The 143491-nt window shown below is 48.4% G+C and overlaps 2 protein-coding genes across 5 annotated transcripts in view; one reads left to right on the top strand and one right to left on the bottom strand.

Annotated features, from left to right (window-relative positions):
- Positions 1 to 46873: 46873 nt before the first annotated feature.
- On the bottom strand, positions 46874 to 108663 carry LOC118021867 (nodal modulator 1). Of its 4 annotated transcripts, none has more exons than XM_035022354.1 (32): positions 108432 to 108663; positions 105682 to 105771; positions 103921 to 103966; positions 100836 to 100936; positions 99796 to 99902; positions 97239 to 97311; positions 94827 to 94979; positions 94199 to 94336; positions 93783 to 93872; positions 90723 to 90828; positions 90378 to 90528; positions 86144 to 86318; positions 84649 to 84790; positions 83266 to 83397; positions 82109 to 82245; positions 80549 to 80636; positions 78315 to 78378; positions 77458 to 77553; positions 74659 to 74877; positions 74484 to 74566; positions 73464 to 73623; positions 73211 to 73337; positions 71670 to 71783; positions 70672 to 70799; positions 69565 to 69706; positions 65848 to 65931; positions 64548 to 64658; positions 62634 to 62735; positions 61102 to 61221; positions 56731 to 56823; positions 53648 to 53795; positions 46874 to 46900 (listed from the first exon to the last, which is right to left on the bottom strand). In XM_035022354.1, the coding sequence occupies exons 1-31, from the start codon at positions 108594 to 108596 to the stop codon at positions 53664 to 53666; spliced, it is 3669 nt and encodes a 1222-aa protein (XP_034878245.1). In that variant the 5' UTR covers positions 108597 to 108663; the 3' UTR covers positions 46874 to 46900; positions 53648 to 53663. The 4 variants fall into 4 exon arrangements, with proteins under 4 accessions (XP_034878245.1, XP_034878244.1, XP_034878242.1 ...); XM_035022353.1 differs by lacking the exon at positions 46874 to 46900 and adding an exon at positions 53173 to 53358; XM_035022351.1 differs by lacking the exon at positions 46874 to 46900 and having other exon boundaries at positions 53173 to 53795.
- A 3312-nt stretch (positions 108664 to 111975) lies between these two features.
- The window catches only part of ABCC6 (ATP binding cassette subfamily C member 6), a 46960-nt gene continuing 15444 nt past the window's right edge, over positions 111976 to 143491 (top strand). Inside the window, exons 1-20 of the mRNA XM_035022350.1 lie at positions 111976 to 112113; positions 113180 to 113362; positions 115405 to 115530; positions 115664 to 115792; positions 118087 to 118212; positions 119363 to 119424; positions 122161 to 122292; positions 126313 to 126516; positions 127743 to 127920; positions 130817 to 130978; positions 132880 to 132972; positions 134449 to 134652; positions 135786 to 135932; positions 136583 to 136670; positions 137050 to 137125; positions 138504 to 138630; positions 138804 to 138980; positions 141076 to 141243; positions 141688 to 141862; positions 143360 to 143435. Of these exons, the coding sequence (XP_034878241.1) occupies positions 112078 to 112113; positions 113180 to 113362; positions 115405 to 115530; positions 115664 to 115792; positions 118087 to 118212; positions 119363 to 119424; positions 122161 to 122292; positions 126313 to 126516; positions 127743 to 127920; positions 130817 to 130978; positions 132880 to 132972; positions 134449 to 134652; positions 135786 to 135932; positions 136583 to 136670; positions 137050 to 137125; positions 138504 to 138630; positions 138804 to 138980; positions 141076 to 141243; positions 141688 to 141862; positions 143360 to 143435 (2669 nt within the window). The 5' untranslated portion in view covers positions 111976 to 112077. The remainder of the gene's footprint in view (positions 112114 to 113179; positions 113363 to 115404; positions 115531 to 115663; positions 115793 to 118086; positions 118213 to 119362; positions 119425 to 122160; positions 122293 to 126312; positions 126517 to 127742; positions 127921 to 130816; positions 130979 to 132879; positions 132973 to 134448; positions 134653 to 135785; positions 135933 to 136582; positions 136671 to 137049; positions 137126 to 138503; positions 138631 to 138803; positions 138981 to 141075; positions 141244 to 141687; positions 141863 to 143359; positions 143436 to 143491) is intronic.

The raw sequence follows: 143491 nt of genomic DNA, 5'->3' as shown, positions 1-143491 counted from the left end.
CAATCGCCCTCTGAACTGTTGGTCTCACCAAACCTGAATAAAACAAAATCCCAGGTACATATTTAAAAAAAAATGAGTATCACAATGCCAGCTTATGGTATTATTTGCTTCTGGGTAGCCAAAAGTGCCTAAATAAAGGGATTATCTCTTTCAAAGAGGCTAATAAGGACAGGTAAGATGGTACTGGGGGAAAGTGCTCTGGAAGGCAGCAGAAGATCATAATTCTTACAACTCTGCCATTCATGGGCTACGTCATCTTGGGCATGTCCTTTAATTTTATCAGTGCCTTCACCTGAAGGGATAATAAGGTCTGCCCCACCTGTCTCATAGAGCTGCTGTGAGAACCACAGGAGACCGAGATGTGAAAGTTCAAGCTCTTAAGTCAGGCTATTTGGGTTCAGATAACTTCAGGCAACTTCATTTCTCTAAGCCTCAGTTTCCCCACTTGTAAAATGGGTATGATAAGAGTACCTTCCCCACAGAACTGATTTGTGGATAGGATATGGTGAGGCATGTTCACCAGAAACAAAGAGCAGTGTTGGGATTCACTGGAAAAAAAAAGATGTGGACCTCACCTTCCAGGAAAGACAGACAAGCTAAAAATCCAGAGAAGGGATGTGCACCCACACTCCCTTCTAGAATAAAGACTCTGGTAATTTGTACTAGTGTCCTCCAGCCATTGTCCCCTGGAGCTCAGTCTCCATGGTATCTGACACATGATCAGTGCTCAGTAAACATGAAGCATGGCTGGCATTGAGAAGAACAAGATGCTCAAGGTCTCCCCTTCAGCTTCCCTTCTTACCAATGAGCAGAATCATCGTTTGACCTCTCTGTCTACTGTACTGGTACTGACATCTGTTTCCAGGGCCTGTGACCCTAGAGAACACCATCAGATGTCTGTGGGGTACATCAAACTCAACTTCTCCAAAAATGAATTTATTCTACCTTCCAAATAATTTTACTCCAATTTCTGGCCCCCTTTCTCAGTGAATATCATCATCATTCACCCAGTTACCCAAGCCAAAAGCCTGAACGTGATCTCTGAGTCCTTCTCCCTTATACCCCACATCCAATCAATTGCCATGTTCTTTTTAATCTACTTCTTAAACCATGGGCTTAATTTGGGAACCCTGTTTTCTCATTTGGACTTGTCTACCTGATCAAATACAGCATCTGGAGCTCCAGCCATTGCATCCAAATCCCAGGCCAGCAGCAGTAGGAAAGGGCAAAAAAAAAAGGTATGACCCTTCCTCTGAGAAAATGTCCATATACCCTTCTCTTTGCATTTCATTGGCCAAAACTAAATCACAGGACCGCAATTAGTTACATGACAAACTAGAAACTGTGGGTTTGGGTTTTTTGGTTTTTGGTTTTTTGGTTTTTTTTTTTTTTGCTTAGTCCATGTCATCCTAATTAAAATCAGGGTTTTGGTTTCTTTCCTTCCTCAAAAATTCAGTCTTAAAATCATTAAAAGGAATCAAGCAAGGTAAGCATCCGTAACAAGGGACAGAGGTGCAGCAGGGGGTGTTGAAGCCTATGGGTATATAAACTGAAACTTTTTTTTTTAAGATTTTATTTTTATTTATTTGATAGAGAGAGACACAGCGCGAGAGAGAACACAAGCAGAGGGAGTGGGAGAGGGAGAAGCAGGCTTCCCGCTGAGCAGGGAGCCCGATGCGGGGCTCGATCCCAGGACCCTGGGATCATGACCTGAGCCGAAGGCAGACACAATGACTGAGCCACCCAGGCGCCCCTATAACCTGAATCTAATCATGAGAAAACATCAGACAATCCCAAAATGAGAGACCTTATACAAAATAAATGGCCTGTACTCTTCAGGAGGACCAAGGTCAAGAAGGTAACAAGGAGACTAAAGAACTCTTCCAGAATAAGACATAATAACTAAATGCTATGTAGGACTCTGGACTGGATCCTTTGTAAAAGACGTTATGGGGATAGTCAGCAGAACTTGAATGGGGTCTGTAGATTAGATCGTGGCAATGTATCAGTGTGACTTTCATGGTTTTGATGGTTTTATTATAATTATTTAGGATAATGCCCTTTGCTGTAAGAAATACACAGTAAGGTATGGAAAATATGGGCATCGTGTCAGAAACTTATTCACAAATGATGGGGGATGGGGAATTATTTGTACTATAGTTGCAACTTTTCTCTAAATTTGAGATCTTTTCCAAAAAAGAAAAAAAAAAAAAAAGGAAAGAATGAGGGCTTTATTTTAGAGAAGGAAGAGAAAAGGGAATATGGATATTTGTTTTTTTTTTTTTTAAAGATTTTATTTATTTATTCATGAGAGAGAGGCAGAGGGAGAAGCAGGCTCCCAAGGAGCAGGGAGCCCGATGTGGGACTTGATCCCAGGACCCTGAGATCATGACCTGAGCCAAAGGCAGACGCTTAACCATCTGAGCCACCCAGGCGCCCTGGATATTTGGATATGCAGATAATAGGCTTCACCACAGATGGTACTTAAATAATGTATCCAAAGAGGTTATTCCAAGGAAGTAATATTTAAAAGCCCAAGCCAAAGATAAAAAGAGAGCCATCTATATGAAGAACAAGGGGCAGCAGAAACAGTATGTGTAAAGCAGCTGAGCTTGTTTCAGAGTTATAACCCCTGTACTGTGGTCGAAAATAACAAATAAATTAGCAATATTGTTGAAAATAAACTGCAATCGCTTCAAAACCCTAAGCAAGCACCACGGTAAGTAGACTGATGTTTATCAGTCAGCTATGGCCACAACAGTGCTGCATAACAAACAACCACAAATTCTCAGCAAGCATTTATTTCTCATTCATGCTTTTGCGGGTTAGCTAGAGCAACTCTGCTTGTGGCTGCAGGTTGGCAGTTATGCTGGAGTAACTCTGTTCCATGCGTCTCTCAATTTTCCAAGGCCAACAACTAAGTAAGGCATGTTGTTCTCAGGACTGCAATTAGTTTCGGTCATGGAGAAGGCAGAAGCACAAGAAGGCAAGCCTTATCACATAAGCACATTTCAGGCATTTGCTAGAGTTAGGTCTGCTCACATCCCATTGGTCAAAGAAAGTCACGATCAATTCAACAGTCAAAGGGTGGAGAAGTAACGGACACTCACCATCAGGGCAAAGTTACATGGACACCAGTGAGGTCAAGAGGTAGAGAATAAATATTTACTGAAAATAATCTAACCTACCAGAAAGCTCAAACACTTCACAAAAGAGCCATGGTTAGAAAAAGCTTCTATCTAATTTACTTTACTAGGGGGTGAGAAGGGAGTGTAGATAAATGACAAGGTCTTTTTAAGAATTTTGTATACCCCTAGACACACTTATTTTTTGGAGGCCTCACCAAACAACAATTTCAAACATATTATAAATTTACCTACATCCTGCAGTAGATGGATTTTTTGCTATCAAATATTTTTGAGAAAATTTCTAAATTTTGCTTCTGAAATTATTTGGCAATAAGTGACTTAATTTTTGATTGGATATGATTTCTTGACAATTTGCATATTCAGAAGCTCTTGAAAGTGGGAAATGTTAATCTACCAGCGTTTTCAGATGTAATGAAATCTTTATGAACACTAAATTTAACAATTAGCAATATTGACAAAGTGGCACAATATGTAGGAAATTTTTAAAAATATTCATTACCGTCAACTTCACTGTTTTCTTTTTGCATTTTGGAGCCAATAATTTGGGGGTGGGTCACAAACACTTTGGTAGACCCTTGAAAAACTCATAAATTCCAGATATTTTGTGTGGAATCAAAGCTAATTGTCATTGGCCATGAAATACATGACTCCAAACTCCTTGCCACAGAAAAATTAGAGCTGCTAACTGCAATAGAGCCCAACCCATCCAGAAGCCTTTTTGCCCGTGCAGGAGGGTAAATGGTTCGGGTTTGCTGATCTCAGAGCCCTTTATCACATTCACAATGCCATTCACACTGTATCCACTCCATTTGTAAGGCAAATAAAAATGTCATCTTCCAATCTTGGCTCATTTCATCTTATATGAAAGGTCTCCTTTCCCAATGCCTTCCTATCATTTCCCTGTTGTGATTAAAAAAACAAAAGGTAATAAAAGTTGGCCTACCGGTTGGTCCTCCAAGGACAACAATGTGATTGAAGGAGCAATAATATACCCCAATGCCCCGAGGAAAGTTTGCTCAATAATGTAACGGAGCTCAAGTTAATGGTAGCGGAATTAGTTTCATTGATACCACACCATAAACTGCTCACTTTCTATTAGTTATACACATATTAAAGGGGGGCAACATATATTTGCAGCAAGCATTTGTATGGACATGAGGTGTCACAAAAACTTAGCTCTCTGCCTCTTCTGGCACTTTGGCAACATGGAAATAATCACCAACCATAGAGGAGATTGTAGAAACGTAATAAATGCTCACCTCTGTGGCTGTCCTGCATCGAGCACCCTCTCTGCCAAGCATTGTGCATGTGTAAATGGGATGGTGTAAGTTCCAAATGAAGTTACATTGATGTTCTTTACCATCCCCATCACCTAGTTCAGCACATGGCACATGCTAGCCACTCAAGAAGTACTTGGGTGAATAAACGGAAGATACTCTTTAAGTACATAAGACCCTAAGGTGGGTAAGGCCACCATTTATCAACACTCCATTTACAAGAAGTGGGCAAGGTGGAAAAAAAACACCTCACCAGCAGCAGCTCTATTCTCAAATAAAACTTTGTTCCTGAGTCAGAAGCCAGTCTAACCACAGAGAGAAGGAAATCCATCAGTAGAGACTCAGCACGCTCACTCCCTTCACAAATCCTAATAGTCCACTTCCCAGGTGCCAGGATCAACCCAGCTCTACCATGCTATTTTCTGTCTTCCAATGATTTGTCTTTAGGCCCTTCTTAGAAAGTATTTTAATTTATTTACTTATTTGGCGGGGAGGAGAGAAAGTGCACGTGAGTGGGTAAGGGGCAGAGGGAGAGGAAGAGAGAGAATCTTAAGCAGGCTCCACGCCCAGCACAAAGCCCCATGCAGAGCTTGATCTCACAACCCTGATATCACAACCTGAGCCAAAATCAAGATTTGGATGTTTGACTGACTGAGTCACCCAAGTGCCCCTGTCTCTGGCCCTTCTTTCTTCAAGAGTAGAGCTTTGTGATCCCAAGCAAATATCTTGACTGCACACATTCTTAAAACAGTAAGTCATGTATTCACCCATGCATTCCACAAATTACTTAGTGTATGCCCAGTCCAGGCCAGCTGCTAGCTCAGGTGGCAGCAGTGCTGCAGGGAGCAACACATAGATTTGACCCCTGCCCTCACGGAGCTTGGGGTTCAGTGGAATGAGACATTAGTCAAATAAATACAGTAATCGATGTATAATCAGAAACCCGAGTAATCGCTATGTAGGGAAGGGATATGGTTTGGTAACAGGAAGTTGTGGAATGCTTCCAAAGATAGTGTCTGAGTTCTGAAGAATGAATAGGAATTAAATGAGCAGCTAATGTGGATTGAAGTAGTTCCACAAAAGCAGCAGCATGTTCAAGGGTCCTGTGGCAGTATGTCAAGCCCAAGGAGTGAGAAGAAGCAGGATATGAGGCTAGAGAGATGAGCAGGGACCTGACCATATGCGAACTTGTAAACCACCTTGAGGATTTCGGTCTTCATCCCAAAATCAACACAAAGCCATCAGAGGGTAGCAAGGCCTGACTGGCCAAAACCTTTAATTAGCTATATCCTTCTCTACACTCACATTTCAGGTAAAAGGAGCTGAGAAGTCAAAACATGAGGTGATGTGACTTCAGTTTAAAGGATTTCCCAGATCTACCCCAGGTCAGTCCATCTTTGGATCCATCTCATACACTATATTAATTGCTCCTATTGATCATTCATTGTGTGCCAGGCATTGTGATGATGTACACTTAATGCACATTATCACATTTAATCCTCACAGTAAGGTTTAGGGCCTATGACTATCCCCATTTTATAGATGAGGAAACTGAGGCTCACAGGTCAGTAACTTGTCCCAAATGGCATAGCTAGTAAGGGGTGGAGCCAGGACCCAAACCCACAGGATTCTCCCTCCAAAGCCATTCTCCTACCCCTGAGCCATATTGCCCCAGCAGGGGTCTCAGGAGCTAAGAGTTTCAGAATTATAAAACTTGGGTCCCAGGATGAGCAAAATGGGTGAAGATGAGTGGGTGATACAGGCTTCCAGTTATGGAATGAGTAAGTTACAGGGATGAAAGGTACAGCATAGGGAATATACACAATGGTACTGTGTGGCATCAGGACAGATGGGAGCTACACCTGTGGTGAGCACAGCATAACAGAGAGAGAACTTGAATCTGACTACACCTGAAACTAATGTAACACTGTGTACCAACTATGCTTCCATTAAAAAAAAAAAAAAAATTAAAAACAAAAAACTCCAGTCCTGCAGACTCCTTAAACATCAAAGGACGTCTGGTAAGGGGAGGAGGTGTTTGCAGCAAGTCACAGCAGGACATAACATTTATTTCAGACAGAGGAACAGCACAGAAGAGTGAACCTACCTGGCCCAACCATAAATATGGCAGGGAGGGAGGTCAGAGCAGGCAGAGACCCAGACAGGCAGGCCAGGCCATAGTGGGTCATGCATGTGCATTAAATAAAGCCTCACTGACATGAGAGTTAAGAGAAGTAAGGCAGCCAGACACACACAGTTATAGAAAACCACGTTTTCGAGGTGGATCACAGCAAGACACTTTATCAAACCTCTGCCTATACTTTGAGCTTGAAAATGATGCCTTGTAGTCAATGGGCTTCGATTTGGGGAAGAGAGAGACAAAAAGGAAGAAACACTTCACCCACTCTTTAATAAATATGACCAGGGGAGAGAGCTGGCCACCAATATCCAGGATCCAAAGTCTAAGACCCCACATCAGCTGTGGCAAGGGAGACAATGGGACAAACAGGAGATCAGTTGGAATAACAAGTAACACCTTCAACAAGCCAGAAGAGTCATTTCTTTTCTTCTTCGTTGGCTCTGAGCCCTGGAGAAATGCCACAGCAATTTATAGAAAGAACAGTTAAAGGTAGACAGGGCCTAGATATTATTTCTGCCAGCTCACGTTAGTTGGTTTGGTAAACATTTTGCATTTGCAAGTTGACATGGTTTAATAATAACTGTCAATGCCGATGATAAATGCCACTGTGATGGTGCAAATACCCTTCTGGGCTTGGGGAGGTGGGGCAGTGGGAGCTGACTTCCTTGTCTCCTGTCCTTTTGGTTGTTATTAATGATGGTGATGGTAATTCACATTTGTGTAGCTTTGTGATTTCAGAGAGCTTCAGCTTCTCCAAGAGCCCCTACCTACTTTACTGCATTTCTTCCCTCCACAGTGTGCAGTATCGGTGGTGGCCCCCTCTGGAAACTGAAGTTTGGCAAGGTCAGAAAAGGCCATACAACTAAGGGGTTTGCATCAAGCAGGAAGCACAAACTAAAGTGGCTGCAGAATACAGGCAGGTACCTAAACAAAGAAGGAGGGAGGAATGAAGAGTAATAGGGAATGGTGGGGTCTGCGGCAAACCAGATGCATGCCCCAAGGTGGGTCAGCCTCTTCTTAGCTTGTACCTGGCAGCTGCTTCCATGTGGAAACACAGGCCCAACACTGCCACATCTTCCAGTATACTAAGAGGAACTAAAAGGCCAGACGCTATATAAATCTCCCAATTATGAAGTATTTACAACTGAATTTTTTAAACATCATACCGATCAGACAAAATACATTTGAGGGCTGGAAATAGTCCTTGGGACCCCAGCTTGGGACCTCTAGAGCCACACTCAGGAGGTTGTGTTAAGTAGGAATTTTATGGACTTGACAAAAGGGTTAATCAGGATAGACCAAGCCACGTTTAAAAGAACAACTCTTGATAGTTTTACATGTATTGGGATTCACTTGGTTGCCATTAACAGGAATCCAACTTAAACTGACTTGAGCAAAAACTGGGATTTAATAAAATGATAGTTAAAAGCATGGTTAAACAACCAAATCATGGGGAATAGATAAGAGGGTGGAGCTCACGAGGGCTCATAGGACCCTGTCTTTCACCTCTCTTTCCCTCTGCACATCAGATTCATCTCTCCCACTGCAAACTGGCCTCCTCACCAACCACCAGAGTTCCCAAGACTGACATCATGGGCCTCCCATCCTCAAGGAAGTGCTGATTAATATTCTATCCTACACACAACTTCTCCCCACCAAGGGAAGACTTGTGATTATGCCGGCCTAGTGCAAGTGCCCACAGCTGCTCAATCACCTGTGGCCATAAAGACAGGTATCTTAATGGGCCAGCTTCATTGAGATGCCCTCCCCTGAGTAAGGCAACTCTGGCCAGGGGGTCAAAATGGAAGAATACAGCAGCAGCCACCACAGTCAGGCAGAGGGCAAAGCTGTTGCAGGGGAGAAGTGAGGTCCTGCACATCCTTGGGTCCAGACACCCACCACTAGTTCATTCTACATCACAGACCATTACTTGGAAGGAGAGTGACTATGGTAGCACCCCACAGGGCTGCAGAGCTCATTCCCCAGCTGCAGGAAGTTGGCTCCTAACAGCTCACCACTGAGTCTTCCTCAGAAACCCCCCTTGGCCAAAGGGAGCTGCCTCACCCAAGGGGGAAGTCCCCATCTCATGATTAATTAGTTGAGCACGAGGTTGGAGGCCTTCCCCAGCTTCAGAGCTCCAAGTGGAATTAGCTGAGGCTTCCACAGCCACCTCATCCCAGTCCAGCCTCTTCCTTCATTTCATCCTGCTTCCTTCACTCCTTCATAGTGTCTCCCCTGTGAACTTCCTGCATGTGAATCTCCATCTCAGAGTCTGTTTCCAAAGAACACAACCTAGGAGTTGATATCAAGAAAGATCGCAGAAATCGGATTCTAAATGTGCTCTGGAGAGGGCTCATCCACTGCTGGCTGGCAGGCAGAGCCCCCATGGTTGGTAGAATGCTGTGGCAGTACAATCATTAGCCTTCCCACTGGAGATGACCTGGGGTGGGGCACCCATGGAAGGGTGGGCGTGATAGCTCAGGAGTTGGAGAGGTTCGGGAGAAGTCATATCAGGTCTGGGACTGAAATACATGGAGACAGAGAGAAAACAATTCAACCCCAAATCCCTAGCATAGGACCTGCCCAGAGAATGGGGCTCAGTCATTTATGCTGAGAAAGAGTCCCCCTTTCAGGTTCAGTCTCCTTGCTTGCAAAAAGGGAGTCTCTTCCTGAAATTCCCTGTCTAAAGATGATAGGCAGATGAACAGATGAATCAGATGGACAGATACACCTGATGGACAGACAGTAATACTCCTCACTTTCCCATCTCAATGGGACAGCCAGAGGGAGGGCAAGACCCATCAACGCCTCCTATGGGCCCCAACTGAGAGACTACAGCATCCACAAAATAGCTCCAATTATTAATGCCACAATCAGAAGATGCCACCAGAAAGGCAAAAGGACCAGACCAGTGAATGACTTGGCCAAGCCTGAGGTGAAGTGAGCATTACTCACTCCTGCCCAGGGCAGGCCAGAAGAGGCCTGGGGCTCCAGCCATGAGCCTACAAGCCCTTTCGGTCCACCACCCACCCAAAACCCTTCTGTGGACCCTCAACAATAGTATCTGATACTCAGAAGATGCAGCTGAATGTCTCTACTGATTACAAGGCACTTTCTCATCCATCATCACCCAAGACCTTCACTAGAGCCATGGGAGGCCTACAGGCCCTTCCCCCATTTTACTAATGAAAAGCCTAAGGCTCTGGTAACTCAGTGGCTTGCTCCAGGTCACACAGCTAGAAAAGACAATCAGGATTTCAAGCCCTAGCCTCTGGCTTTTCATTCCTCTGCTCTTCAACACACCCAAAGCCCACCTGGGTGGAGATTATGCTTATGGGAGACAAAAGGTGCAAGGAAGCATTCGAGTTCCCATCTCCACCCAGTGGGTCCCTACTTGACTGTGTCTTCACACAATCCAGCTTCTACACCCCCACTCCCACCCCCCACCTCAGGCCTTACCTGGGCCCTTCCAGCCCACAAACCTGCATCCAACCTCTTCCTCATACATCCAACCCCTATCCTTCCTCCAGGCTCTGTTAGAGGCCAACCTCTGCCCTGGTGGCCCTCCCAGATTCCTGCCTCACTCCCTGACCTTGGCCTCTGATTTCTCACAACCTAGGGTCTCAGGCTTAGATCAACCTCTTCAGGGCCCACAATCCCTGAGTATATATTTTAGGGAGCTTTCCTCATATTTCATTAAGGCATAAAAGCTCCTGGCAAGACTAGCAGCTCCTTGCACATGGGACAGAGCTGAGTTACACATCTGTGTTATGGACTGAATGTGCCCCCTCCCCAAAATTCCTATGTTGAAGCCCTAACCCCCAATGTTATATTAGGAGATGAGGCTGTTGGAGATTAGGAATGGATGAGGTCATGAGAGCAGGGCTCCCACAATGGGATTAATAACCTTATAAGAAGAGGAAGAGAGGTCTCTGTCTCTCTCTCTCTCTCTCAGCCACATGAGGACACAGCAAGCAGGTGGCCATCTGCAAGGCAAGAAGAATCCTCACCAGGGACCAAATTGGCCAGTACCTAGACCTTGGACTTCCAGACTATGGAGCCATAAGAAATCAACCTTTGTTGTTAAGCTACCCAGTCTATGGTATTCTGTTATGGCAGCCCAGTCAGACTAAGACAGGCTGCTTTCCATCCTTGAATGATGCCCAGTACTGTGCACACAGCCAATCTAGACTTTGTTCAACACCACATCCCTGCATCACCTGTGGGAGTCTCAGGCCAGAGAGATGCAGACTGGGGATGGTGGGGGAAGAGGAGGAAGGATCAAACAGAAGCTGTCTAGACACAGCCTCCTGGCAAACCTGAAAACCCTGCGAGCAGCTGGCCACGCCTCTCTGGAACGCTGCACCTGCTCCCATCCCTGCCAACCCCCACCCAACAACCACCCAGCCCTCTGCCCACTCTTTCCTCAGACACTATCAGAGTGGGAACCACTTTCCTTGGCACCCCGGGGGGCAGCCAGATGGCACCTGCCAGCAGCCCAAGGAGCCAGACCCTGCCTGCCTGGATCCCAAGGGCTGTCTGATCTTAGCCTAATCCACAAATCATATCCTCAGGAGAGTCAGAGGAAAACTGTGCCTCCCTGCCAGCTGGCTGTGTGGTAGCCACTGAATGTTCAAATGTCCTAAAACATGGGAGAGGTGTGATCAGGCCTTGAGGAGACACAGGCCTGCTCTCTCTCATCCATCCATGTCTCCCATTGACAAGCCAGAGAAGGACCCTTGTAGTCTGAGGAAGAGGCTGAGGAAAGGCATTAATGGGAAAGCAGGGGTGAAGAGACCAATATGAAAAACATATGCTCATTATCACTCATATGTCTTGTGCTTTGGTAACCTTGTTTCAAGAAAATAAATTATTTGGGGGCACCTGGGTGGCTCAGTCAGTTAAGCGTCTGCCTTCAGCTCAGGTCATGATCTCAGGGTCCTGGGATCAAGCCCCACATCCAGCTCCCTGTTCCGCAGGGAATCTGCTTCTCCCTCTCACTCTCCCTCTGTGCTCTCCCTCTCTCTCTTTTGCTCTCTCTCAAATAAATAAAATCTTTAAAAAAAAAAAGAAAATAAATTATTTGACCTACCCCCCTCAATCTTTCTGGATTTGCATGGGTCTTTTTAAGAGTACTTCACCTGGACAGAAAAGTCAGCTTTGCGGGGATGGAGCTGTGGCCATATTTATTCAGTTGGAGATTTGCCAGCAAGGGAGCCTGTTTCTGGGAGAAAGGGCACTTTGCCTGTGGAACCCCAAATTTGGCTTCACAAATGTCACCTTATTTAACTCTTTTATTCTGGTCAAATGTAATTTTTGTATTGAAATATAATTGATGTATAACATTAAGTTAAAGGTATGCAATGGATTGATTTGATACACTTATATGCTGTAATATGATTCCCACCTTAGCATTAGCTTACACCTCCATCACGTTATGTAACTCCTCACACTTTGCTTGACCTTTTTCAGGGTATGTGCTAAAGAGAGGCTGTAGCTTCATTCTTAAATCCCCGCTCCCTTTTTGAGCAAATACCATGCCAGCACTTTTCCAGGTGAAAGTTCATATGAAGATGGTAAGCTCAATGGTCAAGGTAAACTCAATGGTCAAGGTCAATAGTAAGGTCTAGATAACTCAGGAGACAGTGGAGTCCAATAACCTGTCAACTGGGACTTGCTGCAGATCCTCAGTGAGAATGTGTTGGGTTCAGAATTCTTTGCTTTGACATGGATGTTTAAACCAATTCTCTTGAGTGGTGGTGATGACTAGTTATTCAACGAAACAATGCCAGCAACAGTGAGTGTCTATAGTGGGCCCTACACATCAGTCCTTGGCCAACCAGCAGCAAGTGTGGTAGTGTGGGCTGCAGGAAGGAGAAACACTAACTTGCCCTTGACTATCTTGTGCCTGCATAGGACAAAAGAAGCCAACGCCTGAGGAAGTGATTCCTAGCAGCAGAGCTACTCAGGTAAATCTTGGGGAATGAGACTGAGAGAGGTAAAGAAATGCTTATTTTCACGGGCTGGTACAGAAAGGCTCTCCCCAATGCTACGTGGGGATATGGGTCCTAGCAGACGCCCAAGGGTATGAGGACTGCCCGTGACAGGCACGTAATTCCATGTAGGATCTGTCCTGATGCCCTCACTTTTTAGACTTCCTGTTTCCAGCATCAGTTGACATTTAGGGTTTGAAAACTGACGTACAGTTAAGGAAGCCTTTCTGGCTACAGCTCGCAATGACCAGATCTGTCCAGGTGCACGGTTCTAAATCCAGATCTAGATGACCATGCACCATGAGTGCTGGCATTCAGAGTGAAGCAGGTGTGTGACTGCTTGAGCACCCACTGATACAGGAGGCCCACAGTAGTGATCCTGCAGGCAGGTGTCCCCGAGGGTAAGGCGGCTTCTCCTCCCCGGCTCCATTCTCTCCATGCCCGCCTATCGCTACACTCATCTGAGATGCACCCAGTTAGTAAGTTTGATCCTGTTTATCAGACTAGTGCCAACCTGCCTCCAGCCCCGCCGCCTGCCATCCCCACTGAACATGGAAGGAAGAGACACTATCTGTGACAGTGTGTCTCAGTGAGGTGGACAATGTGGGCCTTGGAGGCAGATGTCTGGGGCTAAATCCCAGCTCTGTCACTCTCCATGACTCTTTAACAAGTTAACCTCCCTGAATCTAAGTTTCCGTATCTGTACAACAGAACCTCAGTGGCAAGAAGCGGTGAGGGAGCTCCCCAAGGCCTCTCATCAGGGCACCAATCCCACTTGCAAGGGCTCCATCCTCATGAACTCATCTCCTCCCAAAGACCTCACCTCCTAAAACCATCACAGCACAGGCCTTTGAGGGGAGCGGGGCACAAACATTTAGTCAACAGCAGCGTCAAGACTTTGAAGACAGGGCCCAGGGTCAGGTGACTACTAGGGCATGACAGATGGAATACAGTGGACTTGGGAGACTGCAGGGTTGTGGGGGAGGGAGGGGCCGGAGGACAGACAGTCCTGGCTTCAAATCCCCACTCAACCACTTACTGTCTATGGGATCTCTGGCGAGCCCCTCAACCTCTCTGAGCCTCCGATTCCTCAACTGCAAAATGGAGATAGTAACCCCTGAGTGTCTGTGACGATATGATGAGTTTTCTGCTTCTGGCACCAACCCAGAGACACATTCAGAGTAAATTCAGGGCTCTTTCCCTGCTGTAAAAACTGACCTTTAGGAAAAAAAAGAAAATGGGCCTGCCTAGCCATTACAGACGATTGCTTTTTCTCATAACTTGACATGATACAGAGACATCCGATGAAGAAGCCGGCGGGCACTGAAATGTCAATTGTAAGATAATTAGTAATCACTGCAAGTCCAACCTGGTCCAAAGGAAGCCCCTGCATGGCCATCCCGGGCCTCTGAGCCAGGCTCCCAGAGCCCAGCCTTCTGCTTTGGCTGATGCTGGGGCTCTGTCTCTTGGGGAAAGGAGTTTGATACAACAAAGAACTTTCATTATCTTTGCCCAGAAGCACCAGCAACTGCCTACAAAGAGCAGAGCTAGGAATGAAGGGCGGTGAGAAATAAATTACTGCATTTCTTCCTGGTGGATAGTCCATTTAGAAATGCGTAGATTCAGAGAAGTGTGTCTTTGTCTGTTCCCTCTATTTCCATAATCTCAGAGATGAACAGGTGACCAACCCTGACTCCATCCAGCAGTCGGCTCCCATCACACATGGGGGGCATAGGCTACACTGGACCAAGTTCAAATGCAGGACCATGTTTCCACCAGTCCTCTTACAACCAGGGGAAGCTGGGAGCTTGGGTGAGTCCATCGTGAGTGGGAGTATTCCTCCCCACACTCCACAACCCTGCAGTTCTCTAAGCCTCTGACTCTTTGAATCTGGAATTCAGTGCAGCACATTTGTTCATTTCCTCAGTATTTATTAAGCACTTACAATGTACCAGGATCAGGCTGAGCAGAGAGGATTCAGAAATGACAAAGAAAACATGATCCTTGCCCTCAAAGAACTTGTTCTAATACAGGGGTTCTCAAACTTAGCACTATTCACATTTTCGGTCAGATAATTCTTTGCAGGGCACAGGGGGGCGGATGGGGGGATGTCCTGTGCATTATGGGATGGCTAGCGGGATCTGTGGCCTCTACCCACTAGCTGCGAATAGCACCCCCAGTTCTGACAACCAAAAATGTCCCTAAACATTGCCGAAAGCCCCCTGTGGGTCATTATCCCCACTACCTCCCCACAGTTGAGAACCAGTATTTTGATAGGAGTAGTACAGACAAAAAGAGTATAAGCTTTGGAGCTAGATGGACCTGGGTTCTCCCGCCTTATTTGCTGGGTGACCTCAGGGGAATTACTTACTTCCCTGAATCATAGTTTCTTTATTTGCAAATTATGGGTAGTCATCATACTTTTGCAAGGTTGTTAGAGATGAAATGTATAAAATACTGTAGCAGATGTTGTCAATAGCCACCCAAAAGTCATCCTGCCCGCCCCAATTCTTTTTACTAACTGACAGAACCCCAGTTCTGTTCAGAGAGGCTTCTCTCAGGAATGATGAATCAGTCCCCTGTGGGTAGTGGGCATGGAACCCAGAACTAGCCACTGAGATAGAAGGGGCATCTGAGAGAGGGGAGGCCCCCTGGGAAAGATCTTCCCTTCTGATAAGAAATGGGTTGATAAGGAGCACAGTGATTTTAAAATACGTACACAAGTTCTTCAATACCCCTCCCTTCAAAAGATGGAACATAACCCCCCTCCCCTTGAGTGTGGGCTGCATTTAGTGGCTCACTTGTAATGAACAGAAGGCAGCAGAGGTGACGATGTGTGACTTCCAAGATCAGAACATGAGAGGCATCGCAGCTTCCTTCTTGTGCTCTCTCGATCACTCACTCGGGGGGACGTGGCTGCCACGTTGTGAGGACACCCGAGCAGCCTTGTGGAGAGGCCTGCAGCTGACAGCCAACACCAACTTGCCAGCCACGTGTGTGAGGCATCTTGGAGCAGATCCTCCTGCCCTGGTCAAGCCTTCAGAAGACCGAGGCCCCGGCCAACATCTTGACTGAACCCTCACAAGACACCCAGAGCAAGAACCACCTGGCTGAACTGCTTCTGATTCCTGATTGCCACAGATACCGAATGTCTGTTCTTTTAAGCTGCTGAATTTTGGAGTAATTTGTTAGTGCAGCAAATAACTCATGCAAGGAGAAGCAATCTGAACCTCTACACATCCCTTCACATCCCAATCCTGCCCGTTGACCTCATCAGATGAGGACATGAGGAGAGATCCATGGCGGCTGTCTTGAGACCTCAAGAGGGAGGCCAGGGGTGTCTCGGGGATGCTAACCAGAGCCACAGAAACAACCCCAAAGGCCCCACTTCCAGACATCTCGTTACAGGAGAAAAACACCCATGTACTTAAACCAGTTTCCTGGAACCTATAGCTTCAGGCCTCAAGTCCAGCAAGTTCTAGGCAGGTGACCATTATCGATGATGCTCTATTTGCTCTAACTTCCCAAGACTCCTCTCACTAATTCCAGCCCTTCTCAATTCTGCACCAGGGGTACCCCTTATCTTGAACTGGAGAGGCTGGTGGTGATGAGGGATGGAGGGCGCAGAAATGGACAGCTTGGAGGCTGTCACCTTTCACCCTTTGTTCTGAGACATCTGACATTCCCAGCAGGACCAGACTCCCATGCTCTTACTCATCTTGGGTTGCCACAACAAAGTACCACAGACTGGCTCAAACAACAAAGGTTTATTCTCCCACAGCTCTGGAGGCTGGAAGTCTGAGATCAGGGCGCCGCATGGCCGACTTCTGCAGAGAGTTCTCTTCCTGGCTTGCAGACAGCCACCTTCTCACATGGTGGAGAGAGAGAGGGTTCTGGTCTCTCTTCCTATTATAAGGGTACTAATCCCCTCGAGACCTCATCTAAACCTAATTACTTCCTAAAGGCCCCACCTCTAAATACCTTCATGCTGGGGGTTAGGGCTTCGAAGGGACACAATTCAGTCCATGGCATGTCCCAAATGGCAGAAACTTCAATTCTGGATTCTGTGCACCAGGGAGAAAAACAACGAAGTGTTCCCCTTTCCTGCCCATCATCTTATGTAGACAAGGTTCTACATAGTTGGTTCTAAAATTTAAAGTTACGTTTCTTTAAAAGAGGTACAGTCCTCTGTGCTGTTTCTTATATTCCACGTATGAACGAAACCATATGATAATTGTCCTTCTCTGATTGACTTATTTCCCTCAGCATAATACCCTCCAGTTCCATCCACGTCGATGTAAATGGTAAATATTCATCCTTTCTGATGGCTGAATACTATTCCATTGTATATATGAACCACATCTTCTTTATCCATTCATCTGTTGAAGGCCACCTCGGCTCTCTGCACAGTTTGGCTATTGTGGACATTGCTGCTATGAACATTGGGGTGCAGGTGCCCCTTCAGATCACTACATCTGTATCTTTGAGGTAAATACCCAGTAGGGTAATTGCTGGGTCGTAGGGTAGCTTTATTTTTAACTTCTTGAGGAACCGCCATACCGTTTTCCAGAGCGGCTGTACCTACCAGCTTGCATTCCCACCAACAGTGTAAGAGGGTTCCCCTTTCTCTGCATCCTCACCAACACCTTGTTTGTTTCCTATCTTGTTAATTTTAGCCATTCTGACTGGTGCAAGGTGGTATCTCATTATGATTTTGATTTGTATTTCCCTGATGCTGAGTGATATGGAGCATCTTCCCATGTGTCTGCATTAAGTAGGCACGTGATACGATGAGCACTGGATGTTACAGACAACTGATAAATTATTGAATGCTACATCTGAAACTAATAATGTACTATAAATTGGCTAGTTGAATTTAAATAAAAAAATTTTTTTTAAACTAAAAAAAAAAAATAAAAGAGGTATGAGATGTCTATTAGCCAGGCAGAAAGGAACGAAAGCAAAACTAAACCATTATGTCCACATCCAAAAGACTTGAAGCAGGGGGTGGAGGAAGACTGGCAGAGTTAAAGTGTTCTCTATATTCATTTTATTAAATTTAATTGTATTTATTAAATTTAATTTTATTTAAATTAACACATAGCATATTATTAGTTTCAGATGTAGAGTTCAGTTACTCATCAGTTGCATGTTAACACCCAGTGCTCATTACATCTCATGCCTTCAATGCCCATCACCCAGTTACCCCATCCCCCCACCCACTTCCCCTCCAGCAACCCGCAGTTTGTTTCCTATGATTAAGAGTCTCTTATGGTTTGTCTCCCTCTCTGATTTCATCTTTATTCTTCCCTCCCTTCCCCTATGATCCTCTGTTTTGTTTCTTAAATTCCACATATGAGTGAAATCATATGATAATTGTCTTTCTCTGGTTGACTTATTTTGCTTCTATTTTAATAATGGGCCTCCTCCTAGTAATTAATCAGGCTTGGGCTCTGAGGACCAGGGGCAGCCACCCACTCTCTGGTGGTGACTGTGGTTTACTTCACGTCTTGGTGCCTTGGTTTCTTTACCTATAATGCGGATCTATATTCAAGAAGGTGATGTATATGAAGTGCTCAGGATGGCATCTGGAAGACGGTGAGCATTTAATCACCTGTTGGCGATTTATGATTATTGCTGCCATTGTCACGGATTATTATCTTTTCCTAAGGAAAGAAGGAGGCCAGCAGCCAGACCATGGGACTGCCAACCCTCCAGGGAATAGCCCAAAGAACAAGCATAAAGTGGCAGAACGGGGCAAGTGCAATGTAGCTCTAAATGCTGGGCCTCTAACCTATTTGATACCTCCCTTGCTCAGCTGCCCCACCTACAAAAGGGCAGTCGGGATGTCTGTCTTGGAGGACCACAAGTGTAAGAAGCTTGAAACAGTGTCCTGAACACAGGTACTGCTCCTTCCCAGGCTCTGATGCCACCTGGGAAGAGGAGATGGAGTTTCAGATACAAGAATGGATTATGTCCAGGCTTGTCAGACAGCGAAGACTACCTTCAGTGAATAGATGAAGAATCTGCTTAGGAAATAAAACTAAGTCAAGACTTTAAAAGCAAAACATTGAGTAAGTTGGCTCTTGGCAGGAATGGTTCTGCTGACCAATATTTGGGAGCCCTACTATGGCAAACACTGCAGGTGCACATACAAGAGCTATGTGCCCCTTCTTATAAACCAAATTCCAACTTCCTTAAGAAACTGGGGCTTTCTGTGTTTCAAGACAAGGAGGGCCCTCCCCAGTTTCAGGAGATGAATCTCAATCAGTCTTAGCCAGGGTTGGCAAACCATGGCCTGTGGGCTAAACCTGGACAGCTATCCGCTTTTGTGTGGCCCAGGAACTGAAAATGACTTGTACATTTTTGAGTGGCTGGAAAAGATCAAGAGTACAATAATATTTTCTAAAATTTTAAAGTTATCATGAAATTCAAATCTCAGTGTCCATAAATAGGCTTGTTCACTTACGTACTATATATGGCCGCTTTTGAATTACAACAGCAGAGCTGAGTAGTTACTACAAGCTGTGGCTGCAAGGCTAAAATATTTACTATCTGGGTCTTCACAGGTAAAGATCCCTGGTTCAAGCCAGAGTTTTTCACATGTCGTGTCCATTAGAATCACCTGGAGGGCTTATTCAAACATGGACTGTGGGCCTCAGCTCAGAGTGTCTGGGGTGGGGCCAGAAAATGTGCATTTCTAACCAGCTCCCAGGTGAGGCTGATGATGTTGGTCTGAGGACCACACTGTCACACTTTGAGAACGGCTGGCCTAAGCCAATCATGGTAAATTCCATTGTCCCTGCCAGTGACTGGCTGAAAAAAGAACATGTGATGCAGTTCTGACCAATGAGACTCAAGGAGGAGTCAGCGGGGAGCTTCTGGGACAGTGATCATAACAGGGACAAGAGGAAGAGGTGCATCATCTTGACACTGTGAGAAGAGCAACCTGTTGCAGGTGGCAGAAAGAGCAGAAAGGTGGAAAGGGACTGGATCCACCACTGCACAACGAACGTTGCATCCCACCAGGTGCACTCACCACAGGTCACCTTCCACGAAACTGTAATTGCCATTATTGTGTAAGCCTCTTCAAGTCGGGTTTGTATTAGCTGGAAGTCAAACATGTTCTACATGCTATCCCCACTCTGTGCAGCCCCACCCAGGGTTCTAACTCCACTCACACCACTGCAAGGACACCACCAATCCCAGGCAACGAGGGCTGGGGTCAGGATATGGGCCACACTACCCACATCCTACAATGGATAGGGCAGATCTGAGGTAGAAACGAGAGCATTATTTCTGGAGCCATAAAACCCTGGGGTGGAGCCTGAATTCCACCACCGTGTAACTGTGTGACCATTCATTTCCTACCGCAAGATGTGACTTACACATGCCTCACTGCCTGAGGCAACCCTGTCTGTGGGTCTGGACAAGGTCTTTTCCTCTCTGGCCCCTTATTCACCACTGGAGCTAGCATATGGCCAAGCACTCACCAGGTCCCAGGCACGGGACTAAGCCTTTCACCTACACGATCCCACTGAATCCTCAAAACAACCCTAGGAAGTGAGCACCATCATTTCCCCCATCTTACAACTCAAGAAACAGAGGCTCCAGGAGGTCGCGTGGCTTGCCCAAGGTGGTACAACTTATAAGTGCAGAGACGGGATTCCAACTCAGATCTGTCTGGCTCAAGAACCCATGTGTTTGGGCGCCTGGGTGGCTCAGTCGTTAAGCGTCTGCCTTCGGCTCAGGTCATGATCCCCGGCTCCTGGGATCGAGCCCCCACATCGGGCTCCCTGCTCTGCGGGAAGCCTGCTTCTCCCTCTCCCACTCCCCCTGCTTGTGTTCCCTCGCTCGCTGTGTCTCTCTCTGTTGAAAAATAAATAAAATCTTAAAAAAAAAAAAAAAAAAAAAAGAACCCATGTGTTTAAGCTCAAGGTTGTACCACCAGGGTTAGAGGACAGGGTATTCGCACACAGGGGCTCAGGAAACACTGCTGCCTCCAAGCATCTAACACCAGGTCTCATTCCTCTCTCACCCACCGGCTTGGTCTAGAAAAGAGGGCGGAAGTTAGCTCCTTTCAAGAGCTGGCCAGCTCGGACCAGTCAGCCAGAGTAGAGCTGATGTGAGCATCAAGGGAAATATTGCAAGATCACTCAAGATGTGGACAATGAGACGGTGCCCCATGAGGACAGTGGCAGCAGCATGATAGCCAGGGTCTGGGCCTGCCCAGCGTCTCATCAGCTTTGGTTCCGGGGCCGCAGCCCAGCCTTCCCTGCCTGCGTCCATGCCTGGCTGAGCATCCCCCGCCGCCCCCTCTGGCATCCAGCTGTCTCATCAGCCCTGCTGATTCCGCCCTGGAGAACTCGGAGGTTTGCCTTGCCCCTCTGGAGGGCAGGCGGAGGCAGCGGAACGGGCAGCAATTCCAAAGCCGTCACAACTTCTGGCTGAAACCAAACATGACAGACTTACCATTGGGCAGGCTGTTCCATTTATTATTTAACGCTTGCAATAAATATTTGCATGACCCAGCGCTGGAGGGAACGCTCTGTGATAACTCACTGCGTTTCCCTGCCAAACAGCACTGCAATTGGATTCCAAAGCTGCGGCAGAGAATATTTTATACTGTTCTAAGGAGCCAGGTGATGGCCCTCTGGTAGGAAACATTTTCTTACCCGTCTCCAAAGAGGGAAAGGGAGCAGGGAGACTGTGGTTGTGTGGTTCCAAGAAGCAAGCAGATGAGGAGGAGGATGAAGATGACAGCTAACATTTACCTCAAGCCTGCTAGGTGCCAGGCTCTGTGCCAAGAGCTTCCCATTCATTCATTTAGCACGTGTCTTTGAGGGCAGGGCTGCCAGGCTTGGCAAATAAAATACAGGATATCCAGTTAAATTTGAAATTCAGATCCACAATCAATAAAAATCCCATGCAATACTAGAAAATGTTTGGTGTTTATCCAAAATTCAAGCTTACCTGGACACCCTGTTTTTCTCCAGTAACCCTAACTGAGGTTATGCCCATGACTAAACAGCAAAGGAGGGGATTTGTTTTCAACTGGGGGTCAGAGAAGGGACCTCTAGGAAGGTGACACTTGGACTGAGATATCAATGAAAGAGATAACCATGACATAAGGTGCCAGAGTTCTAGGCAGAGAGAAGAGCCCGTGCAAATGCCCTGGGGTGTAAAGAACGTTGGAGGGGTTTCGCAGATGGACGTGGCCAGACTGAGGTCTGAATTTCTGCAGCCTGGATTTGTGAATCCAGATGTGACACAGAGGAACAAAAAAAGGAGAAATTGCTTTCAAAGAGAGCTGGTCAGGTCTCGCAGAAAACACTCACACAGTAACAAACCAGCTGCCTCAACAGAAACCTCCCCCTCTTCCCCGAGTTGTTCCCCCCAGGCAGGCAGCTGGAGGGAGGGGGACTCCCACCGGTGACAATGCTATCAATTTCCATTTGCTTTTGCCAAATACAGAAAAGGACATTTCAAAGACTTTTAAAAATAACTTCCAAACAACTCAAGGGTGGGAAGAAGAGAGAGAGAAATTACACTTAGCCTGCTCAAGAACAGTGATAATGACAATAAGAAATACAGATAAAGGGCGCCTGGGTGGCTCAGTCGTTACGCGTCTGCCTTCGGCTCAGGTCATGATCCCAGGGTCCTGGGATCGAGTCCCACATCAGGCTCCCAGCTCGGCAGGAAGCCCTCTTCTCCCTCTCCCACTCCCCCTGCTTGTGTTCCTGCTCTCGCTATCAATCTGTCAAATAAATAAATAAAATCTTTAAAAAAAAAAAAAAGTAAAAGAAATACAGATAAAAAGAAGTGCATTTTCACATGTTTTATCATTTAGTCCTTAGCATTCTATAAAGCAGGCAGTCCAGATCGTGAGATCCCCAAATCACAGTGAGGGAAATGGAAAAATAGAGTCCAACAACTAGGAAATGGCCAGGCAGAGTTTGAGGCTGTTGGCCCCAAAGCCTGGGCTCCCAAAAGCCCCCTGGGGTCTTACTATGGACTAAATTATGTTCTCCCAAAATTCATATGGTAAAGCCCAAATCCCCAATGTGACTATATCTGGAAAAAGAACTTAGGAGGTAATTAAGGTTAATGAGGTCCTAAAGGTGGGGCCCTAATCAAATAGGACTGTGTCCTTATAAGAAAATGAGGAGATCCCTCCCTCTCTCTCTTTTTCTGTCTCTCCACCCTGTGAGGACATAGCAAGAAGGCAGCCATTTGCAAGCCAGGAACAGAGCTCTCACTAGAACCTGCCCATGCTGCTACCCTGATCTTGGACTTCCAGCCTCCAGAGCTCTGAGCAATAAATGTCTGCTGTTTAAGCCCCCCTCTATGGTATTTTGTCATGGCAGCCTGAGCTAAGAGAGCTGATGTCAAGCCAACCACAGTCCACCCCTCGGCCAGCTCATGCAGCCCACCCAGCTATGTGGAGCAGGATCCTTCCTCCCACCTCCCCCTCGGCCTTTCTGCCTAGCTGATGCCTAAAGGGTCTTCCCACCTGGCAAGCCCACCCCTTCATCTCCATAGGACTCACATGCCTCAGTGAATGTCAAACCTAAGTCCCGGCAGTAGAGGACTCCTCCTCTGCAAAGGAACTCGGCGGCAGAGTGAAGGGATCACAGCTTTGGCACTGGAAAACCTGAGTTCAAATCCCAGCACTACACTAACTAGTTGGGTGGCTTTGAGAAAAAGACCTGAACCTCAGTTTCCTCTTCTGAGGAATGGGGATAACGCGATCCACCCCCTCCCAGGATCAGTGTGGGAATTGAATGAGATGCTAAACATAAAACATCAGCACGGTGCCTGGCACATAGTCAGTGCCTGAAAAGCAGTAGCTGTTAATGATAATTACAACAATGATAACACTCAATTCATGGGACCAAATGTCCCTTCACTCAGCAAATTTTTAATGAGCACCTACTATGTGCCAGGCACCTGGGCATACAGCAGGCACTCAGGCATACAGCAGGCCACGAGACACACACGATTCCACCTACACAAAACTGCTAATACAATGGGAGAAACAGCCTTACGGCATAATAAAAAAGAAAAAAAAAAGGAACATATTCGTAAAAAAAATCACGTATAAAGAGTTTTAAAGGGTTGACGAGTGCTGTGAAGGAAGAAGGAGGCTTCGGTGAGATAATCATCTACTTGAGCATCAGAGAAGGCTCCGGAGGCTATTTCAGCCAAGATCTGGGGTGTGAAGGAGGCAGCCAAGCAAAGACCAGAAGGGATAAGCCCTCCCAGTACAGAGAGCCCCAGCACGGGCAAACGGTGACAGGCTGGGGAGGACTGGGCGTGTGCGGGCGGGTGAGATGAGGCCACTCCAGCTGGAAGCAGCAAGGGAGATGCAGATATGGAAGTCAGCCAGGACCATGGCATGCAGCGTCGGCTAAGCCATCTCTAACTTACTCTGAAATGAAAGACCAGCAGGCACTCAAGCTAAGCCCATAGCATGGTGGCTGGTACAGAGGAAGAGCTCAAAAACGGTGAGCTCGCTTCCCTCCCTTCAAACGGCCAAAATAAATTAGAATGGCCCCTCTGCTGTGAATTTTTGGATTTGATTTTGCCTTGCCACTGTTTCTTTAAAAAGTGTCCATAGACTGGCGGGGGGGGGGGGGCAGGGGGGAGTTGCGAATGAGATGGAGAAGGGGATATGAGGGAACAAGCTCAAAATCAAACAAGCCAGAAACTCCTGGCTGTAAATTTTCTCTCTAGATCTCTGCAGGAATGGCCACATCAGTGCAACTGCAGGAGAAAGAACTGAAGTCGGAAGAGCTTAGAATTCCTTCTCCAACCAAGACCCAGATGCCAGGCAGGTAGTAAAGCTGCCCCCATTCTACCTCCACCCCCACAGCCTGGGGATGGAGTCTGCCAACCCCCTCCTGACACCAGACCAACCCCTCAGAGCCATTCAAGGCTGAAGCTATCAGCCTGGCCATGTTGATGCCAGGAAGGCCAAATGGATTGTTGGCAAAATGCTAGAGAAAAAAAAGATAGAAAGAAAGAAAAAACTGGCAGTTGGTTAGGAGAGAGCCCCAGCCTGAGTCTATGACTATCATCCAGCATGAAGTTTGGTGTGACTCAGGCTCTTCTTGGAATTTTAAAATTCATTACATTTTATTTATTCATTCACTACCCACATAGAACTCACAGTAGACTCCAGGAGTATGTATGACAAAATTATTAAATATAAATTTTAAATCAGGACTTGGAGAAAAATAATTTAGAATAAGAGGTAAAAGCAGGGGGGGCGGAGCAAGATGGCGGAGGAGTAGGACACCTGGATTTCGTCTCCTCTCAGGAATTCAGCTGGATAGGGATCAAACCATTCTGAACACCTACAAACTCAACAGGAGATCGAAGAAAAGAAGAGCAACAACTCTCTCATCAGAAAAGCGACCACTTTCTGGAAGGTAGGAAGTGCGGAGAAGTGAATCCGCGGCGATATTCGGGAGGATAGACGGCGGGGGAGGGGCCTCCGTCGGCCGCTTCTGGCAAGTGATAGAACCACGGAGCACAAAATCGGAACTTTTAAAAGTCTGCTCCGCCGAGGGACGTCACTCTGGTGGCTAAGCGGGGGGTGGAACCCTCCGGGACAGTGTGGTCTCAGGACCCCCTGGGTCACAGAAAGACCGGGGGTGCCTGAGTGCGGCAGAGCTCCCAGGTAACGGAGCAGGGAAGCCGGCTGCAGAGGCGGAGCCCAGGCGCGGGCTCTCAGCTCGGGGTCGCCATAAACCGTGATCCCCGGCACAGTCGGGCCCCTGCTCCTCCAGCAGGGACCCAACAAGCGGCAGATCCGGGGAGACTCACCTTCCTCCGCCGGGAGGAGCCGCGCGGGAGTGCACCGCAGGGATCTGCTGGGTTTGGAGACTCCACCCGGGGTCGGGTGCCAGAGATAGAAACGCGCGGTCACAGGCCGGGTGAGCACGGAGTGCGGCTGGAGACCAGGGAGACGGGAGTGACTGGCGGCTTTTCTCTGGGGGCGCACTGAGGAGCGGGGCCCCAAGTTCTCGGCTCCTCCGGGGCGGAGATTGGGAGGCCGCCATTTTCACTCTCCGCCTCCAAAGCTGTACGGAAAGCTCGCAGGGAACAAAAGCCCCGGAGAGCAAACCTGAGCAGATTACTTAGCTCAGACCGGGCAAGGGCGGGGCAATTCCGCCTCCGGCAGAGACATTTGGAAACCACGGCAACAGGCCCCTCCCCAGAAGATCAGCGAGAACAGCCAGCCAAGACCAAGTTTACCAATCAATGAGAATGGCAGAACTCCAGCGCTAGGGGACTACTGCACATAGAAATCATGGCTTTTTTACCATGATTCTTTAGTCTTTTAAAGTTAATTTTTTTTTTAAAGATTTTATTTATTTATTTGACAGAGAAAGACACAGCGAGAGAGGGAACACAAACGGGGAGTGGGAGAGGAAGAAGCAGACTCCCCGCCGAGCAGGGAGCCCGATGCGGAACTCGATCCCGGGACTCCAGGATCATGACCTGAGCCGAAGGCAGTCGCCCAACCAACTGAGCCACCCAGGCGCCCATAAAGTTAATTTTTTTTTAACTGTCTTTTTGTCTTTTTATTTCTTTTTGAATTTTTCTTTTTCCCTTTTTCAACCAACATCTTATCAATCCCTTTAAAAAAAAAAACCATTTTTTTCATTTTTAGAGTCATTTCTATCCCTTCATAGTAGTTACCCATATTTTTGGCTTATATATATAAGTTGTTCTCTCTTTAAAATTTTGAGATAGTTTCTTCTAACAGATTAAAATATACCCTAAATCTCTAGTATATGGTGTTTTCTATTCCCCTGCCTGATCACATCCTCTCCCTTTTTTTTTAAATCCTCTTCTTTCTTTTTTCAAACAACTTCTTATCAATTCCTTTGATAAAATTTTTTATAATTTCCATCCTTACAGTCATATTCCATCCCTTCATCATATCAACCCTTATTTTTGTACATATATAAGTTTTTCTTTCTTTAAAATTTTGGGAGGCACTTTCTTCTAAAAGACCAAAATACACCCCAAATCTAGTGTGTGGCACTGATCTATATACCAGCCTGATCATATTTGATCACATTCTGGTTTTTTTGTTGTTGTTGTTGTTATTTTGTTTTGTTTTTGTTTTTATCTTTATCTTTTTCTTTTTTTTTTTTTTCTTTTTCTTTTTTCTCTCTTTCCCTTTCTTATCCCACTGCTTCAGGTCTTTTCTGATTTGTTTAGAGTATATTTTCTGGGAACGTGGTTACTCTGCTAGCATTTTGTTCTCTCATTAATCTATTCTCCTCTGCACAAAATGACAAGACGGAAAAAATCACCTCAACAAAAAGAACAAGAGGTGGTACCGACTGCCAGGGACCTACTCAATATGGACATTAGTACAATGTCAGATCTAGAGTTCAGAATCATCACTTTAAAGATACTAGCTGGGCTTGAAAAAAATATGGAAGTTATTAGAGAAACCCTTTCTGGAGAAGTAAAAGAGCTAAAATCCAACCAAGTAGAAATCAAAAAGGCTATTAATGAGGTGCAATCAAAAATGGGGGCAATAACTGCTAGGATAAATGAGGCAGAAGAGGGAATTACTGATATAGAAGATGAAATGATGGAAAATAAAGAAGCTGAGAAAAAGAGAGATAAACAACTACTGGATCACGAGGGCAGAATTCGAGAGATAAGCGATACCATAAGACGAAACAACATTAGAATAATTGGGATCCCAGAAGAAGAAGAAAGAGAGAGAGGGGCAGAAGATATAATGGAGCAAATTATAGCAGAGAACTTCCCTAATTTGGGGAAAGAAACAGGCATGAAAATCCAGGAAGCACAGAGAACCCCTCTCAAAATCAATAAAAATAGGTCAACTCCCCGACATCTAATAGTAAAACTTACGAGTCTCAAAGACAAAGAGAAAATCCTGAAAGCAGCTCGGGAGAAGAGATATGTAACCTACAAGGGTAGAAACATTAGATTGGCAACAGACCTATCCACAGAGACCTGGCAGGCCAGAAAGGACTGGCAGGATATATTCAGAGCACTAAATGACAAAAATATGCAGCCAAGAATACTCTATCCAGCTAGGCTGTCATTGAAAATTGAAGGAGAGATAAAAAGCTTCCAGGACAAACAAAAACTAAAGGAATTTGCAAACACAAAATCAGCCCTACAGGAAATCTTGGAAGGGGTCCTCTAAGGAAAGAGAGAGCCTAAAAGCAACATAGACCAGAAAGGAACACAGACAATATACGGTAACAGTCACCTTACAGGCAATACAATGGCACTAAATTCCTATCTTTCAGTAGTTACCCTGAATGTAAATGGGCTAAATGCCCCAATCAAAAGACACAGGCTAACAGACTGGATTAAAAAACAAGACCCATCGATATGCTGTCTGCAAGAGACTCATTTTAGAACCAAAGACACCCCCAGATTGAAAGTGAGGGGGTGGAAAACCATTCACCATGCTAATGGACACCAAAAGAAAGCTGGGGTGGCAATCCTTATATCAGACAAATTAGATTTTAAACCAAAGACTGTAATAAGAGATGAGGAAGGACACTATATCCTACTTAAAGGATCTATCCAACAAGAAGATCTAACAATTGTAACTATCTATGCCCCTAACATGGGAGCAGCCAATTATATAAGGCAATTAATAACAAAAGCAAAGAAACACATCGACAACAATACAATAATAGTGGGGGACTTTAACAACCCCCTCACTGAAATGGACAGATCGTCTAAGCAAAAGATCAACAAGGAAATAAAGACTTTAAATGACACACTGGACCAAATGGACTTCACAGACATATTCAGAACATTCCACCCCAAAGCAATGGAATACACATTCTTCTCTAGTGCCCATGGAACATTCTCCAGAATAGATCACATCCTAGGTCATAAATCAGGTCTCAACCGGTACCAAAAGATTGGGATCATTCCCTGCCTATTTTCAGACCACAATGCTTTGAAACTAGAACTCAATCACAAGAGGAAAGTCGGAAAGAACTCAAATACATGGAGGCTAAAGAGCATCCTACTGAAGAATGAATGGGTCAACCAGGAAATTAAAGAAGAACTAAAAAAATACATGGAAACCAATGAAAATGAAAACACAACTGTTCAAAATCTTTGAGATGCAGCAAAGGCAGTCCTAAGAGGAAAGTATATAGCAATACAAGCCTTTCTCAAGAAACAAGAAAGGTCTCAAGTACACAACCTAACCCTACACCTAAAGGAGCTGGAGAAAGAACAGCAAATAAAGCCTAAACCCAGCAGGAGAAGAGAAATCATGAAGATCAGAGCAGAAATCAATGAAATAGAAACTAAAAGAACAGTAGAACAGATCAACGAAACTAGGAGCTGGTTCTTTGAAAGAATTAACAAGATTGATAAACCCCTGGCCAGACTTATCAAAAAGAGAAGAGAAATGACCCAAATCAACAAAATCATGAATGAAAGAGGAGAGATCACAACCAACACCAAAGAAATACAAACAATTATAAGAACATATTATGAGCAACTCTATGCCAGCAAATTAGATAACCTGGAAGAGATGGATGCATTCCTAGAGATGTATCAACTACCAAAACTGAACCAGGAAGAAATGGAAAACCTGAACAGACCTATAACCACTAAGGAAATTGAAGCAGTCATCAAAAATCTCCCAAAAAACAAAAGCCCAGGGCCAGATGGCTTCCCAGGGGAATTCTACCAAACATTTCAAGAAGAATTAATACCTATTCTTCTGAAACTGTTCCAAAAAATAGAAACGGAAGGAAAACTTCCAAACTCATTTTATGAGGCCAGCATTACCTTGATCCCCAAACCAGACAAAGACCCCATCAAAAAGGAGAATTACAGACCAATATCCCTGATGAACATGGATGCAAAAATTCTCACCAAAATACTAGCCAATAGGATCCAACAGTACATTAAAAGGATTATTCACCATGACCATGTGGGATTTATCCCTGGGCTGCAAGGTTGGTTCAACATCCGGCAATCGATCAATGTGATACAATACATTAACAAAAGAAAGAACAAGAATCATATGATCCTCTCAACAGATGCAGAAAAAGCTTTTGACAAAGTACAGCATCCTTTCTTGATCAAAACTCTTGAGAGTATAGGCATAGAGGGTACATACCTCAATATCATAAAAGCCATCTATTAAAAACCTACAGCAAATATCATTCTCAACGGGGAAAAACTGAGAGCTTTCCCCCTAAGGTCAGGAACGCGGCAGGGATGTCCACTATCACCACTGCTATTCAACATAGTATTGGAAGTCCTAGCCACAGCAATCAGACAACAAAAAGAAATCAAAGGCATCCAAATTGGCAAAGAAGAAGTCAAACTCTCACTCTTTGCAGATGATATGATAGTTTATGTGGAAAACCCAAAAGACTCCACCCCAAAACTGCTAGAACTCATACAGGAATTCAGTCAAGTGGCAGGATATAAAATCAATGCACAGAAGTCAGTGGCATTCCTATACACCAACAACAAGACAGAAGAAAGAGAAATTAAGGAGTCGATCCCATTTACAATTGCACCCAAAACCATAAGATACCTAGGAATAAATCTAACCAAAGAGACAAAGGATCTGTACTCAGAAAACTATAAAATACTCATGAAAGAAATTGAGGAAGACACAAAGAAATGGAAAAACGTTCCATGCTCATGGATTGGAAGAACAAATATTGTGAAGATGTCAATGCTACCTAGAGCAATCTACACATTCAATGCAATCCCCATCAAAATACCATCAACTTTTTTCAAAGAAATGGAACAAATAATCCTAAAATTTGTATGGAACCAGAAAAGACCCCGCATAGCCAGAGGAATGTTGAAAAAGAAAAGCAAAGCCGGCGGCATCACAATTCCGGACTTCAAGCTCTATTACAAAGCTGTCATCATCAAGACCGCATGGTACTGGCACAAAAACAGACACATAGATCAATGGAACAGAATAGAGAGCCCAGAAATGGACCCTCAACTCTATGGTCAACTAATCTTCGAAAAAGCAGGAAAGAATGTCCAATGGAACAAAGACAGTCTCTTCAACAAATGGTGTTGGGAAAATTGGATAGCCACATGCAGAAGAATGAAACTGGACCATTTCCTTACACCACACACAAAAATAGACTCCAAGTGGTTGAAAGACCTCAATGTGAGACAGGAGTCCATCAAAATCCTAAAGGAGAACACAGGCAGCAACCTCTTCGACCTCAGCCGCAGCAACTTCTTCCTAGAAACATCGCCAAAGGCAAGGGAAGCAAGGGCAAAAATGAACTATTGGAACTTCATCAAGATAAAAAGCTTTTGCAAATCAAAGGAAACAGTCAACAAAACCAAAAGACAACCGACAGAGTGGGAGAAGATATTTGCAAATGACATATCAGATAAAGGGCTAGTATCCAAAATCTATAAAGAACTTATCAAACTCAACACCCAAAGAACAAAGAATCCAATCAGGAAATGGGCAGAAGACATGAACAGACATTTTTCCAAAGAAGACATCCAAATGGCCAAGAGACACATGAAAAAGTGCTCAATATCGCTCAGCATCAGGGAAATCCAAATCAAAACCTCAATGAGATACCACCTCACACCAGTCAGAATGGCTAAAATTAACAAGTAGGAAACGACAGATGTTGGCGGGGGTGCGGAGAAAGGGGAACCCTCCTACACTGTTGGTGGGAATGCAAGCTGGTGCAGCCACTCTGGAAAACTGTATGGAGGTTCCTCAAAAAGTTGAAAATAGAGCTACCATATGATCTAGCAATTGCACTACTGGGTATTTACCCCAAAGATACAAAAGTAGGGATCCGAAGGGGTACGTGCACCCCGATGTTTATAGCAGCAATGTCCACAATAGCCAAACTGTGGAAAGAGCCAAGATATCCATCGACAGATGAATGGATAAAGAAGATGTGGTATATATATATACAATGGAATATTATGCAGCCATCAAAAGGAATGAGATCTTGCCATTTGCAACGACGTGGATGGAACTGGAGGGTATTATGTTGAGTGAAATAAATCAAACAGAGAAAGACATGTATCATATGATCTCACTGATATGAGGAATTCTTAATTGCAGGAAACAAACTGAGTGTTGTTGGAGTTGGGGGTGGGGTGGGAGGGATGGGGTGACTGGGTGATAGACACTGGGGAGGGTATGTGCTCTGGTAAGCGCTGTGCATTGTGCAAGACTGTTGACTCTCATCTGTACCTCTGAAACAAATAATGCAATATATGTTAAGAAAAAAAGAAGAAGAAGAAGAAGGTAGCAGGAGGGGAAGAATGAAGCGGGAGAAATCAGAGGGGTGGACGAACCATGAGAGACGATGGACTCTGAAAAACAAACTGAGGGTTCTAGAGGGGAGGGGGGTGGGAGGATGGGTTAGCCTGGTGGTGGGTATTGAGGAGGGCACATTCTGCATGGAGCACTGGGTGTTATGCACAAACAATGAATCATGGAACACTTCATCTAGAACTAATGGTGTAATGTATGGGGATTAATATAAGAATAAAAAAAAAAAAAGAGGTAAAGGCAGGAAAAGAACAGGATGGAAGGTAGAAAAAAGATTTATAGGTCAGAAGGTCAGTTACTAGATCTAAAAATGCAGATCTGAGTTCCCTGGAGGCCAAGTCAAAAAAAGCAGTAGAGGCTGTTCTCATGGTCTACAAGGAAAAAGACACTTGACTCTCTAGGACCAGCATTGTCCTGCCATTTGACCTCATATAAGTGATTTAACCCCTACTTGGACTCAGTTTCCTCCTCTCCAAAAAGGAATGAGAAATTATTCAATCTCTGTGATTCCCTCTTTAGGTAATAAAAAACCAAGCTATAGTAAAAACCAAGAATGGCTGATCTTCCAGTCTAGGCTCTGAAATAAGATTCCCAAACTCAAAAGTCCATAAGGACTAGGCACTAGCAGAAATGAGGGAAGCCATCTGGGCATAACACAATAAGGAGTAGTGAACTGAAGAGCCCATGCTCTGTCTAAAGGGGGCAGCCGCCTCTCACCTCCAGCTGATTATTGCCCTATAGGAATGCAGGCCCACAGTCTGATTTTTTTTTTTTTCAGTCTAATTTTTAAGAGGAATTCAAAATCCGGATTTTTAATGTAAACTCTTCTGACATGTAAATGTTTGTTTTTAATTCAAATTTACTTAAAACAGTGTACAGGTCAAACATAGGAAGGCCAACTCCAGAAAGAAAGAGCAAATCTCTCTAGTGTCTTACAAACGGGTTTTTCTACCTTCAGGTTAAATTGCAGCCCTCAGACACTATCTTCCCCCAGCTAAGCATCTCCAAGAAACATTTCCCCACAAATACACAATTCTTTTTGAATCCCATTCCACACACACTGTTGGGTTCCTACTATGTTTTAGGGACAGTGAAGGATACACCAGGGTGATAAACAAGTCTCCACCAAGTAGCCAGACAGTCCTGGCTGTGTGCTCCACCAAGATGCTGGTTGGCTCCCAAGAAATTCTCAAGGTTTGGTGATGTCTGCAGAGATCAGCCTTTTCATCAACAAGTTCAAAGCATATTGCTGGATTTATTTCTACCAGGAGCCAGAAAACACCCATTTCTCTCCAAATCCTTTTCCCCCTGTCCAGCCTCCTGCATAAAGTTTTCTTCATGGACCGCTGTCACTCTGTCCACTGCCAATTCTATTCAACAAGAACCTACCAAATGCCCACTGGATATGGGTACTGTGCTAAGAGTTGGGGGAGTCAAGAAGAATAATATGAGATCATCTGTCCACATTCCAAGTCTGAGATATAGATGCAACTGAACTTATCCTAGACAGTATTTTAACTGACAAACAGCTAAAGGATAAAATGGAAAGTGAGTTAACTTGACTGGGCTTTGAGTTAGAATTCTCCCACCCACTAGCTATGTTATCTTGAACAAATCGCCTACCCTCCCTGTGTCTATTCCCTCATCTATTAAAAAAAGTAAGGGATATAACATCGCCTAACTTAACAGTTTGTTGGAAACGGGACTAGCCCATATTGCAGCAAAGGTTGTATGCTGCACAATTCCAAGGGGTGCCAGTCAGAGACTATGCTGCAAATGGTTCCCCCTGGAGTTGTGCAGTACTCAACATGGACAGCTGTATAGGGCAGCCCTGGTTGGAAGGAGTAAATACCCCATATGAAACAAACAAAACAGAGTGTCTAGCACATTGTAGGGGCTCAACAAATGAAACTGTTGCATGTACAGACACCAACGGGAAAATAAAACCTAGTTTTTTTAACTTCTCTTTTCCACCACCTTTTCAACAAGAACCTCACCACATAAAACAAAGCACGGCTGAACAATCAGGGTCCCTCAGACTCAAGCTGAGCTGAGCCCTTCTCATCCATCAGGCGCTGTGCTTCCTCCCCCAAGGAAACACAGGTACCAGTCCTCGAGCCTTGATTTATGCCGCTGCCATTCCTGTCAGCCTTCGGTACATGTCCCTCCTTCCCCACTTGGCCCAGTCCTGCCTCTGGATTCAGGTTGCTGATGGCAGCTTGGCAGTCCACACTCTTCCTTGGTTCAGAGTGATTGTCCAGGAAGTGTGCTCAGAATCTGCAGCCCTGGGATTTTCTGTTCCTTTTAAGCTTCGAATTGTTTCTCTCAAAAGCTTAAATAGAGCTGGCTTAAATCTTGCCTGCTCATTTTGGATGTGGTAGAGGCCAGGTCTCTTTCCATCGCAAAGTAACAGAAATGCAACTGGAACCAGTTAAGTGAACCGTGAATTTCATTGTTTCATGTATCTTCAAGAATCCAGGGGTAGAGCTAGATTCAGGTACAGCAGGATCCAAGATCCTGAACAACACTGTGCAATTGGCTTCTCATCTTTTTACTCCTCTCTCCTCCCCGGTGGTGCCATGTGGTGGCTCCTGGTGACCTCAGGTGTTAACCCCGGAGTAGATGCCTCTAGCCACGGAGGGAAAACAAAAAGCAAACGGGAGTAGAGAGAGATGGAGCAAAGACTCCAGGAGTGCAATCTTCAGCGCCCGCCACCCTCTTCTCTTCATTTGACCAGCTCAGCCCTGCGGGGGGCTTGCTTCTTATCCTCTCATTCCAGCTTGTTACTCGACGTCACTGAGAAGGCGAGAGGGGAATGGCAGGCTGCTCACCCCTCCAGTCCTGATCTTTTTGAGGATGCAGCCTTGAAAGGGTATCGTGGTGTTGATACCACGTGGAGCGCAGACGTCACTGAGCCCCACCGAGGCCTCTAGAGAAACTCTGCAGGTGCTGGCTGTCTCGGAGCCGCCCAGGCCAAGCCTCCTCAGTAAGTTCCCTCGCCCTTTAAAACCGCCACCTACCTGCCTCTTCCTTCGGCCTGTCCTTGCCTTCAGGGGCCACTTTCGAATTTCACTGCGGGAACTGCCAGGTTTTTGAGCCCACAGAGCTTAAACCTGAGCCCCTGCTCCACCTTCTCAGGCCCCCAGGAAACCACCTCAGCTCCCGCCCAGAGCTCCAGCAGAAGCCCCGCCTCTTCCTGTTTCCAAGGCCCTACTGTCCGGGGCTCATTTCCGGTCCGAAGGAAGCTGTCAGCCCTCGTGCCATTGGTGGAGCGTATTTGACTGTCAGGCCCTGCAGCCAATGAATGATCAAGTTGGTTCCACTCTCAGCCCCGCCGACTTCTCCTCAAGGACTCTTTCATCTCTCAAGAGTCTCTCGATGTTTTTTTTTTGTTGCAAGTGGTAGAAGGTCGACTCATCGGTAGGATACTGAAGAATCTGTAATTATTACTTTTACTACTTTAATGGTTACTGTTATTATTAGATAAAACTTTGTTATTATTTGACATAATAAAAGTATTAATAGTAGTATATTATTAGATTATTAGATGTTATTTCTATTATTAGACATAATAATAATATTATAGTGGTTCCAGTATCAGCCCCACCAACTTCTTTTGAAGGACTCTTTCATCTTTGAAGAGTCTCTCAATGCTTTTTGTTGCAAGTGATAGAAGTCCAATTTACCCATAGGATTCTGAAGAATTTTTTTTTTTTTTTAAGTAGGCTGCACACCCACTGTGGAGTCCAGCATGGGACTTGAACTCACAACCCTGATACCCAGATCTGAGCTGAGATCAAGAGTCAAGCGCTTGGGGCGCCTGGGTGGCTCAGTCGTTAGGGGTCTGCCTTCGGCTCAGGTCATAATCTCAGGGTCCTGAGATCGAGCCCCGTGCTGGGCTCCCTGCTCCGCGGGAAGCCTGCTTCTCCCTCTCCCACTCCCCCTGCTTGTGTCCCCTCTCTCGCTGGGTCTCTCTCTGTCAAATAAATAAATAAAATCATAAAAAAAAAGAGTCAAGCACTTACCAACTGAGCCACCCAGGCACCCCAAAAATCTTTAATTATTACTATTACCAGTAGATATAACACTGTTATTTATTAGATAAAATAATAATAGCATTTATTAGATTATAATTATTATTAAATGTAATAACATACTATTACATATAATAATATTATCGTGGTTACCAGGTGCTGTGGGGTTGGAGGAAATGGAGAGGTGCTGGGCAAAGGGTACAAGCTTCCAGTTATAAGACAGTATGTTCTGGGAATCTAATATACAGCATGGTGATTATAGTTAATAATACCATAGGGGTGCCTGGGTGGTTCATTCAGTTAGCATCCATCTTGATTTCAGCTCAGGTCATGATCTCGGGGTTTTGGGATTGAGCCCCGGGTTGGGCTCCATGTTGGGTGGGAAGTCTGTTTGAGGATTCTCTCTCTCCCTCTTGCTCTGCCCCTCACCCCCTTCTCTAAAATAAATAATCTTTAAAAAATATATATATTGTATTCTATGCTTGAAAGTTGCTAAGAGAGTAGATCTTACATGTTCTCACCATATAAAAGAATTGGTAATTATGGAATATGATGGAGGTGTTAGCTAATGATACGGTGCTAATGATTTTGTGCGATATAAAGCCTATCACATCAACACATTGTATACCCTAAACATATAATGTTATAGGTCAATTATATCTTGATAAAGCTGGGTAAAATAACATTATATAGAATTAGTAGTAGTAGATATAATAACACTATTGTTATTATTGTTATCACTATTATTATTAGGAGAAAGAGGAGAAGGAAGGAAAAGAGACATTTATGAAGCATTTAATACCTCCCAGGTGCTCTTCCAAGCACTTTGCTTGAATCTCTTTTCTTCCTCACAACCACCCTACAAGGTAGGTATTCTCATTGATTCCCATTTTACGGACAACAAAAAGCACTGTCACACACCTAGTCTGTGAGCCAGGATTTGAACCTGGATGGTCTGGCTCCAGAGGCTACACCCATCACCATTAGACTATAATGAAAAGGAAAGTAACTGGAAGAGCAGAAGTGTCCAAATGTAACTGAAACTGAGCACTTGAATTTCGACAGTATGTACTCTTCAGCTCTGCTTCTGTCAATTTTTTACTTCTCACAGAGATGAGCTTTTGTCCTGTTGGCAGGCATTGAGGCTCCCTACAACTCCCAGCCTCATGACTCACAGCCTCCACCACAGAGAAGGACTGACTGACTCTCCATGTCCAAGTTCGAAATCCCAAGAAGGGCTCTGACTGACCCAGGTTGGGTCATGCACCAACCTCTGGGCCAGTCATCTGTGACCAGGGGCCCAGAATACTATAATCTCAGGGCTTTGGTGTCAGATCAGTCAACGGCAGATGGAAGCAGGAACCCACGAGGGGGTCAAAATGGCAGGGATGAGAAAGGGGGTAAAAGCCATTCTCATGAGAAGGGAGATATGCTGGAGACACTAGCATTTATTTCATCCTGAGAGCAAGGGAAACTTGCAAGGAAGCCTCACTGGGAAAAAGCCAGTTAGCCAAGAATTGAGGCCCACCCAGCTGTGGCCCTTCTGACATCTGGTCCAGATGCTGGCCATTATTCCTTCAGAAGTGCACATGCAGTTTTAATGAGGAACTAAAGAGAACAGAACTCCCAGACTCCCAGGAAGGGGCATTAGCATGCATTATCATCCTGCTCTGCCTGCCTGCATGAAATATGAAGGGGGTCTCTGAAGACACATCCAGAGGGTTTAGCAAATGCTCCAGAACCGCTATTCTGAAAACACCCCGGATGAACACAGGACTCCTCGTGTGATCTGTTACGTTCCACAGCTGCAGTTTTAGCAGGAGGTGGGCTAATTGACACTGTCTTCCACATCATCCTGTTTGTCAGTTCTGCTGCCTTCTTCCAACCCCACCCCCTTAATCCTGATTTACATCTTAAGACCCCCAGGGCTTGTGGAGCAAGAAAGCAGGCTCTACAATTGGTCAGAAGTGGGTGTGGATCATGGCGTTGCCACTTACCAGCTTGGGTGATCTTGGGCGAGCTCTCCAACCTCTCTGGACCTCAGTTTTCCCACCTGGTAAAAGTGGAGCTAGGGATGTCTGCCTTGAAAGGCAGTTAAAAGAATTATAGATAATGTACAGGAAGTTCTAGAGTAGTCGGGAGAGAATGACTATGTTGCAGTGTCGGATAAATCCCCAAATATCAGCAGCTTGGTGCCACAAAGGTTTTTTCTCACTCATTCTCATTCAAGAGAGGAGCCCTTCTGTGGTAGTAAAGAATAAACCCAAGTTACCAAGAAATGTTAACACCAACAGAGGACAGATGGACAGATATACAAAGCATCATGGTGGCACTGAGTCCCTGGTCTCTGGTGCATGCAGCAACTCCTTCAATTCCATAAACCACTTTGATCTAGCTTTGTTTCAGGATGCTTTGGGTAGGTTTGGTCACCTGTAACCGAAGGAGATGCAACCAGTCGGATGAGCCATAGGGGATGCTAATGGAACCCTTGCTGAATGCTCACTATGTACCAGGCACTGTCAATCGTGTTTCCTGCGCACACCCCAGGCACTGTTCTAGGCACTTCAAAGTAGGCCAATTTTTAGGGTCAGCTTCACACTTCCCCTGTGCTGAGTTAACCTTCACCCCTGCCTGTGAGTCAATTATTAATGCCCCGTGTCTAAATTAGGAAATGGAAGCTCAGAGAGGTTAAGTCATATGCAGCCTTAGTTGGGTCTCCCCCAGAAGCAGACATGAAGCAAGGATTCAAGTACAAGTAGTTGATTAGGGAGGTGCAGAAGATACCTGTAGAGAAGTAGAGACAAGACCTAGGGAAGAGAGGCAGCCAACGAAAGCCTATTCTCGAGACACCTCTGTTGTGGGCCCTGCTGCTTCACGGTGTTGGGAAACACGGTATGTCAGCAAGAAACACATGTCTCAGAGTCCTTCCAGCCATGAGGCAAGGGAGCCAGGTATTTACCCACCTGTCAGTCATGGGCTGGGGGGTGCTCTCAGGAACAGTAATTCCCAGATCCTGCCAGCCCGCCTTCTGCAAGGACAGAGCTGCATTCCAGAGCTTGGCAGAAAGCCCTCAGACGAGAAGCAAATATACCAGCCCCTGGAAGTTGACCAACCCTTATTGATGTAGCAAGGCTCGAGCAGGAGCGTGGTGGTCAATGTTTAACAACGGGTTCTCCAGGGGCGCCTGGGTGGCTCAGTCAGTTGGGTGTCTGCCTTCGGCTCAGGTCATGATCCCGGGGTCCTGGGATAGAGCCCCTCATTGGGCTCCCTGCTCAGCAGAGAGTCTGCTTCTACCTCTGCCCGTCCCCATCAAACACTCATGCTCGCTCTCTCACTCTCTGTTTGAAATAAATGAGTAAAACCTTAAAAAAAAAAAAACTGATTCTCCAGATTGGGGAGGAGGAAGAGTCCTGATTTGTAATGTTTGCTGATTCCTATGGTATAAATACTCCCAGGATGGCCAATTTCAAGCTACCAACATGATGTCCATTGGCTTGCAACATTCCTGAAAATGTTTACAGAATTCCTGAAAACTTACCAGTTGACTCTTGGGAGCCAGTACTCGCCTGTTCCAGCGCACAGAGAAGCCAGAGGGATGTGCGTAGAGTCACACAGCTATTGAGAGGACACCTGGGATACTTCAACACAGTAGGGTATGACCCCAAATCCATGGCCTTTACATTCTACCATGGCGGGTACTGTTCATCCTTATTCCTTTTCAGCCTGAGGCTGGGCATAGATGGTGGTGATGAACAAGCATTGGGGAAGATAAAGGAGTAGCTTGTGCTAAAAAGAGAGGGCCAGAGCTATATATTAATACAGAGAGGGAATTTCTGAATCATCCAGTCTGACCCCACATTGAATGCTGGGCTCTTCCTGATAGCATCCCTGCTCAGTGATCATCCAGCCTCTACTTGCACAACTCCAACGACAGGGAGCTCACCACTCCTCCAGCAGAAGACCAGCCTTTGAAGAGTCCCACGTCCCCAGCCCCAGATGGAATTCAAGCAGCCTATTAAGGAGAAGTCATTTCACTGTGTCCAAGGCAATGGATGGACTTGGCGCTGGAGGAAGGCACTTGAAGAATGTGCAAGCTCCTGGATCAGACACATACAGCAGATGAAGTGCCTGGTCCCCGACCAACTTAAGCAATGGCTCCTTTTATCAAAGCCACTCACCAAAAGGGAGATTATTACTTGATAAATGCTGGCCTGGGCCAGACCAATGAAGCATCACACGCAGGGTTCTCTCTCTGACAGGGCTCCATGACTTCCCCCAGGCTGAGAAATGAAGGCAATGCTCCAACTTGCCTATACATGAGAATTACCAGGAAGCTTCCTGGGCACCTCCCCCCCCCCCCCCCCGGAGATTCCGGCTCAGGAGGTCTGGGGCAGGGCCCGAGAGTCTGCATTTGTCTCAGGCTCCCAGGTGGTGCTGATGCAGCATCCCCCTGCACCTTGACAACACTGGCTAGAGCAGGGGCCAGGAGCCATCGCTGGCCTGCCACCTCAGGGAGCCCTGGAGCCCTAGCCCACACCATGCCCAAATGCCGTGGGGTACAGAAAAGAAAAAGCAAAGATCCCAAGCTTCAAGCAAACAAGCTTCTCCTAAGTGTTAATGTGAATGTGGTTCAAACACTTCCACTGACATTTACTGAGCCCCTACTGTGTGCCAGGCACTGGACTAGGCGCTGGGAAGGGAGAAAATACAATGGTCATTGAGCTCGTGAGGGCTTCCCTTGGGGAGTTCACAGCGAATGGAGGATCTTACATTCAGCCCCTGTGTGGCCTGGCAGTGTGCTGAAGGCCGGGCATGCCGTGTTGAACAAAAGACCAGGCTCTGCTCTGGGACTGCTCAAACCCTTGGGAAGGAGGAAGACTCCTCCACCCCCAACCAAGACTTGGAAATAAGGCTGAACTAGTTAACAGTAAGAAAGGACAGCCAATGGATCAGACAGAACAGAGATGTTCAAAAGTCACAGAAAGGCCCTTTAAAAGTATAAGATAGCAAGATGGTGCTGCAGGCTCAGGAGTGACATCTTTGAAGGGAACATCAACAGAAGACTTTTTAGTATCAAGTGCCACCTGCCATCTTGTGAGTGAGTCCTAGGGCTGGATGCTTACCCAGTCCTCCCGATAACACCAGAGGTGGGACTCTTGGCTGACCCTGGTTTACAGTTAAGAAAATTGAGGCCCAGAGCTAAGGGTGACCTGCCCAAGATTACATTACCAGGAAGTAGTAGGGTTTAGGGCTGTGTGGCCCCCAAATCATGCAGAGGCTGCACCCCTGCTGGCAGACAGCCTGGAGAGAACCCCAAGCATCAGCTATAGGTCGGACAGGGTGAGGGTCCTCCCCAGAGCTGGGAGGTGGGGTAGAGCATCATAGCTTGTGACTGAAGTCAAATTCCTAGCCTTGTCACCCCTTAGCTTGACTCAGACAAATTACTGGGTCTTCAGGGGTGGAGTAACCACATTACAAGCACCCAATTAGCCCCCTCCGATGACTGTAATGTTAAAACTTTCTGTACTTTCCTGACTTTTCTCCAGAGTCATCTATGAAGAACAGAAGGGTCCCATGGACAGAGCAGTTCATGCCAATTCAACTTCCACAGCACATCCCATATCCATCTGCTTCTCTGCATTTCTATTTCCACCACTCTGGTCCAAGCTGCCATCATGTCTCCTCTGGTTTAATCCAGTGACCTCCTGGCTGGTCCCCCTGCCTGGGCTCTTAATCTTCTGCAGCAGAGATCAGCCAACCATGGCCCTTGGGTCAAATCTGGCCAGCCACCTGTGTTTGTAAATACATTTTTTTATTTTGGAACAAAACCACATCCATTCATGTATGTACCATCTAGGGCTGTTTTCCCACCACAATGGCAAAGCTGAGCAGTTGCCATAGAGACCAGATGTGGGGCATGAGGCCTAAAGTATGTGTGTGCTAGCCTTTGGCAGGAAAAGCTTTCCAATGTCTACCCTGCAGTCCTTTCTCGCACAGTCATCCTTCTGAAATGGCAATCAGATAATTTTCCTCCTGTGCTTATAGTCCTCCAGTGGTTTCCAGGGGACATTAGAAAAATCTCGGTTCTCTATCCCATCTGCAAAGTCATAGGTGATCTCATCCCTATTGATGTCACAGGTCTTGTCTTTCCTCACTCGTGCCCACCAGACTGTCCCAACTGCTATTTCTTGACCACCTCCCCCTTCTTATTCCTACCCTGGGGCCTCTGCATGTGCTGTCCTCTCAGTCTGGAATGTTCTTCCCTCCACTCTTTAGATGGCTGGCTCCTTCTCATCACATAGGGCTCAGGTTTGAATGCCACCTTCTCAGAAAGGCCTTCTCTGAATACTGGCCCCAGTCTAGAATAGCCCCAGTCAGCATCCCATCACCCAGTCCTGTTTTCCTCTGGGCACGTCTCACTAACTAAAATGGTTTCATTTATCTGTGTGTTACTTGACCAATGTCGGTCTTCCTACTAGAATATAAAGTTCCACGAGGGTGAGGTCTTTGTCTTTTTTTGATTCACCATATGCCCGTGGCCTAGACAACTGCCCAGCACATAACAGGTGCTCCCTAAGTTTTTGTTCATCGAGTAAATGGTCTTGTCACTCCCAAAGACAAAAGAAAGGGCTAAACTTACAGAAGGTATGACTTAGGCCAAATACACACACACAATAATTCCTACCCAATGGTTCAGACCTGGAAAAGGCTATCATAATAAACTAAAGAACCATTTCACAACAACTAAATGAGAAAAAAAAACTTCTGCACCCAATGCTGACAACACTATGAGTATCTTTGTAGAAGGCCATGAGTCCTTTGGAAAGCAATAAGGTAATCATATCAAAAGCCATAAAAAAGCTCATTCAACTTGGTATCCCCACTCCTGAGAATTTATAGAAATAATTCAACAGTACCAAAGGTTTTTTTGCATAAAGGTGTTTACTGTTTTATTATCTAAGAAAACCTGGAACAAGTTAACTGTCCAACAATTGGTGTACACAGCCCATAACCATGATCATTAGGAAACTCAGTGGAGCCATACAGAAAAAGGATTATGATAAATGAAAGAAAGAAAACTAGAATATATGTTATGGCTCTGAGTATGAAAACTACTTATGAACAAGGACAAGAAGAGAACAAGAAAGGTTGGTAATACTTATCATGGGCTGCCCATTAGCTTTGGTCCTTCCCTTTCTCTCGGGCATGCAGCTAATCAGATTTCCCAGCAGACCTTGCACCAAGGGGGAGCCACACAGCAAGCGGGAGTCAATGGAAGGCGAATGGAACCAATGTGCCACTTCCTGTTCTGGTCCATAAAATTCTACCATGTGTGCTCCACCATGCTGTGTCTCCAAGGTCACCTTAGAAGCCACATGTTGGGGCGCCTGGGTGGCTCAGTCCGCCTTTGGCTCAGGTCATGATTCCAGGGTCTTGGGATCAAGCCCCATGTCGGGCTCCCTGCTCTGCGGGAGGCCTGCTCCTCCCTCTCCCACTCCCCTTGCTTGTGTCCCCTCTCTCATTGTGTCTCTCTCTGTCAAATAAATAAATAGAATCTTTAAAAAAAAAAAAGCCACATGTTGGAGATGGCACAGACGCTGTGAGATTGTGCCCCACACAACTGTGTGTAACACAGACCAAGCCCTCCCTGTTCACCTGCGACCATCCTGAACTGTAACACGCATCAGAAAGAAACTTCTGTCGTGTGTGCGCCATTCGGTGTTGGGTCTACTTGTTACAGCAGTTTAGCCAACCCTAACTAATACCTTGATACAATGCTTGGTGGCTAATAACTCAGGCTTTGGGGTCAGGGACACCACTTAGGATGATCTGTGTGATCTTGGGAGGTCACCTAACTGCTCTGAAACTCAGTTCCCTCATCAGTGTGAGAATCAAAAGAGAAAAAGACGACAGACTCCTTAGTTCTGTGCCTAAGTAAAGAAGGAGCTCAGTCCTTGGTTCCAAGGGTTCCATCCGGAAGCACAGCTACGTCCTGCCCTTCCTTGGATTTTGGAGACATTTGCCTAAGCTAGATCGAGCTAGGGTCTCTAACCCTTGCAAACATGAGGGCTGACTAATACCACACTGCTCCAGACATTCATGTCTTCCCCCAACCCAACCCCTGGGCGGAGGTGGTCCAGACCGTGCAAACCCAGAGAGAGGCTAACTCTCCCCTAGTCAGGCTTAGGATGGAGCCAGTGGCCAGTAACTGACTCAATCTCCTTTACACCTTAGTGGCAGCACCAGGTCCAGAAACCAGGTTGACCCCAAAGCAACCTGTCCCAAGACATGGCCCCCTCCCAGTGCTCACTCAGGTCAGGCTGTGCTATTTTCCTGGATGGAGAAGTCACCAGCAGGCAGTGGTCAGTGGGCTGTGCCCAGCTGAGAACATTTCCCAGACCAGATGGCATCTCTGGCAGGCCCTCAAAGCCAGCAGAGGCCAAGTGGTGCCCAAGAGGCCAAGAGGCCCAATATGGTGGGGATGGTCAAGAGTCCCGATGAACAAGGCATCCCAGTGCCCTCCTCGTTTGCCAGCTGTCCACCACCTGAGAGTCCCGGAGCAGAGACAGGCTGGACCAGCCCAGGCAGATGCCCTGGGCCAGAGCGGGGCTCACACACACACATGCGCACACACAGAGCCGCACACGTAAATGCATGTACACACAAATAGTTGCATTCACATATCACACATACAGATACACTCCTTCTAAACTCAGTGCCTTCCAGTAGCACAACAGACAACAGGGCCATGGTATGGTGTGGAGGAAATCCTGGAGTCTGATCCCATTTTTTTTTTTGCATGTTTCCAAGGACAAAAGTATTTGACCAAACCCTTGAGTCACACCCACCACAGGGTCCCTGCCTGCCTGCAAACCCCACAAAACCAGTTCCATGCAGATGACCCCTCAGACCCTTCCTCACTCGGACTCCAAGGTCCACCACTGTTGTGGCAGAAAGATCTAGGTCTGTAACAACAAGACACTGATGGTCTTGAGCCAGATTTCCTAGAAGCAGAGCTGCAAATGGACTTGGGCATTTGTGGGTTTTTAAGGGAGGGCACTCAAGAGAAGGGAAGTGAAAGCCACAAGAAGCAGAACGGGGAGGAACTGAGAGAACCGGCCTCGCCTTGGTGTGATCCCCCCCGGGAGCCCTTTCTCAGAGACTGCACCACCGTAAGTCAGGGGCCAGCAACCCCTATTGCTATATCAGTTAGTCACTGGAGCATGGCATCCCCTCCGGGGTGAGGCGGCTCGCACCTGAAGAGGACAATTCTCTGGAACAGGGCCCAGCTGTGAGCTCGTAGCACCCAGCGCTCCCAGCAGCTAGGGAGAGGTGGACAGGTAAAGGGGAGCTGGGCTCTAAATAGGGTCTGCACTCGTGTAGACCAATGAAATTGTCTGAGGATCTGAAAGGAAGAGGAGAATCTGTCTCTCCCCAGGGATGATTTCCCAGATATTGAACATCTGTCATGGCATGGGCACGGACCAATCAGCTGCAATGGCTGGTTGTAAAACATGGTCACAGCTACACCAGCGGATACCAGCCGAATGCCATCCCTCTGTGAAGGAGTGATACCATGCAGCAAGCCCCGTATGCAGAACAACCCGTAGCGGTTGTTCTGGAAGCATCACTTGCCCAAATCCTCAGAAGCACCCTGCACTGCAACCATCATCCCCGTTTTACTACAGAACAGCCTAAGACTCGGGGACATGAAGTAGCTCAGCCAAAATCAAACAGCCCAGGAAGTAACAGACACAGGACTTGCACTCGCATCTGGCTGGCTCTAAAGCCAGTAAAAATTTCTACCCTGCCTCACTGGCTTGAAAGAGATTTAAAAGGAAAGCAAGCAAAAGGAGCCCTGCTTCCAAGAGACACGAGGGTCCCTCAGAGATGCTGGGATAATGATTTTATTATGTTCAGAGGGGAGTGAAAGGGACAGGAAACAAGCAATGTGTGATCTCCTGTCATGTCAAGAGACGTTCTTTTCAGAGAAATGTACATTTCGCAGAATCAATAGGCTCTGAAGCCTCAGAAAGCCAATGAAGATATACAGCCCCGACCCCTGCACGTGGGACCTCTGTTACGACAGACAGGCGAAATTAAATTGAATCATCTGGAGCAAGTAGGTTGTAAACATTCAATATTAATGATCCATTTCAGTCCCAAAGAACCTTGGGCTTTGCCTAGCTGTGTGCGCTGTTTTTAAAAGACCGACGTCCCGAGATGGGGATTCCTCGCCATTCCTGCTTAGGGATGATGACAGAACCTGGGTCCCCTCTGCAGGACTAGACAGACAGTAAATATTTTGTAGGCCATCCAATCTCTGTTGCAACGACTCACTTCTGCAGTTGTCACTCAGAAGTAGCCACAGACAATACAGAAGTGAATGAGCATGGCTGTGTTCCAGTAAAACTTTAACAAAAATGGGTGGCCAAGTGGATTTGACATTCAGGCTATAGCTTGCTGACCCCTCCCTCTCTTCTCCTTGGCATTTTCGGGGACACCAATGCACGCAGTCTTCATGTTGGGCCATTTCCTGACTTTGGTTTTTTGTCTCTTACTTCAGGGCCATTGGCTGTGGGAGGGTCAGGTGACAGAGCTTAGATGGCATGATACAAATTCATGCTCACAAACTAAACCAGGTAACACAAGTACTAGGTCCAGCATATGACACTTCTGGTATTCAACCTTTTTTTCTTCAGCTAAGATGGCAGAAGAGATGATGTATTGTATACGTGTTACATTCAGCCACAAATGAAAACAGAATTAGTCCCAAAAGTCACAGGTCCTGGGCACAGGACCAAAAGGGACTGTTTTAGCATGAGCAAGGTGGGTGTCTCAAAGGTGGTCATTGCTGGGAGCCTGGGTGGCTCAGTTGGTTTAAGTGTCTGACTCTTGATCTCAGCTCAGGTCTTGATCTCAGGGTCAATCAAGCCTCACATTGGGCTCCACGCTGGGCAAGGAGCCTATCTGAAAAAAAAAAAGGGGGGGGTGGTCATTGCCTTCAGATAGTGATGGATGTTGTTGATCCATTGAATCAAGTTCTAGAAAGTAAGCATGCAGTCCAACAATTTGTCCCAGCGTCCCTGCCCCTGGCTTTCCTTATTTCTGCTTCTGTAGCACAAGCTACTGATTTATTTGAACCTCTGCCTCCTCTTCTTTTTCAATTCAGCCTGTGCATTCGCTTCTTCCTCCACTTGGCCCTCATGGTGTGGAGGTTTCCAAGAGATGGCACTAGGCTGGGAGCTCAACTTTTTTTTTTTTTAATAAATGTTTAAACTTTTCATTTTACAATGGTTTCAGGAAAATGGTGAAGATTGCACAGAGTTCCCGTGTGCCTCACATATTGATGCATTATTATTAACTAAAGTGCCTATTTATTCAGACTTTCTTATTTTTTACCTAATGTCCTTTTATTTTCTATGCTAGGATACCACATTGATGACCTTGACACTTTTGGGGAATACTGGTCAGGTGTTTTGTTAGAATGTTCCTCGATAGGGATTTGTCTGATATTTTTCTCATTAGATGAAGACTTGTGTGTTTTAAGGAGAAAGATCCCAGAGGAAGTCTCACTGACATCACTTCGTATCCAGGGTGTGCACTTCCAAGATGCCTTACAGCTGTTGACCTTCACCTTCACCACTTGGCTGAGGTTGTGTCAGTTTTCTTCACTACAAAGTTATTCTTTGTCCCCCTTTTTCACACGGTCCCTTTGGAAGAAGCCATTACAAGAAGTCAACACTTGAGGAGTGGGGGTTATCCTCCATTTCCTGGAGGGTGGAGGAGCTACATAAATTTGGAATTATTATTTGGAATTCTATTACAAGACAGATTTGTCTCTTCTGTATCATTTATTTACTTCTTCAATCATTTATTTATATCAATATGGAATCATAGATACTTATTTTATACTTTGGATTATAATCCAATACTACTTTATCTTGTGTTCAGACTGTTCCAGCATTGACCATTGGGAGCTCGTTCAGTTGGCTCGTATCCCTGGGACATACCCCCATCAATGTGGCGTTTTGGGGGCCCTGGGTGGCTCAGTTGGTTAAGTGTCTGTCTTTGGCTCGGGTCATGATCCCAGGGTCCTGGGATCCAACCCACATCGGGCTCCCTGCTCAACGGGGAGCCTGCTTCTCCCTCTCCCTCCGCCTGCTGCTCCCCCTGCTTGTGCTCTCCCTCTCTCTGTCAAAGAAATAAATAAAATCTTAAAAAAAAAAAAATGTGGCGCTTTGTTTTGGTTTAGCACTTCCTTTTATGCTGATACCAGTCACCCTCTATCACATCACCTATTCCACTTTAATAACACTTACCATTATCCAAGAAATCTCATTTACTTGTTCATTGCCCCTCCCTTCCACCAGCATTATGCTTCAGGAGAGGTGAGGCCTGGTTGCTCTTTCTCACCCCTAAGTCCCCAGTACACAGAGCAGTGCCAAGCCCAGGCTAGACGCTCAGTTAATACATGCTGAACAACTTAATGACTCCCCCTAACGATCAAACTTTACAAAGCACCCACTAGACTAGAGGTCAACAAGTCCTTCCTTGAAAGGACTACATAGTAAGGATTTTAGGCTTTGTAGGCCATACAATCTTTGTCACAACTACTCACTTCTGCCATTGTAGCTATGGACAATCTGTAAATGAACAGGGATGGCTGTGTTCCCATGATGCTTTATTTGCAAACACAGGTGGAAAACCAGATTTGGCCCCAGGGTTATAGTTTGCAGACCCCTGCATCCAACCAATCCAAGTCTTAGAGCTCATCTTCATATGTGAACAGATCTTTGCCACTATAATTGAGTATGAGTCGTCACTTAGGTGAGGCACTCTTGCAAGTGTACAAGGAAAGAAGCATTTTTAGTAGGCAGAAAGTGTTCTTTCTCCCTATTCCTGCCCACCCCGGCCTAGGAAAAGGAGGCAAGAGAGGCCCATCCCAATTTTGACCACTCAGCTGCTGTTGGCCACCTCTTCCTCTCGGCTCAAAGAGCCATCACAGGGTGAAAATGCAGCAGCTGTGGGCCTCCTTCCCCTTGCCAACGGCTCGCCTGCAGAGACTAGACAGGGAGGGGCAGCCAGCAGTCTCCAGAGGCCTGGATTCTGCACAGATCTGGGGACCACTTGTTCTAACGCATTCATCTGTTTTACAAAATCTTCAGATTCCAAAAAGCAAATGCAAGGGAGGGTGCTGTTCTCATCTACACGGTGGAACAGTGAAAAAAATTCATCCATCCAAAAGGATATGAAAACAGGTGGCATCTTAAATGACCCCAGGTGTCCATTATAGCAGGAGTGTAGTTAAAATGTTAATGATCGGGGCACCTGTGTGGCTCAGTCATTAAGCATCTGCCTTCGGCTCAGGTCATGATCCCACGGTCCTGGAATCAAACCCCACACTGGGCTCCCTGCTCAGCGGGAAGCCTGCTTCTCCCTCTCCCACTCCCCCTGCTTGTGTTCCCTCTCTCGCTGTGTCTCTCTGTCAAATACATAAAATCTTTAAAAAAAAATGTTAATGATCTAACCACGATCCCACCGTTGTATCATGAAGCATGATACACTGAGAAGCAGGGAGGGAGAGGTCACATCCTACCTTCCCCCACTCCACCAAGTTCCAGGGTTGGAAAGGAGCCTCCTGGCCTAGCACACAGTAAGTCCACAGTTGGATTAATTTCTCCCGCCTCTATGTCATGATAAGGTCTTGGTCATTTTGCTAATGAAAAGATAAAGCCCAAAATCGTGGGTGACTTCAACCAGGCCTTGTCATCAAGTCTTAAAGAAAGTGGAGCTGACTTCTCTTGGTTTTGCTCATGCAACACCTACTTCTCTGGGAAATGCAGCATCCCGGTCATGGTGGCTGCCAATGGCATGATGTAGGCATGGCTCAGGTCTGCCAGGCCCCAGCGATTCTGTAATTCGCCGCTTCCCCAGGACTGACACATGTTGCCTCAAGATGAAGTTCTCTTTCTGTCGGGCCTACAAATCGGGATGATGTCAGGCCTGACACTCCTGGGCGTCTGTCTTCTATAGATGCACGACAGATTGGCAGAAGCCAAAGGCCAGTTTCCCAGACTCCACTCACAGTTAACTGTTGTCCTGTGCACCTAGCGCCTGCCCCTGCCCCTGCCTCAGGGAGAGCAGTGACTGAGCAAATGGCCTGGGGCCAGTTTAAACCGTCTGTCAGTTTCCACAAAGTGGTCTCTCAGAGCCCATTGCGGAGTCCTGCTCATACAGCCTTGATGGAGCAAAGAGCAAGGTCAACACAGAAAGGGGAGCAGAGCCAGACAGACCCTGGATCCAGCCATGCATTAAGCCTGGATTCTTCAATTACATCATCAATGACATGGCCCATGTTCCTTAAGCTAGTTGGAGTTGGGTTTCTATTACCTGAAACCAAGAAAACCTAGACTAACACACAAGCAGAAATGCATCAATCTGCTGGGAGTCTCTCAGTCACCGTGGAACAGTACCAGCTACATAACACTGCAGAACAAGTTACCCCAAAACTTAGAGGCCTAATACAATCGTGTACGGTACTCACAGATTCTGTGGGTCAGGATTTGGGAGGAGCTCGGCTGGGCAGCACACATTTGGGGTCTCTGAAGTGGCTGTAGTCAGATGTCGGCTGGGGCTGCATCATCCAAAGGCCTGACTGGGGCTGTAGGGTCACTTCCAAGGTGCCTCACGCAGGTGGCTGGGAGGCTGGATGGGCTACTGGCCACAGGGCTCAGCTCCTCTCCACAGGACTGCATGAGGACCCTCACGCAAGGCAGGCAGGCTGGCTGCACCCAGAGCCAAAGTGGGAGGCATGACGCCTTTCCTGACCAAGCCTGAGAAGTCACACATCACCCCCCACTTCTGCCTCATTCCATTGACCACACCAGGCCAGCCCCAATTCAGCCACAGGAAGGGACCACATAGGGTCACTGGGGCCCCTCTTGAGGCTGGTACCTGTCCCAAGCGCCTACTACGTGCCGGGGGCTGGAAATGCAGGTGGCTAAAATATGGTTCTCACCCCTCATGCACACTCAGCCTCAGGCTCAACGGAATGCAACCACTTTGTCCCCCAAGTCCTGCCCAACTCTTCCCTTTGGGATGCTCCAGCTTTTAAGGAAAGGGAAATCCTATTAAGGAACTGGGTTTAAGTGTCTAGTCATACAGTTCTTTGTTCCCAGAAACAATGCTGAGGTCCCTCCATGACCCAACCCTCCGTTGCACACACTGCTACATGTCACCGGGCCGACTGACTTTACCACAGGTACGCCCACCTCTCCCGCACACGGCATTCCTTCTCTAAACCCCTGAACTAGCCCCAGACAACCCAGCATGGAACCACATTGTTGCTTTTGTGTAGCGGGGGAGCAACAACTCTTGGGCCTGGGTTCGACTCCCAGCTCTGCCACTTAGTAGCTGTGAGATCTTCGAGTCTCAGTGTCCTCCTCTGTGAAATGGGACTGAAACACGTACGCTTCACAAGGTCACGAAGATCCAACGAACCATGCATGCGGTGCCCTGCACATGGTGGCCACTCAAAGAAGGCGGGTCTTTCCTGCTGGCGCTCTTCCCCCAGGACGGCAATCACTCACCTTGGCCTACTCTCATGAATCTTCTTTCCTCACAGGAAGACCGTTCAGAGTTAACACAGGACTGCCTCTTCCCTCTGCCCACCTGCGCACCGTCAGCCCTTCCCATCCCCCCACGCCCAACAATCCTCCTCGCTGGTGGCTTGACAACATTCAAAACAAGAAAACCCACAGGAGCCAAGGGAAGCCAGCACCTGAGAATGACACTTCCCTGAAGGTCTTTGGGGGTGTCCTCAGTGAAGTTTTATGGCCGCTTCAATAAGCAAAAATGTGCAAGCAGTGGAAGTGAAGAATCCATCGTTTTGGATACTTAAAAAATTTCCCAAGGTAAAAAAAAAAAAATTTCTCGGGGAACTTTGGTCCCATTCAAAATCCTCTAACACCATTAACCTGTCCACCTCCCAGGGGGAATCAGAGGAATTCTGTCCCAAGAGTGCCCGAATATGAGAAAATTACAGACAACAGAGTAAGCCCACCTTTCAAATGAACTGAGAAATGCGTCCGCTTTCTCCCCCCACTGGGAGCAGAGCCCTTTAGAAGCGTGGGCACAACCCCGGGTGACCCGCGGCCAGTGGTGGGGGAACACTGCCACTTACCGGCGGCGGCCGGAACTGGCTGGAACATAGTGACATTTAGTAGTATCTTTCACAAGCTCTTAACCTTTACACCATGTCAATAAAAAGCCCCATTAACATTTAAAAGGGATGTTTCTGGGTGTCCACTTGGAATAAGAGTTAGAAAACACTCCAAGAATTGGATTACGTAGCTCATCTGTCCCAGATCTCCGAGAGTTGACTTCCTGCATTGGCAAGTGACACCTAACAAGACCTTGCATCCTCTTTTTCCTCTCTCCATTCCCTATCCTTCCCGACTTAAACATCACGTCCAGGAAGCCCCCTATAAACACTCAGGGGGACCAGACCCCTGCTCTGCACCCCCAGGCCCCCACGGCCACTTGAGCTTCCTCTGCCAGGAAGCCCTCAGGTCACCACACAGTCCTTGTCCCCTGAGCAACTGGTCTTCCACTCAGTGATGGGTGCGTTCTGTGAAGACAGGCGCTGTGTGCCCACAGATCCATGCGTGCATGCACTTGTTCACTCCTTACACATGCTCAGTACACGCTAAGAGCTAGGGATACAACAAGAAATGAAGCAGATGTGGTCTCGGCCTGAGTGTCACCGGCTCCCCCCACCTTCACATCCCCACAGCCGGTCAACTGCGGTGCTCAGCAAATGCTGGGACTTCCTGTGGATCCCTTATGCAAATGCGCAGGCTTCAAGCTTCACCCATCCCACAGATGCATTTTGTTCGGTTTGTGTGGTTTTTTTTAATAAATTGAATTGGTCACGAACATTTAACACTTCGGTTTCACCCAAAATGTTGTCTTTCTGCCTTCGCTCCCCACATTCCAACAGAGCACCAGTGAGCTGGAGCCCAGACACTCCGGCTCCTTTAGACGGGGTGGGCACACGCCTCATGTTGCCACAAATCCTTCCCTCCCCTGTTCTCCTACCGCTGAGACCAAAGACGGCTGCCGTGGGCCACCTCCCCCTTGCTGAGAACTTTCTTGGCCCAGCCCTTCCCTCAGGACCTGCGTGACGCCTGCTTTATGCCAACGTCACGGAAGACATACATCCGAGATGTGCTACAACATACATGAATGGGTGACTTTATTGATTTTTACCTCCTCACCAACCCTCCTAGTAGTAGTTACAGGTTGTGCGGTTTCCAGCAGGGGTCACAGATGCAGAGGGAAGTTAAGGGACAAGGCAAATCTGACAGGTCCTTCATGAGCAGACCGAAAACCTGTAGTTTACTGGAATCCTTGCAAACCGAATGCTGAAGATTAAGAGATACATTCTCACACCACTAGCACAGCTTAAATACTTTTTGACAAAAAATAATAAATTATCTTCAACTCAGAAAATAAATTGTGCTCAGCAGAGTGACAGGAGGGTCTATTCATGGCACTGCACCGAGGGGCTGGGGGGGGCGGGGGGGGGGGGGAAGGCAGGCCCAGGCAGCGAGCGCAGGGCAGAAAGCTCGGGCTGAGCTCAGTCAAATGCACGCTTGACGCCAAGGGCAGCTGGTGGCCCCTTGGCAGTGGCCTGTCCTGACTGAGATTCACCTGTCCCTCTTCCTCCTCACGTCCGCCTTGTCTTCTGTTTCTTGGCTTGTCTCTTCGCATCTTCTGGGCCGCTGTTGTCAGAGGCTGTCTGGCCAAGAGCTCGGACGCCCTGCAGTCGACTTGTCAACTGCAACAGCAAGGGAATGAGCTAGAAAGAGAGAGAGAGTGAGAAAAGGGGATGCCAGGAGAACACTTCTGCGCACAGGGACACTGGAGCCTCACATGTCCGTATACCTCCTTCTTCTGCCAGGCCACCACCCAGGTTCAAGACAAAGCCGAGACCTTTGCACTGGGGAGGGTCAGGAGAGAGAGGGCGACTGAGGATTAGGGAAGTTGTCACAAGAGGTTAATGGCCTTGAAAGGAGGCCTGGGATTTGACAAAGTACAGCACCCTTTCTTGATAAAAACCCTCAACAAAGTAGGGCTGGAGGGAACATACCGCAACATCATAAAAGCCACATACAAAAGACCCACAGCTGATATCCTCACTGGGGAAAAACTGAGAGCTTTTCCTCTACGGGCAGGAACAAGACAGGGATGTCCACTCACCACTTTGATTCAACAGAGTACTGGAACTCTTAGCCACAGCAATCAGACAACAAAAAGAAAAAAAGGCATCCAAATCGGCAAAGAAGAAGTCAAACTTACACTATTCACAGATGACTTGATACTTCATGTAGAAAACCTGAAAGACTCCAACACAAAATTGCTAGAACAGATACATGAATTCAGTAAAGTCAAAGGATACAAAATCAATGTACAGAAATCTGTTGCACTTCTATATGCCAATAATGAAGCAACAGAAAGAGAAATCAAGGCATCTATTCCATTTACAATTGTACCAAAAACCATAAGATATCTAGGAATAAACCTAAACAAAGAGATAAAAGACCTGTACCCTGAAAACTATAAAACACTTATAAAAGAAACTGAAGATGACACAAAAAAATGGAAAAACATCCCATGCTCATGGATTAGAAGAACAAATATTGTGAAATGTCAATGCTACCTAGAGCAATCTACACATTCAATGCAATCCCTATCAAAATACCATCAACTTTTTTCAAAGAAACGGAACAAATAATCCTAAAATTTGTATGGAACCAGAAAAGACCCCGAATAGCCAGAGGAATGTTGAAAAAGAAAAGCAAAGCTGGCGGCATCACAATTCCAGACTTCCAGCTCTATTACAAAGCTGTCATCATCAAGACAGTATGGTACTGGCACAAAAACAGACACATAGATCAATGGAACAGAATAGAGAGCCCAGAAGTGGACCCTCAACTCTATGGTCAACTAATCTTCGACAAAGCAGGAAAGAATGTCCAATGGAAAAAAGACAGTCTCTTCAACAAATGGTGTTGGGAAAATTGGATAGCCACATGCAGAAGAATGAAACTGGACCATTTCCTTACACCACACACAAAAATAGACTCAAAATGGATGAAAGACCTAAATGTGAGACAGGAGTCCATCAAAATCCTTGAGAACACAGGTAGCAACCTCTTCGAGCTCGGCTGCAGCAATTTCTTGCTAGACACGCCTCCAGAGACAAGGGAAACAAAAACAAAAATGAGGGCGCCTGGGTGGCTCAGTTGGTTAAGCAACTGCCTTCAGCTCAGGTCATGATCCTGGAGTCCCTGGATCGAGTCCCGCATCAGGCTCCCTGCTTGCTCAGCAGGGAGTCTGCTTCTCCCTCTGACCCTCCCCTCTCTCATGTGCTCTCTCCTTCTCTCTCTCAAATAAATAAATAAAATCTTAAAAAAAAAAAAAAGGCAAAAATGAACTACTGGGACTTCATCAGGATAAAAAGATTTTGCACAGCAAAGGAAACAGTCAACAGAACTAAAAGCCAGCCTACAGAATGGGAGAAGATATTTGCAAATGACATATCTGCTACAGGGTTAGTATCCAAAAATCCATGAAGAACTTATCAAACTCAACACCCAAAAAACAAATAACTCGGTTAAGAAATGGGAAAAAGACATGACTAGACATTTTTCCAAAGAAGACATACAAATGGCCAACAGACACATAAAAAGATGCTCAACACCACTCATCATCAGGGAAATACAAATCAAAACTACAATGAGATATCACCCCACACCAGACGAATGGCTAAAATTAACACAGGAACCAACAGGTGTTGGCGAGGATGCAGAGAAAGGGGAACCCTCGTGCACTGTTGGTGGGAATGCAAGCTGGTGCAGCCACTCTGGAAAACAGTATGGAGGTTCCTCAAGAAGTTAAAAATAGAACTACCCTACGATCGAGCAATTGCATTACTAGGTATTTACCCAAAGGATAAAAAAACACTGATTTGAAGGAGTACAAGCACCCTGATGTTTATAGCAGCATTATTAATAGCCAAATTATGGAAGCAGCCCAAGTGTCCATCAACTGATGGATGGATAAAGAAGATGTAGGTTGTGTATATATATCTATATCTATTTATATCTATATACTTATCTATATAGATATATATACACAGCAGAATACTACTCAGCCATCAAAAAGAATGAAATCTTGCCATGTGCAACAACATGGATGGATCTAGAGGATATAAGGCTAAACGAAGTAAATCAGAGAAAGATCAATACCATATGATTTCACTCATATGTGGAATTTAAGAAACAAAATAGATGCACATGGGGGGAAAAAGAGGCAAACCAGGAAACAGACTCTTAACTATGGAGAACACACTGAGGGTTGCTGGAGGGGAAGTGGCTGGAGGAGAGGATGGGTAAAACGTGATGGGGATTAAGGAAGCACTTGTGATGAGCACTGGGTGTTGTCTCTAAGTGATGAATCACTAAATTCTACACTTGAAACTAATATTACACTACATATTAACTAACTAGAGTTCAAATAAAAACCTGAAACATTAAAAAATAATAAAAAGTTAAAAATTAAAAAAAAAAAAAAAGGAAGAAAGGAAGGAATCTGGGGGACAGGACTTGAGGCCTTCGCAGTCACTTCTGGCCCTGAAATGTGCTAACTTCTGTAACAGGGGACATGTCCCCGCTGTGCAGACGGCGCCCCCGGCACACGGCACTGTCTCACCAGGCCTCTGGGTTTCCTACCTTATCGTGGTTGTAGCCAGCCAACAGGACAAGCAGCGTCAGAGGTAGGGCGATGTAGGACCCTTGCGCGATGTCTTGCTCAGGCAGTTTCCTCTGTGGACACCAAGAGCACCGCTTTACCGGCTCTCCGCTTCCCGCCGCCCACCACCCTGCCGCCCATCTGGCCCAATCTCCACGGGCAGCAAGGGCAGTGACCTGGATACATTTTCAGGTGAATTCTCTGCTACCCAAACTCTCCCAGCTTGCTCTCTGCCGCTCTGGGGCAGACCGAGGCTGGTAACCAGGCATGTTTCCTCTCCTGAGGAGAGCAAGAGCTGTGGAGAGCAGGCCCCGTGGCTGAGGAGGGCTTCCTCGGGCCGAGTCCCAGCCATACACAGGGGCTCCTTCCTACAAGGGAGTACTGGGAACCCGCCGTGCTAGGCTCTGGCGCACAGTGACCAAGGACATGGTCCCAGAGATCAGCCCCGGTGAGGAGAGGAGGCAGGCTGCTGCTTGTGTCCCAGTGGCCATTTGCCCCTTCTTCCAACAGAACCCCCAACCTTCATCTGGGCCATCAGACTACATGCACTTCCCAGCCTCCCTTGCAGCTGGGACAGCCACGAATTCTGGCCAAGGCTACAAGAACGCAAGTGTTCGGTAACACATCCAGGCTGTTCCCTAAAAGGGCAGTGGTGTGTGTTCCCCTCCTGCCAGCCAGGCGTGCCATCTATGAGGAAGGGGGAGATGGTGGGGGATAACAAAGCCCCAAGGGGGGGACTGGGTCCCTGATATCGCGGGGCTTCCATACCATCCTGGACTGCTCAGTCCCCGATGCTGACAGAAGACAGAAACTTCCATCTTCCTAAAGCCCCTGAGATGTTGGGTCTCTGTACTAGCCAACAAACCTGCACCCTAGCTCACTCAACCCGCACAAAGGAAACAAATAAATAGAAACTTTCAGAAAATGATAGAACAAGGGGACAGAGCACCGGTTCTCAAAGTATTGTCTGGGAACTCCCTTCCAGGAGATTTTTAAGGTGAAACTATTTTCATGACAATGCTATCACGTGTCTTTTTCGCTCTCATTCTCTCGTAAGTGAATGGTGGACTTTTCCAGAAGCTATGTGTGATGACGTCGTCACTCTAACAGCTAACGGAATATAATAAATAAAGATAGATTACACATATAAACTAAAGCTCTCTCAGACTCTCAACAACTTTGAACAGGGTAACAGGGTCCTGCAACCAAAACATCTGAGAGCATCTGGGCAGGAGAAGGGCTATGGGGCCATTCTACCCGAGACAGTTGAGGCAGAATGGAATGGTCTCTTAAAAATGAAAGAATCAGGGTGGAAACAGATTTCCACCTCCCACTGCCTACATGTCTTGGGTTCCAGCACATTCTCCCCGGAAGTAAATAGTTAATGGGGACGCTGCAGAGGGATGAAGACAATGAGGCTCCTGTCTCGGGTCTGGCCACGTGACCTTGGGCAATCAAGGGAAGACTCGGTTCATTCACTATTAAGTGGCGCTGATCCGAACGGCACCCACTGCAGGGGAATGTGAGGTTCAACGAGATTACCTATGTAAAGTGCCAAGCAGCGCATCAAATATGGAGTAAAAAAATCAATGATGTGGTTCTGGGTTTGCATGTCAACAGAAGAGTAAAGCGGAACGCTCAGAAATGCACAACGCTGAGCCACCCATCAGGAGGCTGTAGTGTTCTAGAAACCACGTGATGTGAGACAAATCACCACATTCTGAGTCCTGACTCTGCTGATTAACTGCGGGGAAGTAGCTTATTCTCTCTGAGCTTCTGTGAAGTGCGAGGAACAGCACATCCCCACAAGGTCTATTGTGGGGATCAGCAGCAGATCCCTTGCATGGCAGGGGTGGGCACGCTCTGCACTTGTCACTTGGCGCTCTGGTCTCACATGCAACGAAGTGACAGACGCATTCCTAGCAACAGCTATGGGGCGTGGTGGCTGCTTGGCCGCCACCCAGCAGCATCTCTTCCCGCCACCAGCTGGGAATTGTCCCAAGTATCTCCCTGGATCCAGATTGGGGGGGGGGGGGCGGCGGCGAGGGAATGTCGCAGACAGCCACCATCGGTGCCCTTCATGAGGACCCTCTGCTCTCGCTGGGCTGGCAATGTGCCTCCACGCAGGGACAGATGGTCCCTACATGCTCATCTCTTTGGCACCTCTAACCAGGTCTCCACCCTGGGCAACGAGGAAAGTGCTTCCTTCTGGAGTCATCAGAAAAACTCTACTTCAGGTAAGATCGTATTTGCCAAGTCACTGGGCACAAGCTCCTCGTCAGAGACACCCAGAAAGCAGCAGAAGAGCTGTGTTCAAATCCTAGCTCTGCTGCGCACGAGCTGGTGACCTAGACGGCTCAGTCTCTCCTTGGGTCTCATCTCTAGATGATGGAAAATAATTCCTACCTACCTCCCATCTAGGATGGTGTTTGAAAAGCACAAAATGGTAACTTGATTGCATGTGGGAAAGATAAATTTGGAACTATTCTTCACACCCTACACCAGGAAGAACCCCAAATGGATAGAGTTGGAAATGTACAAAAGGAAACCATACATGTACCGGAGGAAAAAGAAATTCCTCTAAAAACTGGGAGCGGGGGAGACTTTCCGAACTATGACTCAAAATTCAGAAGCAATGAGGAAAAGACTGACACATTTAACATAAAAAATAAATGTCTGCATAATCAAAATGAAAAAACAAATTGGGAAAAATAGGTACAACACATACCACAAGGGGTGAGAATCCCTCATAGACAAAGGGCTTCCAAAATAGATGAAAAAGACCAACAACTAGAAAAAAGTCAACAGTTCCCAGAAAGGGAACACAAAAATGGTTCTTAACCACATGGAAGGATGAGAAATGCAGGGAACAGCTACGTGGAGATGCCATTTCTCATCCACCAGACTGCAAACACTCTTTAATCTGACCACATACTCTGTTGGGGAAAGGGGTGCTCTCATACATTGCTGGTGGAAATGCAAAGAGGACATCCCCTGGAGGGCAAGTGGCCCCGTCCAGCAAGATTCCAGATGCAGTGACCCTGTGATCCAGCAACTGTACCTCTCAGCGTCTATTCCAAAGATGGACTGACAAGCATTCAAACACACGCATGCACGAGGCCAATCACTAACGGGTTATTTGTAACAGCAGATAACCAGCAATAATGCGAATATCCATCCAGCAGGGCTAACTGAACATGTTATGGAACAGCCATGCAGAGGAGTGCTATACAACACAGCTGTTCAAACATACTCCTCTGCACAGTTATCTTTTTAAAAAGATAGAATTCTGACTCTTCACGCTGAAAAGGCCTACAACAGTGACCAACGCCGTAGCTCGGAGGCCAGACTTCTGTTTTACTGTAGATCCGTGGGCTCTACTCTCACTACCTACCAAGTTCAGAACTGGCAGGTGTGAGGTTGGGCCCTGGAGCCCATTTTTGTGGCTGCTGTGTGTTTAATCCTCAGGTGATTCTACTGCACGCCAGGTTTGGGAAGCACTCATCTAAATAATCATCTCATGAATGTGTGCTTTGTTTGTTCTGTTGTTTTTTAGTCTGTTTGATACAGGATCCAATGAGGTCTACTTATTGCAAGTGGCTGATAAAATGAGCAAGTTTCAGGGCGCCTGGGTGGCTCAGTCGGTTAAGCGTCTGCCTTCGGCTCAGGTCATGATCTCAGGGTCCTGGGATCGAGCCCCGAGCCTGCTCCTCCCTCTCGCTCTGCTGCTTCCCCTTCTTGTGCTCTCTCTCTCAAATAAATAAAATCTTTTTTAAAAGAATTTAAAAAATTATAAAAATAATAAAAATTTTTTAAATGAGCAAGTTTCTTTTAATCTACAGGTATCCCACCCTTGTTGGTTTTTTTCTCTCTTGCAATCTATCAAATAAATCAGGTTCCAGGTTAATGTCCCACAGTTTCCCGCAACCTACACTTTGTTGACTATATCCCTGCAGCATCCTTTATATGCTCTTGTGTCCTCTCTATTTCCTGTAAACGGCACCAGTTTCTAGAAGTTTGGGCAGTTCAGGTGTCCCATGCCTCCTGCTGAAGGACCACAACACCCCCAATCATGACATAGGGGTGACCATTCTCCCAAAAAGTCACACCTGAGCCACTGACCTAAAACATCCCCTCCCCTCATTGACAGCTTCCTCCTGAAAGGGAACTGAAGGCATCAGCACTCGAAAAAGTAGAAAAGCATCTAGGGAAATCCAGAATGGAAAAGGGACCGGAGTTGGGGGCCCTCAAACAGCTGTCCTCCCTCCACTAATAACCCGCAGCAAAGGTTGTGAGGTTTTCCTTCTCTCACCGCCCTGATCGGCTGTTTCTAAACTCCCCTTTTTCCTTACCGTGGGATTAAAAATCAGGGTGATGTGTTTATGGTAGCCCACTGCCGTGAAAGAAACCTGAGGCAAGACGTAGTCATACTGGGATCTGGGGAGCGTGGAGTCCAACAGCACAACGTAGTTCTGTGCACAAGCAAGAAGAAGTTACTTTTATAAAGGACTTTATGCTTTTAAAGAAATCCCCAGGTTTACGCATGCAAACCAAGGTTGCTAACTTCAGAACAGGAAGCTCAGTGGGCTGTTCCATCAGGGACAGCCGTGTGTCCCAGCATCTTGGAGAGAGCGTCTTCCAATAAAGCTTTCAAAGTCTGCGGAACTTCTGTATGAGCATATTCAACAGTGACATAATTGTGGTCCTTTGAGGATCCAACTTTATGAAACACAGAAAGTTATTACGAGCCACTTCTGATGAGGGAGATACATGATCCAACTGAGAAAGACTGCTTTCAATCCAAAATGAGGTTGACTTTTAAGGGAGGATACTTAAGTAGCCCGTTAGCTGGCAAGTTCTAAGAACACAGCATCTCTGGAACCGTCCGAAGCCCCAACGGTGTGCTAGGCGCCGTGAGCACTGCACGAGGCAGACACCTGCTCTGCTCTAAGCCATGGGCAAGGCCAGGTTTACTGCTCCCATCTCAGAGCAGGCGGTGAGCCCAGGTGGAGTCTGACTCCAAGCCCATGCTGTTTCTGCAGAGCCGTGCTGCCTACGGCGGCCCCTGCAAAGGGCGTCTCGAGAAATGGGGAGCGACTCCAAACGTCCATCGCAACCTATTTCATTATTTTACAGCCATTTCATGCCCCAAAAGGGCCACAGTTTATCATCCCTGGGGCAGGGGGTAAGAAGCCAGGACAGGGGTGCACTTCTGACAAACGCGTGCCAGGCCCACCAGGAAAGAATCGAATTCTTTGCAAAGTTTGCTCTCACCTTGACAACTACAATAGCTTGCTCTGTCCAAATACAATTGATAATAAACACTCTACAGTCAGGAAAGGATGTCCACCGTTAAGGGTTTGGTTAAATAAAGTATAGCATTTCCTGTATTAGAGACTATTGTGCAACCACAAAAAACCATGTTATAAAGGTTTAAGGATGGGGAAAAGATTTCGGATATATTCTTCGTTGAAAAGTACAGGCTATAAAACAATGTACAGAAGAATCCTAGCCTTGCGTTATTAAAATAAATATATGTGTATACTTACATCTACACACACACAGGCACACACAATGAAAAAGACCAAAGGATACCTGTCAGCACATGAACAGGGGTTATTTCTGGATGATGGGATTATATCTGATTTCCACCCCCCCCAAAAAAATCTCCTGCCATGGATATGTATTATTTTTGCAAAGAGATAAAGAACCAATTAAGAAAACATAAACCCTACAGAGCCCAACCTTGATTCAGAGAGCATGTCAACCATTTCCACAAAGAGGTACTGGGGGGCAGGGGGATGAGAAAACTCTTTCCTTAAACTCAGAAGTGGAGTTATTCAGATGAAGACATGGCTAGAAGGCAGCCCCAGGTGTTAGTTACCTGGCCATCTCTGAGCAGGGGCGGAAAGTGGAAGAAGAGGGACTGGCCCAGGGAAACCGTCTGGATTGGGTTGTCAAGGTTTTCACTTTTGTAAAGCTTTACCTGGAGAGCAGAAAACAAAAGCAGGGCGTGCTTTTGAAATTAAAACACAATAAACATTTCGTTTCAAACACTTCATTTCTTTTTCGGGATGGCTTAGCTCTTGGGGGGGTGGGGGGGGAAGGATCTTTGGGAACACGGATGTTTGAAAGAGAAACAACCCGCCCCCTGCCAGAATACATAATGCATTCCTCCATCGCCTGAGACTAACAGTTCCATGACCTGCATAGAAATGTTAAGGTTTTAAAATCGATTCCAGCAACTTAAGTTAATGCTCAAGATGGTAACAGTTAGTATAATGATAATAGTAAAAGGAATAGCTTCTACTACAGCTATGAATGCCAGGCAAGCAACAGGCACTTTGTACATACGTCGTCACCAACCCTGGCTCTGAACAGGCATCATCATTACCCATAGGGAGGCCCCGAGCCTCCACCACCTAAAGTTGCACAGTTTATATGTGGTGGTGCCTGGGGCTCAACCCACGTCACTACGGGTCTGGCCCCCCTGCCATGGCCTCTCCATATGCTATACCTTCAACTCCACAAGTATTCCTTAAGCTCAAAACACATTCCCCTTTTGCATTTGGTTGTCCGGGCTGCTTCCAGAAGCAGTTCGGTCCTGTATTTCTAGCCTTTCTCTTCGGCCTGTTCTCATTCTCACTACCATAAGCCAGTGGGACAGGCGAAGGAGGTACAGTCCTGGATGCCACAGGAGAAAGCCAGTCGCCCCTCCCCAGGGCCCAAGCTGACACTTGTATATAGAACACGCAAGTCACGAGGCATTTTCCTAAAACGAAAGTCACAGACGGGAGGCCAGTGGGCCACATCCAAGACCACACATGCGTTCTTGTGCCCTATACGGTGTTCGGAGAAAATCTGAATTCACTGACCATGTTTAAAAACCAGGTGATTTCAAGTAACTCTACCTTCCAGTTTCTCTGTGAAGTTGGGAAGTGATCCCAACACTGGGCCAGGATTCCAACAGGACAACAATCATGTGGAGACGAGGAGGGGGCGCCATTCCCTCCCGTCTGCTGCAGGTTGCCCCACAGCCCACCCAGCCCGCTCTGCTCGGGGCCTGCCCGCCCAGCCCCCACAGGCAACAACACGCTTGCAAACCTGGAAGGAAGAGCGAGTTCAGAGGGGAGTTAAACCCTCAGCGCACATTCTCAGCCAAGTCAAATGTGTCATCGTGCATAAAATTACAAGCGCCTCTGAAAAACACACTCTCGTGGCAATTCACGGACATTTTTCAAGGGGGATGCTAGAGCAGGGTATAAACATTTCATTAACTGCAGACAAGGAGATTTAGTTAGAACCTGAAGAGATCTTGAGAGGTCACTGAATCCCCAGCTCCCGTGTTTCCCAGAGGAGGAAACCCCGGTCCGCAAGATGGAGTGACTGCCTGTGGCAGCGGGGTGAGCAGGACACTGGTCAGACTGCCTGACTCCCGGTCCCCTGCCCACCGCCTCCACCCTGGACAGAATTTTAAGTTACAAGGCACTCTGCCTTAAAATTACCTTTTCGCCTTAGACTCTAGGTTGTATGAGCATTCATTAGGCTGCTACCACAATGCTTCCAAAGACTAATTTCTAAGCTAAACAGAGAGTTATCTGAAAGTATGAAGCCTTTTCTCTTCCGGGCCATCAGCAACCACTCTCCTAGATACACGCCAGGATCTCAGCCTCAGCCCTCAGCACTTCCACCATCTGTCCGCACTCAAGCGAGCGCTGGGCAGGCCCACATATCCCGCTCCTACTCTCCTCAGAGCTGAAAAGAACACAACACTTTCACCGTAAAAAACTGGCCTTACCCATAATGTAGGGAGATACTCGGAGGAAGTGATCACGTTTCCACTTAAATCAAATTGATTGATCTGCCGGAAAACTATGATGCTTACATCATCGATGTCATTATTGCCGACCTAGAAAGAGACCAGGAACAATGTTGGTGGCGAGGAAGCTGGGAGAAGAGCTTCTACTCTAGGTGGTGCCATCCTAGGCGCTGTTTCATAGCAAACTTCACCTCTTCAGTAGTCCAAGTCCAAGGGCACAAACTGGTGGTAAGGAGGTGGGCACGGCTAGCCCAAGACACGTTTGGTTTGACTAGCACAGAATATTTTTTTTCTAAAATTCCATTATTTGCCAACAATTTAAAGAGAAATTTCACACACACCAAAAGCCAGACTTTCCAGCCTCTCGTGGAAAAAGAGACAGATGTGTTTGCCTGGCAGCCATCAGCAGGGGCTGAGGCAGAGCCACCCCACAGGTGGGTGGGTGCCCTCCCGTTTGTCCCTTTTTCCGTATCTGCCAGGCCGTGGTCCCCAGGACTGTCCATGACCCTGGCCTTGGCCACCATGGCAGGGAAACATGAGATTGTAAGATGCCGCCCTCATTTAAAATGCCAGATGCCATAAAGACATCAAGAAAACCCACTTCTCAGCCAGGTGGTCCTAAACGGCCCACCCCTCTCCTAAACCCTCATTACCTTCATGCCTAATGCCACCTAATCAAGCTATCAAGGGGCAGCACCGCCTATCTCGCCCCTCCCCCCGCCGTCCCACCCAAATCCTCCAGTCTAGCCAATGAGTTACTCCGTGGGAGAAAAGCTTCACTTCAAATGATTCCCGGGCTCCTTCCCGTGACCTGGAGGGAGAGCCGCCGCCTTAGGGATCAATTAGCTAAGTCGTGATCCAGAATATCAAGAGACTCCACCCACCAAGTGGAAAAAACAAGGTCATCTGGATATAAGAAAATCGGGTGGCCCTGCCACCAATTAAGCCCATATTGTCTTTATTACCCTCCCTTGATCTGAAATGCCACTTAGACCTTGAGATCCTCAACTTGGAGAATAATGATCAGTTTGCTGGGGGGAGGGAGGAGACAACAGCTCAAATTTCTCCTCCGGATTCACGACAGCAATGCTGCTCATTAAAACCCCGCAGGAGATTCCGCGTGTGAAGCTGACACTATTCGAAGAGGACCCTTAACTAGGACCCGGAGCCCCCCCACCCCCACTCCACCTCAGAGGAAAGGCAGCTAGCCAGAGCTAAAGCGTTTTGGATTGGGGAAGCGCTCATACCGCCACCCGTCCGCCGCAGTTTCTTGACTTACCGCGATTACCCGGTGGTGGGGGAGGGCCCGCTCGATGTGGTCATTGCCTTCTGCCTTGAGCTGCACATGGTACACACATCCCGGCTGCAAGCAAACCCAGGGATCACGCCTCTAGAAAGGGGCTCGCTGCCCGGAACCTCATCCGAGCCTGCTCCGACCACAGGCCCTCACCACGACCACGCCGCCATCCCCACCCCGCCACCGGTCCCAGTCTGCGGCCTGCCAACCTTCTTAAGAGTCCCTTTTAGAAGCACCCTGATGAAGGAACATGTATCTGGAGCTCTGCAGTTCCTTCAATCCCCAAGAAAAATTAGATTTGGCTTCCTGCTTCAAAACTGCTAAGCACAATACGCTTATTCTGATAAAATCGTTCTCCCCTGGCTGTCCACCGCTCCCTCTGCCTGCATATATATGTGAAGTGACATCAGCCATGACTCCTGAATGCTTACGATGGACACGATTTCTGCCAAGTGAGATCTGAGAATTTCCTTCTTAAAAAAAAAAAAATCTGTTCTTTCTCAAGCTTTTTATTCTATTGCTCAATTATACAGGCATACGTGAAGTTTACCAAACAAATCATTACTCTAAGAAAGCTTTCAGAGCAACCAATTTTCGATCAATAGCACAACTGACCTGCTCACATATTAGGATCTAAAGCATCAGGCCAAGTTCAGAGGGGTCTATATGCAGCTAACGGGGGCCAGCCCTAAGATGTGATCGTTTATTTTTATTTTTATTTTTTTAAAAGATTTTATTTATTTATTTGACAGAGAGAGATACAGCGAGAGAGGGAACACAAGCAGGGGGAGTGGGAGAGGGAGAAGCAGGCTTTCCGCAGAGCAGGGAGCCCAATGCGGGACTCGATCCCAGGACCCTGGGATCATGACCTGAGCTGAAGGCAGTCGCTTAACCAACTGAGCCACCCAGGCGCCCGTGATCGTTTATTTTTAAACTAGCATGGATAAAAGGCTTCTGGTCTCCTAAAATAATGTGTGCTTTGATAGCTGTAGGGTGTGTTTCTTCCGTTTTAAGATTCTGCTCGTTGGGCTATGTTGCTTGAGCTATTTTATAATGAGCACGTGGCACCTTTACAGAGACAATAAAGCTATTGTTTTTTTGAAAACAGAATAAATTCACCATCACCAGTAGACACATTCATTGACTTTACAGGTGAGTTAGGACTGGCAGTATCGGGTTCAGCTCAAAAGGGCCATTTGTACCCCAGGGAGGAAGGGATGTGAGCAGTCACTTGGGCAGAAAAGGGGACGGCACTGCCCGCTTGCTCCTGCACCTGGACCACCAGGGAGCCTGTCCAGGCAGCTGCTCCATCCCAACCAGCCCCCTCCTCACTCGGGGCCCAGCCGACTGACTCGGGGACTCGCCCTCATCCTTTGGCCATGGACTCTAGTGCCGCAGCTTCTTGCCCAAGATGTCCTGACAACAGTGCAGGGAAAGGTGAAATGAATGAATGAGTTCTGCCTGGGGCGGGGATCCTTAGGAAACCTACAACAAGGGATCTTCAGCCTTGTGTCCTCTGGGAGACTGGCAAACGAGAATCCCAAGCCCTGGCTGAGGAATGGCTAAGGATGTCCCCCCAGAACTTGCGGCCTGGCACATGAAGGCGTGGGCAGCCCCCAAGGCGACTTACTACTGACAGCACTAATAAATTACCACCTATTAGAAGGAAGAGGAACAGGGGGAGGAGGAGGGTGTCTTCAGAGCATCAATTAAAATGGAAATCTACTGCGCCGGAGAAGGAAACTATCTTCGGTTTAATTACACACAATGTGTTAAGCTGGTGAGATTAGAAGAACACGTCTGGGCCAGCGAGACAATGGGAGAACCAAGAAGGTGATGGAGATTTTGCGTCCCCGCAACCGTAAGAGTGAGGTAGGCCAAGAACACAGAATCCACCCAGAGGAAGGAAAGCTCCTGCCCTACACAGGCACCCACCCAGATCCCTTCTCAAGCTGTCAACCCAGAAAGCTACAAACCAAAACCTGAGCTGGCAGCTTAGGTGAGGGCCGCCTCGGGGGAAGGTTTTGTTTGTCGACATTGTGCGTGCCACATACACTGACCTATTTAACACCCACAGCCGACCTCCGAGGTGGACGTCACTCTTATCCTTGTTCTACAGATGACGAAACAGAGAAAGGATAAACCCCTTGCCTGAACATATACAGCCAAGCGATGACGGAGGCGGGATTCACACCCAGGCAGATGAGAGCAGAAGGTCGTTCGTGCAGCCAACAAAGGACGGAACTGCAAGGGCTAGGCTTGCACGGATCTCGTGAGGCCGAGGAGCCGGCTCCCACAACTGGACGCCTCTCCCGGGGCCCTGGCTGCAGTGGCATGAGGCCGTGGTGTCCCGCCTGTCTGTTCTCTGTAGAACCACTGTCACAGGAAGGGAGCGGGCCTGCAGGAAGCACATTCCTCAGGGGCAGTCCCCCCCAGCCCCAGGGCGGAGGACAGCAAGAAAGGAGCATCGCGGTAAGACTTGTGCAGACTCCTAAGCACAGCAAGACAACTGTCATCTTGACAACTCTGCTGAGAACATGCCAGACAGAGGGAGTGGTGGGCAGAGCGGGGAGTGCAGAGCCCACACAGTTGGTATGCATCCAGCTGGACAATCAGAATTCTAGTCTTCAGCACAGCCAGGGAAGACACCCCCAAATCCATCCTCCTCAGCTTGAATACCCCAAGCTCACCAGGCAACCTTCCAACCTGCCTTCCAGGTACCCCAGGATCTGACACTGGGATGCCCTGGACATGAGTATTTTTGTTTGGGGGCAAGAACAGCTTTGCTCCAATGTATCTAAATAAACTGGGAAACTAGCTTACATTTCAGCTCACGTGATCTGGGCAAACATTAGCCTGCTGCGGAGTTATGCGTGCCTGTCTCTGCGGTCAGCTAGGAATATCCTGTGTGTGACTCTGAAAGCCCGGGGACCCAACCCCAGATCCCAGGGACCCAGTCCAGCAGGTGTTGTCCAACCCACACTCTTGCAGTGACCACACAGTACACAGGTAGTGTCTGCTGAATGAGCAAATGCATGAATGCAAGAATACAAATTGAGGAAGCATCATAAACCCTAAACTGAATGTTGCAGCTGAGCAAAGGACAAATGAGTTGGTTGTTTGGCCCACACAACAAAGTTGTGGGTTTGTGGGGTTTTTTTAATTAGCTGTTGACACCTAAAAGTCAGGAGTTTTCACATGGAAATCTGAACTTCAAACTTGCCTTTTAACAATTCGAACGATCTGGCAGCACTGAGCCTATCTTCCCACATGGCTATAAGGAGCTGGAATGGAGTGGGAGCTGCGCCCTTTGCATGGGTCCTGCCCTCTGGAGTTCACTACACTCCTCACCGCTCCCTAGTGGGCACCCAGCATCCTTCGGCCATTCACACGCCTCTTCTGGCCCCACAGGCATTTGGTCTGAGAGCCCTGGCCTACGCCACAACCGCCTAATGCCGGGCAAAGCTGCACCAGACCCACTGTTTTCCAACTTCATTTTGCCACAAAACCCCAACCCAATGTGTCAGCTTAATGAAAGGTAAACTGTGCCAGATAAGACAGGGATTAGGAGGGTTCCAGAGCCCTAACCCCCCAGCCCCAAACCCCTTGCTCTGCCCATTCCCACCAGTCTTGGGGGGCACAAGATACCTCTGAATCCAAGGTGAAAGACCCACTAACAAAAAATGTCCAAAGTCTCACCAGCAATCCACGTAATCTGAACTTCCCCTCCTCATCTGTCACAGTGTCTTCCCCGTAAATACTACAGTCGTTCTGTCCCACTGCCTCCACAGCGACACCCTGCTCTGGTTCTCCGTTCAGAGAAGAAACTGTACCATAGCAACTAGAGCAACAAGAGAAGAAATGGAACATGGTAAGTCCCGTGGTTTTCTGAAGCACATGAAGGATTTGTGGTCAAGTGTCCCGCGTTTACAACAATTTACAGTTCCAAACAGCCCAGGGGAGAACTGTATCCCGATGACCCAGGCAAGTCAGTCCTGGCCGTGTCACTTCCAAATCCGGCCTTCCTGCCTGAAGGCTCGAGCCAGCCGGAAGGCTGTCACCGATTTCTGTTCTTTTACGTTTGAAGGGATGCTCCAGAAAGTTAAAAATGGCTAAGCCTTATTTTATTCCATTTTATCTCATTTTCATTAAGCTGTATTTTAAGTAAGGAAGCATCCAATGAAATGAAATCAGTTTCTCTCTCATTCCACATATTCATTTGAAAATGGCCCATTTTTCTAAACTTTCTGATTAATCGATCTTCACCTCAAGTGCTTCCGTGTACTTTTACAAATACCTGTGTGTGGTGTGTGTGTCTATAAATAAACTTACAGCTCCAAAACGCTGATACAGCTAATATACAGTGTATTGTGTATATTAGCACATCAGCATTTGTGCAAACCGTCTCCGGAACTGCTCTCAAACACTGGAAAACGTGAGCGGCTGGGAGACAAGGAATGGAGGAAAAGCTAACATTTTATCCTCTCTTCAACATTTTGAAGCCTTACTCAAGTGAGTTCATTTCCTCCTTTGTAACATTTAGTTCCAGTTTCAAGCTCTTGTAAAAATAAAACTTTTAAGCAACTAAACAGGCTCTCTCAGGCCAATTTCAGAATAGGAACTTTGTGACAGAATCACTAATTTGAGGAATCCGAAGAAAAAGGCAGCAGTTAGAACTCTCTGGACTTGCTATCTTATCTCCTCTGGCTCCTGAATGGGGGCGAGGTGGAGTTCCCAGGAAAGAGAGGCCTGAGGGGGACTCCCCAGCCCAGGCCCGGAGGACCCGGGAGCAGGTGGGCTGCGCACCTGTAGGCCGTTCGGTAGCCGGTCACGGTGATCTTCAAGTTCTGCCCCTCTTGAACCTCGATCATTTGTGAGGACGGTTCGAACCGGAATTCCTTCATCATGGGCTTGAAGTAATACTGGCCAGGGCTCTGCCAAGAGACAACCACAAACTGAGCCTCTGCTGCCACCTCCAGGTATGGCTGAACGGGGGGCGACTAAAGTCGTCAGGGATGGGAATGTGGCCACCAGAGCTCTGGGGCTTCCTGCACAGACAGAAACGGTGACTAACTCTCCAGTAAACGGGTGACAGCGACAGCAATGACAGCTCTAACAACAGCCAGTGTGAGGTGCCCACAGTACTTCTGTGAGGTGGAAACCAATTTGAATGTTATAAAGAAACTGAGGCTCAGAGAGATCAAGTAAATTCCCAGAGATGACACAGCAAGTAAATAGCGGACGGAAGATTCGAAGCCACTCAGCGTATGATCTTTCAGCTCCGCCTCACTGCCTGCAGGAGACGTCCCTGCAGCCGTCACTTTGTTCCCAGGACTCAAAGAACAGCCAAGTAACGTACGCTTCCTGAGTCTCCACCGGTCAGGGCCCCAAACGACATCTTGAGGGAGACGGTGCTGTCCTCCCGCCATGGGGACCACGGTTTGCACAAGAAACACAAGCTAACCCCCAAATAAGGCTCTGCATTTCAACAACACGAGGCCACGCTCTCGCAGAGGGATGCCTAGGAGAGGAGTCGCTGCGGCCAGGGCCATTAATTACATTGTCGTCGTGACAAGCCGGCGGCCAGAAAACAAGATGTGTCGGCGGAAGGGAACATGAATCAGCAACATTAAGTTCTAGTAAGAGCAATACTCTAATTACATTTGGTCCCCTAAGAAATATAAAACACTCCACACAGGGCTCTGTTCTCACGTTGTCAAGCGCTACCTAAGTTACGCACGCCGTGTCCCCGCACTCCCAGGGAGGAGGAAGACCGGTGGGCGGTAAATTACAGGACACCTTACCAGATTGGAGAACGTCAGAATGCCATTGTCCTGAGTCAAGAGGTTGGAACGAAACATGCCGCCGCTGAGGGATAAGAGGACACCGGGGAGGGGCTGGTCATCCTCGGCCTTTATCTGGGGGTGAGAAAGGAACAGCAGAGCAAGGTAAATTCCTCTTACCCACTGAAAAGAACATTTCAAAGGTCAAGAGGTAACTCTTCTGGGTTGTGTTTCTTTTATTTTGATCCATTGGGGGACAGAAGGTCTAGCCTTTGTCCCCAGGGGTAACTCATATTAAGAGTTTGGCGGGCAGCCTTCCAGAACTGCCGCTGTGCCCACAAGCGTATAAGCATCACGGCTAGTGTTGACTGACTTCGCGGTGGGGGGGTGAATCAAGCATGGGGCCCCTCAACCACCAGTCCCTGCTTCCCGCTCTGCCAGGCCACACCGCCTGCCATACTGTGTCCTCACACACAGCATCCTAAAGCAGGGGGCGGCCAGCCACGGCACGCACACTGGCCACTTACTTTTGGGACAGAAAAGGTGGGACCATCGAAGCGTCCTGGAACATGTATATCTATGTGCACTCACGGTTTCCTCTATTCCTAGGGAAACGGCTGGGACATCGTGCACTCTGAATTCAAAATGACGCCACCACGCTGCACACCAAAGTAGCTGTGACCACTTACAGGTCTCTGAATCATCCACGCGTGGGGCCCTACTCGCTCTTCAAAAAATGGACATTGTCTTAATCACTGCGAATCTAACCTAAAACCCAGTGTTTCTATGGTAACTTCCTTTGCATTCCTCAGTCACTGCTGAAGTTGGGCGTTTCTCCTACATTTATCAGTCACTTGTATGACTTCTGCGAATTGCCTTTTCCTATACTTTGCTGTTCTTTTTTCTATGGGGTTGTCATTTTCTTATCGATTTGAGCAGTTCCTGGTAATCTGGGGTATTACTTATGGTATAAAGAGTTCTTCCCAGTTGGAATGTCTTTTAATTTGCTTTAAAATGCATCCTGCACAAGAGAATTTGAAATCTGTATGTGATGTCATCTGTGCTTCTTTTCCTTGAACCTCTATGTTGAAAATATTCACACTCAAGGACCTCCAGACTTGACTCTGGACATCACACAGCATGCTTCTTCCCAAGAATGATGGCGGGAAGACAGAATGACATCAAACACCACTCTAGGAACATTCTGTCCTTTTACACAGAACAGAGTTAAGGATGAGAGTTTAAAACACTCACCAAAAGGTATGCAAACAAGCTAAAGTCAACAGGTCTCCAAATTACGCTGGGTGAAAGGAAGCCCCCTAAAAAGAGTACATCCTGTATGATTCCATTTATGCAAATTCTAGAATATGCAAACTAATCCACGCTGACAGAAAGCAGATCAGATCAGATCAGCAGGGAGGGGCGGGGTACAAGGTAACTTAGTAGGGTACCAGATTATCACTGTTTTCATGGGTGAAATGATCAAATTTATATGCTTTATGTGCAGTTTACTGTATGCCAATTATTATACCGCAATAAAAACAATTTTAAAAACGTGTTACCTCAAAGCTTACGCCGGCCAAAGCATACGCCTTAAAGTCTCCTACGGTTCCTTCCACCGCGGTCAAAACGTAGCCTTCCTTCTGTGAGGACACAGTGTACTCCAGGTCGCTGTGCAGGGGCCCAACACTGGACAAAAAGCAAGCCGATGCTGGAGATGGTTGTGCATCACACCTACGGGAGGCCTCGCCAGCCCCGTGGAAGCCTGGGCTCCCCGCCTGGTCCCCAAGCAAGTGCTTCTTCTGCAGGGCTTACCTATAGGCACCTCTGTCATCAGTGAAGACTGTGATCAGGGGTGAGCTCGCCCCCTTTTCACTGATGACGATCTCAACTCCCTCCAACTCTGGGTGGATCTGGCCTTCCAGAAATAAGCCAGCTTTCCCATGGATCTCAATCAGCTTCCCTGGGCAGCTTTCTACACAGGGAACAAACAGAAGAACAGGACTTAGCTGTCGTGGGAGGGGGCATTCTGGTTGGCGGGCTTCCCACTAACGACGGGCCTGAAACGGATAAGCTAAGTCCAAATGAGGTTAATACATAACAGAAACTGCAATAATCAGGGAACCCAAGCCTCCATCCCTGAAAGGCCCTGCTCAAGGGCTGGGAATGTGAGCAGATAAATCTAACAAAGGCTGGGTTCGCACTACCCCTCTCTCTCCATTGTCACAAGGCCTTTCTGGTGGGTAAGAGGCTATGCAGGAGGACCTGAGGCGGAAGCTCACCCCAAACGGGCTGCCTGCCAGAAAGCCACGTTATTCAGTACGCCCTCCTTCCAAACACAGACCACGTAAATGCCCAGGATCTAATGAACCCATAATGCTAGAGGAAATGGTCGGAAGCCAAAAGACACTATTCCACCAGCCGTCACTTCTAATTGTCCGGTCCCAAGAAGACCCTCCCTCACCCCTACCAACAAGTATAAACACCATGAAGAGTTCAGACACACAATGGCTAATGCTCACATTTCAGTAAGGGAGGGCTTTGCTTTTTCACTGGCTTTTTGGTGGCAAACTAAAAATGCAGGGGAAACAGTCGGTAGCCCTTCTCCAAAGAGATGGCCCAAATTCTAATAACTGGAGTTACTTTCATCGACGGAGACCTTCCATTCACTCACTCACTCACTCGCCAAGCAGTGACAGTTCTATGCCAAAGGGCATTTCAGGAGCCTTATTACAGAAACGGCTTAGTGGGAACAACGACACGGAATACGTTTTTAAATGCAGGTAGAGGAACGGTTGCAGAGATGTGTCTGGGGCTCACTGAGTTGACATTTACCTCCGCTGACGGTGGCTTCCATGGACGGCGGGTAGAAGAGCAGCTCTTTAGACGAGGGTGTCACAGTGATTTTCTCTCCGGACCTAAAACGATGGAAATACTTCCATGTGGCTGGTTCCGCCCTCCGCTGGGAAGGCCAGCAGAACAGACGACAGCACAGAGACAGGGAGCTTACCGTGCCCAGTAGGAGAAGTCATAGGAGAAGGGGCCCTGTAGCTCCTCCACCATCTCCTGGACGGGGGGCTTGGCCCTCCCTCCCCCCGCGTCTTCCCTGCCGCTCTTCTCCCGCTCCTGCTTGCGGCTCTCGATCTCGGCCCACTGCTGCTCCCTCCGCAGCTCCTGCACAGACTTCAGGGGGCCCAGGACCAAGGCGGGTTCACTGTCAATGGACGACCTGGAAGAAAGGAAGGAGCAGCCGAGAGCAGGTGGTCACCTATCCCTGTGGTCGGTGGCAATCTGACATTTCGAAAAGGACTCATCGGTAAGGAAGAAACCAAAGCCCTTATAGTGCCACCATGGCGACACACTGATCGTTTTTTTAAAAAATAAAAACTGAACATCCCTGTGATGGCAGCAGGATCAAGTAGCTCTCGGCTGGGAGAAGTACTTTGTGACTTGAAGAAAACGTCCGATTTCCCGTAGGATGTGGAAGTCTTTGCACGCCACCATCTTTTTTCATTCAACCCTAACTGAAAACACTCTGCTAGAAAACCGGTAAGCTGGACAGACAGCATTCCCTAACCAGGTGGAATCCACATTCCAGTGGGAAGAGGCAGACGATTAACAGAAAATGAGGTCAGGTAAGTACGACAGAGAAAAATAAAGCAGCGTGGAAGCAAAGAGTGCTGGGATGGTGGGGGTGCTGTTCTTTACTGGGCTCCCTGGCAGAGGAGTATGGCGGGCAAGGAAACAGCAAGTTCAAAGGCCTTGGAGCCTGGGTGGGAGCTCCCCTGGGGAGACAGCCAGAAGACTGAGGTGGCCTGGGCAGAGGGACCCAGAGAAGAATGAGATGGGTCACAGGGCACCAGGCAGCAGGTGTTAGACTAGGGCTTTGCAAGCCTTGGTGTGGACCCTGGATTTCACTCAGAGTGGGATGGAGAGCCACGGGAGTTGCAGGCAAAGGCATGACATGATCTCTACTTCAAAAGGATGAACTCTGCCTTCCACATGGAAAACAAACTGTCATGAAGCAAGAACCCAAACAGGGAGGCCAGGCAGGATGGCTGTGGCAATGATCCAGGCAAGAGACAGTGGCTCAGACCAGAGTATGGAGGGGAAGTGCGGAGAAGGGACAAGATGGCAAGCATATTTCAACTGTAAAGCCAAGGATCTGCGCATGGACTGGTTGGGTACGGGATGCAGGAGAAGAGTCAAGGACCACCTAGAAAGATGGCTGGAGAGGCCAACAACCAGGAGTCCAGTGTGGGATCCAGTGAGCACGAGATCCCTGGGAGGGATCCAGGCAGCCATGTCCAGCTGGAACATGCGTCTCATACAATCCCCAGCACAAGCAAACAAAACAAAAGCCCCTCTGAGGCTACAAAAATGAATTCAATAAAGACTGAAAATAAGGTAATACGGGTTCATGACTGGTAAGAATATGAATTTTTAGTCCCACCAGTAACTGCTACGTTCCAAGCAGGAGAACAGTAAAAGGCATTGTTCCAGCACCAGACATAGTCCCGGGCCCGCAAGAAACACTCCCACGTCCATCTCCTAGACACCTGGCTACCCCGGGGAATGGGGTACCCCTTCAACCCACTCTCCTCAGTCAGAACTCAAGGGCTGTCCCCGACACTCATCCCACCTGACCCCACTGGTCAGTGTGTTGCCACATCCTGTCAATTCCATCTGCTCAACAACCCTCCCAGCCACCCAAGGCTCCCCAGCCCACTACCAACCATCTGGCTGAACCCCCATCAGCAACTTACTTGATCGTCACAGTGACATCAAGGGATGTCCACCCGTGGGGTTCTTCTACCTGCTCACTCAGCAGCGAGGGGGAGCTTTCTGAAGCAAAAAGTTATCTCTCTACTTAAAACACGTCATAGTGTCCATGTGACAAAACAAAGACCCTTAACACAGGCTGGCGCTATCGGCCTGCCTCCCCTGCGGGCCCCCCCCAACCCTCACGAGGGCCAATACAAAGCCCTCATCGTAGGTGCAACTTCACAGTTCCGTGTGCAACACCCAGATGAGTGTCCGTGTCCCCTGTGAAATTCTAAGTCCCACAAAGGCAGGGGCTGGCCCTGAACACTAAAGACTCTCCACAAACATTTTCGGCACAGGTGGATGAGTTGAAAAGGCAGTGGACAGAAAGATGGAGACACAGCTGAGAAGGTCACTTAAGGTAAGAGGAGGAAAAGTTACTCAAGGTTTCCACTCTCTCTCACAAAGATGTTCATGTGGCCAAAATTCTTTCATTTCCCGAGAAAATTAGGGTGTCAGATGCACCTCACCACACTGTAAAAATTCCTCTCAAAGGGGACATTCGCATGAACCTGACCCTCAGTGAGGGACTGCCTTTCATATACTTTCTCCCTCACGACCTGCGTAGATCAGGTGCCATCTCTACTTGCCCAGCCTTCAAGAAAAGGTCTCGAGAAAAATAGGCAATTTTTCTGAATTCGCTAAAACACCTGAAATACAGTGAACAAGGCAGAGATTTTTTTTTTCCGCCTTTAGCCAAGGCAGGGAGTGTAAAAGGTTCAAACAAAAATTTAAGGCACAGAAACGAGCTGTCAGAAGGCTCTCCCTCAATCCGTAGTTAATTCCGGAATCATAAAAGGAGAGGACCAAGACTGTGGTGAATTTACGGCTATGTCATGTAAGAGGGAAGGCTGTTTGTATACACACCTAGAGATAAGAAATCAAAAATAATTTCCAGAGTATCTGTTAGAGAAGTCCCCCAGCCTCGTCCACCACCACCCCCACCCCACGCCGTGCTCAGATCACCGCGGAGCACGAGCCTTACTTGATCGTCACAGTGACATCCATCATTTTGTCAGTGGTGATAGTTCCAAGGACATGGTGGCGAATGGCTGTCAACGTCAAGATACTAGGTGATGACCTATAAATTAAAGTGGGAAAAAAAACACCAACAACATCACCCAGTTGTTCTTAAAGGATCACAAACACACCCTTTATGGGCAATCGTTCTGACCCTGAAATATACTACACGAAACTGCTCTAAGTTTGGGGTGAGCTAACTCCTGACGTACCTATCAGTGTTTTAAAGAATCAACTAATTTTCCGCTCCAAAACTTGACACCTCCAATTCCTGGTGAAACCCTCAAACGTGTGTAAAAAATGTACAAATGGGAGGCTGGAGTTTGAGAAACTCCCACCACTGAGGGCTGGAAGATTTAACCAAAATGATATTTACACCACTTGAAAACCTCAGCCTTCCATCTTGGGTTACAGAATTCTGGGGAAAGATCCCAGCTCCATTTCCTCAATAATTTATCCAAGTGCTGGGGTGCCTGGGTGGCTCAGTCGGTTAAGTGCCCGACTCTTGATTTCAGCTCAGGGTCGTGAGATCGAGCCCCGTGTCGGGCTCCGCGCTGGGCACGGAGTCTGCTTAGGATTCTCTCTCTCTCCCACTGCCCCTCCCCACCCTCCACTCACGCTCTCACTCTCTTTCTAATAATAATAATAATGTATCCAAGTGTCTTAAAATCCTTACATGGAAATTCTTTTTTATACCTAACTTTACCTCTTCCAGAAAAAAACTTTCCTTTGTTTATCAGAAATAACTGAAGAAGAGGTGTGCGCCCACTCTACTGCAGAGGAGGCTCACACACACCACGGGGCGGTGAACACCCAGCTTACGTGTCATAGGTGTAGAACGCTTGCTCAAACCGGTGGCAGGAGCGAGGGGTCACCTTGTACACACCTGCGGCCAGGAAATCAAAAGTCATTTTCAGAGGAGGGTTTCTACCACACTGAGCACTTCCAGCACTGAAAATCTACAGGCAGCGCCTCTCACTTGAACACACACACAGAGCAGATGTGCAATAATGGAACCCAAGATGCCTTTTCCGCTGCCTATGGCAGCTTCTTCCCAACAACCCGGTCCATTTCATGGCCCCTCACAAGCTCAGGATTTCATTTTCCGTAACTGAACAACTCACACTAGTTTCATCTGCACAGATCAAGCTAACAGGGACGTGCACACGAAGAACAGGAAGTACATTGCTACCACAAATGAGACCGAGAATTTTCCACTTAACAGATTCTATTAAAGATCCAAAAGATAACCACAGCCTGACCTCCTTCCTAGAAATATTCCTAAAACGGAGCACGGAGCAGAGGAAGGCCCCGAAATTTATGGAACGATTGCAGAGGACACTTTTATGCCACAAGCCTACATAGGGTAACGATTATGTGCCTAAGTCGTTTGCTGGAGGAATACAGTCAGTTTCAGGAAGGAGTGAAGCCTAATGATTTATTCCCCCAAACGGTCACTAACCCACCTTTTGGCCATGATTCCTATAAAAACCTGAAATGAGTTTTTGGGTTTTTTTTTAAGGATTTTATTTATTTATTTGAGAGACAGAGAGCACGAGAGGGAAGTGGGTCAGAAGGAGAAGCAGACCCCCCGCTGAGCAGGGAGCCCGACGCGGGACTCGATCCCGGGACTCCAGGATCATGACCTGAGCCGAAGGCAGTCGCTTAACCAACTGAGCCACCCAGGCGCCCCCTGAAGTGAGTTCTAACTATCTCTGCTGTTTTCAGCCCACCGAGGAAGCCCTTATGCAATTACTGGCAGGCAAAAGACTTGGGCTTCTCCGTTCACTTTGTTCTTTCATCCTACAAATGTTGACAGAGCACCAGCACCCACTACAGGCCAGTTATCGTGCTGGGAACAGCTACACGGTGGGGAAGAGTGTGTATTCTATCTCGAGAACCAAGAGAAGTCACTGAATTATTCACCAGGAAAATGCAAAATAAAACCACCATGAGTTGCCACTTTACGCCCACCGGGACGGCTAAAATCAAAAAGACTATAACGGATGTTGTGAGGAACGGGAACCCTTGTGCGCTACTGGTGGGGACACCCACGGGCACACACGGCCCCTTCAGAAAACTGTTGGGCAGTTTCTTAAAAAATGACACATAAATTTACCCTATGACCCAGCAGCTCCATTCCTGGGTATCTAACCCAAAAGAAATGAAAACAGATGTCCACACACAGACTTGGATGCAAACTTTCACAGCAACATTATTTGTAAGAGCCAAAAACCAGGAAATGTCCACCAACCGGTAAGTGGACACACAAAATACTATCTATCCACATGAGCGTATTCAGTAACGACAAGGAACAGACCACTAATACCTACCCCAACATGAACTTCAAAACATTATGAGAAATTTCAAAAATGTGCTAAAGGAGACAGACAAAATACCACTATAGTAGGATTTCACGTATATGAAATGTCCAAAAAAGGCCAATCCATAGAGACAGAAAATAGATTAGTGGCTGCCTGGGGCTGGGAGCAGAGATTCACTGTAAACATGCATGAAGAATATCACCAGGGGGATGAAAATGCTCTAAACCAGATTATGGTTATGGTCGCATAAATTGTGTAGGTTTACTAAAAATCCCTGTATGTTGTAAATGGGTGAATTTTATGGTCTGCAAACTGCACCTCAACAAAGTTGTTCCAAGGGGAGAGAAGCCACTGAAGGATTTTAAGCAAGGGGGCAGATGGTCCAATTTTTATCTTCAAAAGATCACTTTTAAGGAGAGGTCACTGGCCCGTGGTATAGTATTTTTCAAGGGGAATGGGCCCAGCCGTCTCTACCCAACTCAAACCCGGAGACCAGGAACGCTCTCCAGCCCCTCCCCTCCCCCCCACACCCCCACCCCCCCGGCTCTAATTCTCTGGGTCGAAACACCACTCCCTCCAGCAGAAAGAGACAGAAAAACCAGTGTACGCTAACCACAACCGAAATTGATAGCCTGACGCAAAGAGAATCCAGGGACGAAAAAAGGCCTTTACCACAATCCTCGGTGCCTTTCCATTCTCTAACTCAGAGCCCATCAATCCTTCCAGACTCACCAGGCTTGGACAAGCAGAATCGGTTGACTCCTTTGGAGAGGTTATAAATCCCCACGTTCTCAGGTCCATTTCCATCCTGATAAAATTCCTAAGGGACCAAAGCCAATACAGTGACTTACTAGGGGAGACGGAGACACCAAGATGATTAATAATATTTCTGTTTCTGAACCAGTCATGTGTTTTACCCATTAATCATTTGAGCAGTTGGGTGCCACAGGAAAATTAAAAACCTTCAAAAACTTCCCAGAAAAACATGCTCTTTTTCATTCAATCAACTAATATTTATTGAGCACCTGCTATGACAGACCCAGGGCTGGGCCCTGGTGGCTGACGTGGCTCCTGCACTCAGGGGGCTTACGTTCTAATATAGGAAGACAGAAAATCAATGTGGTCAACAAAGAAATGAGATTTCAGCTAATAAGTAACAGTGCAGTGGGCCGAACAGCCAAGGAGGCAGGACAGAGTGGGAGCGTGGCAGGAGCATCTCGGCTGGCCCGGCTCAGGGCAGGACCTCTCCTGAGTAGACAACATTGGGGCTGCAGCCTGAATGATGAGAGAAAACCAAGCACACGCACCGCCGGGAAAGATGACTGAGGGAAGCGCATGTGCGAAGGCCCAGAGGAGGGAACGAGCCTGGTGTGGAGGTGAAGAGAAGGCTGGTGTGCCGGGGCCCAGGCAGCAAGGTGGAGAGAGCAGTAGGAGGCTGGGGGGAAGGAGAGGGCTTTGCTGGCCACTGTTCTGGAATGGGGATCTCGTCCAAAGGGAAAGAGAAACCCGCTGAACAGCTGAAGGAAAGGAACAATCTCCTAAATGTCTACCACTTACTCTCAACTGGGTACCAACTAACCCATCTCCTGGAACCACATGGCTTGTGCAGTATTTGTCATGAAGCAGTTAGGGCAGTCGACTGGCACTGCAGGCTGCCAGCCCTCCAAGGGTCTAACATGAGCGGTGGCTTAACTGCCGCTTGCCTCAGTTTCTCCACCGGAACCTGACAATGACATCTGCCATCACCGGAAGCCAAAAAGTTCTACAAAACTCATGAATGGACCGAGACGGGCCACACACCTGTTCTCTTTCCTGAAACCCAAGGGGCACACTGCCTGTCAGGGAGATTCCATCAACAAGACAGTAAGATCCGAACCGCTCTGTCCTCTGCCCCGGAATAAATATACCAGAGAAAGTGACTTGGCGGCACCTATTAATAATAATAGCAGTGTTCACCGGGGAAACCAAGTACAGAAGAGGTTTTCTTAAGCTTCACTACAACCCCGAGAAGTGGGAATTATGATCCCAGGGCTACAAAAAACCAATGTGCTCCACACGACAGCTGTCCCAAGTCACTCATCAAAGTTAGAATTTCATGCGGGGCCAGGACAAGAAAATCTCCCAAAGGCATCTTTCCACTAAGCGGTTTTAAAAAGCTCCCTGTGCTTTCCTGAATCGGGGGATGAGTGGAGGGCAGAGAAGGATATTTGACTTAACGATAGTTAAAATCTTCTTGGCATGCTAGCACCTTCCCGCTTTCCAAATAAGAGAACCCACACGAGGCAGGCATACCAGAGTGATTGCGTGAGAAAGGGAACATCGCAGCATGTAGCCCGTCTGCCTAAACTCAATCGTTGACACGTCGTCCTCCAGAACCTCCACCTCCAGACTCTTGTTTTTCCAGCACCAATCTTCATGCATGATGCTTACTGGAAAAGCCACAATTACAGACACACATGGGCACAGAGCACATCACCTCCCTGAGTAAAAAGTACAAGGACTTAATTATTTTTAACGTGTATGCGCATATATGCGCACGCACACACACATAACTGGTAACGCTCAGGACAAGTAAGTACTAAAGAGAAAAATGAAACCCATGCTCATTAACATCAGCAAGAAAGAAATTCGGTGGCGTCTCAACAGCACGCTCACAAGTAAGATATTTAAGGGGCAGCAAACTTTTCCTGTAAAAGGCCAGAGAGTAAATATTTCCAACTCTACAGGTTGTGCAAATATTCAACTCTGCCTTCGTAGCACATAAGCAGCTGTCAATAATACATAAGCAAATGGGTGTGGCTGTGTGTGAATAAAACTTTATTTATAAACACAGGCAGTTGGGCCCCCTGCCATCGTTTGCCAACACCTGATAGAACAGAAAATATAACTTCCCAGATAAAACAACCTACTTTATAAGCTATTCACTGCCAAGAGGCTCTAAACTGAGCCTTGAAAAAGCAGAAATACAGCCAACAGGTGGCTTCTCGAGAACAGCAGGGAAAAGGGAAGCAACACTGGCCAGCACCTACTACTTCCAGACGCTGTACACACTGCATTTCATTTGGTTTTGCACTCTCCAGAGAGGCCGTAACACTCCTATTTGAGAAGACGAAACAGAGTCTCAGGGACATCACACAGCTACTAAGGGGGAGGACACATCAGTGCCATTTCATGCTCTCTATTCGGGCACTTAGACATAAAATGGCACGAATGAGGGCACCCTCCCCAAACAGCAGACATGTGTGGGTTGTCCTGACAAGGTGGCAGTGAGGGCAGGAACAGCCATTCCTCCATTATCCCCCACTGCTAAATAATGCACGTTCAAGGTCAAGGGGCAAGGAAGAGGAGTAAAAGGTATGCAGGTACGGTGCAATTCGAGAACTGGGTTTGGCAAAGTTCTGAAAGACAGAAGTACGTGAGAGCCGCGAGATGCCGCCTTGGGGTCTTACTTTTGTATTTTCCGGGGAGCACGTTGTCAAAGGTGAACGTCATTGAGTTGACCTTGCCGGAGAGCTGGAGGCTCCGCTTCTCGCCCTGGCGGCTCACGGACTGCAGCGTCACCAGCAGGTCGCCGCAGGTGTCTGCAGAGCGGAGACAGGAGGGCCTCGGATGGCTGCCCTCGCCAGCCACAGCCCAGCCTCGAACCCTCCACCCCGGGGTGCTGCTTTCCACCGCTTATGACCCGAAGCGCAGTGACAGCAGGCTTCCTTTCCAGCCAACATGCATCTGCTCGGCCCTAAAACGCCTCCCCTGTGCAGGTCATCAGTGCCAGACAACAGAGCCACCGATGGTGAAAGCCACCCCATCATCTGCTGCACAGCCCCGTGCGAGCATAGAAGACAGGAGAGGGAAAACAGTATTTCAGAGTGCCTGCTAAGTCAGATGGAAGGTGAAATGGGGGAAGGAGTATTTACGGAGCACCAGAAGCCAGAGAGAAAGAGAGAAAGAGGACAGAACTTCACTGAATGCCCACTTCATTCCAGGCGCAGAACTGGGTCCTCTGTCATCGTAATATTACTCATAAGAGCAAAGATTTACATGGCTCTTGCTGTGTTCCAGGTCCTCACACAGGCTATACACCCACTAATTCCTTTGATCCTCACAACCACCCTTCGAGGCAGGTACTGTCATTACCTGCATAGTACAGATGAGAGACTCAAAGCACAGAGAGGTTAAGTAACTTGCTCCACGTCACACAGCGAGGGTGCAAGCTCATGCAGTCTGATCTCAGACTCTATGTTCTTAACATCTGTGCCACGCTGCCTGACCTGACCGTGTTAAAGCCTCACTAAGACCTTCTGAGAGCCGTAGTATTCCCATTCTACAGAAGAGAAAACTGAGGCTGAGCTTACTGTCTCACAGCTGGAAAGTGACCGAGCTGGGAAAAAAGCCACCTATTGTTCTTTTAGGAGCCAAAGCAAAAATACTGCAAGGGAGGGACACCTGGGTGGCTCAATTGGTTAAGTGTCTGCCTTCGGCTCAAGTCACGATCCCAGGGTCCTAGGATCGAGCCCCACATAAGGCTCTCTGCTCAGCAGGGAGTCTGCTTCTCCCTCTCCCTCTGCCTGCTGCTCCCCCTGCTGTGCTCTCTTGCTCTCTCTCTCTGGCAAATAAATAAATAAAATCTTAAAAAGAAAAAAATACTGCAAAGGAAACATTTCTAGTGACTTGCCGTGTGGCGCTTACTCAGAAAGAACCGTACGCAATACGGATTTGAAAACCACTTCCAGGCGCGGTTTTGGCATTCACCTTGACCACCACCCGACAGGGAAAGGCTCACCAAAATCCCACTTCCAAGAAACTATCTATTTTCGCTTCACCTGACACCTTACCCAAACAAGAGACTTTCCCAGAAACTGATGCCAAGAACTGCACAAAGGCCACGTCCATCACAGGCCTATCGGTCACAGCAAGGGGGAACGTCTGGGGCTTCAAGGTCAGCCCCGCTCTGGTCTCCGCCTCAGGAACCATCACCTGCAGGGTAGGGACACACAGGACGTCAGTGTCTGCGCCAAGGCCGCGGCTCCCCCTGCCTACGCCCGGGCCCAAGGCTAAATATTGGACAGAGGTTCACTTCTAGGCCTAGTTTTATAATCACAACAAATCCTCAAACAGGCCATGGGAAGAAAACGTGTTTCTCGAACTAGCCTTCAGCCCTGCCGCAAAGCACACGAAAGTCTATCTGGCATAACCCCACAGAGGCACATGGCTGTCATCGGTCACCTGTACCCTGGGTGGAAACCACACTAAGCCCCAGAAACTTCTCCTGGCTGAGGTCACTCACGACGTAAGCTATGAACCTGTCAACGCTATGTGGATGTCCCCCCTGGCTGACTCAGGCCACTTTCTTCTTTTTCTTCTGTGTCCTTTCTTAGGCTAAGAAGAGGGACTGGGGAAGAGGACAGAGGTCACCTATGTCCTCCCTAGTAAAGATTACACCCCAAAGTTGCCCTTCCTTGGAAAAGTCCCTTATACTTTGAAAGGGTTTCCAAAGGCTTGTCAGCGTGGCCAACTTCACAAGAGCTGGCTGCCTGGTAAAGAGCTATGAGCTCACATACCGCACTGTTGGGTGGAAGCAGGGAAACCAATCTCCTCGCACCCCATCTCCTCACGGGGGGATCCCACCTGCTCTAGAGGAGAGCACAGTCTTGGGGGGGCCCTTCCCAGCCCTCTCCATCCCCTCACCTGCCCTTCGTCAGGGAGGAAGAGCAGCTGACTGGACATGTGGGGGCCTGAGCTCCCCTGAGTCACAGTCTTCCCTGTGGGCAGGGCCCTGTCACTGAGGCACAGTGGGCTGACCTCTGGCTCTCTCTCCTCTCTTGCCTGCCACCCCCACCTGTGCTCAGGCCTTCACCCTCACGGTGAGACCACAGGTACAGGGTCCCCCCAGCTTCTCCGCCTGCCTCAATGGAGAAGTCAGATGGTGTTAGACCAGCCATCTTCAATTCAGGGCGAGGTGGAGAAACACCAGCTCTACCCTGGCCTCGGGCGCCAAAAGCCATGCACTGTGGGCTTGCCATTAATAAAGGGTTAATTTGGGGACTTATGGATAGTCTATAGTAGCCAGAAGCCTGAGAAGGTGCAGGTGTGATTGGCAGCCTAGAGCAAACTCCTAATAAACATCGGGCCTGGGAAAAAAAGAGGTCTGTGTATCGTTTCCAAACTGGGTGCCCGTCTGCTCTACGGTGACATGCAGGAATCTAAAGACCTCAAAATAAGAAACTGGGAGTAGAAATGCTCCGTCACCCCAATCTGGCTAATAATAACCCTTTAAAAAATCATTGCCTCTTTTTTCAAATATCTTAAATAGAACAAAACTCGTCATACCTGGACTTTGTAAGTCCCTGGTTTTGCTTTAAAACAAAATGATCCATGAGCATCCGTCTCCACAGTGACCAAAGACTTGTCCTTGTCTTGAGATGACAGGACAACTTTGTATTTACTCATCTGCTTGACGGTGTCAGGGAAGCGAATGATTGATATCTGGCCACAGACACTGAACCTGCAACGAGGGGCCCATTCATTCCAGCGTGAGAACTCAATTACCACAGGAAAGGCACTTACCAACCCAAACAACGCATCCCTCTTCCTGCCCCGGTCCCGGGACTAGTTTAACCCTGATGAAGAGGTCGACAAGCAACCCAAATGACTCCAGCTTCAAAAAGCAACCTTTGGAAGGAAGACTGAACCTCTCTCTGTATAAGGGACAAGGCACAGCGGAGGCCCACGGAGCGATGGTTTGTGTGTTCCAGGTGACATCCGCAATGCCCCAGCTGCGGAAGCAATTTTCAGAAAAATCTGTCGATGATAAAAATGCTTCAGGTAAATTGGATCGTTGATGGTGCAGCAGAAGCCTTTAAGCAGCCTAAAAACCCGTGGCATTGCCCAGGCGGAACGGGGCAGGGGCATCAAAGACACCTTCTTCGCCTGTGATTATATGTAATTCGTGGATAAAAGCAATCAGGAAGACGGAAACAGAAAAGGTAATTAAGTTTAAAATAATTACAAAGCCAATACCGAACTCCTTACGAGCGAGGAGCCACAGAAGCGACCTAGACTGAGAGGCCCCATTCAGGTAATGACTCGGGTCGGAGGCTCTCGATGAGCAGTGTGCATGCTGTTCCAAAGGGCACACGGAGCAGCACGTGAGAGGCGCATCCCCAAGCTGGAAAAAGGCAACAGAGACCATCAGCCTCAAGTGACGTTCTTCACTTCTGAGCTCCGGACTTGTTAAAGTGTAATAAGGCACCACGGCTGGAGGCCGTCAATGCATCCTCAGCTGATGAAAGGTTGTATTTTCCGATCTTAAAGAATCATTCGGGATAAAAATCAGTTGTTTCTTGTGACAGAAAGATGATAAGGAAAGGAGGCTTCGATGTGGGATAATTAGGGGGTACTCTCAACGCTGGAACACCCACCCTGCCGCAAATAAAAAGGGGTGGGAGACTGTGTGTGTGAAATCTGAGAATGAGGACAAGCCAGTCATCTCTTTAGAGCGAAGTGACTAGGCCGCCACCATGAGCTCAGAATCCTGAGCAGGGGGCAAGGAACGAGGGCCCACGTGCCCAGGCCAGCCAGCCACCTGTTTCTGTATGGACTGTGAGCTAGGAATGCTACTCCTACTTTTACTTCCACCTTTTTTTTTTTTTTTTGGAAAGAGGCAGGTTGGCAGAGGGAGAGAGAGAATCTTAAGCAGACTCCCTGCTCAGTGATGAGACTGATGCAAGGCTCGATCTCATGCCCCTGAGATCACGACCTGGGCCAAAATCAAGAGTCGGATGCTCAACCAAATGAGCCACCCAGGCACCCCTAATTCCATACTTCTCAAGGGTTAAGAGGGACAGAAAATCAAAGATTAATAATATCCTGACACATAAAAACCATATGAAATTCACATCTCAGGATTCTAAATAAAGATTAATGGGAACACAGCCGTGCCCATCCATTTATGACTTGGCTGTGCTGGGTTTTGTCAAAGAGGCCGTATGGCCCGTGGGAAGCCTACAATATTTATTCTCAAGCCCTCTACAGAGAAAGTGTGCAGGCCTCTGATCTAGATTTGAAGGTACACATTTTGGTTCTCACTTCCCCCTTTCTGGGCACTTTCAGAGTAAAAGAACAGAAAGGGAATAGTGATGAGTTATCCTTAAGAACCTTTCATATTCTCTCTTGATCTGTATACATATCACAGGGAATGTCACCTTATTTGTCCCACGCTGAACCTCTCTGCTTCTCTAATATTTTAACCATCCGGCCTATTTTAGCTCATATTCTCAAAGAGAAGTGTCCAGCTCCCCCAAACCTCGAATGTATATTGGTTTTAGTTTAAAAAAACTAAACTAAAAAGCCGGCAGGACAGTGTTGTGTTATGCTGAATCCCTTAAAAAGTGATTTTGTGTCAACAAATTCCTCCATCGGGGTTTAATACATTTATGGATGAAAATTCCTAATTCTGGTGTATTGCGAGATTATTCTCATAACCATTTGGACAGAAGTCAAAGCATTTCCTTCTCAAATAAATGGGGAATTTTTTTTAAGAAAGAAATATGAATGAATTAAAAGGCAAATGTACTATGTTGGCCCAAAAGGGAGATGAATTTTCCCAAAGATACTCAACAAGCATCGTTTTTCTTTCATTGACCCAAATATTCCACTTTAAGGAAAAAAATAAATACAAATACATTTTCCCATCTCCATGAATAGCACCTCCTCCATGTACACAGTTATTCAAATAAGAAATCTGGGACCCCCCACAGCACAAGGCCTGCTGACTCCCTCCCCACATTATCTGTCAAATCCATCTACTTCTCTCGCCCTCCCCTGACGGCCTCGGAACATGTTGTTCCTGCTGCCTGGGAAGTGCCTCACTTAGCTAACTGTGAGTCCCTTTGGCTCAGTGACCCAGTGAAGGTCCTCCCAGGGCCCCGGCCCTCTTTCCTGTACATGTACTGGAACTTACCATCCCAAGTTACTCAGCTCGAGTCTGTCTCCCCAGGAAGACAAAAGCCCCGTCTCTACCACGCTAGTTGGATTCACTGCTACACCCCAGTCTTTGTCACAGTGCCTCACCCAGAGCAGTTGCTCAAAAACGTTTACGAAGGAAAAGGAGGCAGGGTGTGAATCCAAAATGATTTTCTGAGCTCTATCGCGACAGAGACGAAGTACCAGATTCCACCGGTGATGTACTTCCTAATCACCCAGCTGTCACAGAATCCCTGACCTTGATCCCCACCTGTCTACAGAAAATGTCACCGACGCCTCCTCAGTAACCAAGCCAACGGAGCGTGGTTTCAGCGCTCAGCTCCTGGGCCTCCCTGACCATCAGGCACACCCTCATACCTTAAACCCGCTGCCTGGATCCTCCTGAGGCCACCCCTCAAACGCCAGCCTGCTGTTCTAATTCTGCCTGCTCTAACACATCTAAGGTTCTGGCCGCCGCCTGGCCCCATCTCCCCGAGTCACAGTCTGTCCGGGCATCTGTCGAAGAGCGCCACCTAGTGGTCCTGCTGAACCCTGGGCACCCAGCGGGCTCCTCTCCCTGCCCATCGCCCAGCGCCACAGCCATGCTGCTCCTCAAACTGGAAACCCCTAAATACTTCTCCAACCCACCCCTGATTTCCCTACCAGGAAAGCCCTCATCAAGTCTGTTTTCACGCCCCCTGTACCCCAGTCTTATCCCCTTCGGAGTTCATCCACCACGGCTGCCAGGGAGCCTCGCCGCAAACAAAAAAAAAATCTAACCATGTCACCTCCATGTTCAAATCGATCGATGGCCCCCTGACCCCCGGGGGAGAAAGCCCCATTCTTCCATTGGGGTAGGACAAGGTCCTCTCAGCCCTGCCCCTCCAGCCCCGTCACGCTCCCTGGCCGGCCCCGCGACACCAAGTCGTATGCTCCATCCACAGACGCTGTGGGGCTCTGGACCACGTGCCTTTGCTCATGCCGCCTCTCCCCAGGGAGGCCCCGCCCTGCCCCGTTCAAGTTAGAGTTCAGTGAGCACCCAGCGCCGTCTCAGAGAGAGATGGCGTCACCCCCATGCTAGAGGTGACTTAACACGCAGCTGAGAGAAGGATCCGAGATCCGATGCCGAGGCCTGGGTCCTCTGCACCACGCAGTATCCCCATAAGATAAAACCACCCAGATTCAACCACCGGATGTGCCCTCACGTCCTCACAGTACGTACAGCAAAGCCAGAAGAGCTGCCACAAGAACTGGAAGCACCTTACGACAAACTCTCTCTCAGCCACCTGTACTATCTTCCAAAGTCCTCAAGAGTTAAGCCGTGCAAGGTCTTACAAATGTGAAGTCAGATAGGAGAAGTCCTCCTCTAACTCAGACCCATGTTACCTTGGAAGCAAGACCACGCTCCCTAAGCAGCCACGTTAAGTACCTTCTGTTGGTAAGACTTAGCACTAATCTTTCTCAGGGGGCCAGCCTGAATTTCTCACAGGCGTCTAAAGCCCGATGTGGATCCTTAGCAGAAAGACACAGTCAGATCGTAGGTAATTTTGTCCTCCAGCGTCCACACTGGCACTTCCACACCCAGACACGAGGACCTCACCCTGTTGCAATGATGTCAGCCAGCTGAGGCGTGTTCGGTGCAATTTTGATGGTGACAGTCTCAAAGTAGAGGTGTTCTTTCTGAGCGTGGATGGTGTACGTCCCAGTCGTGATGTTTTCCAGGCGGAAGGAGCCATCGGCTTTTGTTTTGACTATAAAACAAAAAGATGCCAACGAAAAGATGAGCCAAACACAACCGTACGTCCCCTCCATCGACACAAGAATGCTTGAGACAAAAAACTGGCGTATTTTCACAGAATCATTAAGACTGTTTCCTTTCCATTTCTCTCCGTGATCAAAAACGAGCATTGGGAAACAGTTTCCGGGGGCCAATGCGGCTGCGCACCTTTGATCTGGTTATTCAGAGTGACTACTGCCTCTGGAACACCTTCTCCTTCGGGCCCATTCAAGACCCTCCCAGTGACAGAGAATCCCATGACGTGGAACACGGGCTGGAAGATGAAGAACAGGAAGAAGGTTCACACGTGCCTGAGTGCAAAAGCCTTCCTTATTCACTCACGCCGCTGCACGTGCACGCCACCGCCCGGCTCTGCCACCCACCGGGGCTTGCCACCCACCGGAGCCCCGTAGGCCAGCCAGACCACCCCGTAGGCCAGCCGGACCTCCCCCGTAGGCCAGCCAGACCTCGTGCTGCTCCCACACCACTATGCTGTTCTCGGACTCTGTCTGCGTTCTTAAACTCCTAACCCGTGGATATGTGTCAAATAACTGAATAAAAAAGATCTATAGGCTTACCCCCCCCCCAGCCCAGTTAAAGATCAGAGTCAAAATTGAGAGAGCAGCCCCCCTACCCTTGTTCCCATCCTGCCACCTCCCCTCCAGATGCCTCCATTCTGGTAAACCGCATCACCCTCCCATCTCCCGATCTCAAACCCCAGCGTCACCTGGGACCCCTCCCCACACTCCGACCTCAATCCCATGCATCCCACCCCACCCCCGCAAGGGGTCCCGTCTGTTCCCACCACAACCCGAATTCAAGTCCTTGTTCACTCAACCTAGGCCACCTTCCTCACTCACCACGGCACTCTGGGCCGGGTTTACCCGTGTCTGTGCCCCCGCTCGTGAGCACCATGGCTCTGTTCTCCCCAGAGTCGCTGTGGTCCAGCCACCCTGATCTCTGGGTCCTTGAGCTGACCAAATGTGTGCGCCACAGGCACTCCTCACGTGGGCCTTTTACACCAGCTGCCCTCTCAGCTTGGATCATTCTCTCCCACATCTGGAGAAGTTCGGGGAGGGGGCCGCTCTTTCTCATCATTCAGGTTTCAGCTCACAACATTGCTACCTCCAAGAAGCCTTCCCTGACTATCCACCCCATCTCAGGGGCCCCTGGCCCTGCCTCCCACCCTGGCCACTCACTATCACACTAGCCTATCTTATCAGCTTTGTCAAACTCTGCCCAATATCTGAAACGTCCTTGATTGATTTCTTGTTTGTCGACCTTCTATTAGTATACAAGCTCCATGAACATAGTGACCTTTCCTGTCTTAGTCAGCTGGTATATAGTAGGCACTCAATAAATCACTCACTCAGTCACTCACTCACAGATGAATGAATGAATGCACGCATACACACAAGAGCGTTTGAGAGAATTTCTTTTTTTTTTTTTTTAAGATTTTATTTATTTATTTGACAGAGAGAGACACAGCGAGAGAGGGAACACAAGCAGGGGGAGTGGGAGAGGGAGAAGCAGGCTCCCCGCAGAGCAGGGAGCCCGATGCGGGACTCGATCCCAGGACCCTGGGATCATGACCTGAGCCGAAGGCAGTCGCTTAACCAACTGAGCCACCCAGGCGCCCCGTTTGAGAGATTTTCTAAAAAGTTAAATGGCTTTTTAAAAATCCAGATAGCCCTTCTTGATCCTTCTAAAAAGATGTGGTTTATCCACGTACTGATTCTTCTATTCACTCAATGACTACTTTTATGAGACACCTACTCTGTGCCAGGCGCTAAGTCACATCAGGAACACATGAGGAACGAGGCATAACCAATGCACCTGACCTCATGCAGCTTACAGGCTGCTCCCTGAAATTTCATTCATGTCTCTGCTTAGAAACTGGTATTTGGTTGAGATCTGGGAATGCCCCTCCCCGCTCCCCTGCCCCCACCCTTCTGTGCAAGCCCCCTGAAGGAAGCAAGGACACCTTCTCACCCTTAGCCACCTCCAGTGTGCACAAAACCGTCAAGAGCTTTAGGGAATCTTAAAAAGCCATCAGAACCCCGCCGAGCATGTGACCTAAAAGCTTGCTCCTACCAATTGCAGCTACTTCAACACAGTACTGCAACATTAAAAGAAAGTGATTAAAATCTAATTTTTTCAATAACTGGAACACTGGGAGGTCCATTTATGAAAGACTGTTATTTTCTTTGGGGGATTTGCTCTATCTGGCAAATTTTCTACAGTAACCATTATCTGTTTCTGTAATTAAAGATATAAATGCGATGGAAAACACATTTGCTATCTATTCTAGGATCTAGGGAGTTTGTCGGGCCATGCATCAGCCCAACCATCACCCCACCTCTCACTCCCCATCCCTGCAGCCCAAGCTCTCAGCTCCCCCCTGGTTTCTGGCCACAGCCTCCCGACTGGTCCCTCACTTGCACCTTGCCCCCTGCCAACTTCTTCCCAACGTGGCAGCCAGAGGATCACACCTCTCCCGCTCAGACACCCAGAGTGGCCCATCGGGTCCTGTACAGTCTGCCCCATCATCTCTCCCTGCCTCACTCCCTCCATGCCAGCCACTCTGGCCTCCTTGGGGTCCCCCATGCCCTCTAGACACACCCTGGCCCCAGGACCTTTGCACCTGTCACTCTCTCCGTCTTAGACACTCTTCCCACAGATGTCAGTGAGGCACCCGCCTCTCCCCTTCCCCCTGCAGCTGGTTGCTCAAACATCACCTTCACAGCGAGGACTTCCGGAGAGCACCTGGGAGGACTGTAACCCATCTCAACCTGGGAAGTGTGTCACCTCCTTTCTTGCTTTATTTTTCTACAGAACACCTTCTAATATACCTAATTTACCTATTTATAAGCGTATTGTCTCTTTCTGCCATGGAGCACAAGAAAAACAGAAATGTGTGCCTTTTGGGGTCCCCATTGTCCACCCACCCCTAGAACAGTACCTGAATCGTCTGAGACTGGCACTCAATAAATACATTTCGTTGAACAAAGTAGCTATAACTGGACTCCACTTTCTCCACGTGAAGAAATTACGTGAGAGTGGATCCCAGGCTACAGTGGAACTGAGGACGAGATTCTGTTTTTTTCCAGCAGCCCAGCCCTTCTAGACAAAATATTAGTGGCTTTCTTCTCAAACATGTTTGCGATACCTGTGCCCAGGGATGGGAAACTCAAACACCTGTCCCTCCAGAAGGCAGGGAGGTCTTACCTCAATTTTCAGGCTGTCATGTTCCACCGTGAAGTCGCGTCTGGAAGGAGCGACATCAAAGGTAATCCGCTCTCCTCTATAGAAGGGAATCTAGAAGGAAGGGTCTGTGCATTACTAAGAGCCAACAACATGAGTCAATATTAATAACTGACCCAGCAGGTCCTAAGTGACAAGGGGTTCGAGGCAAGCCCAGAGAAACTATTAATCCTAACTGCTGCTGATCTTAAAAGAGGAAAGCCCACACTTTTTGCAGCCATTACTGAAGGGTCAGTCTTGTCCTAAATAATTACACTAAATAAAATGGTCACAAAACTGTAAGGCAATCATTTACTCCCCTTAACGCCCCAAACGGCATCGACTCTCATGGTGTCTTAAGAGTCTAAAACATACAGAGAACGCAAATCTCCTCCACTCACCACAGTATAGTCCCCACTTGGCAAGGAATAGAAGGAGAATGAGCCATCTTCTTTGGAGACCGCATAGCACAAATACACCAGACTCTCATCTTGGGGCTGGAAGCCAGGCACTGGTGAGATGCTGCAGCCCAGGACATCCTATGCCAGGGGAGGGGGGGAGAAAATGATGTCCTTTTCCCCTCATATGTTCTGATTATCATCAAACAGCCACACTATAGGAAAATTCTTCCAAGTTTTATGTCACAAAATGCGACTTCTGAACAGGGCATAGTAGTGGAGATAAAACGAACAACTTTTACACTCAAGTTTTGAGAAGTTAAAAACTGGCACAGTCTTCTTGGGGGGGAAAAAATGACGTGATTGTCCTTCCCTACAACGGGTGACCATTCTGCAGACAAGAAAATGGAGCCAGGAAGGGCAAGCGGCTGGCCCACACAGCGAGCAAGAGGCAGAGCTGCGATGTGTCCGCACCTGGGTCTGCCTGTGCTCTTTCCACCCCAGTCCACTCCCACCACAGGCATCCAATTTCTTGTGAGTCAACCAAGAAACGCAATGCTCTTAAATGTTCAGACTCTACATCCACCCTGACCCACCCAATCTCGTCTGTTCTCCGCTTTTCTTTACTTACCTCTTTGGAAACCACCGATGAAAAGAGAAGAAACTTCACCCCTTTCATGGGCTCCCCATCGCTGCGGACAGAGCCAGACACATTGTAGCCGGCCACTATGAGGGGGCTGACGGCGTTGGCATTAGAACTGGTTACTCGCACGGTGGTGCTCGCCTGCAGAAGAAGGGGACTTTACCTTCCCAGACAACAAACCCTCACACATTGTGGAACAACCACAAAGACGTGCTTAAGCTAAAATATTAATGGGCAGGGTGCCCGGGTGGCTCAGTTGGTTAAGCATCTGCGTTCGGCTCAGGTCATGATCTCAGGGTCTGGGATTGAACCCCACGTCGGGCTCCCTGCTCAGCGGAGGGCCTGCTTCTCCCTCTGCCTCTGCCTGCCGCTCTGCCTACTTGTGCTCTCTGTCAAATAAATAAATAAAATCTTAAAGAAAATATTAATGGGGGGGAAAGGAACATGGAAAATTGCGAACGTAGTCGGATCACAGCCACATGTTTGAGAGCAAGATGAACTGAAAGGAAATGTGGCAAAATGTCAATCACCAGGATGATTTCCTTTGCATGGTTAACACTTTACCTCTTTGACACATTTCCACCTTCCAAATTTTCCACCTGTGTTATCACTCTTTTTCGCTGTTCGATCTGCTGCGATTTTTGAAAATGAGCGTGCTCTACTTTCTTCCATGTTTAATGGTATATGTGCATGGAATTTTAAAGCTGTCAAAGCACAGTTTACACAGAAAAAAGTGCACAGTCTATGGCCATCCCACCCTGAGCGCGCCCAATCTAGTCTGAAAAAAGTGCACAGAGTCTAGGGGTACAGAGCAGTGATCTTCACAAACTGAACACGCCCTGTAACCAGCACCCAAAAGCCCCCTCACGCTCATTTCCAGGTACCAGCCGCCAAGAGGGCAATCGTTATCCTGACTTTCAACAGCGTGCTTTACTTTGAAACACAATCTTATGTTAATAGACTCATTCCTTTATACATACGACTTAAAATATAAGCCTTAAAATTTCTTCAAATCGTAATATATAACCAATGAGTTTTAAATAAAACACTTTTAACCCCCTGAAAACCTGCAGTCATAAATAGTATACAGGTAAGTCGAGGTGTGAAACTATACCATCAATTATAAGGGCTTAAAACCTACACAGGAAAAACTGAAATAACAATTCTAATAGTTCCTTAGCAAAAACAAAACACAGCCTCAAAACTAACATAAAAGTTAATGTGTCGGGCGCCTGGATGGCTCAGTTGGTTAAGCAACTGTCTTCGGCTCAGGTCATGATCCTGGAGTCCCGGGATCGAGTCCCGCATCGGGCTCCCTGCTCGGCAGGGAGTCTGCTTCTCCCTCTGACCCTCCCCCCTCTCATGCTCTCTCTCTCTCATTCTCGCTCTCAAATAAATAAATAAAATCTTAAAAAATAAAAAATAAAAAAAATAAAAATAAAAATAAAAGTTAATGTGTCGGAATGTCCTTTAAACCTTACTTCAATTTGTTTTCCTGTAGTGATTACAAAACCTCACCTGGTCTGTTTCTTCCTTTTTTGATCTTTTATCAAACTATTTCCACCAAATACTACTCGGAAGAACACCTATACACATTCTAACTGGCTAAAGAAAGAAAAGCAGAAGTACGATTTGGGAGCCTTGCGTACCTCCACACCCCTTCCTGCCTCCCTCTATAGATGTCAATTTCATAATGACTATGGTGTTTGCCACTCCCATGCATGTCCTCGTACTTTTTTTTTTTTTTACAAAGGACTCTATCCATAAGTGCAACTACCCTGAGTGTTTTTAAGTACTGTATAAACAATATCGTGTTTCCTTACCCTCAGCAACTTGCCTTTTTCCCTCAACTTTGTTTTCAAATGTACTCCTATTGATGTATGTAGCTCCGGTTCACTCATTCTTGCTGCCCTACAGGAATCTGGGTGACGAAACCCCACTCTGCTCTCCAGCTAATGGACGTTTAGGTTGTTTGCGATATTTTGCTAGTACAAACAAAACTGCAACAGACATTCTTTTACGTTCTCCTTGGACACACATACAACAGTTTCTGGACTGTTAAGGATATTTATAGATTGCTGTTTCAGACAGGAAAAAGAACAACAAATAAATCTCACTGGGTCCTTCTGGTGTTGATTCAGCTTAAAATAGCTACAGTTAATAACAGACCTATTTCACAGCAGGAAGACAATATTGTCACCTAAAACCAAAAACAACAGAAGGAACATCTGCTACAGTGAGTTTTATCTTATAAATACCACCGAACCAATCAGCAGCGCTTTTTCTCATCTACTTCCAGAAAAACCATAAGCCCATTTCACACCCTAAACAGGACCCTCTCCGCTTGTCCCCAAACGTGAACACTGTTGGCACAGCGATCGACACAACTGAAATACTCACCTCTTTCAATGCCCAGGTTGGATGAGTTGCAAGAATTTCATAATCTCCGGGAAGAACTTTAAAAAATGCAAACCTAAGAAATACAAAATACCAATTAACTTTCTCTCAAACAGCCCGAGTGTTCTAATTTATGGCTAATCCTGGAAGCATTAGAAAATAATGTTTGGATTATCACAAACTTGCCATTAGCTGATTAAAGGAGCATAAACAAAATTCAATCCTTCACTGTACAAATCCACATTGGGGAGCACTTATTGAGTACTTACTGTGTACCAGAACAGGTGTTCTGTGCACTGACAGGAAGGAGACTTTATGTTTCCCTTAATCCCAAGATTTCTGACCTTAAAAACCAGTCACTGTGGTTCAGCAGGGATCAGTCATAGAAAATTCAAGTGCATTCTGGCAGAGGTGATAGGCATGAATAGGCAAAGAGAAGGGAAGGAAGTGTCCAGAGGAACAGATGTGGGAAGGAAAGAGTCCCATGTGAAGAAGAGAGAACAGATCTGATAGGCTGAGGCCTAAGCTAAGACGATGCTGTGACATGGGCAGGGCAAATGATAATAAGCTTTGAATCCTATGCAGGGGAGTTTAGATCTTTAATGAGAAACAAATACAGTGTGAGCCATTCTGGGCTCTTGCACAAACTACAAAGACCAAACCAGACTCCAATGAAGACCGGTTAAGTAACTATGGGCAGGGCGCCTGGGTGGCTCAGTTGGTTAAGCGACTGCCTTTGGCTCAGGTCATGATCCTGGAGTCCCGGGATCGAGTCCTGCATCGGGCTCCCTGCTCGGCGGGGAGCCTGCTTCTCCCTCTCACCCTCCCCCCTCTCATGTGCTGTCTCTCTCATTCTCTCTGTCTCAAATAAATAAATAAAATCTTAAAAAAAAAAAAAAAGTAACTATGGGCAAATCAAGACCAGAGTGACAGGAGTGCTGAGGCTGGGAACACTGGCATCAGGATTCTGACACACTTAACCCTTCAAATGTGCAAAGCACCAGACAACAAAAGGGCTAATTCTAGTGAAATGGACTACAAAAAAATCCATCTGATTTCTTCTCCTGTGGTGGTATTTTACTGTATCAGATACTGTCTGTCATAATTGGACACGTCTTGGAAATCACTTTGCTACAATAAAATTGAAATTACTATTGGATTCTGGCCTTCATGAGATTCAGCCTCTACTCCTGCAAGTTACAATCATTGTTTTAGTCAGTGTGGATGAAGGAGATTCTTATTTTTTTTTTTAAGAGATTTTTTATTTATTTATTTGACAGAGACAGAGACAGTGAGAGCAGAAACACAAGCAGGGGGAGTGGGAGAGGGAGAAGCAGGCTTCCTGCTGAGCCGGAAGCCCGATGCGGGACAAGATTCCAGGACCCGGGGATCATGACCTGAGCCGAAGGCAGTCGCTTAACCAACTGAGCCACCCAGGCGCCCCGATGAAGGAGATTCAACAAGTTCAAGTCCCTTTGCCCAGCAAGATAAAGAGCAAACTAGCCTAGAGAAGATGGGAGCCCCATGTTCCTCCTGCAGGCATCCATCAAGTAGAAATAAATGTTATCCCCACACTGAAAAAGAATTTCAACAATCCTCATTGAAAAACTGGATAGACAGCTTACTGACAGACTCATTATAAACTTCTAATCTGCAGTTAAGTTGGCTTTGTATATTGAAGGAGTAATGATTCGAATGCTTTCAAAATTATCAGTTGGAACTATTCTGAATTAATCTTGGCACATCTGTTAACACTTACAACTCAACGATATAAATCCATTAAATACATAAAATCTGACTCAACAAGGTTAATTAGTTGTCAGTTCCCACTACAAAATAATTTTGATGTAATAGTGATAATATGATTTTTAAAAATCGTAACTGAGGGGCACTCAGTTGGTTAAGTGTCTGACTCTTGATCTCAGGTCTTGATCTCAGGGTCGTGAGATCGAGCCCCAAATTGGGCTCTGTGCTGGGCATGGAACCCACTTGGGATTCTCTCTCTCCCTCTGCCCCTCCCCCTCCCGCACGCACGTTCTAAAAAAAATTTAAAAATTAAAGAAAAAATAATAATTGAGCAAATCTATATTGAGCTAACACTTAAGCACGTACTCCATGACAGACAGTTTGAAATAATGTTAATTTAATCTTCCTATTAACCTTAGGGGCTGGGTTCCACCATCATGACCATTTATAAAGAAGAAAACTAAGGCCCAAAGGCGTTAAGTAACTTGCCCCAGGTCAAACCCAGTAGGTGGCGGAACCAGGATTCAAACCCAGGTTTTCGGGCTCCAGAGCCAGTCCCAACTGTTAAATGAAGGCCTACTATGTGCCAGGCTCTGCAGTAAGTGCTGTACAGACATTAACTCATGTTTAACCATCCCGTCTACATAGAGGCGACGGGACAGATGAAGAGCTTGAGGTCCTGAGAGGCACGAACTTGTCTGCAGTTAAGAGGCCACATAAGGACTGGAACCCAGGTCTCCCAGGCTGAACCCAGGTCACAGGCTCCCTCCCTCCCCTCAGCTGTGAGGCAGCATATGACACGGGTACCACTCACTTTCCACCAGGCTGTGTCACTGTGGACTGGATCTTCGCTTCGGTCCCCGTGTTTCTCAGGGACACCTGAACTCCTGCAGGGCCCAGGGGCTGCCCTTTGCTGAGAACCTGTCAAGGAGAAAGAGGTCAAGACCCAAACCAGCAGCAAAGTTCTCCTCTCAGCAGGACTGTCCATTGTGTTCCTGCTCCCTGCAGAGAGCTTATACCCTTCTTCAGGTCAAGACTCCTTTGCAAAGAGTAGACAGATTACGGATACCCTTCCCGGGGATTGCTGAGGGGCTGAGTGGGGAATGATACTTTGTTTCACCGAATCTAAGACACCATCAGCTAAAGATGCACCATTATTTTATAACGAAGGAGAAAGAAAAATAACCCATGATCCTCCACGCTAGCAAGCAACTCACACATGAAGGCAGGGCCACCTTGCCTCACCGAGAGTGGGCACCTCACTCTCAGTGTGAAGGCAGAGGAGAAATGAACCTGCCATGAAGAGAAGGACAGCAAGGCAATTTGCACACGTCAACCTTGGTGCCGGATGGAGGGAAGGATGATAACGCTCCTGAGAATCTGAACTCGGAGCTGCCATTCACACAGGTGAGCTCTCTACATTCACACCATCAATGGGGCCCAAAAAACCCTTAGAGAATCTAGTTTACTGCGACAGCTCCTGGGGGATTGGCCGAAGCAAATGCAAATCCTGTCTGCAAGAGGCCGGCTTCATCCACCCAGAGTGATTACAAGTGGCCTCGAGTCTAGGGGCCTGCGCTCTTCCTACCCTGCACCCCTATACAAGGCCATCCCTGGCAGTTATCCACCCGGACTTCACAGGGAATGCCGAGTAAGCTAGATCTGACCCCAAGAAACACCCACACCCTTCTACACAAAATTTTGCCCATTCTCAGACCCTCTTGAAGCTTATCTATGGGTCCCTTGTGGGCTCAGAGTCCCCATGTTAAAGAGTCCTACTTTTTTAAAGGTAAGAGAAGACTCAGTACATAATACAGAGCAAACATTAAAAATAACAATGTTCTGAAGCCAAACCTTTCCGTTCACAGAGAACCCCGTGAACACAAAGTTGATGTCCCCGCCCTTTGTGCAGATATCATTGACGCCATCCACGTAGAGCTCCACGTTCGTCGGCTCTGAGAAATGAAGGCGGGAGGGGAGGGAACAGGGCACAAGACACAAGAGCCAGGTTAGTTCTGAGACAAGGTGAACGGGCCTAGGCAAAACACCTTTTCTTGGTTAACTTCCATTTTCTTTATTTTTGAGCACTTAATACACTCACATGGTTTAAAATCCAAAGGTACCAAGAGGTAGGCAGGGAAGTCTCCGCCCCATCTCTTCCCCACCCCAGAGTGAAACAGTGTGTGGAGGATAATATGCTTTTATAACAGTCTTTTGGCTGAGCTGTAGCCCAGAGTCCCATTGAAAATGCGGTAAGCACCAAATTGTTTTCTCTACTGGATGCTTACCATGGACCAGACATGGGCTAAGAGCATGTGCTCCTCACGGCTACTTTAACAGGTAGGTAATGACATCTACAACTGACTGAGGATTAAACTGACACATGGAAAGGTTAAAGGAGCCCCCCAAAGTCACAGAGCTTGTGAGTGACAGAGCGCCAGTGCAACCTCCAAAAGCCTGGCTCCAAAAGGCCCCCTGACCCAAGTGCAGGAGCTCAGCCACATTAAACCAGGACCATAAACTCCAATGTCCACAGGAACCAAGTAGGGGGACAGGCCACATGGGGACTACGGTGAACGGGAAAGGGGAAGCCACTACTCAGCTTTTGCCAAACGTCAACCTTTTGAAGAAAACACAGACATCTGGATTTTACGTGCCATCTCCTGATTTTTCAATACCAGCAACTAATTCATTTTGTCTAAAAAACTGGAGAGGTCATCATAATAAGGGTTAAAGCTTTTTAAAGGTTAGGAATGTAGAGTGATTAAGTAGAGAAAAAAATGGGAAAATAAAGAGAATTTCAGGTAAAATGAAGAATTACACACACAAACACACACACACACACACGAAGATGCCAATAAAAAAACACACACAAGACTTGGACACCTCACAAGAGAGGCTATCCAAATGGCCAGTACACATATTAAAAAAAGCATTCAATCTCATTGACCATCGAGCAAATGCAAATCAAAACCACAATGAGATACCACTGTGTTACCAAGGGCTGGTGAGACTGTGGGGCACCTAGAACCCTTCCACACTGCTGGGAGAGCAGAATCTGCTACAACCGCCCTGGATATTTAACACTGTCTATGAGAGCTGGGCATGTAAATGCTCTCTCAGCCAGCAATTTCCCTCCTGGTATAGACCCAACAGAAATGCAAACACACAGGGGCGCCTGGGTGGCTCAGTTGGTTAAGCGACTGCCTTCGGCTCAGGTCATGATCCTGGAGTCCCTGGATCGAGTCCCGCATCGGGCTCCCTGCTCAGCAGGGAGTCTGCTTCTCCCTCTGACCCTCCTCCCTCTCATGCTCTCTGTCTCTCATTCTCTCTGTCTCAAAATAAATAAATAAAAATCTTAAAAAAAAAAAAAAAAAGAAATGCAAACACACAAAACCATGTACTGAAAGACATGAACAAGGAAATTTGTAGGAGCACCATACTTAGCGGCCAACGTCGAGAAGCGGCCCAAATGTCCATCAACACAAGGGGGAAATCACTTTATACTCACACAGTAATTGAATGAGCTAACTAAAGCCACACATGTAATACAGATGAATGACATTAACAATGTTGAAGAAAAGAAGCCAGACACAAAAATGTACCCCTTTAGAATCCTAAAGGAATTTGGAATAGACAAAAGTCATCCAGAACTTTAGGAGGTGGGGGCAGTGGTCACCTGCGGGGTGGGGCAGAGCAGTTAGGGAGTGCCTGGGATGGGGCCCTACTGGGTACTGGTTCTACCTTGTGATCTGGGTAGAGGTTACATGGGTGCATTTACTTAGGGAACATTCAAGTAATACCCTTATGACGAGTACACTTTTCTGAAAGTATAATTCAATAAAAAAGCTCCTCCAAAGAAAAAGCACTGGCAGGAGGGGAGGGGGCTCAAACAAAACACTCCCACAGGCCGCAAATGATCTGCAATCTCTGCTTTAGCGCTATGTTGGGTTTCCTTCCCCTCTGGCTTTCTGGAATGCACGGGTCAGGTGCCCCCTACAATGAACCGAAAGAGAACTTGTCTCACAGAGCCAAATGAGCTGTCGGCTGACCTGAGCTTCACTTGGCCCTTCATGATGGCAGGGACTAAATTCTTCCTCCTCTAACTCACAAGCAAGCCTGACACAGACAACCATGCCCTCCCACCCCCCTCCCCGAGCTACAGAACTGGGATCAGGCACATCTATTCTTCGGAAACGTAAGCCGTGACAGAGCAGAACCCTCTCTTCTTATCTCAACCCATTCCCACATCTCCGGCTCTGCTAAATGCCAAATACATCAGGAAAGTTTTAAGCTTTTTGTTTGTATGGGTGCAGAACGCTTTTAAGTATTTATCGTTGCTAATTATGTGCCAGTCTTTCCCAGCACTGTAAATACACTGGCCCATTCACCCTCCAGGTTAGGCTGTGAGGCAGCTACCACCACTCTCCCGACTCCCTAGCAAGAAGGCTGCACACCGACCCAGGAGCAAGTAACTTGTCCAAGGTCGTCGCAGAACCAGTAATGCCCAAGGTCGCCAGACCTTCTGATCTCTTTTGAGAAGTAGATCTGGATTTTCATGTGAAATCTCACAATGTTGAATACTGCAGTCCTAAAAAGCACCAAGGGGGCAAAGAGACCATCCTTGGACAGGAAAAATGTTCCCACTCCTGACCTCTAGACACAGTTTGGGGAACTCTCTGGGGAATGGAACTACAAAAACAGAGCTTCCTGAGAAAGGTTCCGGAAAAGACGCCTATTCCAAGAAAGATGACAGTAAACCTTAGCGTAGGTCCAAGATAAATCCAATCTACTCTAACGAGGAGGAAAAAAAGCCCTGTTCCACACTAGAAACGAATCTTTAATATTTTAAAGGTGTCTGCACTACGCCAATGTAAATTAACATTCGGCATATAATCTAATCCTATACAGAGTATGTCTGGTTATTCAGTTAACTTACCAAAACTCCACCCTAGGGGAGGCTCGATCTTCAGAATGAAATCTCCCTAAGAGGGGGGAAGAAAGATACAGGGATGAAAACTGATGACCTCTCAACTAGTTTAATACACTTCCGTGCTACTGTTTAATCTAGCATTTTTACACCTGCAATGAAATTCTAAGCACATATTGTGTTCTAAGCAGCTGTGGGCTTCCTGATTGCCTTGAGATGTCACAAGCTGAGGCTGGGTGCCCTGAAGTCCCCATCCAACCAATCGGAAGATACCAAGTTAACACCCATGGAAAAGTTCTAAAGGCATTATATTCAGCCACTTGTTTTTTGATACCAGACGTACTACTAATGGAGTCTCCTATCAACCCCTCCTACGCCCAAGGTTGCCAGCGTCCTTAGAAACGAAAAGCCATTTCTTAAAACTGGATGTTACTCACACACCCTGGTTTCTTGAGATTGATGGGGTTTAAAAAAAAAACAACAACATATTTTAAGAACCACCCGTAGAAGTCAGCCCTATGTATTGTGCCTAAAGATTTAAGGTCAGGAATATTTAGTGCTGTGTTGTCAGTAATAATTTTTTAAATTGGGAAAAGCCTCTATGCCTACCAACACAGAAGTGGCTACATAAATTACGGTTTTGATTTGATTCTGACGTGTTGTGCAGCCATGAAAAAGAAGGCAACAGATCCAAACGTGCTGATGTTGCAAGTGTATCAAGATGTTATCATAGGGGAAAAAGTCAAATTGCAGAGTAATTCCTATTGTTTGATTCCAATTGATATTAAAAAAAACCCCAAATCAAAATTGTGTGTGCATATAGATTATTTCTGCAACATGCTACAAATCTGTGCTTCCAAATAAGGAGTTGAAGTGGGGAGGGGAAATGGGGGTGGGGGGTGCAGGTAGGGGAAGGCATGGACACACATCTTTCCACATGTGCACCTATGTGGGCATCTTTATAATCATATAACACAGAGAAAGCAGTCTTTCGGGATACACACCAAACTTGTATCAGTAGTTATCACTACAGAGGGATGAGAAATTGGGGGGTAAAGGTTAAATTTACTTCATATACTTCTAAAGACTTTGTTTTGTTGTTTTCCACATAGCTCATAAATTCATGTATCACCTGTATCGATTTTTTAAACAATATTTTAAGCTGCTTGCAAACTTAACCCTATTAAATCAGGGTTTCTCAATGTTGGCACTGCTGACATTTGGTCCGTCCTGTGCAGCATGAGAGGTAATCCAGCTTCATTTCTGGCCTCTACTCACTAGATACTGCAGCACTCCCCCAACCCCAAGCAGTAATAACAACCAAAAATGTCTCTACACACTGCCAAATGTTCCTGGAGACACTGAGAACCACTGTATTCAATCAAACCAGTTTATAAATTGTCCCCCTCAAACTTTGGCCGGAATTGTCAAATTCCACTTATAATTTATAAAAGAGACCAGCTCTCAGGGCGCCTGGGTGGCTCAGTCGTTAAGCGTCTGCCTTCGGCTCAGGTCATGATCCCAGGGTCCTGGGATCGAGCCCTGCATCGGGCTCCCTGCTTGGCGGGGAGCCTGCTTCTCCCTCTCCCACTCCCCCTGCTTATGTTCCCTCTCTTGCTGTGTCTCTCTCTCTGTCATATAAATAAAATCTTTTAAAAAAAAGAGACCAGCTCTTGCTCATGTGGTTAATCAAGGCTGCTCTGGTTAGTGCAGTCCTGTGGGCCACACTAACTCCTTCCCATCATAAACCACTAGAGTAGTCTCTCTTACCTTATCATACAAGGGGATCATAAAGTAACCATTATTAGGGGCACAGTCTGTCTGGTATTTCAAAGTCCCATGCTTGGTATACAGCTTTATCTAGAAAGCAAGGAAAGAAGAGAAGTCATAAGAGAATTAGCTACGTACATTACGCCAGAATGCATTCAGTTAGTATGTGTTTGCTGAGGACCTACCACATGCTGCTATTAACACCAGACATTAGGGACAGAGAGAAAGACAAAGTATCCCCAAAATAATGTTATTAGATACTTTTCTGGTTAGAAACCATCTAAAGACTACCCCCAAAAGTCATATTTTTCAGGTTATTTTTGGTGGCTGTCTCTACGTTGTTTCTATCTATAACAAATTTTCAAATTCGCTGTTAATAAAGTGCTTATTAAAATGCAATCCCAAGCCCCACTTCTGTTTCTAAACTAGAAGGTTGGGGTGAGGGCCAAGGATCTGCATTATTAACCCCAAATGATTCCCAATACTTGGGAGTAACACTCATCCAGAAACTTTCAATTTTCTCTTCTACCTTCATTCCTGGGCAAAAAACAAATCAAAAGACATTTCACAAGAATCTCTAAAGCTCTTGCATCCTGGACATTTCCAAACACAATCTGTTAACCTTTTAAGATGTTCAAGCAAAGTCTGGGTCTTCCATGTACTGTGCGACCTTGGGCAAGTCATTTAACCTCCTGAGGTCCAGTTTCTTCAGGGGTAAGAAAAGAGAGATTCCCTTTCCTGGTGATTATACAGATTCTATGCATATTAAGCACCTGGCGGAGGGCACAACTCAAAAAAAAAAAAAAGAAAAAAAAATAGTATTCTTATTATTTTACTATATTACTATATTACTGTGTTGCGTTACTAACATCTGCCTTTACTTTTCTCCCCAGGAAACTACAAGTTGCAAAAAGCCTTGCAAGGCACCTTCTGAAACCTCCTGTGCCCACACACTGAGAGGCAATCTAGGTGACAGGGGCACCCCAGCAAAACCTAGGGACCTTGCCACTGCCAGTGGGTAGATTCACTAAACACATGACTTAAGATAAAAAAAAGGCAGAGAAATGGACTCTGAAAAACAAACAGGGTTCTAGAGGGGAGGGGGGTGGGAGGATGGGTTAGCCTGGTGGTGGGTATTGAGGAGGGCACATTCTGCATGGAGCACTGGGTGTTGTGCACAAACAATGAATCATGGAACACTTCATCTAAAACTAATGATGTAATGTATGGGGATTAACATAAGAATAAAAAAAAAAAAGAAAAAAGAAAGAAAAAAAAAAGCTTTTCCCCCCCAAAAAAAACCAAAAAAAAAAACGGCAGAGAAGCCACAGACGGGTCTTGAAGGTGATAATTATCTTCTTTAGGAAATACACTGTACTGGGTTCTGCTGCTTCTGTCTCAACCCCATCCTACAGGAACAAAAATTGGGATCTGGAACAAGGCCAGGTGAAAGACCTAGTGGGGTGTGGAACCGATGTTCAACCAGATTTGCCGAGAACCTCAGCAACCAGATTTGTAGAACATACTGGTTTAATCCTTCACTGCAGCCCTTGAACTGCCAGAACTGGCGAGGCTCAAATGTGCTTTCAGTCAGCCTTTGGGGGTCTTAGTCCCCCCACAGTCCCTTCTCTTTGGCATCTCCTAGCCTCTTCCTTTTTTTCTCTTTCAAATCCCCTCCTCCTGCCCCATCATCAGTACCCTCCTAAAACAGAGGTCAGCCCTCCATCAGGTCCCTTCCCATCTATGCTGACAAGTGACCATCCTCTTCACAAAAGCTTTCTGGGTCACAGTCCCACTGGGTTGATAATCACGTAACTGCATGGGGCTTTACAACTTAATAAAAAAGACTTCTGCACAAATCTCTAGCATAATTCCAATAACTACCCAGTAAGGCAATCAGGGCAGCTGACAACTCTACCTTCACAAAGGAAAAAGGAGTCCTCAAGGGAGGAATGGGGGAGATTAAAAACACAGTTTCCCAGCCCCAGAAATGCCAATAGAGATGAACTGGGTCAGGATCTCTGGGATGAGAATCAACGCCCTCTAAAAGCATCCCCGGGGGGGGGGGGGGGGGTTGAAGAGGAGTGGATTAGAAACTTTGGGGGCTCTGAGTTGTGGGGCTAGGGGATAAGACTTGCAGTCTCTAGGTTCTGGAATACGGCTTTCAGGAAATCTAAGTTTCAGGGGGTCTGAGTTTTGAGGATCTGGGGCCTGGGGCCTGTTGAGAGTGGGTTTTTATTTTATTTTTTTTTTTTTAATTTTATTTATTAGAGAGAGACACAGCCAGAGAGTGCGTTTTAAGAGATCTGGGGCCTGGATTCTAGGGACGGTCAGAGTCCCCTATCATCTTGGGATGTGGATTCTGGGTTTCTGGAGTTTGAGTTCTGAAGAACCTGGGGTCCTGATTTGGGGGATCCTTCGTTTTGAGTGACCTGATAAAAGTTATGAACCACCAACATCGTCACCAAAAATGTCCCTCACGCCCCCTGCGCGCACACCTCTAGGCCCCCAACCCCACTCCGCAGCTGACCCCACGACAGGAACCTCCACCCTAGCGCGACACGGAGCGGACGGGATGGTGGAGAGCCCGCGGAAAGCGGAGCCCTCGAGGAGGCAAGGACTCCTAGAATGTGGAGCTAGCGGCAACCGCCCGGCGGGTGAGGCGAGGCCACCGCAGCCCGCACAGGTTGAGCGACTGGCCCAGGGTCACACGACGAGCTCCGGCCCGGGCCGCGGGGTTGGGCGCTCACCTCGATGAGCGAGTAGTTGATCTCCACGTCCGACTTGACGAAGCCCCCGCAGCCCACCACGATGTCCTCGGAGCCGCGCGCCCGATCCACGCCGCTCAGCAGCAGCACCACAGCGGCGGCCACCGCCACGGGCCCCGGCGGCCCCAAGCCCCCGCACGCCCGCATGGCCCGGCTTCTGCCGCCCGACCCACCACAGGCCTCCCGGTCCCGCCCCTTGCTCCGCGCGCGGCCTGCGGCTTCCTCTTCTGCCGGCGGCTGACAGCCCAGGCCCCGCCCCCCGCCGCCGCGCGTGCGCGCTCCGGCCTCAAGCCGACCGCCCCAGACAAGTTAACCACGGCGCCTGCTCAGCCACAAAAACGAGATCATTTGTGCCCTCTGGAGGCCTGGAGGACTCCGCGCACCGTCTGGCGGGTGCGGTTGCAAGGTGCCCAGTACAGGCACAAACTCCAAAGTTGAATTATACTTCGGAAGTCAATATTGCCCAAACTGGAAATGACGAAAGACTGTTGATCGAAGTATCCAACAACTTTCCCGAATATTTTTGGCACGTATATTTCACAGACGATATATAATCTCAAAAACCCTTTAGGAATTTAAGTTGGTGCATTTTTCTGTAGTAAATGATCAATACTTTTTATTTTTTTAAGATTCTATTTATTTATTTGAGAGAGAGAGAGAGAGAGAAGGAGCAGGGGGAGGGGCAGAGGGAGAGGGAGAAGCAGACTCCCCGTTGGGGCGCCTGGGTGGCTCAGTTGGTTAAGCATCTGCATTGGGCTCAGGTCATGATCTCAGGGTCCTGGGATGGATCCCCACATTGGGCTCCCTGCTCAGTGATCAATACTTTTTAAAAATCAATAAATAGGTCATTTAAGTCAGCATAATGTTAAAAAAAAAGGACATTTAAAACTTATTTCATTTATTTTATTTTTTTAATATTTTATTTATTTATTTGACAAAGAGAGAGCACAAGTAGGCAGAGCGGCAGGTAGAGGGAAAGGGAGAAGCAGGCTCTCCGCTGAACAGGGAACCTGATGCGGGGCTCGATCCCAGGACCCTGGAATCATGACCTGAACCGAAGGCAGACACTTAACTGACTGAGCCACCCAGGCGCCCCTAAAACTTACTTTAATCTCAGCTCTAATAACATTTGTATAGAAACACATTTGGGGGTTTTCCTCCCATAGGCAAGAAATCAAGCAGTTAATTTACTTTGCATTGTCTGGCACCAGAAGCATGAGTTGTCGGAAAATAAGTTCAAATCTCAGCATGTTGTGTTTTGTCCCAAGACTGAATGTTTACTATGACCAAAACTGAATTTAACTGCAAGTCACCACATCAAAATGGACAAAAATTGCTTTTCTGACCTGATATTGGAATTCTTCTCTTTTGTCCTAAGAAAGAAACAAGTGCTTTGATAGTTTTTGTATTTTGTTTCTACATGACCAGGTAAGAGAGAAAATTTCCCACTAGAATTTGCCGTTGTGACTAAGACTTCAGCAATATACAACTACGAATCACAGCAAGCTTAAACTATGCAACAGTCAAAACTTTCATAATGGCTACAATGGAATGATACATCCACTGAGGATCTCAATTGTGAACACATCTGATTTCAGTTTCTCAGTCTGCATTCTCAAAATACAGTGGCATTCTCAACTCTTTGGTTTTAAAGAGAAACAAGTTAAATTATTTTATTTATTGTGGTTATTTACTTATTTATTTATTTTAGGGAGGAGAGAGGCAGAGGGAGAAGGAGAGGGAGACTCTCAAGCAGACTCCGTGCTCAGTGTGGAGCCCAATGTGGGGCTTGATCTCATAACCCTGAGATCATGACCTGAGCTGAAATCAAGAATCAGACACTTAACCGACTGAGCCACCCAGGCACCTCTGGGGTTTACTATTCATAACTACAGTTGAAACAGATCCCCTTTCTTCTCCCTAGCATGAATCCCTGGTTTGTCTTGGCAAATCCCCAGGGGGTTGAAAGCCACCAATTAGGAAATGCTGGCCTGTGGAAACTTCTTATCTTACAGAATAGGAAACCGAGGAAGGGGGTGTGTGTGAAGGGACTTGTCTAGTGCTCTGCACGCAGCCGTTACTATTCAGAGGACTGGAAAGTAGGCTTTGGTGTGCCTGAGTTCTGTTCTTGGCTCACCCAACTGATTTCCTCTGTGTTCTTCCTCACTTCCTGAACATTCCCCCTCAAATTTCCACCATTTCCCTCAAATTCATCTTCAAATATACAATAAAATAAAGCACTATGAGTGTGGCAATGCCATCTGGAGGCGGGATCCCAGAGAGAGAGGACTCAAGCCTCCCCCTAATTTCCATCAGCCTCCATCAAAATCACCTCAAATAAACAGACTTACCTTATAAATGTAAACAGCAGACCTGCCACCTTCAGCTTCAAAACTGAGTTTTTCTTTGTGTCCCTGCTCTTCCAGAAGACCCAGGCAGGAGGACAGCTGAAAGGCACCCTCCCAGACCATGGTTAGGGAAACCCAAAAAGAAAGGGGGAACCCACACAGTGGAGGGCATGCAGGAGGGCAAGGGTAAAAACCTGCAGAGAAGGGCCAGGGCAGTGTGGGAAGTGCAGATGATGCTCACCTGAAGAAGCTGTCTTTTCATTTCTCTCGCAAAAGGAATGCATGCTTGTGGCAGAAAGAAAAAACATAAAAGGAAAAGAAAAAGAAAAGAAAATTAGGATTCCCATGATCACTGCTGCAGTGCATTTCCATTTTTCATCTATGCATATAGGTTACATAGGGGTTTTTCCAAAAAGAGCTGCTGGCTGGGAACACACACCTTGCTTTAAGGAGCAGGAAGAGGAAGGGAAAGATTTGGCTTCCTTCCCCACTTTCCACAACCTAAGTATATACTTTTTTTTTTTTTTTGCAAAAATATCATAGCCTATTTTGTATTATAATTTTTTTTTTCATTTAGCATGTAGCAACCATCTTTCCATATTATATTTCTGATATGGCACTGGGATCCCCTGCTTAGTAACCTATGCATGAAATAACACCACTAATGCTAATAATCGCTAATTCTTACTGAGCATTTACTGTGTGCTGGACACTGTGCTAAACTCTATTCGTGATCTGAAAATCTCCCTAGAGACAGTGTTCATCCCATTTGTTGCGGGGCTGGAGGGTTTTACCAGGATACCAGCTGCACTTTCTTTTCTTTTCTTTTTTTTTTTTTTTTAAAGATTTTATTTATTTATTTGAGAGAGAGAGAGCGAGAGCAGGAACACAAGCAGGGGGAGTGGGAGAGCGAGAAGCAGGCTTCCTGCCGAGCAGGGAGCCCAATGTGGGACTCGACCCCAGGACCCTGGGATCATGACCTGAGCCGAAGGCGGACGCTTAACGACTGAGCCACCCAGGCGCCCACCAGCTGCACTTTCTGGGGCTCCGGGATCCCCTCCCCCGGCGTCCCCTCCAATCGCCTCGTCTCACCCCTTCACGCCCCTCCCCTGCCCCGCGGCGGGACCTTGCCCTGGGCTTGGCAATCCCCGAGCTCAAATCTCAGCCAAACCTGCCAGTCCCCGCCCCTTCCAGGACCCGGAGCTTGGCCGAGGAGGTTGCCCAGGGACCGACCGACATACTGCGGGGCGGACAGACAGACGGGCACCGGGAGACGCGCGATGGCTGCGCCTGCAGAGCCCTGTATGGGACAGGAGGTAAGTGTCCCCCTCCTGTCCTACTCTCCTTTTCCGGGCTGGGTAGATCTCTCCGACAGCTCTCTAAGGCGGCGATACTGGGGAGGGGAGAGACCCCTAAATTCTCAGCCAGAAGAACAGCGACCCGTTTAACAGGTCGTGCCCCCCCCCAGACCCCAACCCCGCTAATGGGGCCTCCAGACCTCCCAGCTGCCGGCGGGCTTTGACCTCTATTTGCATAAAAGCTTCAGGACCCCCGCCTCTCTGGCTGGCTTCCTCTTTGATCCAGGTTCTTAGCAAAGGACTCTGGGGAGTGACGTTCAGGGGGTGGGAGTGAGAGTCGCCAACTCCCAGGATTTCAGGGGCCAGGTAGGTAAGGCTGTAATAATAGCTGATGTTAACTGAGGGCTTACTTTGTGCCCAACATCCTACTATGTGCTTTACTGGTATTAACCCATTTAATGCAACCTTTAGAGGTAGAATCTCTTCACACCACCCCTCCCCTTTTCCGGGAAGGAAACTGAGGCACAGGGAGGTTGAATTCCTAGTGTTGGCCAGTGGTGAAGTGGGGAGCAGTCAAGAAAGATAACTGGCACCTCCACTTTCCACCTGGATGACAATCACCCAAACTATTTACTTTCTGGGCCTCCGCTTCCTTCTATGCAAAATCAGTATGATAGTTGTCTCTACTTCTTAGTGTTGATGTTATTAGCATTAAAGGAGTTGAGAATTTCAAGGTACTCCAAAAAGTGCTTGGCCCATTTTCACGTCAATGTTAGGAGCCCAAAAGGTTGGGGCGCCTGGGTGGCTCAGTTGGTTAAGGGTCTGCCTTCAGCTCGGGTCATGATCCGTCCTGGGATCGAGTGAGCCCCCTCATCAGGCTCCCTGCTCAGCGGGGAGCCTGCTTCTCCCTCTCCCTCTTCCTGCCGTTCCCCCTGCTTGTGCTCTCTCTCTCTCTGTCAAATAAATAAATAAAATCTTGGGAAAAAAAAAAAAAAGGAGTCCAAAAGGTTGCCTTTTCCCTAATCAGGTGAGTTTGGGACCCCTGCATTGTAGCATTACAAGGGTGGCCCTGGTGTTCCCTCAGGTTTGGAACTGGACGGAGTCTGAGCCCACTGCTGCCCACCTACTGAATGTGTGCTTCCTGAAAACGGCAGGGGTCTGGGTGCCCCCTATGTACCTCTGGGTCCTTGGCCCCATCTACCTCCTATACCTCCACCGCCATGGCCGAGGCTACCTCCGGATGTCCCTGCTCTTCAAGGCCAAACTGGTAACTACTGCTTCTGGGAGCCTGTAAGCAGACAAGGGTTGGGAGGTGGGGGGGAGCAGGCTGGAACCGGGCTGAGACCCCTGAAGTGGACATTCCTCCTTTCGAGGAACACACAGTGTGGGGATAAGAAGGGGAACCTGTTCATCAAACAGAGCAATACTTCAGAGGCTACAGAAGAAAAACTCTGTGGAACAAGATCCGTCCCACACAGATTTCGTGATAATAAAATCCACGCGTCTGCAGACACACACATCTAGACCCTCGTACGTTCCCGGCCAGTTTATGAACACCATCACCTGGCATTCCCCCAAGAGTGTGCAGTGTCTACTCCTGGGATCCACGAGGTGATTTTAGGATGGTGCTGGGATAAACTTTTTACGTTTTTTAACAGTCACACGTTGATTTTCATGCTTCTCCACTGGCAGTTCTAAAAACCAGTTCTTAAAATTGTAATGTATTTGTTTTCGTGTGTTACAGAAACACTGGCTTTCCACCTGTGAGCCTTTCTGCTCATCCGCCCCTTCTCCAAACTTCTACAAGAATGTCCTTCAAGGTTCATTTATTCCCATAACACCTTGTTAATTTTTCTCCTATTGCTGACCACCTATCAAGTGGTTGCATGCTCTTCCTTAAAGGGCCAGAGAGTATATATTGGAGGCTTTGAGGCTCATGTGGTCTCCACCCAGCTATTCTGCAGCAGGAAAGTGGCCACAGGCAACAGTGAATAAACAGACATGATTGTGTTTCAAGTAACATTTTCTCGATAGTCACTGAAATTTGAATTTCATATACTTTTTACATGTCATGACACATTGTACCTTTTTTGAGTTTTGTTCAATGATCAAAAAATGTCAAAACCAGGGGCACCTGGGTGGCCCCATCTCTTAAGCATCGGACTCTTGATCTCAGCTCAGGTCTTGATCTCAGGATCGTAAGTTCAAGCCCTGCGTTGGGCTCCACGATGGACATGGAGCCTACTTAAAAAAAAAAAAAAAAAGTGTCAAAACCATTCTTAGCTCACAGATGATATAAAAACAGGCAGCGTGTCAAACTCAGCCTGCCGGTAGTTGAGCCCTGCTTTGGACTAACTGAGGTGCTTACAATAGTTTCTCAATGCGCCCAGGTCCTGTCTTCTTTCTCACCTGCATGCACCGTGTCGCTTTCTCTCGTTCAAAAGAGAGACCACCACATCTTAGAGAAGGGTCTAGAGACATACCAGTCCCAGCAGAGAGTTTCTCCTTGATTTAATAGGAGGGCTCAAAAGGGACTCGAAGACAGTGGAACTTTTTCACCTGCTGAGCAAATGTCGTTTCATGCCACTTCTTCACACATAAAGCATCTCTCCTGTCCACTCTTGGTGCACCCCACCCCACCCCTGCATTTTGGGAAACACTGGGTTGGCTCAGACCCCTGTGGCGCATTATTTATAGGACACTTACAGGTCAAGATCCATCTGCAACAGCCCTTCCTGCTTTTTCTTAAGCATCTTTTACATTGGCACTGTTAAATTATAACACTGGTAGGGCGCCTGGGTGGCTCAGTCGTTAAGCATCTGCCTTCGGCTCAGGTCATGATCCCGGGGTCCTGGGATCGAGTCCCGCATCGGGCTCCCTGCTCGGCGGGAGGCCTGCTTCTCCCTCTCCCACTCCCCCTGCTTGTGTTCCCTCTCTCGCTGTGTCTCTCTCTGTCAAATAAATAAAAATCTTAAAAAAAAAAAAATTATAGGGCGCCTGGGTGGCTCAGTTGGTTAAGCGACTGCCTTCGGCTCAGGTCATGATCCTGGAGTCCCGGGATCGAGTCCCACATCGGGCTCCCTGCTCGGCGGGGAGTCTGCTTCTCCCTCTGATCCTCCCCCTCTCATGCTTTCTGTCTCCCATTCTCTCTCAGATAAATAAATAAAATCTTTAAAAAAAAAAATTATAACACTGGTACCTTAACAGGTGCCTCATCCAGAGCCACTGTCCAATTGGGCACGGGGTCACTGTCCAGTTTGCCATCACTTTTCTTTTTGCCCACCAGCCTTATCTAAGCCTGTTTCCCAGGTGCTTGGGCTCACCCTCATAATGCTGTGCACCTCCAGCGTGTCTGTGGCTCTTTGGAGAATCCAGCGGGGAACGCCCCAGGCCCCAGAATTCCTCATTCATCCCACCGTGTGGCTCACCACGATGGTAATGATGACCCAGGCTTGCTGGTCTTGCTTCTGGCTGTGGCTTTTCCTGCCCTGGTGGAGGGTGTGGGGCAGAGCGGGGCTCCCTTTCTCCCTCCCCACCTTAAGGGGCCCATCCTGACTCTCCTGTCCAGAGCTTCGCCATGTTCCTGATCCACACGGAGAGGAAGAAGGGGGTCCGGGCATCCGGGGTGCTGTTTGGATACTGGCTGTTGTGCTTTCCCTTGCCAGCTACCAGTGCCGCCCAGCTGGCCTTGCAAGGGGTAAGTGGAGGCCCGTGAGGACCGATACGGCAGTTTCAAGCCTTGGGCCCTGTCCTTCCTCCTCCCCTTTCCACACATGACTTCTTGTCTAAACAGAGACACACACCACGGTTGCTTAAACTCCAGCGATGCACAGGTGCACTCCCTCACACAGGTGCACCCATCCTCCCATACATTTTTCTCGGACGCAAATTCCCACCGCCTGACATGCGCATGTCACACACTGTACCTGCACCCCCGACACACACCTCTATGCCCCCCTTCGTGCATCTCACAACCACAGACTGAGACACACACACCTGCACACAGCCATCCACGTTTGCCGCCACCCAGTGCATCCGTGCCTTCAAGCTCCCACACGACTCGGGCCCACGTGTCCCACATTCCCAGACGGCGCATCTCTTCACACATCCTCCCCCTCCCTCCCCACCCGGGGCACAGGGGCACTGCTGGTTCACAACCGCAGGAGCTTCCCGGGTGAAATCTGAAAGTGGCCCCATACACAGAGGGCAAGGACAGATGAAGGAAGAGGCAGGGCACTCCAGACGGTACGGGGCAGGGTTAGTAAGCGAGAGGATTTACGAGGCTTGTCCCAGGTGCTGCAAGACAAATAGATCTCTGCACCCGCCTTCCAGAGCCTTCAAGGTTTATAGAGGCCAGGGTTTCTCAACCTCAGGACACTGGGCAAGAAGAGATGGGCGGCGGGAGCCCGTTCTTGCATTTTGGGGTGTTAAACAGCATCCCCGGCCTCCACCCACTAGATGCCAACTGCACACCTCCCCTTATGGTAATCCAGAATGTCTGCGGACATAGCCAAACATCCACTGGGGACAGATTTGCCCCAGTTGAAAACTGCCCGCGTAGACGGCATGCCCACCCAAGACATCTGATCGGGAGGCCCGCTGCAACAGGCTGTAGATCATCATTTCTCGAGCTAAACGGTTGCTCCATCCTGCTCCTGAAAGGAAAAGGCAGAGAAACGCCATGCCATTCGGTTCTTAGGGACAGATTTTTACAAAGTAATCTTTGTAACTGAGTTTGTAACTGATGGGAAAATTCCACAGGCCATCCACTGATTTGTGAAAAGCGAGGGTCCCACAGTTGATGGACAAAGCACAGAAATAATAATATCATGAACTCACATGCTCTGGAGCCCCAGCCCCGCGCCGGGCCCCGGGGCAGGCTCCTTTACATCATGGCCTCGTTGAGTTCTCGCAAGAACGCCTTGTGGTGGATTCCAGCAGTCCCGTTTTATGAGGAAACCGAGGCTAAGAATTGTGAATGGCTTCCTTGAGGTCACACAGCCCAGGAGTGCAGAGCCCAAGTCCATCTCCCCTATCCGATAGAAACGGTAGTAAAAATAGCAGTATAGGGAAGGTGGGCCATAATGTATTTGGAATATCAAATTATCTATTATCTGCAAAAAACAAAAACAGAAGAGTATAGAAATCCAGTAGAGGAATTGCAATTTGAAACTAGGGCTCTTGTTTTAAGCCACAAAAACTCAACTCACACTAGCTTAAAGGGGAAAAATTCCAAAGGAATTTATTGCTCATAAATGGGCGATCTCCTGGCCTTAGCTGATCCAGGTGTCCAGATGACACCAGATCTCCATTTCCCTCTGTCTCTTGGCTCTGCCATGTTAGCTTCACTCCCCAGTGGGGAGGCAACAAGAGCCACCAATTGCTCCAGACCTATGTTCCTCCAGTGTAGCAAACTGGATGGAAGATCTCCCGATGGTTCTAGCTCTCATCGGCCCGGTGTGGGTCCAGCATCCATTCCTAACGCAATCACAGTAGCCAGGGGACTGGAACATTCTCCTTGATCAGACCTCAGTCACCTGCCCAGACTGGAATGGAGTCAGTTCTGCATAAACCACATACCTGAGCATGGGAAAACAAATTAAGGGGCTCTGACTGGAGGGGCAACGGACGTCAAAGCAATCATGGCGTGGCGTGACAGCAAAAGCTTGTGGTTTGGATCAGATCCTCTGTGTGCCCTTGAGCAAGGTGCTGTCGCTTCTCTGAGCCCCAGTCTCCACATGAGTGAACAGAACAAGGAGACTCCAGCTAGGGTCAGGGTAGGGAGGGACTTGAAACAATGCCTATAAAGACTGCTGCTCTTATGCACAAACAATGAATCATGGAAGACTTCATCTAAAACTAATGATGTAATGTATGGGGATTAACATAAGAATTAAAAAAAATAAATAAATAAAAAATAAAAAGACTGCTGCTCAGGCTACGGACTTCAGCATTCCAGACTCAGTGGGACTTCTGCTTTCTCTTCCACAGGGCTTCCAGAGCGACCCCTTCTACCACCTGGCGACCTACCTGTGCTTGTCGCTGGTGGTAGCCCAGTTTGTGCTGTCCTGCCTTGTCGATCACCCACCCTTCTTCCCTGAAGACCCCCAGCAGTCTGTAAGTTGCCGTGCCTCCAGCCCGGTGCCTCCCTTGTCCCTGTTCCACTTCTGGTCTCGGTCTCCCCATGGGACAGAAGGGAGCTAGACTAGAGCACAAGCCTTTCATAATGTTTCATTCATTCTTTCATTCAGCAGAATGAGTATTGTATATCTACTCTATGCCATGGGTTGGCCCACTTTTTCTGATCAGGGCAAGACAGACAATGTTTTAGGCTTTGTGGGCCAAATGGTTCTTCTGACATTCAACTCTGCTGTTGTGGCGTGAGCTTGGCTGTGTTCCAATAAAACTATTTGCAGAGACAGGCAGTGTGCCAGATCTGGGCCAGGGGGCTGCAGGCTGTCAGCCCATGCTCTGTGCCCCAGCTAGGTGCTGAGGACCTAGGGTAAACAAGCAGATGCAGTCCCCATCCCCATGCAGCTAACAGCCAAGTCGAGGAACCAGACGTTAACCACATGAATTCTACAAACACGTGCGAAATTACCACTGGGGCCCTGCAGGAGGAATTCATGGCCCACGAGAGTTGACAACAGGGAGCCCTGAGCTAGCCTGTGAAATCAGGCAAGAATTCTGAGGGAGAGATCACCTCAAAAAAAAAAAAAAAAAAAAAAAGCTCAGCTATGCGAGTAATCAAGTGAAAACTCCAGTAGAGCTTTTTTGTTCTAGGAGAATGGAAGAAAAAAATCAAAAATTGATAATGAGCCATAATGGTACACATATGGTGACATAGGGAGTCTTGTGCCCTGTTGGTGAAGGGCGTAGATGCATGGGAATTTTCTGGCAGGGTCTCAGGACGGATCCCTCTGCATCTTCTCGCCGTATTCCCTGAGGGATATGGTCGAGGATGTTAGTGTCTGTGTCATGCATGCTCCTGCTTTGAGAACTTCTTGGTCTCAGTATTCATAACAGTTGTTCCTCTGGGAAACAGTTCTTGTGGATGCTGTCAGACTTGTGGCGTAGTCCCTTTTCGCCTTGCCTGCTAGGAAGCACCAAGCACCTCCGCCAAGTAGGCAGGGCATGTCAATGAGCACTCTCGGGACCAAGCTCATGGACCGTTCCTCCTGTCTTCCTGACCTTGGTTCCCTTGCCTTACGTTGGCCATGGAACACGAGATCGAGTCCTCCCTCCACCCCGACTCTTGTCTTTACAGAACCCATGTCCAGAGGCTGAAGCTTCCTTCCCCTCCAGGGTCATGTTCTGGTGGATTTCTGGGTAAGTAAAGTAGCAGGAAAGGGGCTGAGGTGGTGCCCCCACCTCCTGCATTTGCTGCCCTTATTTGTCATCCCACCTTTCCCCCCGAGACGTTTCCTCCCAAGCCTATGGAGGTCAGCCAGGCTTTCTTCCTCCCAGCCTTGGTGCTTCTCTGTCAGATTTCAGTGTGCCCAATATCCACATCCCATTCCCATTCCTCCACTGGAGTGAGGTCTGGGTTTGAGTCCTGGCTCTTGCTCTTAGCCGGCCCATATGGCAAACATTCAGAGTCTCAGTTTGCCCCTCTGAAAAGGGGAACAACTCTACCTTCATTAAATGTAAAATGCTTAGTGCTGGTGCGCAGCAGGTGCTCAGCAAAATTGTATCAATTACTTGGCTTCATGCATTCCATCAACGCTAAGAAGCACCTACTGTGTGCTAAACACCGGCACTGAGGAGGTAAAAGACCACATCTCTACTCCCCAGAGGCTCCCAGGATGGTGGAGAACACAGATGTTTCTCCAGGTCCAGCGTGCCAGGCGCTCAGGGTGCGCCCACATTGCTGGGTCCCCTGTGGGCCACACTGCAGTCAGATCTTGGTAGCACCTGGATTCGAATCCTAGCCCCACCACTTCCGGGCTGTGTGACCCTGGGCAAGCTACTTAACCTCTCTGTGTCTCAGTCCCTGTGCCTGTAAAATGAGGATAATAATAGCATCTACCTTGTAGGGTGGTGAGGATTAAGTGAAATAAGTCTTGTGAGGCACTTAGCATAGCGTATGGCCCTTAATGAGTATTGTACAAAGTGGTTGGTAAATACACAAAGAATAGGATGCTCTAGGGGGTGAGGAATGGGTGGGAAGTGCATACAGGTTTGCTAACCAGCTCTAGAGAGGACCTAGCCCTCTGTCTCCCAAACATGGCATTTATGGACCATTCTTTAAGCTTTTTGCCTTATTGGGGTATTATTGTCCTCTCTTTACTTAATGTCTTTTTTCAACTCACTTTTTATACTTTCATAAACTTTTTTGGTTTTTTAATTTTATTTTATTTTAAGATTTTATTTATTTATTTGACAGAGAGGAAGCACAGGTAGGCAGAGTGGCAGGCAGAGGGAGAGGGAGAAGCAGGCTCCCCACTGTGCAGGGAGCCTGATGCAGGACTCAAACCCAGGACCCCGGGATCACGACCTGAGCCGAAGGCAGACGCTTAACTGACTGAGCCACCCAAGCGCCCCTTCATAAACTTTTTTAAAAGGAAACTTTCTATCACTGCCAAGTTGGAAAAATCTATTAAATCACTTGCCATGTAGCTCTCCTCCCCCAAAAATTCCAGTGAAAACCAAGCCATGTTAATAACTTCTAGATCAGCACTAGATTGCCTGAGTTTGCCCTGGATTAAACAAAAAAAGGAACTTGGAGGGGCGCCTGGGTGGCTCAGTCGGTTAAGCGTCCGACTCTTGATTTCGGCACAGGTCATGATCTCAGGGTCATGACATCGAGCCCTGCATTGGGCTCTGTGCTGGGTATGGAGCCTGCTTAAGATTCTCTCTCCTTCTCCGTCTGTCCCCCACCTCTCTAAAAAAAAGAAAAAGGAACTTGGAAAGTCTCAGACAGGGAACTAAGGACCAGCACCAAACGAGACCTTTTCCTTGGTATTACCAGAAAGATTACAGAGACCTGAGAAGCAACACTCCCGCCACAGAAGTCTATAGTAATTAATTTCTTGTCTATGTGTGTTGGTTCGCAAACTGGCCCCCATACCTGGAAGGCAAGGAGAGACTGAAAAAAGAGGAAGGCCATTCCTATTGGCAGGTGACAGCTTTAATAAGCAAGGGAACTTGTGAGACTTGTCCTGGGAGGCCACAAGACGAGGAGATCTCTGCACCTTCCCCGCCAGAATCTTAGTTTATGCGGAGGGTTCAACAGGGTTCAGTCCCATCTACCATCCAGACGGTCTCAAGGCTGCTTCCTTGCAATGGCAGAGTGGGCAGAACATCCATTCCAAGGACAGGGGACAGGTGAGAAGACTCCGATTGCCCCCGTCCAGCTTACGGGACAACCAGAGGTCACGTCCTCTCCATGACCTCCTCCAACACTGTGCCATCTACAATCATCTCACGTACTAGTCTCAAGTGTTGGGAAACTCTTCATTTTCAAGTGAGAAAACTGAGGTCTAATCATGGGAAGTGACTTGCCCAAGGTCACAGACCTGGTAAATGGCTTCACTTGACAAACCTTTTGCCCTGTGTCAGGAGGTGAGGATACAGAGGAGGAGAATAAAGGTAAATACTCTTTGTCTCCGTGGAGCCTACCATTCAATGGTAATGGAGAAAGACAATAAATAACCAGACCAAAAAAGTAAATCATAATTGCAGCAAGTATTATAAAGAAAAGCTCAGGAAAGGAATTTATAACAGGGAAAGCTGAGGGTAGAATTCAGGTGTCCAACTCCGGACATCTGACACCTAGGGAGGTTTACTTCCCTCGCCACACAGGTCGTCCCTTGTTTAAGTCATTTAATCTCTCTGAGCCTCGATTTTTTATTTCCTCATCTGTAAAATGGGTCAATAGTTATCACGTGAGATTTAATGAGATGGTTCTTTGTAAACTGGGAAGTGCCCCACAAATGTTAGGTGTGGTTAGGTTAATTGCTTTCATTTTCCTGAGGGGCCAGCAGAGGTGCAGAGGGGTCTGGACCAGGTCAGGACCTTGCAGGGGGAATGGCCTCAGGAGCTTGCCCTGGTGACCTTTCACAGGCTGGTCTGGAGGGGCTACAGGAGGCCGCTGGAGCCAGAAGACCTCTGGTCGCTTAGCCGAGAAAACTCCTCAGAAGAACTTGTTTCCCAGTTCGAAAGGGAGTGGAAAAGGAACCGCAGTGCAGCCCAGCGGTGAGTGTGTGAAAAATGAGAGCGTGGCCCCATGCCTGGTGAGCAAAGTTCATCATCTGGCCCCAAATACAACCCCAGACCCTACTCTGGGCTCCAGTGCCATAGGCCCCTACCTGACAGCCGATCCCACTAAGCAATAACTGACTAGGGTCAAGGGACGTTTCCTTCCAGAGAGCTTTGCAGGCTCTCAAAGGACACAGTGGGTGCTCCTCGGGGCCCCCAGAAGGAAGCTTGAATGGGGGGATGGCAGGCAGGAAACGGGGGCGGGCAGGGAGTAGGGGAGTGGAGGGTTGGGTGGTGGTCCATAACATGCATGCAGCTACTTACTACTTAACCTGAGGGATTGGTTTCCTGGTCCTCGGTTTTCTCATCTGTTCAGGGGGCATGCCATTAGGCCCTGGCTCATAGCTCATGTGGATTTTGGAAACGAATTTAGTGAATACCTCAAAAATGGTAAAAGCTCAAACAGTATCCGTTATCCAGAGGATTTCAAGCTCTTTCTAGTCCTGTCCACTCTGCCTCACTCCTGCCCTCTGTGGCATCTCTGGAAACTTCTGTGGTCCCCTCTGACTCTGAGAAACCCAGTCTGGGAACCTCTGACCTACCGAAAAGAGCGGTCAACATAGGATTCATTAAACGTGGGTTAAATGCAGTCTTGCCATTGCGTAGTTGATGGCCTTGGACAAATCACATGACCTTGGTGTTTCAGGGGACAGACAAAAGTGACTTAGCTCTATGGGAAGAGTTACGGGGTTCTCCTGTATACTCTAGGATTTGGGGCAGTTGTTGTAGGTAGCTGAATCCTACAAATTAGAAAAAGGGAGAGAGAGATGTCTATTGGCTCACATAATTGAGAAGGTAGTCTAGCTTCAGGTGTGGCTGGATCCAGGGACTTGCATAATGTTCAAATTCTTTCTCTCCATCTCTCAGCTCAGCTGATGTCTGTGCCGCGGCCTATCTCATATCCTGCCAGTGTAGCAACTCCTGCAAAATGAGTGTCTCTCCTAGCATCCATATAGAAAATGCTAGGGAAGGCCTCTGATTGGCTGGCTCCAGTCATGTGCCAATCAGGGACCAGTACCATAGCCAGGGTCAGGCCCCCATACTTGGCGGTCCCTTCAGAGCCACAGTAGGGTGTGATTCCGCAAAAGGGGTAAATGATATGAGCAAATCAAAACAGCAACTCATTCTCCAGGCCTATCTTGCTGTCCTGCCCCTCCACTCATACAAGATTTTTAAGTGGCAGAATTCATTCAGAAGGACCCTCAAGGTCCTGCCCACTCTCTCCCAGCTGTCACCTCCCCTTGGGGCATGAGAACTTGGGACACAAACATTCTTCACAACAGTTTAAGAATCCGTAGCAACTGACAGAAAGAAAGGAGGAAGGCATGGCCAGACCGAGATCCAGCTCAGTTATTTTCGGAGCTGACTGATTACACATGAAGAGAACTTTGGTTTTATTTCCAAAGTATTTTGCAATTCTGGGGGGAAGGGAGAGGATGTCATCCTGAGAAGTCAGGAACAAGCCACTTGCTGACCAGATGAGGGTCACAGAGGTATGTTTGGTCCACGTGGTGTTTACTGTTGTTGTTATTTGGGACTTTTTTTTTTTTTAAGGTGCCAACATTTAAAACACTGGAGACTTCATGTAAAAATCTGGAATTCTGGTCTCTTTTAAAGTAGGCTGGCAGGGGATGCCTGGATGGCGCAGTCAGTTAAGCATCTGAATCTTGATTTTGGCTCAGGTCATGATCTCAGGGTCGTGAGATTGAGCTCCACATTGCGCTCTGTGCTCAGCGGGGAGTCTGCTTGAGATTCTCTCTCTCCTCTCCCTCTGCCCCTCCTCCGCTTGCACTCGCTCTCTAAAATAAATAAATAAATCTTTAAAAAAACGAAAAAATAAAGGAGACTGGCAGTGCCCAGTCACATCCCTAAATAGCAACAAGGGAGTGGATCTGGGTAACAGCTGCCCCAATGGACAGGGCACACACTCTTTGCTTTGCTGCAGTCCACACCCCTCCCTTTTGCTCCCCCAACTTGGACCCTGGCCGCTCACTCACATCCCCTGCCTCTCCCTGTGGTCTTGTGCAAGCCCTGCACTAAATGGCCTTCAGTCCAGAGACCAAAGACCAGACGCCAATCTAGAGACCTCCCATGATGGAATGTGAGACCCGCTGGGAAGGAGGGAGCTGGCAACAGAGCCTGCAGGTTGAACACAGTGATTCAGAATTCTGGGGCGAGCAGCCAGAGCAGAATGGAGTGAAAAAAACCAGCTGGAAAGAGACCTTCATAGTCATCTCCTGGCCCACCCCATTTTATAGATGGAAACACTGAGGCTCAGGGGCGAGGGGACAGAGCAGGCATTTGAATCTCAGGCTCCTGGCTGTCCACCAGACCAGGTTGCCTTCCTTCCTTCCACACGTCTTTACAACTTTATGCACCGGGCACACCTGTTAGGCCCTTGGCACCCATCACACAACTGTTTTTTCCCAGTCATTCGGCAAGTATTTATTGATCGCCTACTGCATTCAGGAGCTGAATGTGGGGAGAATACAAGCGAAGTCTACCCAAGACAAATACATAAAGATGAGGGTTGGAGAGGATAAGCGTGGCTTTGAAGGCAATGAACTAAACGATGGGCCGATGGGGAGAGGTGGCCAGGTGACAAGAAGGTGACATCTTTTTGGCATTTGAGACTCAAATACCAAAATGTTTGTGGGCAGCAGGCCATGCCCTCCAGAGACGCCAAACCAAACAAGAAGCTGGGCCGTGGTCAAAGAGGTGCTCTGTGCTCCATGAATTGAGATCTGGGCTCAAATCCCTGCTCGGTCCTTGATGTGTGACCTCAGGCAGTTGCCACCCACTCTCAGAGCCTCCGTGTCCTCCTAGGTACAACAGGGAGCCCATGACAGCCACCAGGCAGGGAGGGTAAGAAAAATCGATAAGCTGGTGCAGGTAAAGGGCTGATCCCAGGTCCCAGCTCTGTAAACAGGCACTGAAATTACTGCTAACCCCAGAGGTTGTGGGCGCTGGAAGGAGTGCTGAGAGTGGGACCAGCCCTGTCCTTTCACGCACAAGGACACAGAAGCCCAAAGAGGACAGTCGTCTGCCCCTGGGCTCTCAGCAGCTGAGGACCTGTCCGGCTGGCTCTCCACCACCCACCCTGCCGAAACTTCCCCAAGCTTCCACCTGTGGTTTCATCCAGACCAAGAGTGCCAGGGCCACGGACATCAGCTGTGATTCTAAACTGGTTCCAGACCAGCTCTAAACCACCTCCGGGCTAGCCAGTTGTGGGAGGGAAAAGGGGCAGCTTCATCAATGGCTTGCAAGGTGCCTGGGCTCTGGAGGCCCAGGGCTGGGATCAAATCCCAGTGCTTCAGCTTTCCCGCTGTGGGCCCTTGGACTAGTTCCTTCTAAACCTTCATCTCCTCATCTGTGAAATGGGCGTAACACCGTGCCTGTCAGCTTCTTCGGAGGACTAAGGCGTGCCTGGCACACAGGAGGTGCTCGATGCCTGTGCATTCCCATCACCAGCCATAATGCCTTAGGGCTGCCCACCTGCCTGGCCCCTCCCCTGCCCAGTTGTCTCATAAAGGAGTCCTCTGGGGGACAGAGAAGAACAGGTGAGGGAGCAAAGCTGGATCCACACCAACTCGTCCCCCTCGCCAGGAAGACGGCCCTGTAATGCCTGGTCTTGCTGGACACTCAGCTGCCACCTGTAAGAATATTTAAAATACCACCGATGTGGTGTCTGGTGGGGGCCTGCTTCCTAGATGGCTTTGTCCACGCTCTGTCCTCACTTGGCAGAAGGAGGAAGGCACTGTCTGGGGCCCATTTTATCAGGGCGCTAATCCCATCCATGAGGGCTCCATCCTTGTGACCTAATCACCTGCCCAAAGCCCCACCTTCAAATACCACAACACTGGGGGTAAGGTTCCCACAGATGAGTTTGGGGGGGCTGGAAATGCAAACCTTCAGTCTGTTGCAATGACCCAGAGCCAATTTCTCCTGTCCCTGAAGGTGTGCCAAGGCGAGAGCAGCTAAAAGGAAAGGAAGCTGTGGTGTAGAGACCCCAGAGATGCAGCCCTTGCTGAAGCAAGAAGGGAGCCAGAGGGGCCCGCTGCTGAGAGCCATCTGGCAGATGTCCCGCTCCACCTTCCTCCTGGCGACCTTCAGCCTTATCATCTGTGATGTCTTCAGGTTCTCTGTCCCCAAGCTCCTCAGGTGGGTCCAGGCCTTGGGGGCTTTGCTGACGCTGGTGGTCCCCTCCTTAGTGGTGTCCTTCCAGAGCTGGGGGCGGGTAGGGGGGGGCATCAGCTCTCCTTCTGCCTCTGCCTAGTCCTCCAGAGCTCAGGGTCCTGAAGGGTGGGTGAAAAGGCTACTGAGGAAGGGAAAAAAAAAAATAAACGAGAAAGTGACAAACCTCAGGGAGAGAAAATGAGTGAACTCTAACCTGACTGTATCGGTTAGTGTTTGCTGTGTAACAAAACAGCCCCAAAGTGTTTTACAACCACGTCTCGTGCTCATGATAACGTGGGCCAGCAATTTGGGCTGGGCTCCGCTGGGCCGTTCTTCATTTCTCAGTCGGGTTCACACATGTGCCTGCGGTCAGCTGGGCGGCTGGCTGGGGACTGGCTGGTCTCAGATGGTCTCAGCTGGGATAGCTTGGCTCTGCCCCACATCCTCTTTCACACTCCATATGCTCTGCTCCGGCTGTTCTTCGCATGGCCCCTTGGCAGGGCTCGAAGCCTTGGACCAAGAGCTGCACTTTCTCTTGACGCCTCAGGCTTGGAGCTCACACCATCTCACCTCCACTGGGTTTTCCGGGCTGAAGCTGGTTGTACAACCAGCCCAGATTCAGGGAATTGCGTATTTGTTTGCTGTGGCCACCATAACAAAGGATTACGGGCTGGGTGGCTTAGACAACACATATTTATCCTCTCAGAGTTCTGGAGGCTGGAAGTCCAAGATCAAGACTGATTTTATTCGAGGCCTCTCTCTCGGTTTGCTGTGTCCTCACACGGTTTTTCCTTTGTGCATGCATGCCCGCTGTATCTCCTTGTGTGTGCACATTTGCTCTTAAAACGACACCAGTTAGATTGGACTAGGGTCCCACCCTAACAGCTTTCTTTTAACTAAATCCCCACCTGAAAGGCCTGGGCTCCAAATAGAGGTGCATTCTAAAGTACCAGGGATTAGGACTTAGCACAGGTATTTGGTGGGGACACAATTCAGCCCATGACAGGTGGAGATAAAATGCTCACCCCTTGGTTGAAGGAACAGCAGTCAGGTTGAAAGTGAGTGCGTGCGGGTGGTGGGAGAAACCATTGCAGCCGTTTCGGCAAAGCTATCTACCATGCTGTCTGATCCTCCACACCTTGCCAGGCTCAGGCAAAGGGGACAGCCACGCGTGCCTTCTCTCACCACTTGTACCCTCCCTCTCTCAAAAGCCTTTTTCTGGAATTTATGGGCAATCCCATGACCCCAGCCTGGAAGGGGTATCTCCTCGCAGTGCTGATGTTCCTGTCTGCCTCCCTGCAATCGCTGGTGGAGCAGCACTTCATGTACAGGGTCAAGGTGCTGCAGATGAGGCTGCGAACGGCCATCACGGGCCTGGTGTACAGAAAGGTGAGCCTTAGGGGTGAGAGGTGGGTCTTTCCTGTCCCCCCAATCTTGTCCCAATTTATGTATAAACATTCTAGCCAAGAAGGGTCATATCATATCATCTGTATCTGAAAATGCACTCATTCATTACTTTACTCATTCGTAGTCACTCTCACTACACTGTCACCTCCTTGGTTATTTCCCTAAGACCTTGAGTGATCTGACCCTGGGACCTCTCCAACTCTTTCACATCACATACCTTCTCTCTTGCTCAACCTACTCCAGCCACAAACATACCAGGCAACCTCCCACCTCAGGGCCTTTGCACTTGCAGTTCCTACTACCTGGACACACTTTCCATTTCTTTTCATGTACCTACCTTCCCCTCATCCCCCCATGAGGAGAAGGGGCTAATCTTGGGGCTGTGCAGAAACCAGATAGAAGTGGGCTGTCAGCTGTGTTACCAGGCAAAACTGCTTATGGTAAAAATGACTCCTGACCTACTGGTAAACTCATTAGGGCTGAAACTTCTGTCAGTGGAGTACGAATACCTGGTGGATAGCCATGGCTTTGGGCTTCTCTTGGTGCAGTGACTCTTATCCCCTCGGGAGCCCTGGAAGTGAAGCCCACAAGACGATCTGCCGGGGTCTGGAGCACCGGAGTCAGGGCGCCTCAGTCCCCATGAGAATCCTCTCGCACCTGTGCTGTTCCCTGGGGGAGAAACAGAGTGGAGGGAACAGCTCCTGGATGGCTGCAGGGGCAGATCCCCAGATGGCCTGCCTGCTGGGTTTCAGACCCGCATCTCCCCAGCAAGGGCACCCGAGCTCAAGCTTAGGGAAGCCTTGCTCATCTCTGGAGAAGTCAGACCCCGGCTCTTCCTGCTGGGCTGCCTCCACATTAACCGCATTAACCGTGTCTTCTTATTTTCTACATCCAATGCTTTGCTATCAGGGGCGTTGGCAACCTTGGAGGGTCTCTCGCCCAGCCCAGGGCTAGCCAGTGCCTAGAGGTAGTAAATGACTCACTGGGCGCATACTTTTCACATGCCAACCAAACAATCCAGAACTCACACTCCCAATCGCCCCCTTGATGGTGCTCTCAACACTCTGGGCCACCACACACCTGCCCTCTTCACCCCAGGGCCAGGTACTGGACCACAAGGGACAGCTCCTGGGTCCCAGAGCCCACCGAGATTATTCAGACGAGCCAATCCTGCTTCCCCTGCTTGGCCCTTCCTTCCTGTGAAAATCACAATAAAGGCCCTGGCCCATAGTTTACCTTGCTAATAGGTAATAATAATAATAATAATAATTGAATAATATTACTGAATAATATTTTAAAACATTTCTTCCTAACACTCCTCATAATTGTCATTAAAGAATGAGGTATGGGGCACCTTGGTGGCTCAGTCGGTTAAGCTTCCGACTCCTCTGATTTTGGCTCAGGTCATGATCTCAGGGTCCTGGGATCAAGTCCCGGGTCGCTCCCTGCTCAATGGGGAGTCTGGTTCTCCCTCTGCCTCTCTCCCGCTCATGCGCAAGCACGTGCGCGCACACTCTCTAAAATAAATAAATAAATAAATCTTAAAAAAAAGAAGAAGAATGAACTATGTAAGTCTTTATTTAATTTTCCTTCCCAACTCAAACTCTGCTCCTGGGAGAACAGGCCACCTGCCTCTGTTGTTCACAGCTATATTCTTAGTACTCAGTTCATTGTGAGGTCCATTGCAGGTACTCAATAAAGATTTGAAGATTTTTTTTTTTAAGGTTTTATTTATTTATTTGACAGAAAGAGAGAAAAAGAGAGCGCACAAGCAGGGGGAGCGGCAGGCAGAGGGAGAGGGAGAAGCAGGCTCTCCACTGAGCAGGGAGCTCGACACAGGTCTCAATCCCAGGACCCTGGGATCATGACCTGAGCCGAAGGCAGATGCTTAACCGACAGAGCCACCCAGGTGCCCCCGAAGATTTTTTTTTTTTTTTGGAGATTTTCTACTCATTCATTCGGGCTCACTCCTTCACCCCCTTACTTCTTCCCTCACACACTCAGCAGAGAGGATTGCAAATAGAACCTCACATTCAACAGGCTGGCTGGGGTCCACTGTGACCCCAGGGCCGGGGCACATCTGAGGCTGCCAGAGAACCAGGTTGGGGTGTGAGGGGCACATGAAATGCCTGCAGGGGTTGGTCTGCCACCCTGTCTAGCTCGTGCCTGGCCTTGGTCATATCCCAGATTCCAAGCTTGGCCTAGCCTTTAATAAGCCCTCCAACTTTGGGCAAGTTTGTCAACTTCTCTGTGCCTCAGTTTCCTTGGCTGTAAAATGGAGTCATTCCGCATTTCACTGATTCTCGTCTCACTTATTTAACCCTTCTGAAATCAAGATGTGTCTCGTGTGTTTTAAGTTAATTGCACTGATTTTTTTTTCCCCTTAGTGATACAAAAATTGAGCGTTTTATCCATGGCATTGCAGATGGAATGAAATGCGGCGGTCCCTGCTCCATCTGGCTGTGGAATGTGCTCCATCCCAGAAAACGATGACACTCCTCACTTAGCACAGGGCCTGGGACGTAGGGAGCACTCAGCAAAGGACCACCATTATGGTCATAAACCCCAGGGTTTGACGTGTTATGCTATTGACTTATCATTCCAATGCTCTAGGGATCTCAGAGCATTTCCGTTTTTGTCATCTCTCTGAATTCTCACGACGGCCCCCAGGAGGGCGGCTTAGGAGGTTTACTGGCCCATTTTACAGATGAGTGCACAGAGACCTGCCTCTGCCAGCAAGGGCAGACCAGCTTTGACCCAGGCCTGCCAGGCTGCCGTGCCCTTGCTCCGTCTGTGCTGTGGGTCCCCCTGCCTCACTCCACCGAACTCGTCCTGTCCTTCCCTCCGACTTAGGTCTCGATCCTCCCACCCTGCCCAGGTCCTGGTCCTCTCCAGCGCTTCCAGAAAGGTCAGTGCAGTGGGTGACGTGGTCAACCTGGTGTCCGTGGATGTACAGCGACTGATGGAGAGTGTCATCTACCTTAACGGGCCTTGGATAACAATCATCTGGATGATCATCTGCTTTGTCTATCTCTGGCAGGTATGCCATAGTTCAGAGACCCCTAGGCGGGGGTATCAGTGGCATATTGACTGTGAGCGTGGAATACTCCCCAATTCCATCCAGTGGTATTCGCTCACTGTACATCATGGTGACTGTACCGCATCTCCTCCTACTGTCCCGACCCGACCCCATGGGGCATGGGGCCAGGACCCTCTCCGACTTGCTACCTTGTGTCCAGGGCCCAGCATCGCTTCAAACAGTTCCTGACCTGCAGTACATAAATGTTAGATGTGAGGGGTGCCTGGCTGGCTCAGTTGGCTGAGCATCCGACTCGTGGTTTTGGCTCAGGTCATGATCTCATGGGTCGTGAGATCAAGCCCCACGTCGGACTCCGTGCTGAGCAGGGAGCCTCAGTGAAGATTCTCTCCTTCTGCCCCTCCCCCCTCTCAAGCATGTGCTCTCTCTCCCTCTTTCTCTCTCTCTCTCTCTCTCCCCAAATAAATAAATAAATAAATGTTAGATGTTATAGTTAGGAAGAGAGAGGGCAAGGAAAGACAGGAAAATGCAGAGCATATGAGCGCAAGACCCTCCCCCCTCTCCCCCAGCAAATCTGCAGAAGACACACCCATCACTTCCCTGGCCTTTCAGCAGATGGTCCCCTAACATCAGTGGGTCACCCTGAAATCTGGCTAAGTGGGAGGATGGACATCAAAGTTGCCACAGTTAGCAACTGTAACATGTTTTCCAAGTGATACTATTTTTGCCAGAGAAAGTTTCACCTTACCCTCACCCTCCTTGGATTATTTTCCCAACCCTGGCTGGGGGCTGGTGTTTGCCTTCTGGGCACTTCTCCGAAACTTGGCCACTGGGTGGCACGATTGTTGCATAAATGAAACTGGCTTGCTCGGTTGTTAAGGAGATTACAGAAATAGAGTCCTTATAGGCTGAGAGGGGAAACTGAGGGCCATGGTCTGAAGAGCGGTGGGGTTTCTCTAGAAACTGGATGCAGATGACCTTGAGTGGAATTTCAGTCACAACCTCTTAGAAATCATTTACCCTACCCCCCACCCCCACATTTTCCAGATAGAGAAACAAAAGCCAAGAGGGAACATAACTGTCCCAAAGTCATGAAGCTGGTGGGGGGTTAGGGCTGCCAGACAAAACACAGGACGTCCAGTTAAATACGAATTTCAGAGAAACTGAATAATTTCTTTATTCCCAAATATAGCATGGGATATACTTATACTAATTTCCCAAATATAGCATGGGGTATAATAATTATAATATAAATATAAATATATATTATGATATAATAAATATAAATAAATTATATATCTAATATAATATAAATGTAATTTCCCAAATATAGCATGGGATATACTTATATTAAGAAGACATTTGCTGTTTCATCTGAAATTCAAACTGAACTAGGTATCCTATGTTGTGGGTTTTTTGGGTTATTTTCCTGCTAAATCTGGCAACCTTGTCAGGGGTAAAATGAAGACTCGGATAATAATTGATTGTATGACATGGGCACTTAGTATATGTGATGGGCAACGCTTGATTTCCCTTTCACAGATGAGGACACTGCAGCTTAGGGAGGGTAAGTAACTTGCCCAAGGCCACACCAGTAAGCGCCAGGGCCAGGATTTGAACTCAGACCCTGATTCTGCAGATCCGACTTCACCGTTCTGGCCAGACATGCACCCTTGCACTGTCCTGTCTAGAAGCATGACCTGCTTGCATATAACTCCAGTACGACTAGTGCATTGTTCCCCTCCATGACAGAGAAGGACTCCATCCTCAGCAGGTGTCCATTGACTGCTCTCATCAGCTTCCTGGCGTCCCTTGCCTTAGGACCCAAGTCTGACCAAATCCCTTGGGGTTGTCAGCTGCACTCTTGGACATGTCCTGTGGCATCCCACCTGCTCTGTCTCCAGCTTCTAGGACCCTCTGCCCTCACTGCCATCGCTGTCTTCATGAGCCTCCTCCCTCTGAATTTCTTCATCACCAAGAAGAGGAAACAGCATCAGGTGTGCTATTTGGGAGAAGGGCCACGCTGGGCAGGAAGTGGGAAGGGGAGCCTGCAGGTCATGGGACTGGCATTGGCGAGGTGCAGGGAGGTGAGGAGGGGAGGGGGCACGGTGGCGTGAGCCTTCCCGTCACTCAGACCTTCGCCTTCCACCCAGTACCCCCATCTCGGGTACTTGATGCACCCCTCCAGCATTCAGGCCACGAGCCAGCTTTGATGCCTCTTTTTCTCACATGCCATCCATCAGCAGATGCATCCAGAGCGTTGCCCCTGTCTCACGCTCCCTGGGTCTCTGCTTCTGCCCTCGTCCCTTCCCGGGCCTCTTCACACACCCCTCTCAGCTCAGAACCCCAATGGCTCCCATCTCCTTCAGAGTCAAAGCCAAGATGCTGAGGTGGCCAGCAGGCCAGCTGGGATCTGGCCTCACCTCCTGGCCCTCTGCCCCGGCTCACTCCACCCCCCCACTGCCCTCCCCCTGATCCTCAAGCTCCACTCAGGGCCTTTACTCCTCTGGTTCCCTCTGCCTGGACTGCCCTCCCGCAAGACGTCCCAGTCTCCCCCACCCCCACCCCTCACTGGCCCCCGATTACCGTAGCAACGTGTCCCTCCCCTTCACACCCAGCTGCTCATCAACTTGGCCTGTGATGTCTGCTTCCATAGCACTTGTCACTTTGTGCCTGGCTCTTCTGGCTGCTGTCTCTCTTTCTTGCGACTGGAACCTTCGCTGCAGGAAGAAATAGGCACTGATGCAATCTCAGCTCCTAGAATGACGCCTGGCGCTTAGAAGGAGGGAAGGAGGGAGGGCGGGAGGGAGGTCAGGAGGAGGAAGGTCGGTCTCACATACACTGTTGCTCCAGCCTCCTGTCTGGCCTCCTCTAAGACCTTCTCCACACCGGCCCCTGTGATGATGCACCTCCTTGGTGAGACACAGGGAAACACAGCCCCAACTCCTCTGCCTGACCTCCAAGTCCCACTACGGTCCAGCCCACCTCCCCCAAACCCCACACCCTCCCGGACCACACTGCCTGTCCTCTGGGTCATGCTGTCCCCTCCATCTTCCCCATCCACCTCATCCACCCATTCTTTATGTGCTCAGCACCTCCTCCTCCTCATAGCTCATGCGTCACTCCCTCCTCCAGGAAGCCTTCCAGATGTCACCACACCCAGGCTGATTCAGGGCTCTGCCTTTTCCACCCCTTTCCTGGTCTTTGGGAGCTTCCCTCTGTGATGGCGCATCATCTGTCACCCACGGCAGAAGCACGGGGACAGGGGGAGGAGGCACCCTGTGGTCCAGGGGCAAGATGACAGTGATTTGGGCCAGGACAGTGGGGACAGCGATGCTGAGAGGCAGACAGCTTGGGTCCTGGTGTGCAGGAAGAATCAACCGCATTTGCTGAAGGTGGGGTGTGATGGTTTTGCAGAAGGAGAATTCTTGACATTTCCCTGACCTCTGCCCTCTTCTTCCCTCTGGTCCTAGGAAGAGCACATGGGGCAGAAGGATTCTCGGGCGCGGCTCACCAGCTGCATCATCAGGAATATGAAGACCATCAAGTCCCATGGCTGGGAGGGAGCCTTTCTAGAAAGAATCCTGCGCATCCGGGGCCAGGAGCTGGGCGCCTTGAGGACCTCCAACCTCCTCTTCTCTGTGTCTCTGGTGTCCTTCCAAGTGTCCACGTTTCTGGTGAGGTCACCCTGGTCTCTCGGTAGAGCATAGACTAAGGGAGGGAATGCTCGGGGGGGATGAGGTAGGCGGAGCCCCCTGCCGCCCCGACCCGCCGCCCCCGGCCAGATCCTGGAGCTTTTCTTTGCAGACCACCCCATCCATCAAAATGTACCTCTCCTAGATCCTTCCCTCTGTCAGGGATGCTTGCTTTGTGCGGAGTTAGCCAACCACTTAGACAATGCCCCCGAAGGCGGCGGTGGCTAATAAGGTCCGTCTTTCTCCTGTAGAAGGTTCCAGGCGTCTGGCACGGGGACGAGGCCACAGGGGCGGGAAGCTGCAGAGGGAGAACCCCACGTCCACACTGACGCCGGCTGTCACACGGGTGCAGCAGCCCCACAGGGGGCACGGGGCCTGTCCCATTCTCCAGTTCATTTCACAAACTGCTGCCCGATCAGCCTTCCTAAAGGCACGGCTCTGACTCCAGTCACGCTGTTGCTGACAAATCTGCAGTGACTCACTGCTGCATGAATAAATAAATAATCCAAACTCCTCATAAGATATTCAAGGCTGGTGGCAGGCGGGCCTTAATCAGTATTTCCAGAAGGATTAGAACCTGCCACCCCGGGGGCGGGCATCTGATGTCGCTGCCACAATCAACACTCAGAACCGTGAGAGCTCCCCGGCAGGATCGCTGAGTCACCATCACACCAAAGGACCACGCGTCATCACCAAGTGACACCTAGAACCGAAACACCGCCAACACCTAGAACTGACATCACCCAGTGACATCCGGAACTGCAGACGCCACCACTGTCCAGGGCCCTCCCCTTGAGTGCTACTGATGTCCGCAACTCCGGGGTCATCTCCAAGGCATTCTAGAACCCCAAGTCCCACCCACGTCTAGAACCTTCCACATCCTACCAAGATCAAACGCCATGGTGTCCCTGGATGCCTGGGACCAACAGTTGCTGGTCCTAGAACGGGGGCCGCACACGCAGCTCCCTTCACCAAAACACTCGTATTCTTTAAGAAACACTTACACAGCTGCATGAACTAGGAGCGAGGCCAGGGGGCTTCGCAGAATTTGGGGTGAGGGGTGGATGGAGGAGAACATTCCAGCTCATTGTCACCGCCCGTGTGCCCCGCCCCAGGTCGCGCTGGTTCTGTTTGCTGTCCATACACTCACGGCCGAGGAGAACACCATGGATGCTGAGAAAGCTTTTGTGACCCTCACAGTCCTCACCATCCTCAACAAGGCTCAGGTTTTCCTGCCCTTCTCCATCAACGCCGTGGTCCAGGTGAGGCAGCGGGGCGGGGAGGCCCCCTGGGGGCAGCCTTGCAGGGGTGTAGCGGGAAGACCCGACTCCATGCAGCCCCAGGCTGCCCACAGAGCAGGAGGCCGGACAGGGGAGGGAGGAAGAGGCAGGGAGACAGAGCAGGGAAGCAGGGAGGGGCAGAGGACCCAGTGTCGTGCCAGTCTGCCCGTTCGCTTTCCATACCCAGCATTTTTATGTGGATTCTCTCCCCTTGCTGTCCCCACTCACACTGAGCCGTGACGGAGTTGAGAGCAAGTTGCCTTGCTGACGCATCCCCATTTAAACGGCCGCCCTAGGTGGACGAAGTTTGGAATCATTTCTGATAATGGTCTATGACTCCTTTGGAAAAGCCGCCATCCTCCTCCTGGGTCTCATCTGCAGGATGGCAGCCCGATTGTCCCTGTTATGCTAATGAGGCGGAGAGGGGCTGGGAGGTCATTGTCTCCCTCATGGTCCCCACCTCCGTGCGCACTGTTTCATGTGACCCAGAAAGCTTTGTGCTAATGCCTGGCAAATGCATCGAGCTTGGGAGACCGGAAGATTTTCCACATCCTGAGGCACCAGACACCCGAAGCCTGAGTTCTTTTTTTTGCTCTTTGGGCATCAGTGACCTGGGGCTTTGGTTTCCCCAGGCCCGGGTATCCTTTGACCGTCTGGCCGCCTTCCTCTGCCTGGAAGAAGTGGACCCTGGGGCTGTGGACTCAAGTCCCTCCAGATGCTGTGAGTGCAGAGTTCGGCAGGAGGCGTGCGGGAGGGATGACGGGACCGGCAGCGCCCCTGCAGCCCCCCAACCAAATGCCAGGGTCCCAGCTGGGGCAGGCTGCTGGTGCCAGGATGGCCCGTGCAGACGAGGCCGGCAGCCGTGTACCACGGAAACGGGCGGTGATGCTGCTTTCTCCCCGGTCATTCAGCAGTGACTCGTGAGCACCTACTATGTGCCACTCTGGGCGGACCAGGTCCTTGTCCTCGTGCGGAAAGGCCAGGGAGACAAGCATGGCCATGTGTTCCTCGAGCTAGAAAATGAAATCGGAGAGGTTACGGGCACCGTTGTGTGATGAGACTCACCAAGCACGATTGGTTTCCCCATTCCGCCCCGCAGCTGCTGGGGAGACCTGCATCAGCGTTCACGACGGCACCTTCGCTTGGTCCCGGGGGAGCACACCCTGCCTGCACAGGTACGGCACGGCCTCCCTGCTCACTCCCCTCCCGTCAGCAGGAGGAAGATGCGAGAGGCTCCAGCAGCTTCCAACAGCTGGGCACTGGAGGGTGGGTTAGTCTGCCCTGGGGCTGACAGGGAGACTGATAGGACCAGCCCCGGGCAGAGTTTGGGGGAAGCAAGACTCCTGGAGATGGAAGAACAAGACTCCTAGAGATGGAGAACTCCTGGAGATGGGAAGCTCAGACCCCATCTGGAGGCCCAGGGGACAGAGTGAAGAAAACAAACATGGGCACTGCTCTCTTGGGGTTGACCTTCTGATGGGGGCACACAAATGAGAAATCGGGGTAAGGGAGTGATGTCGAGGGAGAGGCATGAGTAGTAAGGTGATGATAAAGGGAAGGAATGAGGCTTGCAGGTGTCTGGGAGAAGAGCTTTGTAGGCGGTGGAAATAGCAAGTACAAAGGTCCTGAGGCAGGAATGTGCCTAGACCAAGGTTTATCTGGCTCAGCACTGTTGACACTTAAGGCTGGAGATTTTTTTGTTGTAGGGGCTGTCCTGTGCCTTGCAGGATGTTTAGTAGAACCTCCAGTATCTACCCACCAGCTTCTAGCAGCAACCCCCCACCAGGTGTGACAAATGACACTTGGGGGGAGCATAATCCCTCCTGCTTGAGAACCACTGGCCTGCGGCCTTTGAGAAATAGGAGGTCAATGTGGCCGAGGCAGAGCAGCTAAGGGACGGAGCAGTAGGAGGTTGGGCGTCCTTCATGAACTGCTGGGACATTACCTTTTCTCCTGAGTGAAATGGGGAGCAGTGGAGGGCTTGAGCCAAGGGAGCCTCATGATCCCCCTTGGGTTTTAACAGGTCCCTGTGGCCACAGGGTGGAGGATGGGCTACGGCCCACGGGCAGGGGCAGAGGGCAAGTGGTGAGCAGCTTAGTGCAGTAACCTAGACGAGAGCAAGGCTGGTAAACCCTCCTGCGACAACAGAGAGAGAGAGTGTGTGTGTGTGTGTGTGCAAGTGTTCATAGGTGCAAGCAGGTGTGTGTGCACATACAGGTGTGAGCATGTGTGCATGTGTGTGAGTTAGAACAGGTGTGCTTGTGTGTCTTTGTAAATGTACGCACGCATATGTGTCCGTGCGTGTGTTCGTGTTTGCATATGTGTGTGGTCTGTGTGGGAAGCTGCATGCGTGTGTGCCTTATACGTGTGTGCTTGTGTGCGTGCACGTGCGCGTGCTTGGGGCAAGAAGGCCGCTTGAGTCGCCGGACGGACTGGGAGAGCGAAGGATCTCCGGATGAGTTGCCAACGGGAAAGGCCAGCTCCGTCCGAGGTTCCGTCCTGCACAGACTCAGGCTGGGCCCCAGGGACATGTCTCCCCTCCTGTGTTGCCAGGATCAACCTCACTGTGCCCCAGGGTCGTCTGCTGGCTGTTGTCGGTGCTGTGGGGGCAGGGAAGTCCGCCCTGCTGTCTGCCCTCCTTGGGGAGCTGTCAAAAGTGGAGGGATCGGTGAGCATCAAGGTGAGGCTGCCCCCCTGCCTGTCTGCTAGAATGTCTCCCATTCTAAAAGCCCTCCCTCTCCCCCCTTCCCCCCCACTCCTGTCCCCTGCCTCCCCGCTTCTGCTTCTTCTCCAAAATCGCTCCTACCTCCATCCCTATCAGCTTTTTAATGGCCAAGTGAGTTTGCATTTTAGGGTTCCGTGGCTTACGTGCCCCAGGAGGCCTGGGTCCAGAACACGTCTGTGGTAGAGAGTGTGTGCTTCAGGCAGAAGCTGGACCCGCTGTGGCTAGAGAGGGTCCTGGAGGCCTGCGCCCTGTGGCCAGACGTGAGCAGCTTCCCTGCAGGGGTCCACACCAAAATTGGGGAGCAGGTGAGGGTCCCGGGGCCCGCGTGCCACAGGGAGGCATTGGAGCTGGGCGCTCAGGACCATGTGTCTCCCTGACCTGTGGGGCCGTGTGGAGGGAGGGACAAAGAGGAGACAGGGGAGCTGGGAAATGGGGCAGACAGAGGGTCTCGCTCAGGGCCAAACACATAGGAAGAGTTCAATCAGCAGAGGCTAATGAGCGAACGATTGCAAATAGAAACAAAAGCAGAGGCGTGGTAGGGATTGGTGGAAGGCGGCTTTCAGCAACAGGGCATCAGGAGACCTGGGCTCCCATCCTGCCCTGCCCTGCTTTTCTGGGTGACATTGGTCAAATAGCTTCCCCTCTCTGGGCCTCACCAAAGGGTCTGGGGCAGAGATATCCAATAGACAGGATTTATGCATCTGGAGCTACGGATTGGGCAGGGGTCAGTAAACTATGACCCCCAGGTTCAAGTCCAGTCCACTGTGTGTTTTTGTGAATGAAGTCTTATGGGGACACGGACACGGCCGTTCATTTACTGGCAGTGCGTGGCGGCTTTGCGTGATGGGCAGAGATGAGCAGTTGTCATGGAACTGGGGTTAAAATAGTTACTGTCTGGCCCCTTACAGAAAAAGTTTGCCCCGCCCTGGATTAGGGAGTGGAGAGTGAAAAGGTAGGAGCTACTATTAAGGGAATGAGTGGGTTTCCTGGCGAGAAGAGGAGAGGACCCGGGAGAGGGTCTGGAGGTGCCTCTGTATGGCTGAGGAGTGTCCATGGAGGAGGACAGGGCATCCTGGAGGCCAAGGGAGGGTGTTGCAGAAGGAAGGAGTGCCTGTTGCCCTTCACTTCTGTCCTACTGTCACCTCCTAAACCAAACCTTTGCTCCCCCAGGAACTGCCCACCCACCCCCATTCACAGTGACCAGAGCTCCATCCCTTCAGAGCTCAGATCCCAAACCATGGTGTCATCCTTGATTTTCCTTTTTTTCCTACACCCATACATCTGATCCCTTGGCGAATCCTGTTGGGTCCACCTTCAGAGCAGACCCAGAGTGTTCTGGTATCGTCCGTCATCAATTCTCCCCTACATGGCTGCCCTGCTTGTTTCTATCTTCACACCACATAGGCTAATCCTGGTGCAGCAGCTAAAGGGATTCTGTTCAAACGTAGGGCAGACCACATGCTTCCTCTGCTTGGAATCTTCCAAGGTCTTCCCATCTCCCTCAGAGTCAAAGCCAAAGTCCTGACAATTGGCAACAAGGCTTCTCAAGGTCTGGCCCCACTTATCTCTCTGACCCCACCTCCTATCATTGCTCCCCCTTTTCTGTTTCACTCCAGCCACATGGATCTCTATGATATTCATTAAACACCCAAAGTACGTTTCCTACCTCAGGGCCTTTGCACCTGCTTTTCTCGCTGCTTGTAAAACTCTTTCCCAGGGGTCCACATGGCTCATCCCTCACTTCTGTGAGGTCTCAACTCAAATGTCCCCTTAGTGGAGAGGGCTTACCTGACCACCTTACCCCGCATGCAACCCTGCTCATGCCTGTTCAGCATACGCTCTAATTCTACTTCATTATTCTTCATAGCATATAACACCTTCCCACAGGTGATATATTTTACTTGTTTGTTTATTGATGATGTGTCTCCCACCCCACCCTCGTTAGAGTGTAAGATGCATGAGAGCAGGGACTGGGTCTTGTTCATTGCTGTATCCCCAGAGCCTAGAACACTGGGTGTACAGTAGCCATGTGGAAAATGGGAGTGGAATGATTGAATGAATGAATGAATGAATGAATGAATGAATGAATGAATGAATGAAAATAAGGACTGGGTTGGACAACAGGGAGATGACTGGTATCCCTGAGGAAGGCAGGACCATACGGTGGGGAAAAGAGAACGCAAGCCAGACTCAAGGGAGAAGTGGGAGGGAGGAGAGAACGTAGGTGCAGAGTATGCGGACCTCTCCTCCAGGAAGCGAGGCTGAGTGGAGGCTGAGGGGGCCGCTGGATTGCGAGTGTTTGAAGCTGGAAGTTGGCCCCAGAGGACAAGCACAGTGAGCTGGCCCTCACTCTGATGAGCAGGTGTGCACCAGGCCCCTGTCCCTCTCCTGTGGCCACAGGGCATGAACCTCTCCGGGGGCCAGAAGCAGCGGCTGAGCCTGGCCCGGGCCGTGTACAGGAAGGCTGCCGTGTACCTGCTCGACGACCCCCTGGCAGCCCTGGATGCCCACGTTGGCCAGCACGTCTTCAACCAGGTCATTGGGCCCAGCGGGCTGCTCCACGGAACGGTAAGTTCGGGAGAACGTGTCAGTGTTCACAGGGCAAAGGCAGGGGAACGTCCTGACCCCTGTCTGTCTCCCCAGCGCTCTCCTCCAGGTCTCATTTTCCCCTACAATGGTCAGCTTTGGCTCTGACAATGCTGTATGACAAACAACCCCCAATCTCAGTGGCTTACAACGTTCATTCTTGCTTTGGGGCCCGTGGTTTGACTATTCCAGCTCAGCCTCAGGTCACTGGCCGGGTTCACGGGAAGCCTGTGTCTTCTTGTTTCGGGACACCGTTCGAAGGAGACCCTCTATTGCTCTGCTGAGAGAGAGAGAGAGAGGGCAGGAGTACAAGAAGGGGAGCTGCCCCACACTGAGCCCCAGGACACTGCCTGCCCCTTCCCCCCAGCTCTCCCTGGAAGACTGGGTCAAACACAGGAGTGTAATTTCTACCCCTTCCCCGCCCAGACGCGGATTCTCGTGACCCACGCGCTGCACGTCCTGCCCCAGGCTGATTGGATCGTGGTGCTGGAAGATGGAGCCATCGCAGAGATGGGTCCCTACCAGGAGCTCCTGCACAGGAAAGGGGCTCTGGTGGGCCTTCTGGATGCAGCTGGACATCCAGAAGACAGCGGAGATGGAGGTACTGGCCGGTCTTGGCCGGCTGTGTGTGCCTGGCTCCCGCCACCCTTGGGGAGAAGGCTCCAAGGACCCCATTGGCGTGACTGGAATGCCCTTGGCCACAGCGTTCGTGGGGGCCCAGGCCTGGAAGCAGATGGCCCTCTGAAGAGGTCACACATCCCCTCAGTTAGAGCCAGTGCCACCTTGTGTGAACGGCGCTAAGGTCTTTTACGTACATTATTTCATTAGATCTGCACAACGGCCCTCGGAGGCACGTGCAGTCTTTGCTGCCCTACTAACGGGCAAACTGGGCAAAGACAGATTTCCTGAGGTCACAAGATTAGAGCTTTGGGGTTGTTCAAATCTGATGTCTGGGTTCCTAACTGCTACAGAGACTGAGCAAGGTGGTCACTTGGTGGCTCGAGGCCAGAAAGCCCACGACACGCTAGCTGGGGCTTCTTCTTTTTTTTTTTTTTTTTTTAAGATTGTATTTATTTGTCAGAGAGAGAGAGAGAGAGCATAAGCAGAGGGAGAAGCAGGCTCCCTGCTGAGCAAGGAGCCCAAAGCAGGACTCGATCCCACGACCCTAAGATCATGACCTGAGCCGAAGGCAGATGCTTCACCAACTGAGCCACCCAGACGCCCCGTAGCTAGGGCTTCCAATAACCAGAAAACACAATGCGTGCTGGAAAAATGACCACGCATTAGAAGTGAAGCCGTCGATGCAAGCCCACCCACAGTGAGTGGTCCTCCCATGCGTGAGCTCATTTAATCATCACAATGCCTCTGTGAGGTCAGGGCTGTCTTTCCCTCCATTTCACAGATGAGAAAACCGAGGCGCAGAAGTGAAGGAACTAGCCCAAGCTTACATGGCTTCTAAGTGGTAGTGCTGGGATTTGAACCCGAGCAGCTTGACTCCAGAGCATGTGCTTTTCCATGAGTAGGCTGGATGCTGCCCCCCGACTCCCCGCCACCATGACAAAGCAAGGACACACAATCAGGGGCCGCCAGCCCCAGGCTCTGCCTTGGCTACAAACATCTGTTGAGCAGTGGCTCACCTTGGTAAAAATCCGAAGTGTTGACTCACAGTGTCACCCACCCACAGTGGAATTTGGAGATGGAACCCGTCTGGCCTGGGGGACGGTCAGAGGAAGGGTCCTTCCTCAGGGAAGTGACTCCTGGGGTTGGCTGGCAGTTACTAGAAAAGAACACTCCAGGCACAAGGAACTGCTGGGGCAAGGCTGTCACGCCATGCACGGTATTTGCTCCTGCTTTCCAGCCCCAAGTTCGTAGCAGGTGTGCCATAGTGTTTGCTGAGTGAATGAATGAATGAATGAGTGACTGAAGGAATAATGTTCTCGGAAGAACCCAGGGAGGATGGAGAGCGGTTGCAGGAGCCAGATGGAAGGAAACAGGTGCTCACACAAGTTAAAGTCATATAGCCAGCAGGTGTCAAAGCCAGCGTCCGGACCCCAAGTACTCACCCCCATCACGTGACAGAACTCCTTTGACCTTGCAGAGACAGAACTCACGACCGAGGCCAAGGACCCCAGAGGCTCAGCTGGACGCGGGAGGCCCGCGGGTGGACCCAAGAGGTGAGTCCGCTGTGGTGCTGAGCACAGGGAGGGCACGGGCTGAGGCCGTGTGGCAG

Source organism: Mirounga leonina, unplaced genomic scaffold (assembly GCF_011800145.1).
Source record: "Mirounga leonina isolate KUSES-001 unplaced genomic scaffold, KU_Mleo_1.0 Mir_175, whole genome shotgun sequence".
Taxonomy (NCBI): domain Eukaryota; kingdom Metazoa; phylum Chordata; class Mammalia; order Carnivora; family Phocidae; genus Mirounga; species Mirounga leonina.
This window is presented reverse-complemented; position numbering and strand designations above follow the sequence as displayed.

What these genes read in the sequence shown, in the direction of transcription:
- LOC118021867 (XM_035022354.1), bottom strand. Translation starts at nt 108,596, where the DNA reads ATGCGGGCGTGCGGGGGCTTGGGGCCGCCGGGGCCCGTGGCGGTGGCC. An exon ending in TCCCCTAGGGTGGAGTTTTG is followed by an intron (nt 100,937 to 103,920) that starts GTAAGTTAACTG and finishes TTCATTTCTCAG; the next exon opens with AGCCGACGAACGTGGAGCTC. An exon ending in CAACCTGGGCATTGAAAGAG is followed by an intron (nt 94,980 to 97,238) that starts GTGAGTATTTCA and finishes CTTCTTCTGCAG; the next exon opens with GCGAGCACCACCGTGCGAGT.